Raw genomic sequence first — 140747 nt, 5'->3', positions numbered from 1 at the left:
TCTCCTGGTCGAGTGTGCATCAGTTCACACACTCATGCGCTGTCAGATTGATGTCCAGTAATGGCCATAAACACAGCTTAAGTGAGATATGAGGTGTTTTAGATCCTCTGGGAGATCTTCAAGTGAATTGCGTTACTTGTCTTCATGAAATATGCATGATGAATGTGTGTGTGTTTCTCCTCTATAGGCCTGTGAGCGCTAAAGTCAAAGCCCTCGGCGTCAGAGATGTGTTGCCCAACAACAGACAGCTCTATGAGATCGTCCTCACGTATAACTTCCATCAGGTGTGTGTTCACCGCTCGTCCTTACGCTCATGAGGAGTTATGTCTGTGTTGTTGCCGTAATGGATGATTGATGTTGATATTTCAGCCCAAGAGCGGCGAGGTGACGCCCAGCTGTCCACTTCTGTGCGAGTTACTATACGAGTCCGAGTTTGACAGTCAACTCTGGCTCCTGTTTGACCAGAACAAGAGGCTCATGGGATCTGGGGATGCCTACCCACACCAGGTACCCAGAACAACGCACAGCCTCCACAGCACGTCTCTTTAGCACAGTGTGTTAGCGGTGCAACGGATCCTGCGGTTCGGCACGCGTGTGATTCGCGGATTAAAGGATTAGTTCACTTTTGAAAAAACTTTTGCTGATAATTTACTCACCCCCGTGTCATCCAAGATGTCCATGTCTTTCTTTCCTCAGTCGAAAAGAAATTAAGGTTTTTGATGAAAACATTCCAGGATTTTCTCCATATAATGGACTTCAATGGGGACCAAACGGTTCAAGGACCGAATGAGAGTTTCAGTGCAAACTGTTCAAAGGGCTTTAAACAATTCCAGACGACGAATAAGGGTCTTATCGAGCGATACGATCGGTTATTTCAAAACTTATTCCAAAAATGTAACTTTTCGCGTTTGTAACGTCACGTAATACGTAATTACGTTCAAAAGGTCACGGGCGACGTAGCCAGAAGTACAGAGTCAGTGTTTACAAGTTGAACGCATAGGTTGAACGTGCAAACTAACTCAAACGCCGTTTACAAAAAAAAAAGGAATTAAAAGGTAAAACAACGATGTCGGACGATTTTGACTCTGTACTTCCGGCTACGTCGCCTGTGACCTTTTGAGCGTAATTACGTATTATGTGACGTTACAAATGCGAAAAGTTACATTTTTGGAATAAGTTTTGAAATAAGCGATCGTTTCGCTTGATAAGACCCTTATTCATCGTCTGGAATCGTTTAAAGACATTTGAACAGTTTGCACTGAAACTGTCTTTTGGACCTTGAACCGTTTGGTCCCCATTGAAATCCAGTATATGGAGAAAATCCTGGAATGTTTTCATCAAAAACCTTAATTTCTTTTCGACTGAAGAAAGACAGACATGGACATCTTGGATGACACGGGGGCGAGTAAATTATCAGCAAAAGTTTTTAAAAGTGAACTAATCCTTTAACTACTAAATTTAAAAGTTCATCATTTGGACGTGTTTTGTCATGCCAGTTTACACATTCAAACGATTTTAAACGCAGAAAAATCGGGACTGGCACGCTATCTGTGAGCACACATTTGGTCTTAAAGTGACGGCAGCCTAATATTCCTGCTGTCGTCCGTGTCATTAATGTTCATAAAACAACACAATGCAGCTTTAACAGATGAAACTATATTTAATTTCTACAGTGAACAAATAGTGTTATTTTACATTTAGGCTAAATTATTAATTTCTGTACCTGAATACTAATATTAGACTTCTTAGCATTAATAAAGTGTGTATTTGTTATTTTAATACTGACTGTTCTCTTGTTTGTAATAATGCTTGAACTTTATCAGTTTAAAGTGATATTGAAAAACTTGCAAGTGATCTATTAGTAATGATTTTTTGCTGATCTGGAAAATGATCCGATCCGTGGCTCAAAGACCGTCATTGATGGCCCCGTGACCCGTTGCACCCTGCGGTGTGTGTGTGTGTGTGTGTGTGCCGGCTCTGAGATGGTTTGTTCCCTCAGTACTCCCTGAAGCTGGAGAAGGGCGATTACACGGTGCGTCTGCAGGTGCGTCACGAGCAGCAGAGCGAGCTGGAGCGTCTGAAGGACCTGCCGTTCCTCGTCTCGCACCGGCTCTCCAACACACTCTCGCTGGACGTCTACGAGACACACCGGGCCGCCATGATGGCCAAGAAGAAGTCCAACTCGCTCACGCTGAGCCCCGGCGCCTCGCAGCCCTTCTACATCACCGCTCTGCCTGACGACAAGTGAGTGTCTTTAACCTCAGGGGTCACCGATGCACAATTCACTTTTATAAATGTGTGTTTGCAGTGTGTGACACAACCACCCTACAATGAACAAAATCCATTCACTCCTTGTTTTTTTCTCTTCAAAAGTGTAAACGCACTCAATAATGAAGCCGTTTGGATTTTCTGCGCAATATGATGTCATATTGCTAATGCTCCGCCCACAGCCGCCGTATTAGCATATGTCAAAAAGTATCGACTTCGGGACCAAATATTGTATCAAAGTCGAATAGAAGCACGGCAAAAGTGACATGATGCATTACATAATTTCCCTACAATTTGATTGGTTTTCCCTTCTGTTGCTAGGTAGAAGCAAAGTCTTATTTTCTTGATTTGATTTATTGGTTTATTTAAAAGGGGACAGTGCAATTTCACAAAACGCATGAACAAACATGGTTAAAAAAGCCAGAATTAGCAAAAAAGGCTATTTTTCATCTGTAGTCCCCTGGCCAAGATGTAAAAAAACATTACAATACAAACAAGAAAATACATTTATAGGTCTATAGCAAATTGACTAAAAAATATCTAAATAACACTATAAGATAACATAGGGTACACTATGCCTATTACAATAATAAAATACACAAAAACACATTTACAAAAAGACTATATATTAAATATATAATACAGCTCTTGGTTCGGCTTTTAATGACGGCTTTCTTGAATGCTTCTCTTTGTTATTCAGTCACACGGTTTTTAAATGTAGATGTTTGTCTAGTTTAATTTCCCCTTTTGTTATATTCAGGCATGATTCACTAAGATGCAGACACTGAGTGTTTTTGACCAAAGGATTCAGAAGCATATGAATGTTATTCCTGCAAGAAAATGAAATGTTAGTTTTGATAGTTTTTAAAAAGTCCGTCAGAGGCTGCAGATGCTTGTGTTTGTGTTCCAGGATCCCTAAAGGTGCCGGTCCGGGCGGATACATCACCGGCTCGCTGGTTCTGCCCAAGAGTGAGTTCGGCAAAAAAGCAGTGAGTCCTCAAACACAGCGTTCATTGTAGATCTGCATGCTGCCGCTCGCTCGCTCGCGTCGGGCCGTCTGTGTTTCAGACCCGTCTCAGCAGGGGTGTGCGATACTAGCAGAGAATTATAACTCCGTATTTTGGGGGATTTTGTTGGTAATGCTATTTTGCGCAGTGTACTGGTGTCTATAATAAAAAAGGTAATTGCGACTATATCTCACAATTCTGACTTTTTATCAGAATTAAGTCAGAATTGCGTGTTATAAAGTCTTTCTAGCTTATATAAGTCAATTATATTGTTATCACACAACACACAAATGTGACATTCAAATTGAAGTATGACTAAAACCATATATTTATTTTCAGAGTCATTCTACTAGACTTCATCACACAACCAAAGCATGTCCTCTCAGTGTTTGTCTGCTTTTACACGAGTGTTCGCCTCCACATCATTAACCCTTGTGCATCCTTATGGACATTTTTGTCCTTTTCAGTTTTGTTTTTTTAAAACTTTGCCTGTGTTAAAGCTAACTGCAAAAAACTTGGCACAGGTGTGCATTTTTATTGGAATTTTACTATTTCACCGTCGTTTTCTTAAAAAAATATTTTTTTGCATTAGGTACAGTTAACTATAAAAGTATGCAATCTTTGTTAAGAGGCTTTCATTCTGATGGCAAGGCTTCAACATTTTATTTTTTACTATTTTTTTATCAGATGGTGTCATTTTTTTTGAGTTTGGCCTATAAAACAAATATCGCTTTATTCCTGTTTTCTGCTTCGCCGTATTATAGAGCCAACTGGATAAATTATGCAACGATATTTGTGTGGGTGTGTTGGTATGGATGTCAGAGTGTGGTTAGTATGTGTGTTATAAAAAAATATGTGTGTGTGTGTGCGCATGTGTGTGTTTGTAATACTGAGAGAGAAAAACGGCAAATTCATATCCAATCACTGTGAGCTCCAGTGGGGTTTTGCTGCCACCCGATGGGGAAAATATGTTACTACACCCAAACAAACTGTTACCGAAAGCTCATTTTTTAAGATATCATCCTCAAATTTGAAACACAAGTTTTGATTTCAACCTGATTTAAAAAATATATATTTTATATAAAATATTATTTTATAAATAATTTTCATAAACTTATACCAATATAACTTTTTTTTGGATTTACTTATTATTTTTTTACTTCAGCAATAATCTGCAAAGGGTCTTCTTTAAAATGATACCAAACTTAAGTCTGTGCTCCCAAGCGTCACATTTTTATGACATGGACATTTTTGTCCTCTTTTTACCTATGTGTAACTTTTTTTAATTGATGCACAAGGGTTAAATGTGATATTCTCGTAGATGATGCATATCACACACCCCTACTCACGTGTGTGCAATATTTGATCAGTGATTGATTTCTGTTCTGATTTCACGGCTGGTGGCGGTTGTGCTTCACGTATAAATCTTGTCACGAGTGCAGGAACAGCGAAACAGCGGCTTGTGGTGCGAGCATGTCTTTCACGTGTGCTGCTTTTTCACTGTCATGGTGCTGGTTCCCGATCGGCGACACCGGCATGTCATTCAAGAGTTACTATATTTACATCTGTGCATTATTTGGCATGCCTTAATCCAGAGTGAGGTCAAATGCTTCACTGTCCAGCCCTAAACTACTTCACTTTACTTCCCTATTATCACTGTAAAGCTGCTTTAAATCAATCTGTGGTGTTAAAGTACTATATAAATGGAGACTTGACTTGACTAAACACATCAGCTGAACACCAGCACCATTTCACTGATGAAGCATCTGCTTCTGAGCTCATCTCGCTGTCCTGTATATGATCATCATCATCTCACTGTCCTGTATATGATCATCATCATCTCACTGTCCTGTATATGATCATCATCATCTCACTGTCCTGTATATGATCATCATCATCATCTACTGTCTTTATCAACTGAACTGCTGCAATTACAGTGAATCATGATGATGTGAAGGAGTAGAGAGCAGAGGATAGAGAGGACAGAGAGCGTGTGTGTGTGTGTGTGTGTGTGTGTGTGCTTCTCTCTCTGATGTGTGTTATTCTGACCAGCAGGGACAAGCATCAGCCAAACGACAAGGAAAATTTAAAAAGGTACTGAACGGGTAGAGATTCATCACATAATGAGAAGCTGCAGGGGCTCAATTAAATCGTTCACGTTAAATTAAGTCATCATTTACTCACCCTCAATGTGGAGAATTTATACTGTGATTAAATTATACAATAGCTGGAGCTGTCAATCAAACAGTGACTGAGATCTGGATTCGGGCCGAAACTCCTGTTATAATCAACGAATGTCGTTCACATCGAAGCATCCAGAACCCGAGTTGCTATGATGAGATCATGTGATCGGCTACACTGCAACCTTTCAACCCACGATTGAAATATAGTGCTGTAATTAACACTTTTTACGATTAGTTAACCTTGAGAACTCGAATAGTTGATTTTTTTTTAGAAATGTAGAAATCAGACTAACGTGATGAGTGCACCCCTGGGAACATTATAAAACAGTGCAGTTCATGACCCCTTTAGTATAATATTTAACCCATTTTCTCAATATTTCTAAACATGTTCACTAAGAATGAATTGCATATGGTAATAGTGTTGATTTATGTGCAATGTTTGCAATATTAGCTCTTGCGCTCGTGCTCGTTCATATAAATGGCGGTGAATATCAAGCTTAAATGGGATGCTCGCGGAATAAAAATAATAATAATAATTCATTACATTTATATGGCGCTTTTCTTAGCACTCAAAGTGCTTATGCGACGCGTGTTTATGATGGGATTTGCTGAAAAACAAACTGAGACGTGATGGATTATTTAACTCGCACAGAAAAACACATTTTATTAACATTAAGTAATTAATCATCAATAATGAATATCGTAAACCGATAAAAGAACATGTGGAACACGCGTTGCATGGGATCATCATTGGAGTCTTTTTTAAAAACTCGATGCTGGCCGAAATTCACTTTGAAAAAGTCCACAAAAGTGCGTACTTGCGGGATTAGAACAACACCAGGGTGAGTAAATGATGACTTTATTTGCATTTTAGTCTGAGCTATCCCTTTAAAGGCAATATTCACTCACACTAGTGCTGGCCAGTTTGACCAGTATCTTGCATCACTGGGAATCCAGCAGTAAGATGCTTTCTAAATGTGATAACCATGTGTTCATGTTTGATAAATAATTTCATTTAATGGATTAAGGCGAGACTCCCGGCTAAACCAGTGTACTGCTCAGTTCAACACATGACTAGAGGAAGGAAAACATCCAAAACACACGTCACAAATCTCCACTTCAGCAGCTTCACACACACTAAACTTTGCAGATTTATTCATATCTATATTCTGAAGGGTTGTTCGTATACTACTCGCCTGTTTATACATCATTTTACTTGCTTAAATGAGTGATGCATTTATTTGTGAATGTCAACAAAATCAAATTAGTTTTGAAGCTGACTTTATCCAATGTTCACATTCTGTTCTGGAACTGTATGCTAATTGGTGCAGATAATAGCTCATTTGCATATTTAAACATAACACTTAACACATTTGCGATATAAAACTGTGTCCTTTAATCAGCGAGGGAATATCTGATGAGGTGTCTCGCCTTAATTTAACCCTTTTATTCATTTTATTTAATTTTGAACTCGATGGGCTCAAATTAAAAACAATTCAAACGAATGAATAATTTATTTCGCGCGTCTTCACCGCTAAACAACATAAACTCGTCCTGCTGCCGTAAAGTCATTAGTTGGTGTTTCATACCCGAGTGAGTATTGGTGCGTTTCTCACGATTGTGTTAGTGTCAGTCAGGCGCGTTCACATGAACAGATGGATTTGTGGGTAATGTGATTGACGTTTTTCCTCTCGTTCTCACGCAGGACATCGTGCCGATCTTTTACCACCTGGTTCCTGCTCCCAACAAAACCAAGAATGGCAAAGAGAAGGAGAAGGATGCGGAGAAGGAGAAAGACGTGAAGGAGGAGTTCAGCGAGGCGCTGCGAGACCTGAAGATCCAGTGGATGACCAAGTCAGTCTTCACTCGTTAACTCTGTGTTTTCATCCGCTTGAATTCAATGTCCGTTAGTGTTTATCGTGTTTAGTCGAGCTCTCAGATCACCTGCGCTTTATTCTCCGTGTGGAGAGAGGGTTGCCAGATTGAGAAGATTACATTAAACACCGTAACATTTTAAAGTGCCCCTGTTATCAATAATTTTATCACTTAAAATTCATCTTTGATCTCTAAAATGACATTTTTCAGAAAATAATGTTTCATGTTAAAATATTTAGAATGTAACTCGACACCCTCGCCTCATTTAGGATACGCGATTTTCTGAATATGCAAATGAGCCCCGCCTCCTCTCACTCAGAGATCCACTGGTTGGCGATCACACGTTGATCTGATTGGTTACAAGGTGGTTTGTGGCGTCAGAAACACCAGCGATTTCAAAGCGTGTTTTTGAGACTGTCTTTGGTTCACTGCAGTTTTAAGGGGGAAATACTCAGCAATGCTGTCCACTTATCAACTTACACACGGTGTGTGTGTGTGTGTGTGTTAAAGCGGAATAAAAACACCACATACACACATAATCGACATAAAAAAAAAATTGATTTTCACCACTGGGATTTATAAAGCTCTGATTGGGGGATTTAAACTCTTGAGATCTGGCAACCGCACACATGTGTGTGAAGTGGCTTGTTAAAAACATCTATAATATATTTTTATATTGAGAAATAATGTTTAAACTGCACTAGAGCCAGACCGATATTATCGGCCGATATTAGGTATTTTCCAAACTATCGGTATCGGCAGTTATAATGGCCGATAAATGAATATTTCAAAGATAAAATAAAAACAGACGAAACACGCTTGAACCATGTCATGAGTGTTGTATAGTTTGTCCACCAGAGGGCGCTCTACACCAACACTCGTTGAGTTGGTCACGATACATACATTGCTTGAATAACAATTAAAAGAACATCCCCATCAGTTCTCTTAACTCAAATAAGCATGACAAAATTTGTGACTATCATGTCCATTTTCAAATAAATAAATAAAATATCGGCCGATATATCGGATTTTAAAACCCAAAAATATTGTATCGGCCTTGAAAATCCTTTATCGGTCGGGCTCTAAACTACACTTTAGTCTTGTCTGTTGTTGTTCAACAATATTGCATGTTGATGTCAGTGTGTAATGATGTCCTGGAGCAAAGGTCATCAAAGGTCATGGTTCTCATGGAGGAAGTTGACCCTGTGTGTTCAGGTTGGACAGTGGTTCGCTGTATGAGGAGCTGAAGGAGGCGTTTCCCACACATCTCCCACTGCACGTCCAGCGACTCCATCAGCTCGACTCCGAGAAGGTACGGCTCCCACCTGGAATACACCCTTCGCAGGGAGTTTGATTGATAGGCGATCCGACCAATCATAATCAGTCATCTGCCAAATCCGCCATTTTTGGATTTGACTAGTTAGTAGATCAACGTTTGAGGATTTGAACTAGATAAACGGTGTACTGACGTCTTTCCGCGATTATAACAACATGTTCATTCGTGTTTTTGATGCTATTAATGAACTAGAAGGAAGAGTTAATCAGTTCATGAGCTGTTTACGCTTCAGTTTTTTTTCTTTATCTTTGACGACTGAAATGCAGTTTTGTTGAATTGAACCTGAGCCGTCGCTCGTGCTCAAACCCGCGTGACCGACTCCCTCTGTTTCATGCAGGAACGATCGAAGCGTTTGGGGGAGATCGTTGCGGCGGCCGATATGGTGATGTCACACATCGACCCGACGGCGTTGGCCGTTTACCTCAGCATGAAGACGGACCCGCGGCCAGATGCTGTCTCTATCAAGAGGTACAGAGCCACCGTTCATGCCTGCAGCACTGCATTCTGGGACAAAAACAATCGTGTCTCTCAAATCCAACACTGAAGTGACTTAAACTGCAGTTCATCCACTGGCCACTAGAGGCCGGCTGCAGAAGAGAGTCAGTCCCATAGACCCGCATGTTAAAACTTTACAGCAAAACAAAACATGTTTACAGCCTGGTCAAAAAGTGGTTTGTTGGAGTGGTAGCTGTGTTAATGGGGTGTTAGTGGTGTTAATGGGGTGTTATTGATTTTAACAAGCTGTTAGTGGTGTTAATAGGGTGTTAGTGGTGGTAATGGGATGTTTGTGGTGTCAATAGAGTGTTAGTGGTGTTAATGGGGTGTTAATGTGGTGTTAGTGGTGGTAATGGGGTGTTAATGTGGTGTTAGTGGTGGTAATGGGGTGTTAGTGGTGGTAATGGGTGTTAGTGGTGTTAATGGGTGTTAGTGGTGGTAATGGGGTGAGTATTTTTGTGGAGTATTTATGGAGTTTATTAGTGGAGTATTTCTGGAGTGTTAATGGCGTGTGTGTGTGTGTGTGTGTTCTACAGTGACATGGAGAAGCAGAAGGCATCTCTGCTGGACGCTCTGTGCCGGAAGGGCTGTGCTCTGGCTGATCAGCTGATGGAGCCGGTGGATCAGGACGGTGCCAGCGCTGGAGAAGTGGGCGGGTCTGAGGATGAGCCGGGGGGCGTGGCCAAAGCTTTGACTGACACATTCTGGGAGGTGCAGAAGTGGGCGGAGCTCACCGACTCTAAGGTATGCTGCTCAGGACTGACTCCTTAATTTAATGTTCAACAATATTGTTGATCTGCTGCATTGAACTGAACTGAGCTGGACGATGATTTGATCTGAATTGACTCCTGACTCGATATCTGCTGTTTCATTTGACGAAATAGTTTCCTCTCTACAGGTTTTAACATTTTCCTACAAACACGCGCTGGCAAACAAAATGTACGCGAGGGCCTTGAAGTACGCGAATAAGATCGTGGAGGACAAACCCAGCAAAGAGAACTGGAAGAACTGCACACAGGTAAGCGTCTTAACTAGACTCTATTTATCTGATCACAAATACAGTAAAACAGTGAAATATTATTAGAATGTAAATGGTCTGTTTTCTATCTGAATATACAGTAAAGTGTAATTTATTCCTGTGATCAAAGCTGAAGATCTGATGATCAAGAAACATGTCCAAAAGCATTTTTTATTGAATCTTATGTGAGTCACTTTTGATCAAATTGATGCGTCCTTGATGAGTAAAAGTATAGTAATTTCTTTAAAAAAAACACAGTTTGGCACAGTTGGAGCTGTTAATATAGCATGCAAATGTTGTTCTGGTGTAAATCAGACGAGTTAATGATCAGTCAATTACACCTCCTCATCACCGTTACTAACAAGTTACTGTTACTGACGAGTTTCTGTTACTGACGAGTTACCGACAAGTTACCGTTACTGACAAGTTACTGTTACCGATGAATTACTGACGAGACTAGTTATTGGCAAGTTACCGACGAGTTACTGTTACTGACGAGTTACTGATGACTTCCCAACAAGTTACTGTTACCGACAAGTTCCCGACGAGTTACCGTTACTGACGAGTTACTGTTACTGACGACTAGTTATCGGCGAGTTAACGACAAGTTACTGATGAGATACCGACGATTTATTGACGAGTTATTGTTACTGACGAGTTACCGACAAGTTACTGTTACTGACAAGAATAGTTACTGACGAGTAGGGATGGGTACCGAAACCCGGTATTAAACGGGCCCCGGTACTGAATTTTGAAAGACCGCTGTATCGATAAGCTCGGACGTTATCGGTTCTGCTGTCGGTACTGGAGAAATTAAGTAAATACACGCAAGTTGGGCTACTATTTATTATTTCTATAAAGACGTTATCGCAACACGACAGCCCTGCTTAATGAGTGACAATGAGGACAGAACTGAACATTCAACGTGGTTACACTTTAGATCTGGGGTATTATTCTAATATATTTTGTATTTCGGCTTCCAAAGATTATAAAAAGAAGATATTTGAGATAAAACCGTTAAAAAACGAAACGATCTGTCCAGCTTAACTTCCTTTACTTCACAGCACTGCGGAGCGCTGTCAGTTCTTCCTAAAACCCAAACGTAACCGTCAGAATCAGCACGATCGGCGATTGTTGCAAAATGCTGTCTTCTACTGTTGCAAGATCAATAAATGGCTATTAAAAACACAAAAGCCTGTGCAAGAGACGCTGTTCACAAGGCGGTGCGCGCTCCGAAACGGACTGCAACGAGACAAGAAAAGTAGCCTATACTTTGGGCTTTGTGTGTCCTTAACTATCAAATATACATAAAAATGTCAAAATGACCAGCTCTGAGATTCACTTAAACACAGTTTATTCACTTAAACACAAGTATGTCTTAAATGGACGTAAATAATAGGGAGAAAATGATGGTGCTTCAGTTACCGATTAGATTTGCTCTCGGTCTTAAAGGGGCAGCAGTCTAATAGCACTAAACCTGCTGACGATTCAGCCATTAATGCAAATCAAACAACAAAAGGCAGAGAAAATCACTCACAGCTTTTGAATGAGTAACTTTAGATTTAATAAGCATTATTCTATCTATGATAAACTACAGTGCTATTTTATATTTGATTACTAGGTTTCTTTTCAGACAGAAACAATTACCTGACAATATATGTTTGTAGACCTTCCTGAAATTAAAGCACTTTGTATATAATTTGTATCTTTCATTAATTGTATTCTTGTGTTTGTACTTGTTTTTTTTTTTATGTGTCCTTTTTGTATAAACAAAAAAAGCCTGCACACTGCTGCATAACAAAAATATATTTTTCTTCGTTTTGCTTTTTCTATTTTACATTTCAAAATATAAAGTTTAATTATGTTCTTAATTCTTAAAATAAATAAATAAATAATAAAAAAACACCAAAAAGAACCGTTAAGAATACCGTTAAAGTACCGGATCGATAAGCGGTATCGGTAAGAGTAGTAATACCGATAAAACCTTAACGATACCCATCCCTACTGACGAGTTCCCAACAAGTTACTGTTACGACGAGTTCCCGACGAGTTCCCATTACTGACGAGTTATCGTTACTGACAAGACTAGTTATCGGCGAGTTAACGACGAGTTACTGATGAGATACAGACGAGTTATTGACGAGTTATTGTTACTGACGAGTTACCGACAAGTTACTGTTACTGACGAGAATAGTTACTGACGAGTTACCAACAAGTTACTGTTACCGACGAGTTACCGACAAGTTACTGTTACCGACGAGTTCCCGACAAGTTACTGTTACTGACGAGTTACTGACGAGTTCCCAACAAGTTACTGTTACGACGAGTTCCCGACGAGTTACCGTTACTGACGAGTTATCGTTACTGACGAGACTAGTTATCGGCGAGTTAACGACGAGTTACTGATGAGATACAGGCGAGTTATTGACGAGTTATTGTTACTGACGAGTTACCGACAAGTTACTGTTACTGACGAGAATAGTTACTGACGAGTTACCAACAAGTTACTGTTACCGACGAGTTACCGACAAGTTACTGTTACCGACGAGTTCCCGACAAGTTACTGTTACTGACGAGTTACTGACGAGTTCCCAACAAGTTACTGTTACGACGAGTTCCCGACGAGTTACCGTTACTGACGAGTTATCGTTACTGACGAGACTAGTTATCGGCGAGTTAACGACGAGTTACTGATGAGATACAGGCGAGTTATTGACGAGTTATTGTTACTGACGAGTTACCGACAAGTTACTGTTACTGACGAGAATAGTTACTGACGAGTTACCGACAAGTTACTGTTACCGACGGGTTACCGACAAGTTACTGTTACCGACGAGTTCCCGACAAGTTACTGTTGCTGACGAGTTACTGACGAGTTCCCAACAAGTTACTGTTACCGACGAGTTCCAGACGAGTTATCGTTACTGACGAGACTAGTTATCGGCGAGTTAACGACGAGTTACTGATGAGATACCGACGAGTTATTGACGAGTTATTGTTACTGACGAGTTACCGACAAGTTACTGTTACTGACGAGAATAGTTACTGACGAGTTACCGACAAGTTACTGTTACCGACGAGTTACCGACAAGTTACTGTTACCGACGAGTTCCCGACAAGTTACTGTTACCGACGAGTTAACGACAAGTTACTGTAACTGGCGAGTTACCGACAAGTTACTGTTACTGACGAGAATAGTTACTGACGAGTTACCAACAAGTTACTGTTACCGACGAGTTACCGACAAGTTACTGTTACCGACGAGTTCCCGACAAGTTACTGTTACTGACGAGTTACTGACGAGTTCCCAACAAGTTACTGTTACGACGAGTTCCCGACGAGTTACCGTTACTGACGAGTTATCGTTACTGACGAGACTAGTTATCGGCGAGTTAACGACGAGTTACTGATGAGATACAGACGAGTTATTGACGAGTTATTGTTACTGACGAGTTACCGACAAGTTACTGTTACTGACGAGAATAGTTACTGACGAGTTACCGACAAGTTACTGTTACCGACGGGTTACCGACAAGTTACTGTTACCGACGAGTTCCCGACAAGTTACTGTTACTGACGAGTTACTGACGAGTTCCCAACAAGTTACTGTTACCGACGAGTTCCAGACGAGTTATCGTTACTGACGAGACTAGTTATCGGCGAGTTAACGACGAGTTACTGATGAGATACCGACGAGTTATTGACGAGTTATTGTTACTGACGAGTTACCGACAAGTTACTGTTACTGACGAGAATAGTTACTGACGAGTTACCAACAAGTTACTGTTACCGACGAGTTACCGACAAGTTACTGTTACCGACGAGTTCCCGACAAGTTACTGTTACCGACGAGTTAACGACAAGTTACTGTAACTGGCGAGTTACCGACAAGTTACTGTTACTGACGAGAATAGTTACTGACGAGTTACCAACAAGTTACTGTTACCGACGAGTTACCGACAAGTTACTGTTACGACGAGTTACCGACAAGTTACTGTTACCGACGAGTTAACGACAAGTTACTGTAACTGGCGAGTTACCGACAAGTTACTGTTACCGACAAGTTACCGTTGCTGACGAGACTAGTTATCGGCGAGTTAACGACGAGTTACTGATGAGATACCGACGAGTTATTGACGAGTTATTGTTACTGACGAGTTACCGACAAGTTACTGTTACTGACGAGAATAGTTACTGACGAGTTACCGACAAGTTACTGTTACCGACGAGTTACCGACAAGTTACTGTAACTGGCGAGTTACCGACAAGTTACTGTTACCGACAAGTTACCGTTGCTGACGAGACTAGTTATCGATGAGTTACGGACGAGTTACTGTTACCGACGAGTTACTGACAAGTTACTGGTACTGACTAGACGAGTTACGACCAATTAACGACGAGTTACTGTTACTAACAAGTTACTGCTACTGATGAGACAATTTACTTACTGATGAGTTAACGTTGAGGATGCGTTGCGTTATTGACGAGTTGTGGTGTCCCTCAGCTGCTGCGTTCTCTGGGCTGGTCTCACTGCGTCTCCTACACGGAGAACTGGCTGCCCATCATGTTCCCGTCGGACTTCACACCGTTCTAACGTCTTAAACTGAGGAGACTCTCAATGCCTTCTGGAAACATCAGAAACCAAACACCTCATATCACACGGATCCCACAATGCCTTCCTGCGGTCGGATCTCTGCACACACACAGTTCCTATCATATCTGAGTTCGTCGTATAATAACCTGCATTATGTTGTTTGAAATGTGATTTCTGGGCATTTGCTCGGTGGACATTTTTCCCTCAACGACGACAGTGCAAATATACAAGGCAATATGGTGGACGTCCAGTTGAGTTCTCTGGGTCAAATGTCAATATAAGAAAATATCATTTCTTTTTTCTTTTTAAAATTTTTTGGGGGTGAATTTTTTTTTGTTTTGTTGTGATCGACCTTTGTGTATGTCAAATGTATGCATGTTTTATAAAGACACGGGTCATTTTATGTTCATTTCAGTTTTGTGCCGTTCTGAAGTAAGACTGTGTGATTGAAAGTCGTCCATCTTCAGTTTTCTTCTGGATTTTAAGTGAAACAGAGATTGTCATCTTGTGTGTCTGGAATATCATTCAGGGTTTAGACATGGTTGAAAACCATTTTTTTTTTTAAAGAAGAAAAAAAAGCCAGCAACTCAAGGTTTCACCAGGAACCAGACGTGACATCATATCCTGCTTTCACGGTTTTTTGTGTGTGTTTTTTAATCACGTGTGTTTGCGTTGTTGATGATCAGGGCTCGAGGCGTTTCCAACCACAGGTTCTTCAATAATGGCCTTAAATATTCACACTCTCCCGTCCACCCCTGCGTTTCTTCAGGAAATATTACGTTATTCTGTATCAAAAACCCTTGAATATCTTCAGATATATTTATGGATGTCTTGTATTTATGAAGTATAAATGAATACTAGGTAATGCCAATATTTTAAAGTCATTTTAATTCATGCGTAGAGTAGGTAGGTGTTATTTTATATCCAGTTCTCCTCGCGAGACGTTTCAGATGTTACAGACGGTTATTTTGTAAACGCGGTAAATGTGCTGAACGGTGTATTTGATGAAGATTCTGAATAAAATGATCTGGAACGGACAACATAATCCTCATTTTTTGTGACAAACGGGATTTATTTAGGAGCCATTCGTGTTAAGAACAACAGAATTGCATTTTATTACAAATGTATTTTTTAAAAATTGTTTACCTTTTTAGATTGACGTATAATGTGCTAAACAATATTTCACAACACACAATAATTAATTCATAATTTTCTTTGTTTAGCGTTTTTCTTTTTATTTATCAAAAAAAAAAAGAACATCAGTATAGGGAAATGCACAAATGCTCCATGTAAAACACTAAAATAATCCAAAAAATATATATTGATTGAATTAAAAAATTAACAAACCAAAAAATCAATTTTTATACCTTTGACAATGATAAATCTTATACAATCGCTATATGAAAATAATAATAACAAATTAAAACACAAACCCACTGCAAAACATTATTCTAAATTACATAACAAACATTATATAAAACCAATTTAATTCTGGGTTTCCTCCCTTTCCAAACGTGACTTAAATTTCAGTCTGTTCATACTGGAATCTATAAAAACACACACATATATACAGTAGTGTACACGGCAAAAACATTAAATACATTTTTTGTTATTCAAAACCACAAGTTGATTTGAGTTGGAAATGTACTTTTATTATTTTTATTTGATTCCAAATCTAAAATTTCTGATTCAAAGGATTGTGTCAATCACAACATGTCAGTTGTATTTGCACAGTCCTATTATTATTATTACGCTGCTATATCATTGTTGAAGGTTTTGGCCAGAGTCTTCATTACATTCCCTAAAAATGCTGATTTGATGATTTATAAATGTGAGTGTTCACAGTCAGCCCTAAATATTGTTTCTAAAAGCAAAAGTGAATTGTCTGCAGGGTGAATGGCGTTGGATCGCAGACTCGCTCCTCTACCTGTGCCGGCAGTGTCGTTTGGAAAGCCTTCTTAAAGCGGTGCATAAAGTCATCAGATTCTCATGGTAGCCGAGTAAATCCTCACCTCATCCGTCTCTGTCAGCAATGTAGTGTTAAAAGCTTTCTGAAAGTCCCCTATAAACACCAGGTCAGCCTGATAGCGGACCTTGTTTGCGAAGATCAGCGTGGTCTTCGGGCCGCAGAAGTGGCGCATGGTGACGAGGAGCTCGGGGAGATAGTCGTGGTGATAGACCAGATCGGCGGCCAACACGTAATCGTAGTGGTGTGTGGAGCGGGGAAACGTCTCCTCCAGTTTGTGACCCCAAGCCAACGCTGTAACCCGAGGCTCGTGTCTCCAATGATGCCTGGTGTTCCGGTTCAAGTTGGACCTCAGATTGCCAAGGATTTCTGGGAGATCCGTGGCCGTTAGTTTAGCACCTGCAAATCAGTGACATCACTTAGTCCTGCTTGTTCTGAAACCAGGTGTGCGACAGGGTTTGAGATGAGTTTTCTCGAAAACACTCCCCAAGACTTACCCAGAAGTGTGGCAACTATCGAGAGAAGACCCGTTCCCGCTCCGAGCTCCAGGGTCAGTTTGTCGAGGAGATTGATCTGTTGTCGGCCTGTCGGGGTATCCAGGAATCGGCAAAGGGCCAATGCCTACAAGATTCAAAACCAAGTGTTCATAGACTCCATGCATTTTACATTCTCACTAAGCACACACAGTTTCTTCCTGATCTGACTGGTTGGCTGAATGTTTCATGCTCACCGCTGGCCATACCGTACTGCCATAATGGTCTACGGTTTCCTGAATCCTGATTTCATGACCTAGAAAGGAGTAGGTTTCCTTGCCATTACTGTAGTAGACAGTGGGAGCCCAGGTTCTCCGTTTAGGTGTTTCTGTGATGTCCGGTTCAGCTGAGGGAAAGACAGATGAGGGGTATCCCGTCAAATAAGTATCCATATAACCACATTGGTATTAAGGGTCAATATGATTTTGCCAAGTAAGACATATTTTGTTGATCCTGGATAACATTCCTGACTGACAAGAATTTCCCAATCCCTAAACCTAACCACAACCTCCTTAAAATCAGGAATATTCTAGAGGGTAAACAATAAACCCTTGGTTGCCTAATCTGTAAATTTGTCCCTCAAATCTGATTGAATAATTTGAATGTTCCAGGATCAACAACAATGTACATTGGGACTCTCGTTCACCCTGCAAGCCTAACCTTCTTCCTCCCCAAATCTTCCAGAGTCCTGGACTTCTTCCTGTACTTGTTTCTCCTTCGTGTCGTTTTCTAAACTCTGAGTATCGTCAGACTCCTGCTCTTGTTCCAGTTCCTCTGCATCGTCTCCTGTCTCGCTCGTAGAGTTCGGTTCCCCAGCGTCCCGCTTGCTTGACTCAAGGTCACCATTGTCCTCCACTTCCTCGCTAGTCTCTTGAACCTGGTCATCGTCCTTCTCTGATATCTTGCTGGTTGCCACGTAAATCCTCACATCATCCAACTCTTCAAGCAGTGCGATATCAAAATATCGGTGGAAGTTGTCGATGAAGCCGAGATCCGAGGCAAAGCGGACGTTGTTCGCCCAGACTAGAGTAGTTCCCGGCTGGCAGAAGTGGCGCATGGTGACCAGTAGCTCGGCCAAGAAGTCGTGGTGATACACCACATCAGTCGCCAACACATAATCATATTGGTGTGTGGATCTAGGGAAGGCCTCGTCCAGCTTGTGACCCCAGGAGAGTTCTGCTACCTGGGGCTCGTGCCTCCTCCGGCCTCTCGTGTTCCTGTTGAGGTTGCATGTGAGTTTACTCAGAATCTCGGGTAAATCCGTGGCTGTTAGTTTGGCACCTACAGAGCAATTTCAGTTATTATCTTGCAAGATACAAAACCAATAAGATTGACACCTCAATCTCATCACAGCACTTACCCAACAGCGTGACGACAACTGAAAGTAAGCCGGTTCCAGCTCCGAGCTCAAGAACTGATTTGTCGAGTAAATCAATCTGTTGACGACCCTGTGGTGTTTCCAAGAATCGGCAAAGTGCAAGTGCCTATATGGAAAGACAAAAATCACATTTCAAAGGTGGACCGTGTTGTATTAGAAGGAGTAGCAGGGAAAAAAACAACAATACAGTCCTTTTTAACAAAGGTGACTACTCTGAGTCTTAATGAAAGGAGTATTATTTTCTCTCTGGAACAAAGAGTTAGAAAAGTGGATTTTTGAAACTGTGTTTGGGCTACAGAGTTTGTCCTAGAGACCCCAAAGTTGGTCAGATTACCATGCAGAACCACCTCTATCAGTGTACCAAATGGCATCATTTTCCTATGTATGGTTGATAGGGCTGCCATAGACTCCCATTCAGGATGAATAATAAGAATACCAACAGATACAGTAAGGTGCCCTAATTAAAACATAACATATTTGTAATAATTTATACTTCATTGCATTATTCATTGTACTTCCTTGCACACAATGTATTGTTTTTAATGCATATGTATTTACTTTTGTTGTTTTTGTGGTGCATATGTATGAATGTTGAATTCAGATTAATGTGAGATTGTTTTTGGCCCATTAATTCGGCCCCTATCGGTTTCTCTGATTCCAGGCAGCTGGTATGTGCTAAATGGATTGCACAGAAGGGAAACCCTCATTATAACTCTGGGGGTCGCATGAGGTCAACGCTGGTCAACCGCCCCTAAATCCTCTCTGAATCTTCTCCAGTTTCTTGACTGTCATTAAAACCCTCTGTAGGGTCCAGATATATTTTGATGGTCAGGCACTGGAGACAGGGAGCCAAATTTAGACCATTTGGTAGATAGGAGAAAATCTCATTATAATGTTGAAAGACACAACTCACATTTTATAGGTGCACCATGTTTGTTTTGCTTGACTCTACGCCTGTTATCTTGGGCTTTATACTGATACTGATTGCCTTAGATGCAGCATCACACAAAAGTAAAGTTCTTTGGTTACTAATGTCATCGTAGATGTATTTGTCTCTTTCAGCAGCTGTAAGTGTCTCACCGCTGGCCATATAGTAGCACCGTAAGAATCGATGGACTCCTCGATTGTGATTCTCTGTCCCAAAAAATGGTAAACTTCTTTCTCAGGTCTGTAGTAAATTGCTGGTGCCAATGATCTCACGTTCTCATTCTCTGAAAGAAAAGCCCAAATCAGACTTTAATGCATTAGACAAGTGACTGTGGTCTAATTTTCCGAATGAATTACTGACCTGATTTCTGCTCTACGAATGTTGAATCCGCCTCAGAGCGGCCGTCTCCACTGTCCTTACTTTCAAGATCCATGTTGTCCTCCTCATTTCCATCTTCCAAATTTAACGTTTCCTCACGATTTTCCATAACAACGTATCCTGGTTTCCTTTGCACATCTTTATGATCATTTTCTTGAACCTGTTCTACAGTCATCGGTTTGACCACTGACCTAATCTCTGGCTTTGACTCGTTCTTGTCAACGTCTTTGACTTGTTCAGTCTCTTTTGACGTCACTGGTGCACTTTCGTCTTTCAAGGTGGCAGAGTAAATTTTAACTTCTCCGTTGTCTGCCAGCAAGGTGGTGTTGAATGTTTTTTTGAAGTTCTCCACAAAAATCAGATCTGAACCAAAGCGGGTCTTGTTGGCCCAAATGAGGGTTGTTCCGGGCTGGCAGAAATGCTGCATGGTGACCAGTAATTCTGCTAGGAAGTCATGATGATAGACCACATCGGCTGCTAAGATATAGTCGTACCTGTAGACTGAATGAGGGAAGGTCTTCTCGAGCTCATGACCCCACGAGAGCTCCGCCACCTGCGGGGTGTATCTGGAGCGGCCCCGCGTGTTTCTGGATAGGTTGCATCTCAGGTTCCCGAGGACCTCCGGCAGGTCCGTTGCGGTCACCCAAGCACCTGGAGATGATTTATATAGGGAATGTAAGATCTCAAAAGTCGAAGATCCCAAAAATGAAGTTTATTAAAGCATACCAGTGGCACCTTGGGTTCACCGGCATCAGAATTAACCCAGAACTCTTAAACCTTTTATCCTGTTACAGTTTACGCCTCTTACTGTAAATGAAGTTGCTCTTGTTGCTCAGCTGTGGTCTGAGATGAGAAACCCCATTGTCTGAGATGTTTCACACCCATTCCCATTCTACAATTGATGATGACCATTTGCTGAGGTGTGTTCAACCCAAATGGTGAAGAAACAATTTAACTTCACTTCCTTCATCTCTATGATAACCATTTTGGGGATGAGCTCATTGTAAAATATTTTTTGAATCTGGGTCAAGGCAGTGTATGATTTCTTACAGTCTGAATAATTGAATCTTTAGTACCTACCCAGCAGACTGGCCACGATGGACACGAGACCTGTGCCGGATCCGATCTCCAGCACGGCCTTGTCAAGAAGATCAACCGTCGCTCGATTAGATTCAAGGTAGTGACACAGAGCCAGAGCCTAAATAAGCATTCGTGATGATTATTTCATATTGATAAACATCTATCAGCAACAAATGTTCAAAGGGTTGGAGGTTTGTTGATGCCCCCTGGTGGCCCCTGGTTGAGACCCACAGCAACAAATGTAGTCGTGAAAACGATCAGTTTCAGACTGGTTTCTCAAACACTCCTACCACACGCCTGTCCCTGTCTGCCATTGGTCAATCAGTCAGAGAGTCGTGCCCCTAACTCACATGATTGGTTGAGTCAAACAAACACATCGACGTTGTCAGAGTGTCAACTACCAATGACTGACTGACGTGAAACTGACACACCAGAAAGTATTTGAACATCCAAACGAATGAGCAGGGTTATCTTTAATATGTACTCACTGCTGGCCAGATGACAGAACCATATGAATCAAGAGACTCCCAGATGTTGATCTCATGACCGGCGAAGTAATGGATCTCCTTTCCAATGGAGGACAGAACACTGGGTTCCCAGGATGCCTTGCGCACACGGACTTCAACATCTGAAAAACAGATGCATTCCTCATGAAAATCTTTTCAGATGTAGTGTGTTTGCAGTCTGAGATGGAGAGAAGGAGGTAATATTGTGATTATTTGAGAGTAAATGTATATATGACAGTATAAGTGATGTACCGCCGGTATCATCTTTCCTGGTGTTCAAGCGCACTGTGGCTTTTCCAGATTGAGGACCATCCATGATGATATCGGCTCTGGCTCACTGACAGGATGGACAGGTTTAAAACACATATTATTTAAATTTTTTTTGACCTGTTAAAATCTACTGATTCTACATTTTCTCAAACATTGTCATTTGTCAGATTAGTTCAAGATCCATGCAACTGAAACAAATAGAAATTTCAATAAAGTATCAAAAACAATGAAGTGCATGACGTGATGAGATCAGCATGTCCTTAGACCTTAAACAGTTTGCACATGAGAAAAGGAAATGTGAGCAATCAGATCAACTACAGTAGTTTTTAAAGGTCAAAAGCGTCCACATTTACCTGGAATCACCTCTTACTGTATTTCCTCTAATGCATTTCACAGCTTGAGATGAAATCCCCGCTCTCTCTTCACTGCAGCTTCAGCGGTTCAGATCGGCAAAGGTGAGCTTTACTTTAACTCAGTCCTGTCCACAGTTATCCGCAAGTGCTTCTGCAACCACATCCTCAGCGAGGTTATAGACGAGCATCATCCAACACTCCAGCGTCACGCTGGCATCACTATATTTAGCTGGAGATTCACTAACCAGGCACAAACAGAGGAATAGAGCATGATGTAGGAGAGATGGGCAGTGCAGGTCTATTTGAGGAATCAAGCCTCTGTTTGGCACAAATAAGTCAGGAAAGTAAACACTAAAGCCCTGAGATAACAGAGCAGTTCAGAAAGCCAGCGTCGGTTATCTGTTTAGTTAGATGATATAGCTCTTATTCGACTCCATTCTCACTGCATATGATGTCTCTTATTGTTCAGAACTTAAAGTAAAACATATATACTGGATTTTACGAATATTTTACTTCTGGGAGAATCACAAAAACCTGTTAAGAACATGTGTGTATGTTCAGCTCATATTTCACCTCAAAAATCAAAAGAAAGATGTGATCAACATGCGGAGACTAGTCAGGAGTACAAAAGTTACCACAAGAAAAGTGGATTTTTGAAACTGTGTTTGAGCTACAGAGTTTGTCCTAGAGACCCCAAAGTTGGTCAGATTACTATGCAGAACCACCTCTATCAGTGTACCAAATGTCAAAATTATAAACCCAACATTTTTGTTTTTGCCCCCATTTTTCATGAGCTGAACTCAAAGATCTAAGACTTTTTCTATGTTCACAATTATTTCTCTCAAATATTGATGGCAAATCTGTCTAAATCTGTGTTAGTGAGGACTTCTCCTTTGCCGAGATCATCCATATCAAGATGAGGATTAGACATCAGGATTATTGCACAGGTGTGCCTTAGGCTGTCCACAATAAAATGCCTCTCTATAATGCGCAGTTACAGTAATCCCCCAATACAGTAAACCTGCACATTTTAGTGTGGCCTTTCATTTGTGAATATTTTTGTGGTGCATATGTACATGTTGAATTCAGATTTATGTGAGATTGTTTTTACCCATTAATTGGGTCCCTATCAGTTTCTCTGATTGCAGGCAGTTGGTATGTGCTTAATGGATTGCACAGAAGGGAAACCCAATATAACACTGATTATAACTCTGGGGTCGCAGGAGGTCAACACTGGTCAACCGCCCCTAAATCCTCTCTGTATCTTCTCCAGTTTCTTGAATGACTGTCAAAACCCTCTGGAATCGGTCGGTTGGGGATTGAACGTCTTCTCCATGTAGGGTCTGGATGTATTTTGGTGGTCGGGCACTGGAGACATTATCTCCTTTCTGCCCAATGGGGTAAATGTGGGTCAGTGTCATTATGATGAAATGATTGGCTTTCCTACAGGAGGGTGTTTTCCTAATCTCTCTTCTGCAGTATGGTGTATGGTGTGTGTGTGTGTTTGCGTGATGTAATGACACTGCCAGACTCAGCACATGATACCAGTAATCAAATATCTCCGTATATCATCATCAGACACGTCCTCTGAGTAACCACAACATGTTTGTAATGCAGGTCATCATGAACACATCTGCTTACTGGCGTCTCAGCTTAGAAACTATACAACATATCCGTTCTACTTCTCATTTGGGCGTTTTTACCATCCAGAAGTGCCAACGTTTAAGAAGCAATAGTTTAGAGAAGGAAGAGCACATATTATCATTAGACTGTTTCATATTTATTTCCTAGTAACGAAAAGCCAAATGTCTCCAAAAGTCTTCAACATGATGTAACGGCACCGCTCACGACTCCCGAGAACAGCAGAAATATTGATTTACAAAGGGCATATTTCATTTGCACGTACACAGATTGTAAAGTCATCATGAAATAATGTTCCATGTTCATCAGGACTGGATTTTCTCCCATAACGACAGCATAAACATATTTGACAATTACTTCCAGTTGTGGTCAGAGTTATTGCCACCCTTGGTAAATATGACCAAAGATGGCTGCAAAAATAAATCGTGAGTATAAATATGAGGAAATACAAAGGCAAAATTCTCTTAATCATAAAACCAAAGAATATAGTTCTGATGTGCAGCAAAAGATAATTCTGACCACAACTGTAACCATAACATGATATTTAAAACCAAAAACGTGAATTAGGAGAGAAAAAAAGAGTTTAATTTCATGTTGACCTTAAAAACATACATAAATATGCCATTAAAGTATCAGATCCAGTCAATACATCAAAATCCAGATGTAAACATAAAATCAAGATGTAAACTTAGAACAGTTCTTGAAACTCAAAATTAACTCAATTTTCTTATATCCCAAAATGGAAATTTACAAAATATCTTCATGAAACATGATCTTTCATTATTATCCTAATGATTTCTGGCATTAAAAAAATCGATAATTTTGACCCATGCAATGTATTGTTGGCTATTGCCACACATATATCCGTACTGTAAAAAACGATTGTGATTTTAACGGTAAAAGACCGTAAAAATATTACAGTGAAGAACTGTTAATTCGTTAACAGAAAGTTTTCGTATTATAAATGGTATATTTAATGTAATTTTACTGTAAAATACTGTGATTGGCGGTTGATAATTTTCTATAATGGTACAAAACAGATATTAATACTTCAATAGGTTGGTAAATTAACATTATATTACACAATGAAATATAGTTTATTACTGTAAATTTCAAGTAAAGTCTGTAAACCGTGTTTTTAATGGTAAAGTTCTGGCCGATTTTTTACCCTAAAAAATATGGTTTATTTGTGATCCAGTCACATTTATAGTTGTGGTTTTGTTAATGTTGTGCCTGTGTGAGGTAATCAGAGCTGCTCACACACACACAAGCTTTTGAAGCTCCGCCCCCTGTGCCGGGAGCAGAAGCTCATTTGCATTTAAAGAGACACACACAAAAACCTTTAAAAAGTGACAATTTTAACATGCTATAAAACAATATCTAAAACAATAAGAGACATCACAGACTTATTTAACATCTTGTCTCCTCTCCTGTTGTGTTGGTGTGCGCTTGCGTGCGCTGTACAGCTTTATCCTTAGGCTGGGCAGGTCGAGGAGCTCCTGCAGCTGAAAGTGCTCCTGGAACATGTCCACGAAGCGGTTCTCCGGGTCCAGACGGAACCTCATGGCCCATAGGATGACGGTGTTTTCTGAGCTCAGGTGGAGGAAGGTCTCCATGAGCTCCTGCAGGTACGGGTGCGAGTACACCACGTCCGCCGCGATGATGTAGTCGTAGCGGCAGGTCGCGCGCGGGAAACGCTCCTCCAGCTCCTTCCCCCAGCTCAGCTCGGTCACGATCGGCTCGTGCCTGCAGCGCCCCCTGGTGTTACGCGTGACGTTGTACTTCAGGTTGCTCAGGATATTCGGCAGGTCTGTGGACGTCACTTTTGCGCCTGCGTTTGAACAACAACTCTTAAATCCACGCTAATAAAACATTCATTTAGTTTTAAAGGTGCAGTGTGTGATATTTAAGAGGTTCTTTACGCAAAGAAGCGAAACTAAAGTTAGCGAATAAAACACTGACACAATGATAAACAAGTTACAATAATATTCACAATAACATCGTTTTACTGAATAATGAAGTAAAGATAATCTCTTCATTTATCTTTATGAGGAAAGATCATTGTTTAACTGCCGACTCTGACGTCTCAGCCGACGACGTCACTTCCTGACGGCCATCGTAACTTCTGTTGGGTGCAATTCACAATCTCACCACTAGATACTGCTAAAGATTACAGATTATTACCTTTAAATGTGATGTTAATTAATGCAAATAAAGTAAAACCAAACATCATATATATATATATATATATATATATATATAAACTATTAGCATAAATATTATAGCAATTGGCGTATTTATATAATGGTTTGCGCATTGATATAGTGATTATTATATTAATATAATGATTAGCAAAATAATATATAGAAAATTTATATAGGGATTAACATATTTATCTAACGCTTAGATTGTTTATATACCGATTAGTGTAATCATTTACCGAGTTGCACATTTATCTAATGATTAGTGAAATTATATAACGATTAGCTAATTTAGCCTATATAAAGATTAGAGCATTTGTATAGCGATAACGCATTTAAATAACGATTAGCGCATAATATAACGATTAATGCATATATGTAGTGATTAGTGCATTTATATAACATTATTAACGCATTTATAAAACGATTAGCTAATTTACATAGTGATTAGCTCATTTACATAGTGATTAGCGCATTTATATAGCGATTAGTGCATTTGTATAGCGATTACCGCATTTGTATAGCGATTACCGCATTTGTATAGCGATTAGCGCATTTGTATGGCGATTAGTGCATTTATACAGCAATTAGTGCATTTGTATATCGATTAGCGCATTTATATAGCGTTTAGTGCATTTATATAGTGATTAGCGCATTTGTATAGCGATTAGCACATTTATATAGTGATTAACCCATTTATATACAGATTATCACATTTGTATAGCAATTAGCGCATTTATATAGCAATTAGCGCATTTGTATAGTGATTAGCACATTTGTATAGCGATTAGCACATTTGAATAGTGGTTAGCGCATTTGTATAGTGATTACTGCATTTGCATAGCGATTAGCACATTTGTATAGCGATTAGCGCATTTGAATAGTGGTTAGCGCATTTGTATAGTGATTACCGCATTTGCATAGCGATTAGCACATTTGTATAGCGATTAGCGCATTTGAATAGTGGTTAGTGCATTTGTATAGTGATTACCGCATTTGTATAGCGATTAGCACTTTTGTATAACAATTGGTGCATTTGTAAAGCGATTAGCGCACCCCCCATGGCTGTGTTTTTTTAAATATGTATTTTAGTAGTTCTGAATGTACTTTGTGTTTTTTTTGTTGTACTTAATTGGAAATCAATATTTTTTTCAATGATATACATTATAATTGAAGCGGTGTCCGGTCCCTCTCACCGAGGAGGCTGGTCACTATGGTAACGAGGCCCGTTCCGGCTCCCAGCTCCACGATGCTCTTGTCCGTGAGGTTGAACTCGTCGCGGTGAGTGTCCAGGAAATGACACAAGACCATGGCCTTTCAGAAACAGACTTCAGTTCATGAGCTGCTGTTACTGCTCAGTGTGTGTGTGTGTGTGTGTGTGATGCGTACCGAGGGCCACAGAACGGCCCCGTAGTATTCCGACGACTCTTTGATCTTGATCTCCATGTCTGCGAACACGTAGCCTTCCCACGCTTCAGTTCTGATCAGCGACGGGCGAAAGTTACGCTTCATAATCTCTGCTACCAGTTCAGCATCTGCAGCGACACCTACACACACACACACACACACAGTGTATTAGATCAGTGCATTCGCTCTTAAAGTCACAGTAGTCCCTCCCTGCTCTCGACTGAATAACTTTAATAGGGTTTAATTAATAAGCATGTTTAATTTATACAGTGAAGATGAAGTGTTATTTTACATTTGTTACTTTATTAAATTCCTGTTCCTTTGTTAAGCTTCATTAATTTGTGCTTTTGCTTGTATTTGATTATTTGTTCTTATTTTGTCACCGAATGTTTACTTGTGTTTTAAGTTTGCAGAAGTTGTGGTGCCAGTAAAAACATTTATGACATCTACATTTTCAGAAGTCATTGGACATAAATGTCACGGATGAACAGGCTAACGCTAGATTAATCTCATTCATCACTGACCCCAAAATGTTAAACCGTATATCATTTAAAATATATATATTATCCATGGAATATTATTCTTATTATTAATGTAACGTTCAATAAATGGATCTGACTTTGGTGACGATATGAAGCTGTACAGATTCTCCAGCTCTTCTTAATGAGTGTGTGTGTGTGTGTTTGATGACATCATGAGCTCTTTACACACAGCACCGATGGAGTCGTTCAATACACACGAGAATCCACATTTATTTTTAAGAGAAAAGACCATCAGATTGTCATTTGAGTCGTTTCAGTGATCGCCAGCGCCTGCAGAGACGACCCGATCGCTCTGGAAGTGTGTGTGAGTTATTCCTGTCCCGGAGGAACACACTCCACTGAACTCAGGCTCTGTATTTTCTGTTAAAATGACATTAGAAGACAATATATGCACACCCACCCTCAGTGTTTTCATCCTGATCCATCTGTGTGTGACAGCCGAAGGTCCTTATAAGAGCAGATCCACGGCTTTCCCTCACTGCTCTGTGTGTGTGTGTGTGTGTGTGTGTGTGTTTCAGGTGATTGACAGCAACAGCTGATGGGGGTGCCAGAGAAAGAGAAGCCCGTGATCTACGCCCCTTAAGAGTAAACAGATTCTCTCACACACACACACACACACACACACACACCCTTTAGAACAACACATGTCATGAAACAAACTACATTTAGGCTTTTTCAGACTTTTATTGTTCTTTAGTAAGTTCATCTTAGAATAGAATGTAGATGTCTTTTTTTCCCGCTGATTTGAATGTTAATGTTTGTCGTCATGATCTGTTTTTGCTCCTTCCTCTTCCTCCTCGTCTCCCTCTTCCTCTCGTTTGCCGCTCGAACGCAGAACGAGCTGTAACCATAGCGACGCCCCTCCCACCTTCAGCATCATCCTCTGAGCTGGAGCTGCCGGACTCCGCCCCCCTCGATGACATCACCGGCGTGACTCCGCCCTTCATCTCGTGAGCCGCTGACTCAATGAAGCCTCCAGCTGACGAACTCCCGGCCGTCTCTTCATCTTCCTCCTCTTCTCTCTCCTCTTCCTCTTCCTCGTCTCTCTCTTTCCTCTTCAGGCATGTGACGGCTCTGCGCAGACGCTGGCTTCGGATGACCTGCTTCTCCTGCTGCTCCAGACGGAAGAACGAGTCGATGCGCAGCTGCGTCTGCACACACACACACACACACACACACACACACACGTTTCTGAAAGTCTCTTCTGCTCACCAACGCTGCATTTATTTCATTAAAAATACAGTAAAAATAGTGAAATATTATTATAATGTAAATCAGCTGTTCTCTATGTGAATATACAGTAAAGTGTAATTTATATCCTGTGATTTATCATCATTACTCCAGTCTTCAGTGTCACATGACCCTTCAGAAGTCACTCTAATATGAACATTAATGCTGAATAAATAACACTTGATTGTATATTCCCTATATAGTGCGCACTGGTCAGGGGCCGACCTGCTGGGACTGCATCTGCTTCAGCACCGGCTGCAGGGTGTCTTCGGTCCTCCTGCTGGTCCAGCCGAAGCGGCTCAGGCAGAACGTCACACACGCTAAGGACATATCCTGACCAATGAGTGTATTTCACTGTTTTAGTCTAATGAATCAAATGCAGATGTGCAGAACGTAACGTGTGTTCAAACGCAACTATGAATAGAGTGCCGAAGTGATGATGTCACTTTGTAGGACGACTCGGAAGCTAGCGGCGCATGGGTTCCCTCGGTCGAAAAGCAATGCATTTTCCCCATAGACTTTTGGAAAATCGCAAAAAATAAGATCTGTGTTCGACCCTTACACGTTTTGTCTAAGTTAATCCGAAATTTATACATTTTGAAGCCTATATAAAGATTTTAAAAAACGCAATCAGACATAGTAAAGTTTAAAAAAACACAAGCAGTGTCATAGATCAAAACGTGAAAATATTTCGAGGCCTTTATTTCAGGCGATTTAGCAAAAACCCATTCAAAAATCCCATAGGCTTTAGAGCGAGGGAACCGTAATGCTAAAATGCTAACTCACTTCCGCGTTTCGGCCTACAGAGTGACGTCGTAACTTCGGCGCTCTACAGCAGGAAGGATATTCTTTGATGAGCTCCAGGTGTGGGCGGCCCCAGCTGAACGAGGCGTCTGATTGGTCGACGCTGGGATGCAGGTACGCCTGAGCCACGGAAGGGTTGGGAAAACCCGGATGAAGACGAAGATTCCTCAGTTTCTTCTTGACTTTTGTGTCTTTGGGATTGGCAGCCATTTTCTTATTCTCCTGAGCCTCAGCCCACCATTCTCTACACACACACATATTTAATGATATTTGACATTATTTAAAAAAAAAAAGCACAATCTTTCAATATAAAAAAGTAATTGTGTGTGTTTGATTGGCAGGTGTGTGTTTCCCACCTGAGCTGAAGGAGCGGCTCTAATCCAGCGCCTGGAAACTCATTGAGGATCTCCATCCCTGTGACGAAGCCGACTCCCGGGATCCCCTCGGTGTAATCGCTGCCCAGCAGATACGCCAGGTTTATCAGTTTACTCCTGTCCAGACCTTTAAACATGTTAAAAATATCACCAAGAGGGCTCCAAGAGCCCAGGACTTTTGTTGCACTTGAACCACAAATCATTTTTTTTTAATGGATTCAAAGAGTTTTGTGGTTGAAATTTTAAAAAGTTATAAAGCCTTCCCTCTCAGGTCAATCTGACCCCCTTAGGAATGAGTGGAACGCTTCAGTTCACTTAGAAAACCCCCAAAATGCTCAAAACTCAAGCTAAAAATGCCAAAACTTTACCAAAAGATGACTGTATGATGTCTACATGTGTATCTGAGTAGGGCTGGGTATTGAGACAAATTTCACAATTCGATTCGATTTCGATTCACAAGCTTGCAATTCGAGTCGATTTCGATTACGATTCGATTCAATATTGATTATTTTGGATATCAGTTACAATAAATGGCAATTTTTCTCAAGGGAATCAAATCTCTGAACTAATGCTGTAAACTATGGGAGTCTAGTTGTTCTTTATTAGCCTAATATGAAGGTAATAATGAATGTTTTGTAGCTATACAAACACTTAAATTACACTTTTATTTATTTTTATAATAAGAAGATTATATGAAATATAAACATTTAAATGGTGGCTGTCATAAAAACTTGCCAGATTTATTCAAATATGCATTAAATATTAAAGAACACTAACGAGTGTGGACTAACGAGTTTATGTGTGTTTTCTGAGGTAAATATGACGATACATTGATTACAAGCTGTTTAACTGACGTCTTTCCACGGTTGAAACGCTGATTGAGTGAATCAATGTGACATGATACGGATTTGGATAAGTTGTCCTCTATCTTTAACACACTTTCAGATGCTCATTCATGTTTATTTGGCGCTGTGACTGGTATTATTAAGCCGGAAGAGAGATCAGCGCTGCTGCTTCTCCAGAGCGATCTCACGCCACAGCGACAAAACAATATTTATGTTTTTGAATTTCTAAAGAAAATGGACGTAATTTGAAAATTGAGACTTTGTTTCATATCAATAGTAACAAAGGACAAAGATTATTGCGATTTGTTGGATGCGCGCAGCCGCGATACAATGATCCATTCATTCAAATGAAACAGGATGACTAATCGATTCTTGAGATTTAAGAATCAATATCGGTTCGTAAAAATGAGAATCGATTAATATCGAGAAATCGATATTTATTACCCAGCCCTATATCTGAGTGCACACTAAAGTAAAACTGCATTATTTTAGTGTCGTGTGATGTCTGTCTCAGACAACGACATCACTTCCTGTCAGCCGGGTGCAGTTCACAACCTCACCACTAGATGCTTCTAAAACCTACACACTGCACCAAATGTAACCCGATGGGCTCACCGAGCTGGTTCTGCATGTCAGCTGACTGGTAAAGCTCCACGTATTTGTTCTGGCTGAAGAAGTTCCTGTAGACGTGGCGTCCGCCGAAGAGCCAGATGTCGCTGTCGTCGGTGATGGTGCCGTGCGTTTGGTCGAGCCGGTCCAGCGCCGCACACTGGGCTTCGGCCTCCATCGGCGCCACCACGAACGGCACGCCGAACAAACGCAACAGCTCCTGTGCATCAGAACACACAGCACACTACTCCTTCAAGGACATGTTGCATTGTGGGACACACATTCTATCCTGAATGTTCTGATCCAATCGGACTCGGAATCTTCAGCGTCATTACTCCAGTCTTCGGTGTCACATGATCACTCTAATATGATGCTCAAGAAACATTATAAATAGGAATATATTACATTTTACTGTATATTCACAGAAAACAGCTCATTTAAATTGTAATAATATTTCACATTTTTTACAGTATTTTTGGTCACACAGAATGTGTTTTTTCATATTACAATATTGTTATATATACACACACCGTTTGCGGTCAGTACGATTAAAAAAAACAATACTTTTCTTCACATTAAATTGATCAAATGTGATACTAAAGACATTTATAATGTTTCTTGAGCATCAAATCATCATATTAATGATTTTACAGTACATTTTCTGTGACAATTGCGTTATATATATATATATATGTGTGTGACCCTGATAACAAAACCAGTCTCGAGTCGCACGGGTGTATTTGTGGCAATACATTGTATGGGTCAAAATGATCGATTTTTCTTTTATGCCGAAAATCATTAGGATATTAAGTAAAGATCATGAAGATATTTTGTCAATCTCCTACCGCAAATATACAAAAAATGATGTTTGTGAGTGAATGCACATAATAGTTATATCTCAGCCAGATATTGTCCAAACAAATCATACATCAATGAACAGATGATTTATTCGGCTTTCAGATGATGTGAACGTCTCCTGACCTGAGTCTCTTGGCACATCTGTCCGGTGACGCTGGAGCTGCTGCGCTCCTGATGCTGTTTCTGCTCTCTCAGGATCACCTGCTCATCCTGCAGCTCTCTGTCCATCTGCAGCAGATCCTCCTGCATCACACACACACACACATTCCATAGGTGTAATGGTTTTTATACTGTCCAAACTAACCCTAAACCTACCTATCACACACACACACACACTAACCCAACCCATCACACACACGCTCAGAGGGAGCCTGTGAGATTTACCATGTCGATATGATCCCACTCAGTGGCAGCAGGATCTTCATCCAAGGCCTCGTCGACTCCCTCAGTGTCGTCTTCCTCTCTGGGCTCCTCCTCTTCCTCTCTGGGCTCCTCCTCCTCCTCTCTGGGCTCCTCGTGATGGACTCTGCTGTGAGTCTGCTCTGCTTCAGACGGCTCCTCCACATCAGACACCTCGATGAAGCTCTCTGCAGACGCACAGGTGTGTGAGGATACAGGTGTGTGTGTGTGTGTGTGTGTGTGTGTACCTTCAGAGCTGCTTCGCTCCTCCTCATCTTCTCCTCTCTCGGGTGTGTTTTCTTGCGTTCTGTCTGTTCTCAGATCAGACTGCTGGTTGACTGCGGCGTCTCGTGGCTCTCGTGTCTCTGTCGGAAACAATAAGAACTAATCAGTGTATTTCGGCTTCTTTGCTCTTGCTGTAAGTTTAAACATCACTAATTGTGTTTAATAGGAAATCTGTGTACCTTCAGAGCCGCTTTCCTCCTCGGGTTTGTTTTCTTGCGTTCTGTCTGTTCTCAGCTCTGGTGTCTCTGCTGCAGAACTGGGGATAAGAGGTGTCCGGTCCCGATTCTGTGCCTCATCCTCGTCGTCCGAGCTGCTCGCGATGACGTACGTCTTATGTTTGTGGGCCGGCGGGTCCATCATGGCGTTCTGGATGGCCTGTAGAGTTCGAGGCGACACACGTCCCTCTTCATCCCCGGATCGGGTCGTTCTGCGTCTCGTGTCTTCCTCCTCGGAGCTGCTGTCCATCATGGCGTTCTGGATGGCCTGAAGAGTGCGAGGAGACGCTGGGGGATCTTCCTCATTAGCACAGGAGGAAGAGGAGGACGGCTGGTTCTTCTTCTCGTCCATCTCGTTCACGGGTCGCCACAAGGGCTCGGGTTTCCCTTTAGGCCTGGCTTCACGATCCCACGGGGAAGTGGACCACAGCGCTGGAGCCGGCCGACTCTCTGGAGCGCTGGCTTTCTTCGGAGACCCTGGACAATACAACAACAGAACAACAGAGGACGCTTATTGACCTATCATAGTAGGACATGCAGATTTTTTTATAACGAAATAATTGTATTCATCAGGGATGCATTAAATTGATCAAAAGTGACAGTAAAGACATCTATAATGTTGCAATTACAATGTTATAATTAATGTCAAATAAATTATGTTCTTTTGATCTTTCCATTCTTAAAATAATCCAGAATTGCGAGAAAAAAGCCAGAATTGTGAAGAATTGCGAGATAAAAAGCCAAAATTGCGAGAAAAAAGCCAGAATTGCAAGAAAAAAGCCAGAATTGCAAAGAATTGCGAGATAAAAAGCCAAAATTGCGAGAAAAAACCCAGAATTGGAAAGAATTGTGAGATAAAAAGCCAGAAAAGTGAGATAAAAAGTCAGAATTGCAAAGAATTGTGAGATAAAAAGGCAGAATTGCAAAGAATTGCGAGATAAAAAGCCAGAAAAGCGACATAAAAAGTCAGAATTGCAAAGAATTGTGAGATAAAAAGGCAGAATTGCGAAGAATTGCAAGATAAAAAGCCAGAATTCTGAGATAATAATGTTACGATTACAATGTTACAATTCTATTTCAAATTTGATCTTTCTGTTCAACAAACAATCTTGAAAAATAAAATGTATCAGTTTCCACAAAAAATACGATCTGTTTTCAACACTGATAATAATCATAAATGTGTCTTGATCATCAGATCCTCATATTAGAGTGATTTGTGAAGGGTCATGTGACACTGAAGACTGGAGTAATGATGATAAATTCAGCTTTATCACAGGAATAAATTACACTTTACTACAGTATATGGTCACACTGATTTAAATATTTCACTGTTTTAACTGTATTAAATAAACACAGCTTTGGAACATTAAAAAGTCATAGTGATGCCAAACGATTGAATGGTCTAAAGCTGAATGTGTGGTTGAATATGTGCCAAGTGTGTTGTTTTTGGCCCCTGATTTGTTATTTGTGATAATAAATAATGTGTTGTGTTGACCCCACACCGACAGATCCGGCCTCTGACAGTGGGTCGGCCCACACCTTTAATGAGTATGTAGTGCGACGAGTCCTCGGACACGAGCCGGCGCGTCTCCACGTGTTGACCTCTGACCTCTCGCTCCTCAGGGCCGCTGCTGCTCGGCGCGGGGTTCATCTCCTTCTGCACTCCCTCCAGACGCTGGTTGAGTTTGTTCCTCTGAAGGAGACCCGCCAGCTGATACTGCGAGAACTCACCGGACCTCTGAGAGACCAGGACATCAGGGTCAGAGGTCAGTCTCCTTTACTCATACAGTGCATTTACATGTTTTAAAGCAGCTTTTTTTTTGAAAAGCGCTATACAAATGAATGTGAATTGAATAGTAGAGCCAAAAAACAACATCAAGACTTTGTAAAAGGACACAATATGGGCACATTCTGCTTCTCCGGTGCGAATAGGAACGTTTAGATATATGTGCTGGAAAACACCACAGAGGAAGAGTGTGAGGAAGAGTGTGTGACTGACATCACCTCTGGCGGTTTGTGGAAAAGTGTGCGTCTCCTCTTGTTGAATTCCTTCATTTCCTTCAAGATTTCGTGTTTGATCTCCGGCGGCATGAGGGAAAACTCCTCAGAGTTGATGTCCACAGAGTTCGGATTGTGATAGATCTCTTCCTGTACAACACACACACACACACACACAGCAGTTTATACTATACACTATCATGGCAAAATCTAAACTTTAGTATCAACCAGCTCTAATCTGCGTAATAATAATACTAATACTTTTTATTTATCTTGTGCTTTTCTCAAACCCAAAGTGCTAATGATAACAAACTAAAGACAAAAAAACATAAGACACTCTTTAAAAGGCATGAAGATATTATCAACATTAACAGAGACTGTGTGTACTTTGAATATGAATATAAGATGTGATTCCCCTCACCTGAAATCTGCTGTAGGTTTGCAGAGATTCGTCTCCATCTCGCTCCTCCTCTGAACTACAGCAAAACAATAGGGTCAAAGGTCAAGGTCAAAGTTTATTTATACAGCACCTTTTAACAACACGAATGTTGACCAAAGTGCTTCACAAGTAAATCAAAAATACACGCGCAGTAAAACAAAACATATCAAAAATTCAAACCAAAAAGACCAGAAAAATAAAAACAGGGTTGGGTTTCGTTTACATTTAAAGGATTCTGCTTATCTGCTCACCTGCTCTCGTCTCGCTCCTCATCGGGAGGAAGTGCGGGAAGAACGTACATGTCATCCGGACCATCGCGCCTCACAGTCGACAGGCTGGGCACCGACTCTTCACTGCGGGAAACAAGAAAAAGAGTGTGTTTTCTTTGAAAAAGCTGTGAATTAAAGGAATAGTTCATCCAAAAATGGAAATTAGCACTTTTATGATGGAAAGATGCACTTTTATGATGGAAAGATGCACTTTTATGATGGACAGATGCACTTTTATGATGATAGATGCACTTTTATGATGGACAGATGCACTTTTATGATGATAGATGCACTTTTATGATAATAGATGCACTTTTATGATGGATAGATGCACTTTTATGATGGATAGATGCACTTTTATGATGGACAGATGCACTTTTATGATGATAGATGCACTTTTATGATAATAGATGCACTTTTATGATGGATAGATGCACTTTTATGATGGATAGATGCACTTTTATGATGGATAGATGCACTTTTATGATGGACAGATGCACTTTTATGATGGATAGATGCACTTTTATGATGGACAGATGCACTTTTATGATGATAGATGCACTTTTATGATAATACATGCACTTTTATGATGGACAGATGCACTTTTATGATGGATAGATGCACTTTTATGATGGACAGATGCACTTTTATGATGGATAGATGCACTTTTATGATGATAGATGCACTTTTATGATGGACAGATGCACTTTTATGATGATAGATGCACTTTTATGATAATAGATGCACTTTTATGATGGATAGATGCACTTTTATGATGGACAGATGCACTTTTATGATGGATAGATGCACTTTTATGATGGACAGATGCACTTTTATGATGATAGATGCACTTTTATGATAATACATGCACTTTTATGATGGACAGATGCACTTTTATGATGGATAGATGCACTTTTATGATGGACAGATGCACTTTTATGATGGATAGATGCACTTTTATGATGATAGATGCACTTTTATGATGGACAGATGCACTTTTATGATGATAGATGCACTTTTATGATAATAGATGCACTTTTATGATGGATAGATGCACTTTTATGATGGATAGATGCACTTTTATGATGGATAGATGCACTTTTATGATGGACAGATGCACTTTTATGATGATAGATGCACTTTTATGATGATAGATGCACTTTTATGATAATAGATGCACTTTTATGATGGATAGATGCACTTTTATGATGGATAGATGCACTTTTATGATGGATAGATGCACTTTTATGATGGACAGATGCACTTTTATGATGGATAGATGCACTTTTATGATGGACAGATGCACTTTTATGATGATAGATGCACTTTTATGATAATACATGCACTTTTATGATGGACAGATGCACTTTTATGATGGATAGATGCACTTTTATGATGGACAGATGCACTTTTATGATGGATAGATGCACTTTTATGATGATAGATGCACTTTTATGATGGACAGATGCACTTTTATGATGATAGATGCACTTTTATGATAATAGATGCACTTTTATGATGGATAGATGCACTTTTATGATGATAGATGCACTTTTATGATGGACAGATGCACTTTTATGATGATAGATGCACTTTAATGATAATAGATGCACTTTAATGATGGACAGATGCACTTTTATGATGGATATTATCACTTTTATGATGGACAGATGCACTTTTATGATGATAGATGCACTTTTATGATGGACAGATGCACTTTTATGATGGACGGATGCACTTTTATGATGGACAGATGCACTTTTATGATGGACAGATGCACTTTTATGGACTGCAAAACAGAGACGGCCATTCACTGCCATTATAAAGCTTGGAAGAGCCAGGACATTTTTTTATATATCTCTGACTGTATTCGTCTGAAAGAAGAGTGTTATATACACCTATGTTATGATACCTATAATACCCACTTGAGGGAGAGTAAATCATGGGCTAATTTTGATATTCGAGTGAACTATCCCTTTAAGGCTCGTACCTTCGATCCCCTAGAGCTGCTTTGATGGCCTGTCTCTTCAGGAACGTCTGAAGGAGTTTGTCGTTGGTCTGTCTGGACTCGCGGCTCATTTCTTCCCTCCGTTGTCTCCGGATCGCCTGAACATGATCAGAAGGTCGTTATTCCTACCGTCACCCTTGCCTCGGGTCGATTTGACCCAGAAATCTCTTTTGAAATTTTTTTACAAATTAAGTGTTCATCGGAGGGGTCCAAGACCCCAGGACTTTTGTCGCACTTAAAGCACAAATACATACACACAAAATGTAATGGATTCGAAGAGTTCTGTGGTTGAAATTTTAAAAAGTTACAAGTCCTTCACTCTCGGGTCAATCTGACCCCCTTAGGAATGAGTGGAATGCTTCAGTCCACACAGACAAACCTAAAAATGCCAATGTAAGATATTTAGAGCTGAATTGAAAGGTGTACTTATGAAATTGTGAGTTATTTTGAATTTAAGTTGAGAGAATGTGAAGAATGTGCTTAAATTACTATTTATTTATTATACATTGATCAAGTCTAGTAATTTAAAGGTAAATTAAATAAAAAATAGCAAAAAAATCTAAAAAAAAAAAAAGAAAAAATCTTGTCAAAATGAAATAAAATAAGCTTTCTGGAAAAAAAAATGTTTTTGTATAATTTTAGACCCATAAGGGAAAGATGTGTTACAAACGCGAGGAGACGTATCTCGACGTTCACGATATAAAGCTCACCAGCGTCTGTTTCTTGAGCAGCGGCGCGTCTCCATCGTACACGAACACGGGTCTGATGCGGAAGAACAGCAGCTTGCAGAGCCGATGGAAGAGCGTGAGGAGATGAGCGTTGAGAACCGCATTCCCGTCTCGATCCCGAACGCCTTTCACCGCCTGATTCAGCCAGATACTGATGTCTGTTACGCGAGAGTCATGGATCCAAGCTGACTAAACGTGTGTAGGGAGTGTGTGTGTGTGTGTGTAGATATACAGTTGTTTTGGACCATTCTTTTGCCTTAGCCATATTTCTAACATGCAGTCAAACATGACACTCAACAAACCTCTCCAGTTCAGGTATTTCATGTGTTCTAGCTCAAGCACACCTGGTGCAGCTAATGAGGCCCTTGATGTATGGGAATGTGTGTGTGTATATATACAATTGTGAGCTAAATTATTATTATTGGCAACATGTTCAGACTTTCAGCTGTTTGGAATTAAAAACTCAAACAAAAGTAACTGAATTAGCTTAACACAAACATGTTTCAAGTGGTTTCCACAACTGAAAACGCTACTTTTAATGACTCCTGCAGTCAAGGATACCGACAGCCAAGATCTTCCCCTCCAGTGTTTCCGGATTGATGGGTTTTCCGGTGCTTTCCAAGAGCTTCCACAGTCCATGAACTCCCATCACACCTGACAACAGCAGGAAATCATCATCATCATCATCATCATCACCCTCATCATCATCATCATCATCTTTAACTTTCACACAGTGAAGCAGAAAAGAAAACATGTTGCAGAAGAAAACATCATGCTTTGGCAAATTATAATTCTGAATGAATCAGGTTTCAGTTTCGACTTTTTATGTCATAAATATGTGACCTAGTACTGTAGTACATAATAATTTTTACCTCAAGCTTTTTATCTCATAATTATGACTTTGTATGATTAATTATGATTTATTTTTTCAGAATTATGAGTTTTTACTCAAACGCTCCTGCAGAAGAAATATAACGTTACAAAAACAAGAAGATAGTGATAATAAATCTATTATTTGTGATTAAAATGAATCATTATTTCAACATAACGTTACTACTTAATGCGTATTTCTGTTTCTAGTGGACTCGTTTATCATTTACAGGCTAAAGAACAAATGTTAAACTATGATATTTTATAAAAAATTCACACAAACCTGCTCACAGCTTCACAATCATAACATCCGGTACCGGTCGATTCGCCGGAAACACGTACTGAGCACTTCCGTTCGGCCTCGATCAGCTGCTTCCGGTTGTAACATGGATCTTGTTTAAAGTCCCCGTGAACCGGAAGTTGCAAACGATTTTTCTCCAGTGCTGTGACGTACTTCCAAGTGAAACGGAATATTGAACAGAGGGCAGGGTTTTACTCTAGCGCTCCTCCTCTCCATCTCTCGCTCATAGCAAACTAACGGTTTGAGGGGAGTGGTTAAGCGTTTCCCCACCCAAACTGTGAAACCTACGTCATCAGAAAAAGAAACCGTTCCAGACCGGAAGTAACTTTTCAGATTTTGATTAAAGATTACTAAGGTAAAACATTTTTTAAATATATATTCATTTGCACGGATTAATTGTTCACCACAAGACTAGTAATATGCGCTAGCAAAGTAAATAGGTTCAATTTTGATTTCACGGGGACTTTAAACGCGACTCTATGAGGTACGTGGCAAGATTGATTATGAATTATGAAAAACTAATATCGATCACTTACTACGGTCATTAACGAATTCGTGATTTGACGAGATTCGCGCCTTTACATGACGTCATCGGTTCAGTAACCTCGAAGCGACGGCTAGCTGTCTCGTGAACTAGCCAAACAAACACTCAAAGATAAACCTTTTACAGTCTGTGAGATAAACTCGAGACTGTGTTTATTATCAGTACGTGTTCATGTTTCGGAGAAACTGATTGACATCGCTGGTAAGTTTGCTAGTTGTGTACAGTTGACTAATGTAAACGTATTTCTTCGATAATGTAAGTTAATAATGCTGAATGAATCCGGTTTGATCAGATCAAGACAGTAAACCAGCTTTACTCGATTAATCTCGACTAAAGGCTGTTTATTATATTGTTATTTTTTGTCATCTGGGCATGCATCAAAAAATGCGAATAAAGTACGTTTTTGTTTAAAATTTGAAGAATTTTTTTATTAAGATGTTTAAATTAATTTAAGATTCAAGTAATTAAAAACATATTTGTTTAAATGTTTGTAACATTTTATCTAGAATATCGCAACATACTGTTTTAACAGCGTTTTAATAAGATTTGTGTATGTTTCAGGCAGATCTCGTGAAGGACAGTCATGTCTGCATCTGTGATCATCAAAGGTGAGTTTGTGTGTGTGTGTGTGAATTAAGTGTGTGATGACAGTGTTTTAGGAAGGCTTTTGGTGATTTTACTTCATGAAAATTGCAGATACATATTTTTTTTCTTAAATGTTTGTATTGTTTGGCAACGGTTTTATAAAAGCAATAAGACTTATGATTTATGATGATGTGGCTTATTCACAATACAGCACTAGCCTCTCGTACCCTATTGCTTACATGTAACATCAGCTGAACCTCTTACACACACACACACACACGTGTCATGTATTATTGGACTGTCCTGGGTATAATACAAGTAGAATGCTCTTCTATGAAGTTTTTATTTCACTTAAGGACTTCTTTAGTAAGATTATGCCTGAAAAGGTTTTGGATTTTTTATCGTATGTTAATTTAAAAAGAAAAGTGTATAATATGACTTGTTGTTTGTTTGCCTGTTTTTATTGTATTTAAATGATATTTGTATTTTTGTAATTGATTTTTTTGCCATTTAAATGCCCTGAGATGCTGAAATGGCATTAAATCAAACCAATCAATCTCATACGCATGATGCCTCAGATGTGTGTGTGCGCGGCCCCGGCGACGGCATGGAGATGCACAGGCCCCCGGAGGCCCCGCTCCCGAAGCTGGCGTCCCCGAAGCCCAGTCCCAGATCTCCGGCGCCTCCGGGGGTCCTGCACCTGGGCAAGGTGAGCCGGGACGTGTGTGTGGAGCTGGAGTGTGTGAGGATCGTGGTCCCCCGGGCCGCCATCAGCCGCTGCGCTCGCGCCGGGCCCTACGCCGAGGACCGCGGGTCCCCTCATCACCATGGGGACGAGCCGGAGCCAGAGCCGGTGGACTACAGGATCCTCCTGGAGAAACTGCAGAACTCGGAGCGCCGGCTCCTGCAGGATAAAGAGGGCCTCTCCAACCAGCTGCGGGTCCAGACCGAGGTCAGCACGCACAACACCACTGCTGCGCATCCGGCTTCAGATTTGTCTTAAGTAATTACATATTTTGTTTATAGCTTTTTCATTTTTTAATATAATGTATATTTTTAGTTTTTAGCATTATATTTAAATTATTTTAACCATTAAATAATTGGTGTTTAATTGATTTTTAATTACATATTTTGGTTTTTAGCATATTTAGCATAATATAAATTTTTCTTTGTATTTAGCATTATATTATAATTATTTAAAAATGAAATGCATAGTTTTTAATATTAATTGTTATAATTATCTTTAATATAAGTGAATAATATTTAGTTTTTTCACGTTTTATTTTTAAATATCTTTTATATTACATATTTTTGTTTCTAGCATATGCATTTTTTAAATAATATATATGTATATTTTGTTTTTAGCATTATATTTAAATTATTTTTACAATTAAATATTTGGTGTTTTAATAAGTATCTTTTATATATTGAAATATTTTAGTTTTTAGCATTAACATTTTTTAAAATTTAAAAAATATATATTTTTAACATTATATTTTGTTTAATTAGGTTTTAATGATCTTTTATATAACAATATGTTTTGTTTTTAGCATTTACATTTTTTTATTTCTAATATAACTTTGTTTTAAGCATTTTTATAATAATTTAAAAATTAGTGTTTTTTATTTGACAATTCATTTAAGTGTTATAATTATCTTTAATTTAAGTGAATAATATTTCGGGGTTTTTTTGGACATTTTTATTTTTAATTATCATTTATATAATTACATTTTTTTTACCATTTAATTATTAATATATATATATATATATATATATATATATATATATATATATATATGTGTATTGTTTTTAGCATTATATTTAAATTATTTAAAAAATTAAATAATTGTTTAATATTAAACGATATAACTATCTTTATTATAATTAAATATGTATTTTCACATTTTAGTTTTAATTATCTTTTATATAATCATATATATATTTTTTAGCATTTTAATTTTTCAATATAATTTTTAGTTTGAATTAATTTAATATGTCTTAGCATTATATTTAGTTATTCTATCACAAATAAATAATTGGTGTTTTTTAGTATTTTAATTGCTTTTAGCATTTAGCAAATTTAACTAAGTTAAGTATTTAAAATCTAATTAAAAAATTGCATTTATTTAGCATGTTTTTTTGTTGTTGAGCATATTAATGAAGCTTTTAGCCTTTGTGTTGTAGCTTTTATATAGTATATTATATTTTATTTTGATTCAGTGTTCACTGATCCTGTGTAACATGAACTTCACTAACTTTTTGCGCAGAAAGTGTCTCAGCAAAGCTGCGTTTATTTGATCAAAAATACAGTAAAAACAGTTCAGTTTTGTATGTGAATATATAATAATGTGTAATTGATATGCTCAGGTGAACCGAGAGCTGAAGAAGCTGCTGGTGGCGTCGGTGGGCGATGACCTTCAGTATCACTTTGAGCGACTCTCGCGAGAGAAGAACCACTTGATCCTGGAGAACGAGGCGCTGGGACGCAGCCTCACACACACGGCCGAGCAGCTCGAGCGCATGAGCATTCAGTGCGACGTCTGGAGGAGCAAGTTCCTCGCCAGCCGGTGAGAGACGCCATGATGCTAACTAGGCTTGCTACGATAGTCAGTGTTAGCGGCGTTCAGAAGCAACACCTTCTGGTTACATTAAAACTTTTTCTATAAAATCATTTAGTTCAGGTAGAGAACAGACAATGAAATTAAAAACTAAACTGTGTCTGCTTAATAAATCGTGAGCCGAACGAGGGTCGCAGCACAGATCAGCAACTGTGTGTGTGTGTGTGTGTGTTCCTATAGTGTGATGGCAGAGGAACTGACCAATGCCAGAGCAGCTCTACAGCGGCAGACCAGAGACGCTCAGTGTGCCATTCAGGATCTGCTGCGAGAGCGAGACGAGTTCTCCAGAGACATGCTGCACACACACAGGTACACCTCACTCAGGCTGTGATTGACAGTGAGTGTGTGATTGATTGACAGTGAGTGTGATTGACAGGTCTCTGGAGCAGTTGCTGGTGTCACTACAGTGGGGTCGACAGCAAACCTACTATCCCAGCGCGCAGCCGCTCAGCACCGGAGAACTGGCCTCAGCCAATCACAAGCTTGCAGACGCCATTAACTCGCACCTGCTGGGGAACGTGGGCGACAGCGGCGGCCCGAAGAAGAGCCGGAGCCAGAACCAGAACCGGAGCTCAGAGCTCTGCAACACGCCGGCCGAGAAGATGGCCGAGAAGGTGCGGCGCTTTCTCACATAACTGCAGATCGTTCTGATTGTTGGTTTAAACGTTTTCCTCATTGATTGTTGTCCAGGTGCTGCGGAGTCTCGACCCCATTTCCTGTTCTGAACAGGAAGTGGACACATCACCGACTGACCCCCATCATTCCCACTTCCTGCCCAGCAAGAAGAGCATTGGCCGCTTCCACCCGTACACGCGCTACGAGAACATCACCTTCAACTGCTGCGAGCGCTGCCGCGGGGAGCTCACCGTGCTTTAGCCGTCAGACGCTAGCGCTAATGCTAGTGCTTCAGGTGCCGAAGACAAACCCCTCGATCACACACATACATCAGAATGACCTCAGACCTGACGCAAGCTCGCTGTGCTGCAGCCGTCAGACGCTAGTGCTAATGCTAGCGCTTCGGGTGCTAAAGACAAACCCATCGAACCCACAACGTGTGTGAGGTCAGAGATGGAGCTGTTTGAGGTTTGTTCACTCCTGTATGATGGTATTTCTTCACTCACAAGATGTGTAGCAGAACACAGTGAAAGTGAACACACACACACACACACACACACACAAACTATCTTCTAAAGATGAGGCTGCTGATTTTAAAATATAAAAAGTGCAAGGTGTGTTTTCATGTCTTTAGTTTGAGGTGTGTGTGTGTGTGTAATGCAGTGTTTCTGGAATATAATGCGTGATTGTGTTTACGTGGTTTCATACGTCATCAATATAGATCCAGGTACTCGTGTTTTCTGTGAATCAAATCTTTGTTTTGAATAAAGCATTTTAGTGATATTTAATCTTATCAAAATAAATAATTTGGAATGACACTTGTTTCTTTTATCATACGAGTAAAAACTCTTATTTTAATGCAATGATGATTTGATGATCAGTTTGAAACGGTTTATGATTGAAATGTGTAAAATAATAAAATAATCGTGGCCAGATAAGATGATTTTCATCACTGCATTATGAGACTGTTTTCTGTTTATTTAATTTAATTGGTGAGTGATTCTTTCACAAATAATTAATAATTCAATTAATAAGAAATTCATTAATTTGCAATAATTTAATAATTAGATAAATTAGAACAAGAAACTAATTGGAAAATGCGATTAAAGGAATTTCGAAATTAAGCAATCCATAAGAAATTAGAAAGAATTGAATAATTCATAATTCATAAAAAATTAATAGATTAATAAGAAATTAGAATACAAAATAATAATTAGAAATTCATTAATTTGTAAGATTTTAATAATTATCTTAAAAATAAGATATTACAATAACAAATAATTAGAAAATTAATAAGAAATTAATAAGAAGTAATTAGACATTTGTTAATTCATAAGAAAAAAGAGAAATAATAATAATAAATGCATAATCCATAAGAAGAAATTCATGATTTTATTTAAAAATTAGAAATTGGAATAAAATAATAAATGTAATAACTAGAAATTAATTCATAACAAATTAATAAGATAAATAATTTGAATAAGGAGTAATTAGACATTCATTAATCTGTAAGAAGAAATTAGAATATAAAAATTAACTACAAATAAAATCATTCATAAGAATTGAATAATTAGATTCAAAATAAGAAGTTAGTCGAATTACAATAGTAACTTAATAATTAGAACTGAATTCATAAGAACAAATTAGATAATTTCTTTGTCCTGAAAATTGTCAAAATGCAACAAAGAAAAAATTGAAAGCTCAGAAAAACATGCTTTATTGTTTATATATTTGTGTCTTTTTTGAGTGAATTATTGTCTTTATGCAGAATGCGATTTGCTATCGTCTTTTGTGGTGTGAAATATGAGCAGTTTTATCAGCCGTATGAAATAATAAGCATCTGAAATAATTTTATTGACACAAAATAAGCATCAATTAAGGTACCGCGTTACAGCATTAACCTTCCTCGTCCCACCACGTCTTTCTCTCTCGTCCTCTTTTGTGTCCGTCGGTTTTGTTTTTCGGCGCCGTGGATTCGTTTCGAACGGATTGAGTCTTTCCAGTCCTCATTGAATGAAATCCGCAGTGTTTCCGCTTGGGCACGAACTCCAGCGCCGCCTTCCAGCTCCCCGTGTCTTTCACGGTGCTCAATATGCGTATCATCTGATCCAGGGTCAGGTTCTTGGCTCCACAGTCCCAGTTCAGATGCTCGTCCAGCGGGAGGCGCGCGGTGGCCAGCTGGAGGCGTTTAGCGTTAGCTAGCGAAACGCCGGACTGGATGGATCGGTCCACGATGGCGCCGACGACGTAAACCTTCCTGTGGTCGAACTTGCGGAGAACGGTGTGCGAGTCCGCGGTGAGGTACACCAGATCCTCGCGGGGAAACAGGTCCGCGGGCTGGCTCGCGGTGTCCGTGATTAGCATCCGCTCCCATGTTTCCGCGCCGTAGCGCTTGAGGATCTCGCGGTGAAACGCGCCCCCCGGCTTCAGCCCGCAGAAGTGCAAGTGAAACGGGTCTGAAGATCGCCGGTTGAAGCCTTCGGTCTCCATCAGCTGAGACACGGCGTTCTCCAACTCGCGCCGCGTCATGTGCTGCTCGTAGCTCATATCGTAGACTAGCGGCTGCCCGAAACGCATAGCCTGCGCCACGCGCCAGTTCAGCAACCGATCCATAGAGCCGCTCCAGAACTTCATGAGAAACGTGTTCCTCAGTTCCCGCTCTTCTCCGTCGGTGTTCCTCTCGGGTCTCGGCTTGTTCTCACGCTTCTCTTTCTTCGTGATCTTGTGCGCTTCTTTGATGGCGAGGAACTTGAGGAACTTCTTCTTAGCGGATTTGGTGGTTAGCGCCGCGAGATCTTGGAGCTGCTCGTCCGTGATGCTCTTGGGAACGAGCTTCCCGGCCTGGTGCCACATCTCCACCAGCTCGCGGTGGAAGTCCAGCGGCGACGGACTCGGGTCGCTCCGGTTCTCAGGCAGAGCTTGAGTCTTCATCACGGCCTTCCACACGTCCAGGTCCAGCTTCTCCTCCTCTTCATCTCTCCCGGTGGTCTGAGACGTGCTGGCGGATCTGAGGAGCGTCTGAACCGGAGCGCGAGAGCAGATCCGTCTCACCGCTAGCGAACACGAGCGCAGGAACATCACGTCGAACACCTGAGGAAACACACACTGAGACTGAAGAAATGTGACATAAAGGTCCTACTTCTTTCAGCCGAACACAATCAGAGTTATTGAACATTATCCTGGCTCTTCCCAGCTTTATAATGGGACTGAATGGAGGAGGAGATTTTGAAGGCCTAAAATGCTCATCATCATCATCATAACAATAATCCATACGCCTGCAGGGGTTAATACAGGCCTTCTGAAGCCGAGAAACACATCCATATTCATAACTTTATAAACTATAATCACTGGCTTACGGTAACGGCCGTACACAAGTCTAGTTCAGAGTCAGAAGTATGACCTCTGACCCCACGCTTGATGAGTAATGACGAGCACGGAAGAACGGAAGATCGAGCAAAACAAAACACCGGTCACAAATTAATAGTCTAAAAGGAGGATTTTTAAAAAGAAAAGTGGGAGAAGCTTTCGTTTTTTTGAGCTTATGCGACTCCTACATGCGTCGGGTCAGAGGTCACGTGTTGGGTCAGAGGTCACTCTTCTGCCAGAACGACTGTAACCGGGAGCCAGTGATTAAAATTTATAAAGATGTAAATATGGATATTGAGTGGCACCATTCACTCCCATTATAAAGCTGGGAAGAGCCAGGATATTTTTAATTGTGTTCAGATGAAACTCATATAAACAGCAGGAAGGCTCGAAAGAAGAGTGAATTTTCATTTTTTAAATGTTACTACTGGTTTCAGAACGTTCAGAAAACATTCAAAAGTAACATTCCCATGTTTGAAGAATGATACAGTGTTTCCTGAACGTTCGAATAACCAAGAAAAACCGTTTAAATAATTTAAACTGGACGTTCGTTAAATAAGCGTGTTATCACACACGTGATGGTGCAAAAATGTATAATAAAGACTTATCAGAAACTTTCAAACATCAAAATGTCAACAACAAACAACAAGGAAACAGCGAATATGTCACACGCATTGCACAAAAGTTTTGTTTTTGGGTGGAATTCACACAAACATCCCAAGACAATTCGCTTGAAATTAAATTCAGGGAAAAACATTGAAGAACCGGCGATATTGTGACAACTAGCCCCGGTATTCTCAATATCTATAATAACATTCACACACATACATCACAAATGTAAAATCTATATACCATCAGCTGTCGCTCTGTATGTTCACTCAGAAGTCACTGCCCGAGCCCTCAAAAGGACACACGCGGCTAACGTACATGTCGGGGTGCAACAGTAAAAGATGACCGTGCGGAAAACTGCTTTCGCTTACTTAGTAAACTAGCCGTCTGTAATAATTAGATAGTTTAAAACATGCTTATATGCCCAAACGTGCATTTTATTCATGAATAGTGAAATAAGTAATATCACTAAAAGTAATAACACATTTATGTTGAGATATGCAAACAGTGTAGGAACTATTGACGGCGTTTCTACACGGCTCGTTTTTTAATGGTACACCACACACTAGTAAACATCCGCTACACAGACTGCACGTAGTGAGTTATAATCTATGGTTATAATCTGATAATTTGGTTCGTAATTCTTAGTGAATTCAGTTAAAGCGTCATGAGCTTTTTCCTTCCCAAACTGTCGTGTAAAAAAGAGATCGACGACGCCATTAAGACGGTGGCCGAGAAGGTTTTAGTGCTTCGCTTCGGCAGGGATGAAGACTCCGTGTGTTTGCAGCTCGACGAGATCGTGAGTTCGGGAAATTTGCTTTACTGTTCAGTTACTTGATACATGATACACACACACACACACACACACACACTTACTCTCTCTCTCTCTCTCTCACACACACACACACACGCTTATATTTACAAGCTATTAAATTATATGTGATAAATCGATTTGATGGCACTATTATATAGTTAATCACCTATTTATATTAGTATTTTTGCATGTTTAACAGCTTTTAAATGCTTAATTTGCACAAAAACATTTATATATAGTATACATATATATCTATATTATATATAAATATATACTATATATATATATATAAGTTACTATATAGCATATATAGTTTGTGTGCACTTTAATTCGCCCATGTTTTATTTTTAAATAAGGAAGAGTCTTGTAAATCCTCTTGATCAGCAACAGTAAACTCAGCTGTGTTTGATTGACAGCTGTCGAAGACGGCTCATGATCTGAGTAACATGGCGAGTGTGTATCTGGTGGACGTGGAGACGGCGCCGCTTTACACCAGATACTTCGACATCAGCTTCATCCCCTCGACGGTGTTCTTCTTCAACGGGCAGCACATGAAGGTGGACTACGGGTGAGCAGCGCGCGCTAATATCAGATCTCACAACAGGAAGTGCTTCTGCACAAACAGGAAATGTGGTTTAAACTGAGAGGTTACGCTGACAAACTACATTTAAGTTCTGCTGAGACTGATGTTTCCAAAGACGTGAGTTTGGCAACAAGATGAGCAGAGCTTTTCATTGAAAAGCTGCTAAAACATGTGGGAAACATGCTAGCATCATACTATATCATGCTAGAAACATACCAAATCATGCTAAAACATACCAAAAACATGCTAGTAACATATTAAATCATGCAAGCAGCATGTTAAAAATGCTAACAATGTGATAAAACAAGTTCATAACATGTTAGCAACACACTAAATCATGCTAGATCAAAAGACATTATATCAATGTGCTAAAACATGTTTAACCAAGCTAGCAACATAATCATGTTAAAACGTTTACTATTTGTTAATCATGCTAGCAATGTTTCATCATGTTAGAAACATACTAGTAACATGCAAAACGTGTTAGCAATGTGCTAAATCATTCTAGAAACATGCTAATACTAAATCATGTTAACATAGGTAAAATCATTCTAGAAACATGTTAGCAATGTGCTAAAACAGTATGCGTTAGCAACAAACTAAATCGTTGAAACATGTTAAATCATGTCAGCAGTATATTAAAACGTTTAAGCAATACGTTAAATCATGTTGTTACATGTTAGCAAATCATGCTAGTTATGTGCTAACTCATGTTAGAAACATGCCTTCAACGTGTTAAATCATGTTAACGATGTGTTCAAATATGTTAGCACCTTGCTAAACTGTTAGCAAAGTGTTTGAGTGAAACCGTCTGAAGTTATCAGCGTCCTCCTTGCTTCTCGAGTCGAGTTATTAATGTCTCCACTCAGATCTCCAGATCACACCAAGTTCGTGGGCAGCTTCAAAAGCAAACAGGACTTCATGGATCTGATCGAAGTGATCTATCGAGGCGCCATGCGAGGCAAGCTGATCGTCCGGAGCCCGATAGACCCCCGGAACGTCCCCAAATATGACCTGCTGTACCACGACATCTAGCGGCGAGTCCAGCGCGGCGCTTCATGTACAGTTCCCGTGGAAACGACGATCTAGAGTATTTATTCTGTGCTCTGACATTTTTGTATATTTTTTGTATATTTTTAAAATAAAGCTTCTTGATTTCACACTGACCTGTGGACGCGTCATGACAATTCGAAGGTGATTTGACACTATTTAAAGGGTTCGTTCACCCAAAAATGCAAATGATGTCATTAATGATCTCCCTCATGTCAGTATACTGTGTGTACGGTATGTGTGTACGGTATACTGTCCTGGTCCAGAAAGGAAATAAAGACATGTGACGTCAGTGGGTTAGTTAGAAAATACATTTTGGTCCAAAAATAATGTCTAAGGATTTCCACACAGAGGAAGACTTGCATTTTTTCGCCCAGCCATATTTATTTGAACCCGAATGCATGGAAGTGATCTCTTGCGTGTATATGTTACCCATTGTTTACACAGAGATTTCGGAAGTTTTACCTTTCACTTTGAAGATCTAAATATCGAAATCGTCTTCCATTGCGATTTCCTGTATATCTAAATATGTTTGGATCTTCACAGTGAAGGGCAACACTTCCCAAATCTCTGTGTAAACAATGAGTGACGTACACGCGCGAGAGATCATTTTCCGGCGGATCGTTGGACACTGTTCAGTTGGACATTGGACAAGTGATTCAGATCAGTTGGACGTGGCTGTGATTACACGAGGTAAAAACAATGTAAATTCTGTTCGTTTTCTCACACAAACCGCTCGTTTCGTGTCTTAGGCCATCAATACTTGCATTTACGAGTCATTAAATCGTGTTTAATTTGGACTTCTCTGTGCATGCTCTTTGAGGTGGTGACCATAGACCTCCATTATATGACTGACAGACACGAACGGTTTGACCTAAAAATATCAAAATTGAAAATACTGTGGAAACAAAGACACCTACATCTTGGATGCCCTTGAGGTAAGATAAAACATATCAGAAATTAATTTCAAAGTGAACTATCCCTTTAACTTCCACTTCCCAGTTTTGTTAAACTGCTTAAAAGTTACATGGTGTACCTTTAATTAATGCTGTTCGTATGCATTAACTAATGTTACTAAATGAGATTGTAAAGTGTTACCGATATTTATAAGGCAACATAAAACACTATTTTCTATGGAAGCTTCTTTCTGCCACAGAATAAAAAATAAAAAGGGTTATTGCAACTTTTTATCTCGGAATTGCATGTTTATATCCTGCAGTTCTGACTTTTTTAACATGAAATTAGAAAACATAATTTTACAATTGCATGATATAAAGTCAGAATTGTGAAATATAAACATGCAATTCTGAGAAAAAAAAAGTATCTTTGAGTGATTTTTCCTTAGAATTGGACTCACAATTGAGAGAAAAGAGTCTGAATTGTGAGATAAAACATTGCAAATCATTTAAAATGTTTTATTCTGTAGCAGAAACAAGCTTCCATAATTTTCAACCCATTTTTACTTTCATAAAAAAATGACTAACTAGACATTTGAACTAAATGTTTTTATCATTATCCAGTATGTGGTGAGGTGAAGCAAGTTATTGCACGTCGTTTAAACATGTTTTTCTGTGGTGTCACTGATGAATCATTTATAATAAGAGAAGGAACATCAATTGTTGATTTAGTGTTGACTAAACCAGCATACACTGGTCTCTCTCCTGATAGAAACGCTTCTGGAACAAGAACACATGTGGGCGGGGCTTGATTGTGTCTGTGGGGAATTGATTGGATGGTTGTGGTTTGCTATTGGCTGATCTCATGTGAGTGACAGGTTAAAGCCCCGCCCTCGTCATCAGAGAAGAGAAGAGATGCTGATTCAAGATTACACATCAATTTAACACAATAATGATGTGAATCATTTAGAAAAAAACACTGCAATATTTCATAACGTGTGTTTTCTGTTGACTTTTTCGCCCTTTGTCTTGCTTAGTTTAGGACATTTAATATTTAATATTCAGCAATATTATTAATCTGCATTATACGAGAACTGAACTGAGCTGACGATGACATCACTTCACATGTGACTGTGATGAAAAAATATGAACATATTCTAAATATTATGTAATAACATCAGTGTTCAGTCTATGTTAGGAAGGACTGTAATGATAAATATAATAATAGAAGAGATTCCGCAAGAGGAATAACACAATAATAATGATGTGCACCTGTAAATCATTTAGAAATGCTCATTCTGATGCAAAGACTTTATTATGGATGTGATCATCTAGACGTTGTTGTTCTGCTCGACGGCTCGGCTCCTGCTTCTGGTCATGATCCCGAAGGGAGTCGGAGGGGCTTTAGGTTTGATCATCTTGGAGAAGAAGCGAAACACGGACTCCATGCAAACGACGGGCGTCGAGTCGTGACACTGAGTCCCGGCGGAGATCTGCGTGCAGCCGGCCTTCAGGGACCCCACGGAGCGATTCAGAGGCTTCCTGCTGGGAATCCAGGATCGGGAGTGGGATTTCAGCCAATCGCGGCCGGCGCTTCCCAGCGGCTGGTGCCAGAAGCTGTGGGACGAGTCCAAGAAAGCCACGGCTTTCACTTTCCGCTGAACATCGTCGATCTGACGGCATAGAAGATCCACGAACGCCAGGCCTCCGTATCCGTGCGCGACTATAAAAACATGTTCGGGAGAACTTCGGGAAAGCATGCGTTCCCAAACCATCCGAACGTGTTGCTCGTGAGTCTGCAACCCCTCATTGGGATTCATCAGGAGAACGGCGCAGGACTCGAGCAAAGCCCAGCGTACATACGGGATCTGAGATCCTCGTTCGAGGCCATCGTGTGCCGAGAGTTTCCAACTCCACACGCCGCTCCGCACCGTTCCCAAATCCTGGATCAGAACCAGGAGGCTCCCGGGGTTCTCCAGCGCTCCTGCGCTCATGAACACGAAACTGTCCTCCAGGAACACTTTAACGAGCTGAAACTGGGTTTCCAGGAGGTGGTGCACGTGTTGGGTGATGTAGAGACACAGGCTGCGGTGCGCTCGCTCCGTGTCGCGGGCGTCGTGGAGTCTGAAGGGGAACCGGTAGGGCTCGCGGGTCTCTCGGTGCCGCAGGACGCCGTCCTCCGAAAACCAATACGGGAAATCGGATTGAATGGGATTTCGAGACGCCTCAGAGCACTCCGACATCGTGTGGGACCTGAGACATAATTATGCAAAATATTATGCAAATAGATTATAAAAAGGAATAACTTACACCAGGGCCGATTAATCGCGATTAATCACATCCAAAATAAAAGTTTGTGTTTACATAATATGTGGTTGCACTGGGTATAATTATTTTGTATATATATAAATACACACACATGCTTGTATATATTTAAGAAATATTTTCATGTATATTCTGTATGTAGATTTATATATAATTTATATTATATATAAATATAGATATTTTATATATAAATAATATTTTTTTTCTTAAATATACATGTGTATTTATATAAACATATATATGCAAAATAATTATACACAGTGCACCCACATATATTATGTAAACACAAACTTTTATTTTGGATGTGATTAATCGCGATTAATCGTTTGACGGCCCTAACTTGCACTTGACTATATAATCACATAGAAAAAAGCTGATTTTACTGTTTGGAATCTGAAATATGAATATGCAATTAATGGATCATGTGACATTGTGAAGACGATGATGAAAATTTAGCTTTGATCACAGGATATAAATTATAATTGAACATATATTCACACAGAAATCTGCTGATTTACATTGGAATATATTGTATTTTTATCAAATAAATGCAGGTTTGACGAGCATAACAGACTTTTTTCAAAAACATTAAAAATAGTAATATTTTCCAAACTTTTGACCGGTACTATATATTCATTTTTATATATTTTAATAATAATTGAGCATCAGATCCTCATATTAGAGTGATTTGTGAAGGGTCGTGACACTGAAGACTGGAGTAATGATGATAAACTCAGCTTTGATCACAGGAATAAATTACACTATAATATATTCACAGAAAACTGTTGTTTTGCACTGTAATATGTCACTATTTTTACTGTATTTTTGATCATATAAATGAGCAGAAGAGACTCTTACTGAGATGAGTGTTTCTGTTTGAAATATGCTATATAATCTGCAAATTAAAGCATTTGTTTTATAGATTTACCTGAGAATGATTACCGAGTTAAATCTGTATTCCGAGGAGTAGAGAAAGTTATTCCTGATTTTCTGTTCCCGCTGTGTTATTAATCAGTGATCACATGACAGGTGTCGCTGATTGACATGAGGGCGTGGCTTTATTTACTGCATCAACCTGCTAAATACTTAAAAATAGCATTTGTAACAATATGCAAAATGGAACCGTTAAAAATTAGATTATTACGTTAAATTACGCAATTAAGAGGCGTCCAGTTATCATCTCAGACATAGGCGGAAATCGCGGGGGGGTCGGGGGGGTCAGGACCCCCCCTATCTGAGGGTTGTCCCCCGCAAAAAAAACATTAAAATATGTGTATTGTAAATAATGTAATGACATATTCTTAAAATAATTAAGAAATAAAATAACACAAATGCAAACGGGGCAATATCGAAAAAAGCGTTCTAAACATTTTGAGACCCCCCTCCCTTGCCTCACAGTGCATTGGTCCACTGCCTCCGTCCCTTTTACCTCAGACGCCTCCGTCCCCTTAGACACACACATTCCGGTGGCCGGAGAGAAAAACAGAGTTTTTGAGTAGTTGTGGAACTCCAGTAAAGGGGTCGCACACCGGACGAGAAGCGTCGCGCAGCGCCACGTCTTTAAAATTCGAACACATTATTCTCTATGAGTGTACACACACCGGCGGCGCCGTTCGGCATCTGTCCGCGGCGCCCAGCAACGGCTCAGTCAGGACCGTGTTCAAAACCCTGCTGCGCCACAGAGCGCCATTTACATAGTTTTATATACAATTTAAATTATTTTTTGTCTCAAATCGGTGCTGACGGATCCTGACTTCGCCCTATGCTGCAATATGCATTTAGTTTTGCATTTATTTACAGAAATCAGCTGCTTGAATGCAATTGCTGGTGTTATTGGATTTTTCAGGTGAGATTCTCAATTCATTCAGTAAACGGATGCTCTGAGGTAAAGTTTTCAGAATGCAAACTCAGCAACGATTATATTTAATTGTACAGTACAATAATAACTTAGAACAGACATTATCTTCATGTCATTAAACATTACAATATTGCTGGCCATACACTGATGAGAAAGTCCGGGTGCGCTGTGCATTTATATTGTAACCCTTTCACTGTGATTTAGTTGGTTTATATCATTTAATATAGTTAAATAATGAGTCAATGAATGAAATGAAATCGCTGCGCTGCGTGAGGAGAGTATGTAAACAGATTCGCCACTGGCTTAAACCAGAAAGAAAATTTTAAGAATTATAATGAAATGGTCTCCATGCTACACTAATAATAGTAGTAAGGCTTTCCTCTGTATGTTTTTGCCTGTATTATTGGTGTCCCCTTCAAAATTTGCTCTTGACAATTGTTATGTTTATCGTCCCCCCCAACATTTCGATGAAATTTTCGCCCCTGATCTCAGAGACTAAATGTGGCATGTTTGTGTAAAATGTCTCTTTTTATAGGATGATTTTTAAAGAGTGGATTTAAAATGTATGTTCACATTTTGACAAAAGTTGTAGAACATTGGGAAATCGCACGCATAAAGCAAGCATGCATACTGTTGTATTTATAAAATGGAGAGGTTGTAGTATGTCCTGATTTTATAGCACTTTACACGTTTTTAAACTTTTATTTATTTAATTATTTACTTTCAAACTACAACCATCTGGAATAAATCTCGGGTTAACTGTAAACATGTGGAACTTGTGCGCGACTGTTTCCACCGGCTGACTTTCACCGACACACACCGGATGTTGATCAAACATGGCAGCGACCTTGCGGATCCATGAGACTCTTGTGTGAATTTTAGAATTGAGAAGAAATGAAGATTTTTACACGTTTGTGTTGTGTATAATCGGTCATGTTCTCTGCACTAAAGAGTGTATTTTTGGGCTTTGCCCGGACATCAAGCCAGCCAGGTAACGTTAAGACAAATGATCTCCCATGTATTAATCTTTTATAAATTATTTCCTTTATTTACTATCACTAACGACATATAGTATGGCGAAACCATGTTTTTTGAACATGTAAGTTACATGGTATTCTTACTCTTAATACCATTTTACTAGTTTGCAATAATCTGCATCCTGCAGCATTACTGATTATGTATCATTATCAATAATATTAATATATACTGATTGTATATATACTTAACTCGCACCCTGGTTTATTTGGTTATAATAACCACTTGTCAAATGTGGAGGATGATAGTTTACCCACTGAACCTGAACTTGAACTTGTGTTGACTAGTTGCTAAACCTGTTAACTAGTTGCTGAACCTGTTTAACTAGTTGGTGAACTTGTGTTAACTAGTTGCTGACTCTTTTCCTGCAGATGTCCTGCAGAGCAGCATGAAGGTGGTGTCAGCGGGACTGAGGTCTTACCCAGTTCCTCCAGATTACAGCGGTAACGCACCAGTGCTTCACCAGTTACTCCTTTACACTCGTTGGTTAAGGGCATTTCAACAAGCCATAGAGCAGCACTTTAATGTGATGACTCACGCTTTGATTTATATATTTTGATTTATAGTTTTTCTCCTCCGCAGACGTGGTTCTACCGGAGAAGCCGAAACTCAAGTTCCTGGACAAGGTCCCGAGTTTGAAACAAGCCAAGAAGGAGATGAAGAAGCTGCGGGACATCCAGGGGCCGGCCCAGAGCTCCAACACCTTCACCAGGGGACAGTACGGCATCGTGGTCCGGGTTTATTATTTATTTATTTATTATGTTAATTAAATAGATTGGCAATGCAATTAAAAAAAAACAATATTAACGGAAGGGAGAAATTAATTATGCATATATACATATCAAATAAATGCTACATGGCGTTCACAGCTGTATACTTATCAATACACATCAGTGCATATTCTTAAATATCAATGAACATACACGCATACATGCCTATAAATGCAGGTGAAATTAGAATAACACTTCATGCATTTCAGTAATCCAACTTAAAAGGTGAAACTGCTATATTTAGCATATATAACTATACACACATAGTTTCAGAGGGCTGACATTTCTGGATTTAAAATCTTATTTTTTATTAATTTCATGTAATATTCTAATTCTCTGAGATTTTGAATATGAGCCATAACCATCAAAATTATAACGTTTGCACAACATTCTAATTTTTCGAGTTTCACCTTGTACTGAAATTTAATTAACATTAAAATGAGCCTAACCATTCCTGTAACAATTACTGTTATGATGTCTTTACGTTATTTATATGTCGACCACTTTTCAAAGCACTTTTTTTTTTCAACTTTAGAATATGTGCTGCAAGGTCTTCAATAATCATAAGATTAGTGTGCACATGTAATACTCTGTGTCTGTTGTGTTTATGATCTGTGTGTGTAGGCTCTGGGCGGCGGGTACTTGCACTGGGGTCACATGGAGATGATGCGTCTCACCATTAACCGGCGCATGGACCCCAGCACGACCTTCGCCCTGTGGCGCTTCCGGGCCCCGTTCAAGCCCATCACGCGGAAGGGCCTGGGTCAGCGCATGGGCGGCGGCAAGGGCGCCATCGACCACTACGTGACCCCGGTGAAGTGTGGCCGGCTGGTCCTAGAGGTCGGAGGTCGCGTGGAGCTGCCCGAAGTCGAGCCGGTGCTCACAGAAGTGGCCAAGAAGCTTCCCTTCCCAGCAAAGGTTTGCCCACTTCCTCTTATGCTTTTCATAAGCAGCTGTTTCTGCATATGGATTTGGCAATATCGTGAATGAGGAAAGGGTTGCGTAACATCACGCTGTGTGTTTATTCAGAGCACTGAACCGCTTTAAAAAGGCTTAAATTTACTGGTTATAAACGCTTTTCACATTGACTGCAATCATACCTGCGAAAACATGTCAAACAAGACGAATCTGATCTTTGACAAAAGTGTCTGTGATGAAAGCGAGTAATTATGCTTTTCATAACCGGCTGTTTCTGCAAATAAATGTGGCAATAATGTGAATGAGGAAAGTGTTGCATAACATTATTTGTAGAACATGCTGTGTGTTTATTTAGTGCACTTAATAAAAACAAACGTTTTTGTTAAATTTTGAAACAAATTATTGCTGACAAAATGCTTTTTTTTTCTAACACAATTGACTGTAATCATAACGGCAAAAACGACATTTCAGGAAGAATCTGAACTTAAATGTTTTTTATGAGATTTTTATTATTTTATATATAAATAAATGATGCATGAGTTAGAGGTAAATATTGTTTAGTACCAAATTATAAATATTATGGGACTAAATGATAGTACATTAATTTAAAAAAAGATTTGCTGTTTAAAAAAAACTGAAATACTGCATTAATTGGGGGGAAAAACTGTATAATTTTTTTACGATGTTTGAATTTAATATAGAAATAAATGGTGCATAAATAAGAGGGGAATATTGTTTACTACCATGAAATCCCCTCAAAACACAAAATATTGAAGAATAAATATGGAACTAATTTTTTTTATTTGCTTTATTTTTCAACTTGATTTTAAGCAGCAGTATAAATAGTGTTTTATGATATTTATATATAATAATTATAGGAAACCAAGAACTGAAGAATGCAACAGAAATTGCTTTGTATAAAAGCGTCTGCTAAATGATGCAAACAGAGAAATAAATGGTGCATAATTTAGAGATAAATACCATTTACTACCATAAAATCCTCTTAAAACGCAAAATATTACAAAAATAAATATTATGGAATTAAAATATAGTACATTCACTTCATTATAAAGTTTGTCTGTTTGGATCAGATTTGAGAAACGAGTTTAGTAGAAGAGCCCAGTTGAACGTGTGTGTGTGTGTGTGTGTGTTGCAGGTGGTGAGCAGAGAGAGTCTGGCGGCGCTGTACCAGGATCAGGCCGAACGCGAGAGCAATAACCAGAACCCCTGGAGCTTCGAGCGGGTCGCGAGGGCAAACATGCTGGGCCTTCGGAAAGTCCTGAGTCCGTTCGACATGCGCCATCACGGCCGCTACGCTGGGAAGTTTTTTTACCCCGCACGCGTGTAGTGTGTGTGTGTGTGTTCAGAGATAACACTGCAGAACTGATGAACACACACGCCAGCAGGATGTGTGTGTGTGTGTGTGTGTGATAATATTCAGATCAATATCACTGTTTATGAGTGTTCTGTTATTCACTTATCATCACACCTGCTCTGTGGGATAAAACGCACACACACACACACACACAGACTCATCACCTTTTTACTTCATGTTCTCTTTTCTCACACATGATTTTGTTTGTGAGGAAATATGTGCTGTGTGAATGTTAAATACTATGTAAGTCAAATAAATGTGGTTTCTTTGCCGTTTGGGTTGTTTTGTATTTGAGACTCGATAGTGTATTTTATGAAAGCTCCGAAATAATTGGTAATTGAGTTGTTAAAATTATGACAAAAATGAATGAATATATGACATAACATGACAGAAAGTCAAAACAATGATTGTGTGTCATTAAATCTTTTTTTATGCCTTTTTGTGGGTTAATTTAAACTTTTCATAATTAGTTTGTACGTCATCATTTTCTTTTCATTATAAGTTTTACTTTTGTCAATTATCGCTTAGGACGTCATAATACTGTTTTTCTATTAGGTCGTTTTGACTTTTTATGTCATAAATATGATCGTTTGTGATTTACTAAAGCATTCTTTATTTCGTGTGTGGCGAAAATGAGCTTCCGCATTAATTTTGTTTTATATAAAAAATTATTTTAAAACTAAATTACGGATGTGTCATGAAAAAATGTGTGGAAACGAGAACAACATAATCAAACAACAGCACGTGGCTCAAGCAGGAAGCCGGAAGTGTCAGTTCAGCGCATGCGCAGTTCAGTTCCCGCTTTGAATCGTGTGGCGCGAGTCTGCAGTTTAATAATATTGGGAGGTGAGTGTTGGAGATGTGTCGCACGGTAGACGATAACTAATTTGTGTTTGTTTTGACACCACCAAAATCATATATCGAATCTTTACAGTTTTTCTCAACATGTTTTAATGAGCATTGATGTTTCTAACCTGAACGTGAGCGACGCGACTCGAAGATTAGCAAACCTCTTGCGATTATTAATAAGCGAATCTGTGGAGACTTGACGTGTCGCGTCGATCATATGTGCTCAAGTATATACATAAATATACAAATATATACATATTACTATGGTACTTAAATCTGCGTCAAAGAATACTGTATGTTAACGTTACAACCAAGCTAACTTGCCCTCAAATTTCTGTGGTTTTCTTTAAATAAAATGAATATAACCTTCGTTTGACATTATTGAAAACTAATAGACGGAGAAATGATATTAGTACAACGTCATTTATGATGTTGGTTTTACTTGGACGATCTTGTTATGACATTGAGAGAAAACGTTCTGAGAACAGTTTGTGTAACTGTTAACTTAACTTACTTGATGAATGTTAATGATTACCTTCTGGGAATATTACAAATAAACGTTCAAATAACGTTTAAAATAAACTTTTAAACAACATGAACACGTAAATATCTGAGCTAGACATCTAACATCTGACATCTTTTATTATTATTATTATTATTTTTTTTAATTTCTAATGTAATTTTTTATTGAAGATGTATATAAACATAGGTAGATATGTATGTTGTTTTTGTTTTTTGGTGTGTGGAGACAAATAGATCAAAATGTTTGGTCAACCGGTTAATTAGTTATAATTAGTTGAAGATGGGGTAGGATTGAATAAGCTTATGCTTCTTCCAACTCCTTTTCGGAAATGTTAAAGTTAAAAATTGTTTTCTTGTTTTTTGTTTGTTTGTTTGTTTGTTTTCTACGTGTTCGAAGTAAAACTTTTTCATTCATTCAACAATGTAAAACATGGTATGGCAACTTATTTGCCAATTTGTTAAAGAAAGTGCTTTAAAAAAAATCAACGGGCTACTGATGTGGTTTCCTTTAAAAAAAAAATTAAATCTAGTAAATGCTCTCCTATTTATAATATCCATACGCCTTATTCACGGCAGCGCCATCTTTGATTTTTAATGAGAATGAAAGCGAGGCTGTGAGGGATAGATCTGCATCTCTTCAATGGGCTGTACTGTTATTTATTGTGTTTTTGGATTGTTCTGCTTATAAAACACTGGAAAAATATCTTTCCAAGAAATTTCAGTTGACAAAAAACTCCCGACAATGTAAGCTGTGGAAAATTGTAAGTAATCTAGGAGCTTTATTCAGCTTTTTACAGTGGATGCCATTGGAAACACGGTACGTCTATCCCTCACAGCCTCACTTCCATACCTGTCATGGCGCTGCTCTGAATAAGGTCTATAATACTCTAAATATGTACTTAATCTGTAAATAATGTCTATTCTGATTTTAAGGGTTATTAACCTAGTTCATCCAAAAAATGAATGATCTTATCCCATAATTCACTCTCTCTCGAGCCATCCTAGTGTTTATGACTCTCTTCTTACAGCCGAACACAATAAGACTTATATTGAACATTATCCTGGCTCTTCCCAGCTTTATAATGGGACTGAATGGAGGAGGAGATTTTGAAGCCCAAAAATGCTCATCATCATCATAACAATAATCCATACGCCTGTAGGGGTTAAGACTAAAGTCCTTTTAGGCAGGTCATGCCACTCGGCAGCCATCTTGGCAACACCTACGGGCAGCTATTTCGGACTAACAAGACCAGGCTCTTGTCTAAATGAATTGGCAGAGAGTCAGAACTGCACTTTCACTGGTCCCCGGGACATAGAAACAGCAGTAAAATATGTTAAATGGTTCTCTCTGACTCTGTTGCGCTGCACAGTTTGAAAATTGCGATTGTCATTGGTTTGTTGTAACTCTGGGATGTGGGTCTAGTGTAGATATAGATGTCTGATAGATGTTCTTGTGTGCAGTCTGTGGTAATGAAGCCAGCCCGCGGGTCCGGAAGGGCCTCCACTCGGGGCCCCAAACACCCCGCAGAGAAGAAGACCAGCAGCAGGCCTCACGTGAGACGCATGTTATTATTACTACTGCTTAATTGATTTTGCCATTGCAGCCTTTTATTCAACATTTATAAGACACTACACACTATAAACAACACCAGATGTAATGTGTGATACTGTGACATTAGTGTGATCAGGACACTATAGTTCATTTCTGTGAGTGAGGAGAGCAAAATAAAGTAAACTGGGACATATTACACCCAATAACTCTTCATACAGCGACTACCAGTAAAGATTGGGAGCAGAAATGATTTGCACACCTTGAGCTGATTTTAATGCTGAGCATGATTTCATGTGTCATATTGGGTTCTCTAACCCGAATGCATTAATAATGAAGTGTATTAAAGCGTTCTCTGTCCTCCAGGAGCCCAGAGCCGAGGGCCCCCGTGCGGAGCCGTCGAGGACCGGCCGCGGTGAGTGGAGGAGACGTCTGCGCTTACACACACTCACACACTCATCCGCCAGAAAACAAAAAAATCTATGAGTTGCTAAAAACGCTTGTTTCCTCTTTCTTCTGATATGGTGTCATCATTTTTAATACTTCGTTCTAAACTCGTCAGAGTTTCTTTTTAAAGTGAAACACAAAAGGAGAAGCTGATTTTTTTCATGCAGTGAAAGCAATGCTCAGACAAGCGTCACGCTCCAAAGAGTGACATGAAAATATACAAAATATACCCCATATTACTGTTCTGAAGCTGAATATCTCATAGACTCGTATGGAAGCTCGTTTCCGCCACAGAATGAAACAATTACGACTTTTTATCGCACAATTCAGACTTTATAACTCGCAATTGTGAGTCAAAAAAGAAAAAGTCAGAATTGTTGGATATAAACTCACATGTGCAAGAAAAAAATATATATATGCATGACGTCTCACAGATTTGACTCTTTTTCTCAGAATTGTGAGTTATTAAGTTAAATAAATACATATGTAATTGTTAGTTTTTTTGCATTATGACATTATTCCTTTGACATTTAAGCAATTTTCAATTTTTTTAATGCTTTGACATTTAAGCAATTTTTTAATTCTAAATAAAAAAAACCATTGTATTACAGAAATGTGAGAATAATGAGAATCATACAAGAGTGTAATTTACACAATAAAGGCGCGAGATAAAAAGAAACGAGCTTTCCGTGGATGACTTGTGCAAGTCTGACGGATGATGAGAGAGTTGTTGTTTCCGGCTGAAGAATCAGTAAAATATGATCCGACTGTTTATCTGTGGTCGTCTTTATTTATTATTATCGCCTGATTTACAGGGAAAGCCTCAGCGATGGTTGGAAAGAGGAAGAATCAGGAAAGCTGGAAGCCGATGAGCAAGTCTTCCTTACTGGCTCTGGAGAACATGCTTGGTTTGTCCATTCTGTGAGTAACGTTGTGTAATAATCTGTTTTGTAATGATTATATGTCTGTGCGGTGGCAGATTGCTTCATCTTCACGGTCTGATAATGATGTTTTTATCATGGCTTTGTCTCAGATCTGTTCTGGCGTTGAAAAACAGAGAAAAAGAAGGATCGCAGATGCATCTCAACCGGATCAAAGATCGGTAAGAGACGTCCTGGCAAACAAATGTTCTTCCTGTAACCCTCATAGAGCGTTTGTTCAAGGTCATCAGGTCAAAGTTATTTTATAATGTTCTGAAAACAGCACATTTAAAATGAGCATTCCCATAATGTTTGAAGAATGATGAAATGGAATTTTTCCATAACGTTCACATATCCAAGGAAAATCGCCCTGTTATGAAAATGAAGCTTTTAGTGTTGTTTATATGCTTAAAGCATGTGTAAGTTGATAAGTGGACAGCATTGCTAAGTATTTCCTCCTTAAAACGGCAGTGAAGCAAAGACAGTCTCAAAAACACGCTTTGAAATCGTTGTGTGTTTCTGACGTCACAAACCACCTTGTAACCAATCAGATCACATCTCTGATTGGAGTCCTTAAAAAACTAAAAAGCTTGAAAACTTCTTGGAAAGTCCTGGAGTTTCATGAACCATCATTACATTTATCGTCCTTGGTTTGAACAAGCCTTAACTCTTTCACAATGTGTCCGCAGGTTCCTGGCCAAGTGTGCGCAGCTTCCTGTTCCCACAAGTAAGCATGGAGACCTCATGCGCGTGTCCCATCAGTTCAAAGCTGAGAGGGATAAATCCCAACACGGCAAGAAGACGCTCGAGTCTCTAGAGGTGACGGCCAATAAACATATTCTCAGTTTTAGTCATAATTACCTTGATTTTTCTTCTTTTCATGACCCTTTCACCCAGCCATGTGTTCACTGTGGAGTTTCTATCGCTATGGTTACTAAGTATTCAAACCTAAAACAATGATCTCAGGATTCTATTTTGTACCGTGTGGTGGAAATGACAAGGGTTCTACTTATGAAAAATATAAGAAAATGTGACTAAATGTTGCAATATATAATATGTATAATTGAAATAGACATTATTTTATAATTTGTACTTAAAATCTGCATTATTTAAATATTTAATTTAGAATTAAGCGAGGTTGAAGGTACAAAGTCTGGCTTAGGGACAGGGGGAAAACAGTAAAAATCATGCATAAAAGGCCTCATATTATATAATAAAAAGAATGATTGAGCCATGACACATTTTTTATAGTGAAGTAAGTCTGACAAAAACAAAAAAGAAGAAATGTTTTTTAGATTTTATTCATTTTAAGTACCATAGTTAAAGAATCACCCATGTATGTTCAAATGGCATACCTATAGACTAAACATGTAACGTTTAGTTTGCACAGAGATGACTTTATTTTTATATTTTATAATTCAACGCCTGCACATAGGAACCTGTTTCAAGGTTTGCGTCCCGAGCACCAAACACTGTGTTCGTGTAAATGAGCGAGTCGGATTAAAGAGGTGGTTGATTATGATTTCACTCTTCTAGCTGTAGTTAGTGTGTAATGTTGCTGTTTGAGAATAAACAACATCTGTAAATTTATTAAAATTTATTAAAATTAATTTATTTATTAAAATTAAATTAATTTAATTTTAATTGTATTTAATTTTAATTATTAAAATTAATTTTATTTATTAAAATTAAATTAATTTATTAAAATTAAATTTATTTAATTTTAAAGAAATCGCTTTTTGAGGACTACAACAAACGGCTGGTAGAACTACACGCGCTTCCTCAAGCTTCTGTTAGTGACATCACAAACCCTAGAATTTACATAAACCCCGCCCCCTCAACACAATTTATAGATTATGAAGACAGAATATGCTGATCAGTGACTAGAAGATAACTCCACATCAGCAACATAACCTCATCAACTAACCACTTAGAGATGTCCTGTTGCTCTACGTGTCGTCCGACTCCGGTTTGAACATAAAAGACTAAAAGTTTTTGAAATTGTGTGTGAGGTCACATGACACAAGCTCTTGAAGCTCCGCCCCCTGCACCGTTAGCTGCAGCTCATTTGCATTTAAAGGGACACACAAAAACAATGCGCTTTTGCTCACCCTCAAAAAGTGACAATTTTAACATGCAATAAAACAATATCTGTGGGGTATTTTGAGTTAAAACGTCACACACATTCTGGGGACATCATTTTACATTTTATGAAAGGGCTTTATACCACCCCTTTAAGGGTGTTCTGTAGAGCGGTGTCGTGTTAGCGGCCGCTAAGTTAATAACTGATGATCTTTACAACAGAAGCGAATCAATCAAAACGAACTTTATCTGCACAATAACTTTATTCTAGATCTGCTCTCTGTGACTGTAATCTCCTGTTATCACTGTAAAGCTGCTGTGAGACTCTATAGTGTTAAAGCACTGTATAGATGGAGGAGACGTGACGTGATTAAGCTTTGGATCTGTTTAGGAGAACATGCGCTCGGTGGTCAGCACTCTTGAGGAGATGGAGGTGAAGATGGCTCGCTTGGAGGAGAAATGCAGGATAATGAGAAGCGAAATCGAGGATGAAGAGGAAAAAGCACAGGAGGTGATGTGCTGACACAACCCAGCAACTATATAGTCTAGATATGAGTAACACACATCTTTATTTGGTTACATGTTGTTTTCGCCAAAATAACTCGTGAAGTGGATGATATTACATACTGTAAGTATAGTCAACAGTGATTACAAGGTTTCATTTCTGACTGGGATATGGTTAGACGTCTATTAAATCTTCACTGTATTTTCAGAAATTTAGCGTGACGTCAGGGCTGTGTTTGGCGGCTGTTTTAAACGCTGGGAGCTGGTTTCGCTCGTGTCTGTGGTTTAATCATGGCGTTTGACTGTGTTCCAGTTCCTCCAGCTGTCGGAGCAGACGGTCCTGCGTGTTCCTGCCGTGTCGCCTCGCTCCGCCAATGAGCCCACGCTACAGGTACGCTTCACTGCAACCAGTCGAGTTTACTGTGAATGAGTCGTGTTTCGCCTCAAAATCAGTGATGACATTATTTCTTTAGCAGTATTCACATTACTATAAGGCAAAGAAATGCACTATTGCGTTACTGTAAATACTTACTGCTTTAATGCTGATTTCAGTAAAAAGTAAAATGGAATTAAGAAAAAAGGTTTGTTGCGTTGCACACACATACACACACATTAAACTTCTCATTTGTATCATGTTTTTCCCAGCTCCAGGAAAGTAAGACCATAATCATTCACCTCAAAATCAATGACAAATGTTGCATGATGGCATTATTTGTTTAGCATTTTTCATGTGACTCTAATGAAAAAAAATCTCATTTGGAGTACGGTACATAAAATATATTTATACATGTTAATGTTAGCTTACTGCCTTTGTGCTGATTAAAATTGCATTGCATACAGTAAATGTGAGACTAATGACTATAAAGAAAGAATAATACTGGTACGTGAGTGAGGCTTTACTTTGAATAAGTCATATTTCAAGGCAAGCCAAGTTTATTTATAAAGCACATTTCATACACTGACAATTCAAAGTGCCATAAATTAAAATAATCACAAAATAATAGCAAGGAAGATTAAACCGGTTATAAAAGTAACCAAAAGATATATGATACAGTTATTAAAAGAGTAAAAAGATGATGCATTGGTAAACTTCTCATTTGGCAAAACTCATATTTCACATCAAAATCAATGACAAATTAGGTTTTTTTTTTTTTTTTTTTTTTTGCATGATGCCATTTTTTCTTTGCCAGTTTTCATGTAACTAATGCAAAAAATCTCAATTGCAGTACATAAAATATATTTATACGTGATTTAAATTGCATTTCATTAAATGTGAGACTAATGACAATCACGAAAGAATAATGGAAATGAAAAAAAAGGGTTTATTGCATTGCGGTAATGATGATTTGTGGCCAAAATATTTATTTTCCATAACAATAATGTCACTAACGTTTTGAAAATTTTCACATTACTATAATGCAAAGAAATACACTATTGCGTTACAGAAAATATGTTTGCATGTTAGTATTTACTTTAGGGATGGGCAACGATTAATCGCTAGCAAAATAAAAGTTTGTATTTACATAATATATGTGTGTGTAGTGTGTATAATTAATTTGTATATAGAAATACCCACACATGCATGTATATATTTAATAAAAATGTGTTATTAATATATCAAATATTTAATTATGGATAAATATATATAAAGTATATACATGCAAATATTTCTTAAATATATACATGCATGTGTGTGTATTTATATATACAAATTAATTATACACACTACATACACATATATTATGTAAACACAAACTTTTATTTTGCAAACGATTAATCGCGATTAATCGTTGCCCATCCCTAATTTACTTACTGTTTTAATGCTGATTTCAGTAAAAAGTAAATTATGAGAATAATGGAAATGACAAAAAAGGTTTGTTGCGTTGCTTCAATTAATGGTGATTTACAGGGAAAATGTTTATTTGCCATGAAAATAATGTCATATAATGCTGAAAATAATTAATGGTCCGTTTTTCCTAATGCATAACGTAATTTCTTAATTTAGTCTCCCAAATAAGTTGTGTTTTGTTCGATTGGCTGCCATCTAAGTAATATTAATATTGATTTCATCACTTTGGAATTTGCATGTGGAGTTGCAAGTAGTGTCTTGTAGTATTTGATCTCTGTTAATGATAAAACGGTACTGACTAGTTCTCTTGAGGAACCACAAACACGTGAGCCACAGGTCAAAGGTGAAGAAAAGGAGCGGTGTGCATGAGACTCGAGACCGGACCGCTCAAACACATCTGTCGAGCGCTTACATAGAAAAACAAGTAGCGCAATGAAGTGGAAAAACTGTGGCTCTTAATGCTTGATTTGAGGTTAAACAATTGAGAGTTTGGATGTTCTCAGACCTGCTGGTGTGTTGTGAAAACACACAAGTGTTTGTCATGGTGGCATTAATAGCGTGAGGTTTTGACACCTTCCTCACCACATTTTCACAGAAAATGTACCCGAAGTCCTGTTGAGAAACATGTCTTCACCTTATATGGGACCGTGACAGGGTTATACAGACAGACTCGATGCAATCTTTCCAGGAAAAGAGGTTTCAACACTTTAGAAGTGTTCTGCAAGTGCTTCAGTGTGTGCTTTTGTTAATGCAACTAGGATCCACATTAAAGGGGTCGTCGCCGGCTCGAACGGCTCACGAAAATCACAGTTCGGATCATTTATGGTTTTTGAGCCATTTTCCGGATCAGCAAAATACATTTATTAATTGATTATTACTCGCTACCACATCAAAAACTACTAGCCTAACTTTAAACATTATTAAAAACAAGTGAACAGTCAGTAATAAAATAACAAATACACACATTACAAGTATAGATGAATACTAAAAAGTCTAATATTAGTATTCAGGTACAGAAATTAATAATTAAGCCTAAATGTAAAATAACACTATTTTTTTTACTGTAGAAATTAAATATAGTTTCATCTGTTAAATTCATTGTGTTGTTTTATGAACATTAATGACACGGACAATATTAGGCTGCCGTCACTTTAAGAGCGAATACACTCAAACACATCTGTTTCGTTTTTTTCTCAACTGTTGATTTATGACATAACTGAGAGAATGTACTTGCCGAGACGGTGTTTAGACATCAGTGTGTGTGTGTGTGTCCATTCAAGGGCAAGGAAAAAACAAAAGAGGAATCAATTCAGTGTTTGAGCGCTCTCACGCTCTCTCTCACACTCTCTCTCTGCAGATGTGTGTGTGTGTGCACATATAATGCTCATAATGTCCTGATTTTCGCCTCTTCTACGTTTAAAATCGTTTGAATTAGAGCCAGACCGATATATCGGCAGGCCGATATTATCGGCCGATATTAGGCATTTTCTAAAATATCGGTATCGGCAGTTATAATAGCCGATAAATGAATATTTCAAAAATAAAATAAAAACAGACGAATCACGCTTCAACCTTGTCGTGAGTGTTGTCAAAAAGTGCAGGTAAAGGGATAAGCAAGCTGACATTGTAATTATAAGGTAGCTTATAACTATAAGGCAATGTAGGGACTAATTATTATTTTATTTATCAGAACTTTAAAATATTTTGATGTTCCTCTGTTCTGTTGAGACAATAGAAACAAGTTCCTTTTTAAAATGCATTATCATATTATTTTAGTTAAAACTCATAAATAACTACAAATAACTAATGTTAGGGAAATCTGTTAATATTTTGTTGCGCATTTCTGAAATGATAATAATAATAATAATAATAATCGGAATATCGGATTTTAAAACCAACAAATATTTGTATCGGTATCGGCCTTCAAAATCCTTTATCGGTCGGGCTCTAGTTTGAATGTGTAAATTGGCAAGACAAAATACGTCCAAATGATAAACTTTCCACTCTAAAGTGGTTAAATTTCATCACACGCGTGCGGATCCGTACACGTCACGATCACACACACACCCACACACACAAATACTTACTCTAACACACTCCAAATTCTAACACACACACATGGTCTCACTCTAACATACACACACAGCAGTTTCAAAGTGTTATGCGAGTGATTCACAATGTGCTTCTGTTTACTACGACTAGGCAGCATAATGAACCTTCATGTGTCATGTGATTCGCCTGTCAAACGAGTGTGTTGTTGTTCCTCCAGGAGCACCTCATGAAGCTGGTTCCCAATCCTCCGGCAGTGGCGCGAGCTCTTCAGGCGGTGCCGGTCCTCGCGGACGCTAGGGCGTTTCTGGAGCTCGCGCACGAACAGGTGGACTCAGCACAAGCCCGTAATCACATGACCTGACCGTCAGCGCACGAGTCCGTTTCTCACGCTTTACACACTCACACAAACAGCTCATCGACAAAACAACTGCTCGTTTATTTCAAAATGACAAGTTTGCATAGAAATTGCATTCGTCTCAAGCATTAATGCAACAATATCATCAGATCTCATCTTGACCTCTTTAGTTTGTTCAAAGTTTTAGTTTGTATAATGTGTGCCAGTAAAAAAGTAGTTTCTACAGCATAGACGGTTTAATTTAAGTCTTCAGTCCAGCGGGAAAGCCTTGTCTTACATTTCGTGCTACAATAGTACATCACAAGATTAAAAAGAAAATCACACAGAATTGGTGTCCGAAATGCTTTCGTGTTCATCGAACGGTCTCAGTCCGTCTCTTATGCAGAGATTTATACTGTTTGTGATATGAGGTGCAAGATCTGGGGTGTGTTTCCCATACACTCACGTAAGCTGTCCTCGCGTTTGTGACTCTCCTGTTCGAAATCCAATTCGTTCGTTGAATGAACCAAATGACTCGTTCATTTTGATGAATGAGTTCGAACAGGAGAGTCACGAACGCGCATCACAGAACAGAGCAAGGCGAGCATTTGAGCTTATAAAACTTAAACTTTGTTATTTATTTATTAAATGAGCGATCGTTTCGCTTGATAAGACCCTTATTCATCGTCTGAAATCGTTTAAAGCCCTTTGAACAGTTTGCACCGAAACTGTCTTTTGGACCCCATTGAAGTCCATTATATGGAGAAAATCCTGGAATGTTTTCATCAAAAACCTTAATTTCTTTTCGACTGAAGAAAGAAGCACATGGACATCTTGGATGACACGGGGGCGAGTAAAATATCAGCAAAAGTTTTTTTTAAAAGTGAAATCTCTCGACAAACTAAACGATCTAAATTACATTTGTATGTATTCTAAATAAAATATACAGATTGCACTGAATGTCAGATTGCTTATGAGTCTTGCAGAGAAACTGCTTCTGAGATCTGTCGCTCACACACACTCGTTTGCGAATGTTCGTTGGAACGATGGTTTCGGGAAACACCGACTCGTTGAACTGATGATAACGACAGAACATGTGACCATAGTTGGATAACGATGGTTTCGGGAAACACACCTGGTTGGTTATCCAATTTTTGTCGTAGAGATCGGCCTCTTCAAGCTCCACTAAAACTGAGAGTCTCTCCTTCGTAAAGACTTTCTCCGTATAGACTCGGATAATTCCTCATTGAAGACTCGCTCGATCGTGGAGAGAAGTGACGCACGAACGGTGCGCCCGAGTCCACGAGCCGCGAACACGTACATGACGGGGTTGAGCGCACTTTTTATGTACACTAGAAACAGCGCTACGTAAGCGCCTCCAATCGCTCCTTCTCTGACCTTCTTCCAGTCCGGCCGATCGGATGTAAGAGCCCTTATAAAGCGGCACGTAAAGTAAGGCACCCAACAAGTGAGAAAGAGGAGCATTGTGAGGAAGAGGACCCGGTAGAGACGAGTCAAACGCTGGGATGTGTAACTGGGTCCGGGTGACGACGTTGGCGAAGACACGGTGCTTTCGGCCTTTTTCGCGCAAAACACCACCGCGATATTGCAGGACAAGAAGATCACGAGTGGCAGCAAGAATCCTGCTACGGTTTCCACAACTACTAAAGCTTGTCCTATTCCCATATCGCTTTCGATGCATGCCGTACGGTTCTCCCAGAGAATGAGTTTAGCCATGCCGATGTAAGGTGTCGCCAATGCCGCGGCTAACACCCAAATGGCAGCGCAGGCTACCGGCACGGCCCACCGAGGGCGCTTCAGTCGCGCCCAAACTGGTCTCAGCAGACACAAGCAACGCTCCACCGCGACGGCGCACAGCAAGAACGCGCTCGCGTACAATCCCAGGCAGCGTAAGTAAATAACCAGCTTACACACAGGCTCCCCTAATGTCCAAGTGAAGTTGTTGGCTAAGTAATCTAGCATCAGTGGCGTACGCAACAGCAGCACCAAGTCCGCAAGCGCCAGGTTCACGACGTAAATCCGAAAGCTGTCGGCGCTTTGTGTCTTGCCGCATTCTCCTTTGTTCCGGCTCAGGACTCGAACCCCCAACGCCCAGACCACCAGACCGTTCAGAGAAACGCCCACGATGAAGATCGCCACGGTCACGATCATCTGCAGGACCCGCAGGCCGTCGCTGGGGTAGATGGTGGGGTGGGACGCGTTCATCGGTGCGCTGGTAGACATTGATTCTCTGTGAAAATACAATAACACATGGTGTATCTTTATTATAAGCATTAATACAATCGATACAATCGATTCCCCCAATAGTCACGTCTAGGGTTGGGTATCGTTTGAATTTGAACGATTCTGATTCCGATTCCGATTCCTCGTTTCGATTCCGGTTCCCAACGATTCTCGATTACGATTCTTTTAAGAGGCAGGGTCAAAAAAGTTTAGCTAACCTTGCTAACCAACGGTTTTTCTAAAGAAAATATTCCTTTTGTCACAAATTTTGCATTTTGCCGAGTTTTCGTTATTTTTAGAAAAGTGAAGCCACACTTTGGACCGCCGACGTAAGGTACTCATGTTCGACTCGCGCGGTTATGTCAACACTTCCGGTAGACGCTTCTTCGTTGGTATTGTTCAGCGGTTTCTTCTTCCGCTCGGCGGACTGTGAATATCGAAACTAGGAATCGAAATTTTAACTTTTGAACGATTCCGGAAAAATTAAAAGTTAGTCCCGGTTCCAATCGAAACTCGATTATCGATACCCAACCCTAGTCACGTCTCCTTCATCTATACAGCGCTTTAACACTAGAGAGTTTCAGTGCCAACAGGAGATTACAGTCACAAGCCATGTTTCCATCGACACGTTTTTATCCGAATTGAGTGATATCGAATGAAAAATGCCTTATGGAAACAGTAAAATTCGATGAAATTTCATGAAAATCGACTCCAATGAAATTTGGATTTTCTCTTGATCGATATACGGCTAATGCGATAAAAGCTGATGGAAACGTTATTTGCCGAATAAATAATGAATTGCGATTAAGTTTTATGCCCCTTTATGGTTACAACACGTCAGAAGACGAGTTCATTTCCGGCCAGTCTGTTTGCGCACACATGGCGGATGTCAACAAAGACAGATGTAACGTGGACAAAGCAAGATGCTTCAACCAAAGGGTTTCCGTAAACCACGATCTCCCAGAACTGATGGAGCGCTCGTTCCCAAACCACAGTCACCTCCGCTGTCGTCGGGCATTAACGGGCATCGCATCATCATAGCAATGTTTATAGCGTCGCTGTTTTCTTAGGTTAGTTTTGCTTGTTTTTACGTGGCTTGGTTGAATTGTAATGTAGAATGTGGCCATGGACGCAGTTCAGAGACGGAACAGACTATTTTCTTTAGCAGAAGCAATACTCGTTTTTAAATCAATAAACTCGTTTTTAAGTCAATATTTTGTGTCAAATTATTGATTTATTTATTTATTTGGTTGATTTATATGTAATAAGCAGGATAATATATAGCGATAGCGAATACAACCCCTTCAACAACCGCCTCACATACGTTATCCCATTCATATGTCGCTATCAGCTGGCACATAAGCGTTATTAGACTTCAACTTGTGAAATATTGATCATTTTTCGGTCCGTTTTGTCTAACAAAACTTTGTTCGCAAAAGTTTGCTTGAATGTTGTTCGATTCAGTGCGAAAATAAATGGAAACACCTTAAAATGTCTCGAATCAATTCGATATACCAATTTGATCGCAAAACAGCATGTGACGTCATTACGAACAGTTTTTTATTCGCTTTAAAGCCGTTGGATGGAAACACACTTTCACCAGCTTTATCCGCATGAGTTTTTTAACCGAATTTCAGATAATTCGATTGACAAGTGGATGGAAACATGGCTACAGAGAGTGTTTAGGCTTTACAGCAAGTTATTGTCCAGATAAAGTTAGTTTTGATTGATTCACTTCCGTTGTAATGATCATTAGTGATTAACTTAGCGGCCGCTAAAGGCCAATTTATACTTCTGCGTAGGGGGCGCGCAGTAGGTACGGTGTAGTATACGCACAGACGCGTATCATACCGCGTACCCTTCGCTGTAGCCTGACCCGCACCTCTTCGAAAATGTAACTACACGTTGCGACGACGCGGACCACAAGATCTGTGATTGGTTGGCTTGGTAGCATCGCATTTCCTCCTACGCATTTCCGCACGTACCATCTCCTCCGACGTCTTCTCTCATTTCTGCCTTTTAGTTTTAGTAATTTCATTCAATAAGCTCCAACTCCAACATGATCCGCTCTCTTTCAGTCGCCATTGCTTGTAGTAACCTAGCCGTGAGGAATCTAAACACAGTGGAGCATTAAAACGCTCCGCCGCCAACTAGCGTTTTGGAGTAGTACTGCACAGCAACCGAGACCTGAGCGCAGAAGGTCTAAGTATAAATGCTCACGACACTACGGCATACCCTCGATGCAGAAGTATAAATTGGCCTGAACACGACACCGCTCTAATGGTGTGTTCACACCGAACGCAAATAGAGCGTCAAATATGCGCCTATCCCGTCTAGTTAGACGCTTTGAACCCATTCGCGCGTCTGCGTCACTTGCGAATAAAAAAACAACACAATTTCTTTCTAGCTTACATTTCCGTCATGTCTGAAATAAAAGATATTGCTGCTCTGGACCGGACGTATAAATTAGCTCTTTTTTGATTGGCTGGCACAACAAAGCATCATGCAAATCTTCCGCTCGACAACTTACGCGAAAGACGATCGAGGCAAACGCGTCGCCCAATTCACGTCTTTCGCGACGCCCGACACGAATGATGCGTCTATTCACGTCTTTGCATTGACTTTGGATGCGCACAAATAATTAAATTTGCATTCGGTGTGAACACACGCAATAACATCAATATACGAGTATGACAACAACAATGCGCAATAACATCAGCGCATTGCTAGACATTGATTCTCTGTGAAAATACAGCTGAGACGAGTTCACATACAGTCGTCTCCAATCATACGTGGATCTTTATCGTAAGCATTTCACTCTCACCCGGCGCAACGCTAGTGTTTTTTGCTAGTTTCAGCCCGACGCAATTTTCATTTTCACGTCCTGCACCACCTCGTTTAAATAGCAAATGCGTTTGCGCCTATTTGTGTGCCCATGTTACTTGTAACATCAAAAACGTAATCTGATACTCTTGTTACATGAATAAAGTAATCTGATTACAAAATGCACAATACTTGTTTGTATAAAGTTCTCCGTCTGCTGGTTGAACTCAATTGCATTTGCAATGATTTAAGCTATATTATATTTTTGTTTATCTTGAATAGTTTCCACAACATTTGATCTCATTTTATTTATTGGTTTGTTGAATGTTGCTGTGTTATTACTGTATATTTAATACAGTATATCTTCACTTTAAGTGGACATCTGAAAATCTCTGAGAAATGTGTGTCAAATAAAATAAGTTTAAATCTTGTATTTCATGCACAAAGTGCAATAAAACGTGAGAAAATCCTGACTAAGGTTATCATAATTCATGCAAAAAGAATTTCCCACTTTATTTTGTTTTCCCACTTTATACTTAAAAATAAAGGTTAATATTTTTTTGGGCATCAAACATTTTTCATTGCACAAAAGCTTCTGTCAAAGTGAAAAAAGTTTCTTCACACACTTTTAAGGATGTTCAATGGTGATAAAATGAAGTAAGTGCAGTTTCCTCTTTTCTGTGGAAAGCTATTATGAAATTTGTCTTCAATGTAAAGATTAAGAAGTATGGCCAGTGGGTCCTTGGTATGTTTTGTTTAATTCTAAAAACTATTAGAATTCATATGAAATTCATGAAAATCTGTATTTTGTGTAAGTGAGCGGGAGGAGTTATGACTGGTTGTGTGAACACCCTGGACTAGTTTTACGAGTTTGGCATCAAATCTTGTCATAACTTTATAAAGGTGGATCAGGCTAATCTAAATCACTGTAAAAATATATATTTTCATGATTTATCACATTTTTTTTCCAAACTTAAATAATGAATGTGCTTCAGATAAACAATATGTTTTAAATTCTGTTGATTTTATTCAATCTCCTTTGTATTAACTCAAATGTTTAAGTTCAATTAACTCTATCGAGTCAACCAGTTACTTACTTTTTCAATAATTGTTTATTACAGACGTTTTTATCCAAATAAACAAAAGTTTCTGACAGAATAGTACAAGATAGATATAATTGCTAGTTTGTAAGACTAGTTCATATCCAGTGTTGGGTAAGTTACTCTAAAAAAGTAATTAATTACTAGTTACTAATTACCTCTTCAACAGTGTAATTATTACTCTCTCTAAAAAGTATTTAATTACTGATTACTTTCAAAATCCCATATCAATCTCAACCAGCTGAATAATACAAGGATAGACATGAATCTGTTTTAATTCTTTCAAATAAATACTATAAAATTGCATTAATTATCCTTAAACTGACCATTATAAAAACATACTTTTTAGCATCAGACGATACATTTTGATGTTAAACCCACTATTGTTTTATGTCTGATCTCATGACATTTCACACTTTTTTCATACATATTTTACAATAATTCATACGAATTTGTACGAGTGCCATTTATACACCTCATAAAATGCATATGAATCGCTGTGAGATCGGATTGATCTATACACAGTATTTACCTCAATTACATCAGAAGTAACTGTAAATTACAGATAAATGAAGAGTAATCCCTTACTTTACATTTTCAAGGGAAAAGTAATTAAATTACAGTAACTAATTACTTAGTAATTAGTTACACCCAACACTGTTCATATCCACTCTATTAAGCCTGTCTTATGTTTATGCAGCTACTCCCGATCTTAAAGAGACTAACCCTATTTTATACTAAAGGTGAATATATAAACTGCATGAGTGATGTGGAGCGATCACACGGCTCGGACCGGCTGTCGGGTCGTGATGCTGGACGTGTTCCTGCGACGGCGAGAGGCAGGAATGTGGACTTTTACATGCAGTGCCATTCACAACCTGTTTACACACATCCATAATGCATTCCTGGTATGTGAACACACCTTCGGCAGCGCCGCTCATCTAGAACGTGTTCCTTACACAGCGCTGTTAACCAAAGCTAAGTCTCAAATCCTCTGAGAAACTCTTGATTTCATGGAAATGCAGTTTATAGTGTGTTAATAATTGATGTTTAAGTTATAGTAGCAGTGAGTCTTACCTTCTGTGAAGGCTCTGGTTGGACTTGCATGGATTGACTCAGAGGTCTGCGAGCATGTGTGTGTGTGTGTGTGTGAGCTGACAGAGAGGAGTGTTTCCTGTGCTATAACCTATCAGTGAAGATGATAGAGGAGGGTTTATTTAGCTTGATTACAACACTAATGAACACTATTACGACACTGTATTTCACCATAGAACTAAATATAGTGTGTTTATTGTGTGTTAATTCATAGGGCTCAGATCTGTTTATTGCTTCATGCGGTCTGGATTTACATGCAGAGGTAATATCTATTCAAATGCATTGATTTGGAGAGAAAATGTAAATATTTACCAGATTTTTAAAAAAAATTTTTTTATGAATAAATTGGTTCCCAGGGTAAAATATTGTGTTCTGTGTGATTTCATCAGTGTATCATTGAGATAATATTATAGTTTTGATTAATATTTTGAATGGTTTTTTTCTCTCTCTCTTTTTCATGTGATCCTCGTTTACGGTTTGATTAAACCCAAAGATTTATAGAGCAATTGTACAAATCTTTTTATTTATTTATTTCTAATCTATGTGTTTATGCTGTGGTTTGGAGGATATTACGTTTTTTTTTAACCTATTTACTGCAAAAGTTCACCATAAGCATGCATATGATCATATTAATGATGATCGAAATTAAATGCAAGTTATTTCTGGATATTGATCTGCTGGTTAGAGAAAATTCTGCAGGATATATAGTTTTAGAAAAGGTGTAATTACCATATCTGTCCAGCAGAGGTCCATTATTTGGATGTGGCTAACCGCTTTTGTGATGAATATTTTTTTGAATATGTGTGTGTGTATATATATATATATATATATATATATATATAAACATAAAATACATTAAATCAGTATTTTTGTCAAAGTTTTAATTTTTTGTTGTTGTTTGAGGTCTTCTGAAGTGTCTTATTGCAATAAATGCCGCATAAAACTTGATTGTTTTATCGCATATTTGTTTTAATAATCAAAAAAAGCGTTCACTAGAGTTGAGCGAGTGCATAATCCAAGCAGCTGTGAGTGAGTGGAGGCGGGACTCATTTACATAATCACAGAATCACGTATAGTATCTACATTCAAGATATTTTAAGACATGATTTTCACAGGAAAAAACAAAGGCATTTAAATATATCATTATGATAATCAAAGATGTTTTAAGGGGTAAAATGATTGCCTGCTGGAGGACTTTATAATAACCCTGGATTATCTTGAGCACAAACACTGGTACAAAGTTACTGATGTTAACTTAAAATGTGAACAAACCCATGACTATGAACAACAGTGACAGTAATTCAAAAAACAATACATTCTCAGTTATCATATTCAAATCATACTTTACCTGCGACTAAGAGGCTTGTGTGAGCTTGTGCTGTGTTCATCAGTGTGTCATTAGGTAAGATTAGTGTTGAGACATTGTAAGTTTGATGGTATTGAACTTCCGTATGAATAAACCATAAGATCGGAGTCAGCGATCTTCAGATGTGTTGGTTTGACTGATGCGATCTCTGTGGCATTAAAAAAACTGTTTTTCTCACTTTCTCTGAGAATAGATTTCAATAGTGTTCTCACCATACACTGTAAAAGGTGCACTGTAATATGTATACATGTATATATGAAGAGTTCAGATGCAAAAGCCTCTAAGTGCCATTTGAAATTTTCTTCTAGAATGATAATTTTTATCAAGCTTGTATATTTAAGTTCAGTGATTTCACTTAAATGGCAATGATAATTACCTATTAATTGTTATTTAAGTGAAATTACTGAACTTAAATATACAAGTTTGATAAAAATCATCATTAAAGAAGAAAATTTCAAATGGCACTTTGAGGCTTTTGCATCTGAACTCTTCATATGTGTTTGTGTGTGTATATATATATATATATATATATATATATATATATATTTAAATATAAATATATACACACACACCAGTGACCAGGGAGTTGTTTGCCAAACATAATGTAAATTGAATTACAAATGTTCCATTAATATTATAGTTCAATAAACACGTTGCTGTAAAGGAGTAGGCATTGGCAAGATGAAGTTATTTATATTTTATTTCATGTTGCGGTCTATAAGTTTTGTTGTGCTTTTGTTTTTCCCTCTCTTGTGCGCTTTATATTCCTGTGATTGGCTGTGTCAGCTGTCCGTCATCATCAGGGCGGGTCCTCGGCGTCCAATCGGCTGTCGCCCCGCCCGCTGTGTCATGGGTGGCGCAGTTATAGTGTTTATTTGGGCTTTGGGCCAATGTTCTGGGTGTAATGGGCTTCAGGTGGTCTATGTCAGGTGTTAGACACGCTAGGTAAGAAGTGTGCTACAACTTTTGTATTTTTGTTTTCTTTAAGGTAGTTTAGTGCGTCGAACACGCTGAAGATTATTATTTTATTAGGTTGGAGGTTGTGGGGATTAGTTTAAATTAGTTCACATCAAAATGAAGATTTCCTGATAGTTTACTCATCCAAGATATTCATGTCTTTCTTTCTTCAGTGGGAAAAAAAAAATTTTTTTGAGGAAAACATTTCAGGATTTTTTTTCCACACAATAGACTTCAATTGAAACCAACGTTTTGAAGTCCAAATATGTTTCAAACGGCTCTGCACGATCCCAGCTGAGGAACAGTCTTATCTAGCAAAACGATCGGCCATTTTCTAATAAAACTAAAATGTATATAGTTTTTAACCACATTTGTTGGTCTTTTTTATTTTTTTTTTATTAAACGTAAAGAGCATTACAATCAAAGTAGCAAAAAATTAAGATAAATAATAAAAAATGTCAAAAAATAATCAACAGTACAGTTAAAGTAATAAAAGAAAAAAAGTAAAATAAATAAATAAATAAAAACATTTAGTCACATAAACATTTTTGTTGGTCTTGTCCTGGTGTGACGCGCCAGGCATTGCGTCATCACGCTGGAAGTTCACGCTGGACGTAGGCGGAAGCACCGCCCCATTGTTTACTAGCGTGGAGGAGGTTCACATTTTATTGTATGTTAAATGACATATTTATGTCTTTGTGTCAGTTTACTGTTTAAAATGTCCCTTTCGTGTGTGTATCCTGGATGATTAGAACAACGGTGCGCCGCGTCACAGACATTACAGGCTAACCCTTTAAGGAAATTATTTTGTTATATTTGGTGTTTTAATGTGGTGCCACTTTTCAAACACTTTGTGTATTCTATCCATGGCTCTTTCTGCTGTACCGGATCTACCAGTATATAGAGTAGACGCATAAACAACATTAAATTCTGGGGGACTTTTATTAATGACTTTTATTTTATTTATTTTTTTAAAAAAAGGGGGATTTTTATTAATGATTCAATGATTCATTAAGGTACTTGTCGCCACCTAGTGGCGGTTTAGTTTCATATTTAAAAGTTTTATATTGGATTTTTCTTATTGTTTAGCCAAAAAGTTATTTAAAACAGTAATGTCACTACATTATTTATTGCAGTGTAAATTATTTAATTTGATTTAGTAACAGTCCTATACTATGAGGTTAAAATGGGCCTTTATAAAGGTAAATAGCTTCCGTGATCAAAAATATGCTAATTTAAGTATGTAAAAGTTGAGCCTGCTAGTTTCAAATACTGATAGCCAACCGATAGATGTTCACTCAGTTCACTTTTTATTTGTACAGCGCTTTTCACAATACACATTTCAAAGCAGCTTTACAGAAAGTGCATGGGTCCACATTACAGTTTACAGTGATCTGTCATCAGAGGAAACTGTATGAGTTGTGTATTTCAGAATTGTACATGTATAAAACCACATTTACGCTAAAAATGCATTAATTTAAACAATGTAATAATTAATTTCCAAGTGAGTGCTGTTCCGTTCATCACCACCAGTCGGCGCTGCGCTACACGCAGAAATACAGCAGTTCTTCAACAGTTGGACTTTTAGTTGTTATTCATATTAGCACTTATATTTGAGTTTAAAACATGCGAAGTGCCCATGAAAAGTTACATTATGACAGCTTCTTATTTTGTGTTGTTTTTGTCAGGTATACAAATGTTAGTGACTTCTTTCAGGAGGCTTAAATCTATAGATAGCGCTGAGTTAATGCTAACAAGGTCCTTGTTTGTCCAGGTTAGTCTGAATATTAGCATTTGAGGGCTGTGTCGTTTCTGTATAGGCACATTGTTATTTCCCAAGAAAAAAAATAAATAATTTTAATTAGAATTAGAAATAGTCATTTTAATTGTTTCTATTTTAAATAAATGGAGCACATATATATGTGATAATTTTAATAAGTATAATATATATATATATATATATATATATATATATATATATATATATTAAAAGTTAAGTTAAAAGAATGGCATTTATTTAAAATATAAATCATTTTGTAACAATTTACCGTTCAAAAGTTTAGGGTGAGTTATTCTTTCCTTTTAAAAAAATAATTAATAATTTTTTTCAGCACAGATGTGTTAAACTGTTAAAAAGTCAGTACAGACAGTATAGATTTATATTGTTCGAAAAGATTTCTATTTGGAATAAACACTAATTTTAAACTCTATTCATCAATGAATTTAGGATTCTTTGATGAATAACAAGTTCAAGAAAACAGCATTTATTTGAAATCTTTTGTAACATGAAACAGCAACCGTTTTCAACACTGATAATAATCATAAATGTGATTATTGATCATCAGATCCTCATAGAGTGATTTCTGAAGGATCATGTGACACTGAAGACTGGAGTAATGATGCTGAAAATCACAGGAATAAATTACACTTTACTAAATATTCAGACGACAGGTGATTTAACATTATAAATATAACTATATTTCACAATATTACTGTTTTTACTGTATTTTTGATGAGCAAACGAGACACCATTCTTTCTAAAACATTAATAATAATAGTAATTCCGAACTTTTTACCCTATATTTTGTTTAAAGGACATAACTGAAAAAAATTCGAGGTTTTAAACCTGGAGAAAACATGAATGTGTGTATTGGACTGAGTCAAAACCTCATGATTTTATAATATAGCTGTGTGACAACTTGCCCCGGTGTAGTTCACACACAGTCTTGAGTTGAGTTGAAATCTTTATTTTGAACATGGAATAAAAAGTATGTAAAAATATTAAACAATGTTTAAAAACATAGGAGAAAAAACAAATGAGCACCAAACAAAGTCAGTCTGGACTAAACATCTTTATTGTTTCGTGTTATATGATAAATTACTCAGAAAGTGAAGCCTTCAGTCAATGTATTAGACGATGACATTAGAGCTATTTCTGGATCCCTAAAATGGTGTCCCAGTGGTTTAAGTATTAGTGGCTCATTTAATAAAGTCTATAAAAAAGGAAAACTCTGTAAAGCTTTCGAACCAAACTAAAATACGGTGCCCTCGCCGCTGTCATTCATCGGTAGAATCAATACAATAAAAATGAATGTAGGCCTACTGACCAAATACATTTACTTATTTCATTTTATCCCTTTTAAAATCCCTAAATATTTTTTCTAGAACCTCAACCAAACTATTTCCACGTTATTTCCAACCATATTATTTAACTATATTATTATATATAGTGTCGTGGTATATCGAGAGAAACGCTTCTGGAACGAGAACACAAGTGGGCGGGGCTTGATTGTATTCTGTGGGGAATTGATTGGATGGTTGTGGTTTGCTATTGGCTGACCTCATGTGAGTGACGGGTTAAAGCCCCGCCCTCGTCATCAGAGAAGAGAATAGATGCTGCACGAATTTATTCATTCAAGATTATGAATTTTACACAATAATGATGTGCATGCAGAAATAATTAATTGTTTCTATTAGAATGGCCATTTTGCTTTGATGGTGACTTTAATTTGCGGATGATTTAAATTCAAGTCTGGACATCTGCGCTCTTGAAATGATCCTCGGTATCAGTTCGATGGAGGGAATCGATGCCGCGTCTCCGTCTGACTCAAAAACATTTCCAGTTCATACTCGAATATCATAACAAAAGTGAAAACCAGCAGATGTTCCAGCAGCATCTCAGTGAAAGCCACCGTTTATGTTAATCGCTGTCTTCGTTTGAGAATGGGGTGATCGTCCTTCCCTTCTGTTCACGGTTTGCCCACAGTGTGGTTTCGCCCGGACTTTCCACACCCAACTCAGTGTTAAATGTGAGATGCTAATGAACTTTCACTGATTAGGGAAGATTATGCAGGAGTTCATAATCATTTACATTCATGCATTTATGTAAAAAGTGGAACAAACAAGCCTCTGACCTTCTCTCTCTCTCTTTACGTCACGATCCTAAACCTTCACATCAGCTCATGCCATCTACAGTTGCTGATTATACTCGCATGATTATACTGATTATATCTAGTTGACGTAATTAATAAAGTTCAGTTTAAGGGGATGCCCAACTTTCTTTATTTGGCATCTGTGCTAATTATAAACTAAATATAAAGAGAAACAACTCAAAATAGAGACTGCCTAAATGATAATGTGAGCGTCATGATGAAAGCGTTTTACAAGAAACTTTCTGATCTTTAAATGTCAAGCATGCATGAAGTCAGCACATGCAACAGTGTGCTGCATTTCCCCTAACTCTCTCTCTCTCTGGTTTACTGTGGCTCGCCCACTCCTGTATGCTTCAGTAAATTTAGATCATCGCACACAGGAAGCCTAACTTTAACTCTTTAGAGCACGTGTCAATACCATGAACTGCTATAGGCCGTGTGCACCAAAGCACTTTAACCAGCTGTTACCGTTATTGCTGTTACTGTTATTGCTGCTGGTGTTACTGTTATTGCTGCTGCTGTAACTGTTATTGCTGCTGGTGTTACTGTTATTGCTGCTGCTGTTCCTGTTATTGCTGCTGCTGTTATTGTTATTGCTGCTGGTGTTACTGTTATTGCTGCTGCTGTTACTGTTATTGCTGCTGCTGTTACTGTTATTGCTGCTGGTGTTACTGTTATTGCTGCTGGTGTTACTGTTATTGCTGCTGCTGTAACTGTTATTGCTGCTGGTGTTACTGTTATTGCTGCTGCTGTTCCTGTTATTGCTGCTGCTGTTATTGTTATTGCTGCTGGTGTTACTGTTATTGCTGCTGCTGTTACTGTTATTGCTGCTGCTGTTACTGTTATTGCTGCTGGTGTTACTGTTATTGCTGCTGCTGTTACTGTTATTGCTGCTGCTGTTACTGTTATTGTGGCTGGTGTTACTGTTATTGCTGCTGGTGTTACTGTTATTGCTGCTGCTGTAACTGTTATTGCTGCTGGTGTTACTGTTATTGCTGCTGCTGTTCCTGTTATTGCTGCTGCTGTTATTGTTATTGCTGCTGGTGTTACTGTTATTGCTGCTGCTGTTACTGTTATTGCTGCTGCTGTTACTGTTATTGCTGCTGGTGTTACTGTTATTGCTGCTGCTGTTACTGTTATTGCTGCTGGTGTTACTGTTATTGCTGCTGCTGTAACTGTTATTGCTGCTGGTGTTACTGTTATTGCTGCTGGTGTTACTGTTATTGCTGCTGCTGTTACTGTTATTGCTGCTGCTGTTACTGTTATTGCTGCTGGTGTTACTGTTATTGCTGCTGCTGTTACTGTTATTGCTGCTGGTGTTACTGTTATTGCTGCTGGTGTTACTGTTATTGCTGCTGCTGTAACTGTTATTGCTGCTGGTGTTACTGTTATTGCTGCTGGTGTTACTGTTATTGCTGCTGCCGTTACTGTTATTGCTGCTGGTGTTACTGTTATTGCTGCTGGTGTTACTGTTATTGCTGCTGCTGTTACTGTTATTGCTGCTGGTGTTACTGTTATTGCTGCTGCCGTTACTGTTATTGCTGCTGGTGTTACTGTTATTGCTGCTGCTGTTACTGTTATTGCTGCTGCCGTTACTGTTATTGCTGCTGGTGTTACTGTTATTGCTGCTGCCGTTACTGTTATTGCTGCTGGTGTTACTGTTATTGCTGCTGCTGTTACTGTTATTGCTGCTGGTGTTACTGTTATTGCTGCTGCCGTTACTGTTATTGCTGCTGCTGTAACTGTTATTGCTGCTGGTGTTACTGTTATTGCTGCTGCTGTTCCTGTTATTGCTGCTGCTGTTATTGTTATTGCTGCTGGTGTTACTGTTATTGCTGCTGCTGTTACTGTTATTGCTGCTGCTGTTACTGTTATTGCTGCTGGTGTTACTGTTATTGCTGCTGCTGTTACTGTTATTGCTGCTGGTGTTACTGTTATTGCTGCTGCTGTAACTGTTATTGCTGCTGGTGTTACTGTTATTGCTGCTGGTGTTACTGTTATTGCTGCTGCTGTTACTGTTATTGCTGCTGCTGTTACTGTTATTGCTGCTGGTGTTACTGTTATTGCTGCTGCTGTTACTGTTATTGCTGCTGGTGTTACTGTTATTGCTGCTGGTGTTACTGTTATTGCTGCTGCTGTAACTGTTATTGCTGCTGGTGTTACTGTTATTGCTGCTGGTGTTACTGTTATTGCTGCTGCCGTTACTGTTATTGCTGCTGGTGTTACTGTTATTGCTGCTGGTGTTACTGTTATTGCTGCTGGTGTTACTGTTATTGCTGCTGGTGTTACTGTTATTGCTGCTGCTGTTACTGTTATTGCTGCTGCCGTTACTGTTATTGCTGCTGCTGTTACTGTTATTGCTGCTGCTGTTACTGTTATTGCTGCTGCCGTTACTGTTATTGCTGCTGGTGTTACTGTTATTGCTGCTGCTGTTACTGTTATTGCTGCTGCTGTTACTGTTATTGCTGCTGCTGTTACTGTTATTGCTGCTGCTGTTCCTGTTATTTCTGCTGCCGTTACTGTTATTGCTGCTGCTGTTTCTGTTATTGCTGCTGGTGTTACTGTTATTGCTGCTGCTGTTACTGTTATTGCTGCTGCTGTTACTGTTATTGCTGCTGCTGTTACTGTTATTGCTGCTGCTGTTACTGTTATTGCTGCTGCTGTTACTGTTATTGCTGCTGCTGTTACTGTTATTGCTGCTGCTGTTACTGTTATTGCTGCTGCTGTTCCTGTTATTTCTGCTGCCGTTACTGTTATTGCTGCTGCTGTTTCTGTTATTGCTGCTGGTGTTACTGTTATTGCTGCTGCTGTTACTGTTATTGCTGCTGCTGTTACTGTTATTGCTGCTGCTGTTACTGTTATTGCTGCTGCTGTTACTGTTGTTGCTGTTACTGTTACTGTTATTGCTGCTGCTGCTGCTGCTGTTACTGTTATTGCTGCTGCTGTTACTGTTATTGCTGTTACTGTTACTGTTATTGCTGCTGCTGTTACTGTTATTGTTGTTGCTGTTACTGTTATTGCTGCTGCTGTAACTGTTATTGCTGCTGCTGTTACTGTTATTGCTGTTACTGTTACTGTTATTGCTGCTGCTGTTACTGTTATTGCTGTTACTGTTATTGCTGTTACTGTTATTGCTGCTGCTGTTACTGTTATTGCTGCTGCTGTTTCTGTTATTGCTGCTGCTGTTACTGTTATTGCTGCTGCTGTTACTGTTATTGCTGCTGCTGTTACTGTTATTGCTGCTGCTGTAACTGTTATTGCTGCTGCTGTTACTGTTATTGCTGTTACTGTTATTGCTGCTGCTGTTACTGTTATTGCTGCTGCTGTTACTGTTATTGCTGCTGCTGTAACTGTTATTGCTGCTGCTGTAACTGTTATTGTGGCTGGTGTTACTGTTATTGCTGCTGCTGTTACTGTTATTGCTGCTGCTGTTACTGTTATTGCTGCTGCTGTTTCTGTTATTGCTGCTGCTGTTACTGTTATTGCTGCTGCTGTTACTGTTATTGCTGCTGCTGTTGCTGCTGCTGTTACTGTTATTGCTGCTGCTGTTACTGTTGTTGCTGCTGCTGTTACTGTTATTGCTGCTGCTGTTTCTGTTGTTGCTGCTGCTGTTACTGTTATTGCTGCTGCTGTTACTGTTCTTGCTGCTGCTGTTACTGTTGTTGCTGCTGCTGTTTCTGTTATTGCTGCTGATGTTACTGTTATTGCTGCTGCTGTTACCGTTATTATGGCTGCTCTATAGTTTCATGACAGAACTTTGTATTTGTTGTGTTTGTTGTCCGTTACCTGTTTTTTTTTTTTTTTACATAAATACACTGGGCTCCAATTAAAATTAGTCGGAAAAAAGTTGTGCTTTTTGTGGAAACAGTGATATATTTTAGTTTTCAGGATTCTTTGATGAATGGCCAGTTCAAAAGAACAACATTTATTTATTTTTTTCTGTAACATGAAGCAGCACAACTGTTTTCAACACTGATAATAATCATAACTGTTTCTTGAGCATCAGATCATCATATTAGAGTGATTTCTGAAGGAGTAATTATGCTGAAAATTCAGCTTTGATCACAGACATAAATCACACTTTAATATATTACTATATATTTATAATATTTCAATATTTTACAGTATTTTTGATCAAATAAGCGTAGCCTTAGTAAGCATAAGAGACTCTTTCAGAAACTTTAAAATATTCCATATTTTGACTGGTAGTGTGAATGCAAATGTAAATAAAAATTGGATTTGACATTAATGTGTGTTCAGGGAGACTGTGTAGAAATATGTGCGTGTGACTCGCAGTAACCTTGGGAATTACCGACCTCGACTCATACACACACACACACACTCACCTGTCGGTTCGATTATTACTGATCAAGCTTCTCAGTCTCTCGTCCACCTGTCACACTGATCTCATCTCTCTCTCTCTGTAAATGTAAGCTGCTCTTTATCGTTTCTGTTATGTGGTTTCTTGCGAGAAAGGGAAGTGACATAATCATTTGATTTACTTCTCATGGGTGAACATGTGGATGGGGGTGAAGAATTACTTAGCATTAGCATGTTATACTCAGAATAGTGTTTACAAGCGCAGCGTAAGAGTGCTTTGCTTTATTTAGTTTTCTTTCTGTCCTCATTCTTACATTACACTCAACTTTGACCTACTGTTTGGGACATTTGGGAAGGATCTTCACTGAAGGGTTTTCGTAACAGCATCAGTCAAATGGCGGGCAGCGTAGGTTGCTAAGTTTCCAGCTCTAGGGGCGTCCCCTGTCTCTGCTCTATTTCTTCCTTTAGCCACAATAAACCACTAATTTTCCCCCAGATCGTTCGTCTGTCCCCGGTCTTCTTCACAATGCTTCGCACACAAACACACTTGAGTCACACTTACGCATGTCTGGACGCTGTTGCGTTAGAAGTAAAGTATCAAAGCAAGTGTGCAAAATCAAGGAAAAGAGAGAGAGAGAGCATGTGCACACTTTTGTGACCTTGAAAATAACTTTTTGTATTTAGTGCATGACTTTTATGCAGTTTTAAGTGAAGAGAAGAATATTCAGACACCAGATGTAATGTGTGATATTGTGTCAGGATCAGGACACTATAGTTCATTTCTGTAAGTTAACTGAGTAAGTTATAAAGTAAACTGAGACATACTGTATTACACCCAATAACTCTTCATACAGCGACTACCAGTCGTCGGGTGGTGGAAGGAAAACTTCGAGGATCTCCTCAATCTTGCCGACACGTGTTCCCCTGAGGAAGCAGAGGCCGAGGACTCGTCCGTCACCCAAGCTGAAGTCACCGAGGTGGCAACGTGACATCATGACTTTTGCGTAAACATACACGAGTCAAGTGGCGTGTTATCTCTACGCATTTTGAGCTATCCCCGTGTATGTCTACGCCATTAACGTCCGAGTGATTACGCTTGTCTGTACACGCCGTCAAATGTCCGCGTGAAACGAAGCAAAATGTAGATCTACATCTGGGGAGCTATGTAAGACTCATAAATGCCATTAACCCCAGTGACGGTTAGGGACAAGGTTGAGGTAAGTCATATATTTATATATACAGTAATAACGTTAAGTCAACGGCGTTCATAAACACGCTGAAAAGCGATTATGCGTCCTGATAGCACGCCAAAAATGGAAATACGAATTGGCGTGTCATACACACGCTACTTCATGAGATCAGTCTGGTATGTCCGGACTATAAGTCGCATCAGTCAAAAAATGCGTCATGAAGCAGAAAAAAACATGTTGCACTGGACTATAATATTTGGACATTTATTTCACAAAATCCAAGAACAGACATTTAGGGCCCTATTGTAACGATCTAAAACGCAAGTATGAAGCACAAAGCGTAAGCAACTTTGTGGGCGGGTCTTGGCGCTGTTGCTATTACACCGCAACATGACATCATGACTTTTGCGTAAACATACACTCCACTTTCGAGTCAAGTGGCGTGTTATCTCTACGCATTTTGAGCTATCCGCGTGTTTGCGTGTATGTCTACGCCATTAACGTCTGCGTCATTCCGCGTGTCTGTACACATAAATCTCCAGTCATAAATGCCATTAACCCCAGTGACGGTTAAGTTTAGGGACGGGGTTGAGGTAAGTCATATATTTATATAACGTTAAGTCAACGGCGTTCATAAACACGCTGAAAAGCGATTATGCGTCTTGATAGCACACCAAAAATGGAAATACGAATTGGCGTGTCATACACACGCTACTTCATGAGATCAGTCTGTACACCGGCGGGATTAATGACTCTTGCACCCGACGCAAGTTTAAAAGGGGTTGGTCTGAAGTAGCTTCATTAGTCATAGGTGTGGTTTGGGCGTAACGGGAAACAAACCAATAAGAGCGTCATATCACATTCCCTTTAAGAGCGTGATGAACGAGGTGACGCAATACTATTTTAACGGAGCATTTTCTCATCAGGACATCGAACATTGTTGTTATAGTCAGGGCCGTAAAAGATAGAGAAGGGACATCGGGGATGAGACAAACCCACCCGAATTAGCTTCGGTTAAACATGCATTTAATAATTTGGGTAAATGTGTAAGCTTTGGACCCATCATGCCTTGTTCCCACTGTGCAGGCTGGTGGTGTAATGGATGTTTTCTTGGCTCACTTTAGGCCCCTTAGTGCCAATTGGGCATCGTTTAAATGCCACGGCCTACCTGAGCATTGTTTCTGAACATGTCCATCCCTTTATGGCCACCATGTCCCCATCCTCTGATGGCTACTTCCAGCAGGATAATGACCATGAATCATTTCAAATTGGTTTCTTGAACATGACAATGAGTTGACTGTACTAAAATGGCCGCCACAGTCACCCAATACAGCATCTTTGGGATGTGGTGGAACGGGAGCTTCATCCCACAAATCTCCATCAACTGCAAGCTGCTATTAGTATTATGTGTTCCTAATAATCCTTTAAGTGAGTGTTTGGTAATTTGAAAAACATTTCCGAAATGAGAACATTAGTAAAGACCAGGTACTTTGATACTTTGAAGGGGCGCTCTATTAATGTCACCTGAAGAACGTTTGTTCGTGAGAGAAAGCGTTGAATCCCAAATGTTCATATTTAAAGTATTTTAAGTTATGTGAGGTAAAAACAGGTCATCTGAGGATACATGTGGTAATGGCGTGAGACAGTCATATAGTGAATGTTCTGGCTCACCCAAAATCCCTGATTGACTCATGTTAACTGAAGATCACCATCTTCATCATCATCATCATCATCATCAATGATTATAGATCAGGTGGGGGAAATATATAAAATATGCAGACATTATAAAGAGAAAATGAACCAGTGTTGTGTCATGACTTAATGAGGCAATAAACAAATAACTATAAAACATTAAATTCTCAATCTAAGATGTTTTTAATGTCTTTCAGGTTAATATGAATGATCATCATCATCTGAAACTCTATGTTAAATGTTATTATCATGCACAACTTATTGATTATTCTTTAGTTGTTTGTGAAGGAATATCAACAAGAATATTAATCATAGAAAATCATAGTTTTACTCTCACTTTTGATTAGATACGGCTTTATAAGTGAACTATTGATCATAAGTAAATGTTTCTTGTGTTTTTCGGGTTGATAAGATGAGAATGATCATCATTATATGAAATGTTCTGTCTCTGTGCTATAAATATTATTATCATAGACAACTTAATGATTTTTCTATGTTGTTTGTGAAGGAATATCAACAAGAACTCAATCATAGAAAATCCCTATGCTTATAGTTTTGATTTCCTAGATATGTCTTTATAATAGTGAAATATTGATTTTAATCCACTTGCACATCGACTGTTTTCCCCTTGTAAATTTCCGTTGTGGGGATTTTGGTGTGAGTCACAGGCTCACTAATCTATATAAACCTCTCCGAGAGAAAGAGAGAAAGAGAAAGAAGGGAGACAGAGAGAGAGAGAGAGAGTCTGCTCTTTCTCTCAAAGTCAGTGGAATATCAGAAACACACGCGCAAAAGAAGAGAAAGAGAAAGCAGAGGAATATATCAACTCAACGAACAACGGAAATCAAACAGGTAAATGTGTTTCAGGTCGCTGAGGAAAACCACAAGCTTCAGCTCTTCCTTCTGCTCACGGCGTTAAACTCTTAAAGAGACAGTTCAGGGCTTTAAACTCTTAAAGAGACAGTGATGTTTCTGTTCAGGCCTTTAAACTCTAAAAGAGACAGTTCACAACTTAAAACTCTTAAAGAGACAGTTCAGGGCTTTAAACTCTTATAGAGACAGGGATTTAAACTCTTAAAGAAACAGTTCAGGGCTTTAAACTCTTATAGAGACAGGGCTTTAAACTCTTAAAGAGACAGTTCAGGGCTTTAAACTCTTATAGAGACAGGGCTTTAAACTCTTAAAGAGACAATTCACAGCTTTAAACTCTTAAAGAGACAGGGCTTTAAACTCTTAAAGAGACAATTCACAGCTTTAAACTCTTAAAGAGACAGGGCTTTAAACTCTTAAAGAGACAGGGCTTTAGACTCTTAAAGAGACAGTTCAGGGCTTTAAACTCTTAAAGAGACAGGGCTTTAAACTCTTAAAGAGACAGGGCTTTAGACTCTTAAAGAGACAGGGCTTTAAACTCTTAAAGAGACAGTTCAGGGCTTTAAACTCTTAAAGAGACAGGGCTTTAAATTCTTAAAGAGACAGTTCATGGCTTTAAACTCTTAAAGAGACAGGGCTTTAGACTCTTAAAGAGACAGTTCAGGGCTTTAAACTCTTAAAGAGACAGGGCTTTAAACTCTTAAAGAGACAGGGCTTTAGACTCTTAAAGAGACAGGGCTTTAAACTCTTAAAGAGACAGTTCAGGGCTTTAAACTCTTAAAGAGACAGGGCTTTAAATTCTTAAAGAGACAGTTCATGGCTTTAAACTCTTAAAGAGACAGGGCTTTAAACTCTTAAAGAGACAGTTTATGGCTTTAAACTCTTAAAGAGACAGTTCAGGGCTTTAAACTCTTAAAGAGACAGGGCTTTAGACTCTTAAAGGGACAGGGCTTTAAATTCTTAAAGAGACAGTTCATGGCTTTAAACTCTTAAAGAGACAGTTCAGGGCTTTAAACTCTTAAAGAGACAGGGCTTTAAACTCTTAAAGAGACAGTTCACGGCTTTAAACTCTTAAAGAGACAGTGATGTTTTTATTCAGGGCTTTAAACTCTTAAAGAGACAGTTCAGGCCTTTAAACTCTTAAAGAGACAGGGCTTTAAACTCTTAAAGAGACAGTTCAAGGCTATAAACTCTTAGAGGGACAGCGATGTTTTTGTTTAGGGCTTTAAACTCTTAAAGAGACAGTGATGTTTATGTTCAGGGCTTTAAACTCTTAAAGAGACAGTGATGTTTCAGACTAACGCCCTGATGATAAACATTACGAGTCGAGAGTGAATAGACATGAAATTGTCATCTTAGTCCCTGGATGTGTGGATAATGGAGGAGATGCACAGATATTTATTGGAATAAGGGAAAACATTGGTTTGCACTATAATAGCTATCTGATGGATCAGTGTTTTCAGAAATGCATCCCTCTGTTAATGTGATTTATGGTCCATTAATATGATTTATTGTCCTTCTGATTGTTGTCTGTCTCTCAGCAGGTTCTGGTCCGGATCTCGTCTCGGTGTCTCAGTGTCTCAGCTCGAGGTTAATGCTAATCGTGATAGGGGTTTTGCATCACTGAACACCTATGCCGTTAGCATTAGTCCTGCGCTGATGAACAAACCTACAAACCCGAGGATCACAAACAGGGTAAAGTAATAATGTTTCGGTGAGTTTGTTGCAGTTAAAGTGTTCGCTGTCTAGTCAAATCATTCTGGCATCTTCTGTATATGTAGTGAAAGCAAATAAAAAGAAACTGGAAACCATTTGTCCTTTGCATTCACTTTCGTTTCCTTTGTTTGACGGGTTGAATCAGAGTTTTTATGAATGAATGAAGTTGATCTTTTTTTGTGAATGAACACATTTACTATTGTTGTGTTACATAATATTCATGCTAACCTCATCACATCTTCATCATATTGAAGAAAAGTCATATGTGCATTCAAAGGCAACACTTAACAATAAGCTTCATTAGTTAACATTAATGTATTGTTGATTTTAATAATGTAGTTTGTTTTCTTTAATATTATCTAAGGTTAATAAATGCTGTAAAAGTATTATTCATTCTAGTTCATGTTAACCGTATTGTAAAGTGTAACTCATTTAAATAAAATCTCATGCTGTGATCACCTTTAGTTTGCCAGTTGCGGTAAAGCACTGAATGAAAGAACGAATGAATAAATGATGGTTTGTGGTTAAAAGGCTGTTCTGTTTGGAAAGGTGTGGGTTCGTATATGATTCATAGAGTGATTTATAATAAGACCCCGTTAAAGAAACCAAACCTCATCCGAGGGAAACTCCCAGTGCAATCTCATAAATGGCAAACCCTTTACCATAATAACTTCAATGACAACACGTCACAAGATTGTCTCATTAATGCATGAAGTTTAACAGCAAAAAATGAGATCTTAGTTTAATGACCTCAAATGTTAGTGTGGAAAAAGGGTTTCTACATTTTTTTTTTTTTTTTTTTTTTTACAAATTTCACAGAAATTGCTAGTAAATGTCTCAAGTAATTACAAAGAAACAGCACATGTTGAATTAAAATGTGAAGTGGAAAGATTGAATCTTGTAAATCAATAATCTTTTATTTACGGCTTCCACAGTGTATAAAGACTATAACTGAGTGTACATTCACGAATAAAACAATCATTTAAGCGCGCGCGCGCTCACACACACACACACACACACACACACACACAGTGGGGTTCATCCAAAGTAAGATTTAAAAAACATGATCCAATGATCTAACAAAAAACATACCAGACAAACTAAAATTTTTTGTTAATATAATAGAAAATAAAGGCATGTTTTAACAATTAAAAATAAAGTATGCTAATTTTTAATGTTGACAACAAACACACAGCTATACAGCATAGTTCAAAACATAATAATAATAAGGTATGAACATTGACTCTCAGTCTTTATTCACCCCTTTACTCATGGTTTCTCAATAGAATTCATAAAAGTATAGAATAGAATATCATAGTTCTAATAGGGGCTCACTGTAACAGTGTGACAACATGCCCCGCCGGAGCAACAGCGAGTGTGTCTGCGGTTCTGCGAGATCAGCATTAAACTACAATCTCACCTGTCTGTTGAATAACTTATATAAGATTAAAATAATATCAGATTTGTCTAATTTTAAATTAACACCTAAAACAGAGATTAAAAATTAGCATAAGTAAGACATTTATTTTTGCTATCGTAAAGTATGTTCAGTGATATCTTCCAAAGACTTCTGGATTTTGGCGGGTTTTTTTTCTCTATATAGTGTTGATATGGCAACTAGTAAACACACTATTGCTGACACTGAGCCGCTCACCCCTACCAGAGACTAGGATTTGCCCCTACTACCTTCTAACAACGTTTCGCAAACGTTGTGAAACGTTATTGAATTGGAACAACAGTATATTTCTACTATCCCTTCTATGCAAAACAAAAAAGCTGTTAAAACTGTGGTTATTTGTTCTACTTTTAATGTGTTTATGTGATTAAATGTTTTTTATTTATTTATTTATTTATTTATTTTTTCTTTTATTACTTTAACTGTACTGTTGATTATTTTTTGACATTTTTTATTATTTATCTTAATTTTTTGCTACTTTGATTGTAATGCTCTTTACGTTTAATATTAATAATAAAAAAACACGTGTGGTAATCGTGTGGAAACACACGATTATCCTTCTACCAATTAAAAAAATAAAATAGAAAAAGATTTAATAAATAAACAAACAAAGAGAAAAAAAAATGTTCTCTGAACGTCCAATAAGGTCCATTAAAGCGTTCATTAAGGAAATATTCCGTTTTATAATATGAAAACATTATGGGAATGTTACTTTAGTAATGTTCTCTGAACGTTTTGAAACAACTTTAAACGAACGTTCTGTTACTGTATGAACTTCATAATGTCGAGAGAACGTTCCCTGTTGGCTGTAAATGCATAAATATCGCTTAAATTGGATTGAATTTGTTATAATTTGCTTTTATATATTTTGATATTTAATACTGGTAAGTAATTTTTTTGGTATTTTTTTCAGTGTATGCTGCTTGGAATTAATGTGTTTTACAATTCATTAATAACTCATAGGAAATCTCTGAGGGAGTTTTAGGACTACAAAATGACATTTCTGCAAACACTAGCCTACATAATTTCTCAAACAAATTAATTAATGGTATATTATATAATATATTATATTATACATATATATGTGTATATATTTCCTTTGATGATGTTTAATAATACATTGTAATTAAAACACGACTGTAACTATTATAGAGCTTGTTGACATCAGACACTCAAAGCGGAACCTTAAACGCCGGGTTCTTCGGCTCGCACGGACTGTTATTATCGCTGCACCTCCAGCCGGATACTGTACAAGCATGTCGCTGGTTTTAGTCAGTTGTCAGGTTTATTGAAATCATTTCTGTATAGTTTATATTTTATCAGTTTATATTGCGAAGGAAGTCTTCGTGTGACCGCTCATGGCTTCTCGAGCAGTCTGTCAGATTCTGCAGCGCCGTAAGTCGATCATGATAAACTCACCGTTGATCAAACTAACGTTACTGACCTTCACACACTGATGATGATGAAGATGATGAAGAAGATGTCTGTCACATAAAACTACAACTAACTGTCAACTTCTCATTTAACAGTATCTAGTTTTATGACGAATAATTTCAGTGTAACGTTATATTTAATGATATTGCAATTCTGGGAACACTTTACAATAAGGTTCATTCGTTAACATTAGTTAATAATGTATAAACCAACATGAACTAACAGTGAACCAAACATTTGTTACAGTATTTATTAACTTTTGTTAATGTTAGTTAATAATAATCCAGCTGTTCATTGTTTGTTCATGTTCACAGTGCAGTAACTAATGCTAACAAAAACAACCTTTAATTTTCAATAATGTATTAGTAAATGTTGAAATTAATATTAACTAAGATTAATAAATGCTGTAGAAGTATCATTCTTATTTATGTAAACTAATGAACCTTACTGTAAAGTGTTAGAGAAATATATTTAATTATTTTATTATTATTATTATTAATTTATGTAATAATAGCTGTATAGATATTCACTTTGTAATCAGAATAATCTCCCTCTGCTATATAATACAGGTTCTCTCTTTATATATGTCTAGTATAATATTGTGCTGGATGTGTTGCAGGCCTGGCGTCGAGCGCGGCGGCTGCGCGTCTCTCGTCTGCCGATCTGCGCAGTCGTCGCAGCGCTCAGTTCTCGGAGGAGCAGAGGCGTCAGCGCTCGCTGTATCCGCGCACTGAGAAGATCGAGGTGAGCCTGCGAGGGCCCGGCCTCCAGGGGGCGCTGCTCGTCATGAACCGGGGCCAGTCCACGCCACACAGCTGCACGTGCCGTGAGTGTCACGCACAACAATTAAATGCATTTTTATGGGCCTGAGTAACCCAATGAAACCCAATGATGGGAAAATGCTTAAATATCGGGAAAATATCGGTAAAATGATTATTGCTAGATTTCTAGTGGGAGTCCCCAGCATCTCCAATATTATTGCTATTTAAAAAAAAAAATATTATTGTCTTGCATAAATATTGGAAAAAATAGCAATAAAACTGATTATCGGTCGATCTCTTGGGAATCACCATATTATTGCAATTTTAAATATAATTTGGTTACTTAAATATCTGTAAAAACGATTATCGGTCGATCTCTAGTGAGAATCACCAGCGTCTCCAATATGGTGGCAGTTTTAAACGTTTTGCAAAATGCCGAGTTATAAATTGCATATATTGCATCTCCTTCATCTCATTCTTTTAAGAGCATGCATACGTTTTTGTTTGTGTTTTGATACAATGTTGCATGAAATGCATAAATATAATCAAGATATGTAAAATAGCAAACCTGATCACCCGGTTAACGTGTTCAGTCATGTTTCGGTTCACATGTCTCTTCACGATAGGACGAGATAATCCTTTATTTGTGGAACAGCATATATATATATGAACACATTTGAATGAAGCGATCCATGTGTGTGTTAAATCTCTGCGGTGTGTGTGTCAGATCTGACGGAGTGGCACGTGAAGAGTTCAGTTCTGGCTCTGGTGGATGGAGAACCGTGGCACATGCATCGACCTTTGACCCGGTCCTGCGACCTCACCCTCCTCACCTTTAAAGATGAAGACCCTCTGATAGTCAATCAGGTCAGTGTGTGTGTGTGTGTGTGTGTGTTACAGAGTAAGATTAAACTCGTCATGACAGTGGCGTTACACTGGTCGTTTCTCCTCTATTGTGTCGTATATCGAGTGAAACGCTTCTGGAACAAGAACACATGTGGGCGGGGCTTGATTGTGTCTTGGATGGTTGTGGTTTGCTATTGGCTGATCTCATGTGAGTGACAGGTTAAAGCCCCGCCCTCGTCATCAGAGAAGAGAAGAGATGCTGATTCAAGAATACACATCAATTTAACACCGATATATCAATAATGCAATATTTCATTAACCCTCTGGGGTTCTTCGTTTAACAGTCACACTTGGGGCCTTCGGGTCGGGTGGGATTCATATTTAAAAAATCATTATATGTTAATTTATGAATAATGCAGATAGTGTACTGGTATGCGGTGTATTCTTTGAAGTGCTGTCTAGGGCTTGTGTTTTTTTTTTGTTTTTTTTTATTGATTATTTTTATTTTATTTATTTTTGTCTTTTATTTTTTCTTTTTCTTTTTTTTTTCTCTGTATAAGAAAAGTTCAATAAAAACATAGCTCAAAAAAAAGAAAAAAAGAAAATCATAATATTTTTTTTTTACTTCTTTATAATATTTTTTTTTGGTGTTTTGAGAAAATTTCAAAAATAAAAAAAATTATAATTAGTATTAATGCAATAATTATGACCAAATTTCCCCCCATTGAATATAATAGAAAAAAATATTTCAAAAATATATATTTTTTAATTTTTTTTTTAAAGCTGTATTTCATTTTAGAGTCAAGCCTAGGCCTCAAAAGCAATTTTTGAAATGAGATGGATGCCATTTCGTGGACAAACTGAGCATTTTAAAAATGCAAAACACATGTATAATCTGAATTTTTTGGTGTGTTTGTGTATAAAAGTGTGTTTGTGTGTGTGTGGATGTGTCTGTTTTGCACTCTTGATGTTTTATAGATTCACCCCTTCACTGTTGTGTGCTTTTTTCAAGATCGTTGCTGATTTGTAGATTGTATGCACAAAAAAAACTAAGTATTTTCACATTTTTGCCAATTTCCCATTGATTTCCTATGCGGGTCATTTTTGACCCGAAGGTCCTGAGTGTGACTATTTTTTTTTACGACCACTTAGACTTTTCAAATCCTGTCCCCAATTTTTTGGGGTGTTCATATACCAAGTACCATTAAAGTCACCAAAAAGTTTCGGACCATTACGATGAAGCTACGATTTTTAACATTTTTTTATTTAAACGCTTCGGGTAATTATTTACCTGAAGAACCCCAGAGGGTTAAATTATAAATATAAATGATAGTTAATGCATTAACTAATGGGCACTTTATAGATGCTTTAGAATGTGTTTCTAAATCCTTAATGCGTCATTTATCATTGAGGCATAATGAACTTGTGTGTGTGTGTGTCAGGCATACTGGCGCTCCTGTGCTTCTCTTCTGGGTCATGTGCTCGACGGCGCGTTTAAAGACGAGTTCAGCGTGGAGCTGCTGAAGCTTCCAGAAGTGCCCGGTAGGACTGATCCTCTTTACACTTGTGTGTTAAAAATCATTTTCCTAATTTGCTATTTGAATCGATTGTAAATCTCTCATTATGCTCCATCATCACCAAATATTGGATTTTATGTATTTTGTAAGGTGTCCTTGAGTGCCATGAAAGGTGCCTCAGGTGCTCTTCGTTTCGGAGTCACACTTGTTATCTTCCCGGTCAAAAGTGACCAGACACCTAAAAATGAAACTTTCTCTAAAACCAATGCAATTTATTTTTGTTCTACAATATTTATTCTTTTTAATTTAGTATTTTGAGACAATTTAAATGAATTTATTAATATTTATGCAATATTTATGGTTTATTTTTGCCATAGAAAAATATATATTATTTTCTATATATATATTATTTTCTTCAAAAAAATATTAATGCAGTATTTTAGTTTAATATAGAGTCTAGGCCTTCAGAAAAAAAATATTGTTTGAAGAAAATTAGCACCATCTGGTTACAGTATAGAGAAAAAGCGTAGAATCATGGTGTAACCACTAGATGGCATGTGCAGCTCTCTATGGAGAGGCATGCGAATTCCCCAGATGTTTATGAACACTTTTTTTTTGTTGGTGGATTTGTATATATAGTTGAAACAATCTCAAAAACTATTTCTTATAAAAAAATGACAAAAAACAAATATTCACAATTTTTTTTTCTACAATTTCCCATTCATTTCCTATGGGGTCATTTTTGACCAAAGACCACAATTGTGAATTATTTTTTTTAAGACCACTTAGCATGCTCAGATCATGACCTCAATTTTTTTTTGTGTTCACATACATAATGCCAAAAAAGTTTGGGGTCGGGGTCTGATGTGTTTTCGGGACGGGGAAAACAAACGTGTGTTCATGCATTTGGGAGACGCTTTTATCTGAAGTGAATTGCATTGCATAACAAAATAAAGAAGAAAAATGCCAGCGGTGAGAGAACCTCAGTCCAGAGAGCATCTGATCAGAGAGATTACAGATTACAGTTATGATATTTGATTATGACGTCAGTTTATTTGAGACTATATCTATGCGAGACTATAGTTTGAATGAATCCTTTTTCTTTGCATGACACTGAAACGAATCTTTCAGAGTGTCCTGGATATTGTATATTAAGCATTAATTTTGGGTTCGGTACGAAACGTGCGTGTGTCAGAGCTGATGTTCAGTGTGTTTGCAGTGACCGCCGGTGCGTTCTGTTGTGATCTGGTTCTGGACTCTCGTTTGGACTCATGGACTCCTTCAGAGGTCAGAACTGGTTATTAATATCTGACTGATATCAGTTATTAACATGCATCTCAGATCCTCCTTGTTAAATGTGCTGTTGATTATTTAAAAATGTGTGTGTTGCAGGAGAATCTGCGCAGTTTAACCCGTGAAGCGCTGCAGCTCGTGAGTAAAGATCTGCCGTGGGAACCGCTGGACGTTTCTCCGTCTGTGGCGCTGGACATCTTCTCTCACAGCAGGTACACACACACACACACACACACGTCTGCTTTGTGACATACATAAACTTGATTTTGCTGAAGAATTGATTGGATGCTGAAAATGTTCTAAAAATATTAAATGAAAATATTGAGAAACACGATGGTTATTTTAATGAAATATTCTGAAAGCATGTACTGTATTTCTTCAGATTATCATCTCAGAGTAATGTGTGTGTCTGCAGGTGTAAACAGGAGGAAGTTGAAGAGAGAGCGGCTCAAAGTCAGAATGGGACAGTGACATTATACAGGTGAACACACACACACACACACACAACTGGGTTTCTATCTTTGTGGGGACTCTCCATAGATGTAAACACATCACAAATATTGTTCTGCAACACAGTTTAGCGAGTGCTGTGTGTGTTTCTCAGGTGTGGTGATCATGTGACGCTGAGCGGAGGTCCTCTAGTGTCCCGCACGGGTCTGTGTTCGCAGTACGAGGTCACGAGTGTCCATACGCTGGGAGAGTGTGTGTGGGGCGTCCAGCGCAGGGCTCAGGGTCTCTCGCTGCCCGTCAACCTGACCGTACGTACATCTGCAGTGGATATGACGAATTATATATTACTGAATTATTCTCACTCACTCACTCTCTCACTCACTCACTTGCTCACCCGCTCACTCACTCACTCACTCACTCGCTCACCCGCTCACTCACTCACTAACATTCACTCTCTCACTCATTCATAGATACGCACTCACTCGCTCACTTACTCACATTCACTCACTCACTCGATCGTTCGCTCACTCACTCACAAATACTCGCTCACTCACATATACTCACACACTCACATTCATTCTCTCACTCACATTCACTCTCTCACTCACTCACATATACTCACTCACTTGCTACCTCACTCGCTCGCTCACTCACTCACATATACTCGCTCACTCACTCGATAGTTCGCTCACTCGCTCACATTCACTCACTAACTCACTCACTCACTTGCTCACCCGCTCACTCACTCACTCACTCGCTCTCTCACTCACTCGCTCACCCGCTCACTCACTAACATTCACTCTCTCACTCATTCATAGATACGCACTCACTCACTCACATTCACTCACTCACTCGATCGTTCGCTCACCCACTCACTCACAAATACTCGCTCACTCACATATACTCACACACTCACATTCACTCTCTCACTCACATTCACTCACTCACATATACTCACTCACTTGCTACCTCACTCGCTCGCTCACTCACTCACATATACTCGCTCACTCACTCACATATACTCACTCAATAGTTCACTCACTCGCTCACATTCACTCACTCACCCACTCACTCACAAATACTCGCTCACTCACATATACTCACTCACACACTCGCATATACTCACTCGCTCACTCACTCACACACTCACTCGCTCACTCACTCACATACTCACTCACTCAAATATACTCACTCACTTGCTACCTCACTTGCTCACTCACTCACATACTCACTCACTCACTCGATAGTTCGCTCACTTGCTCACATTCACTCACTCACATACTCGATCGTTCGCTCACCCACTCACTCACAAATACTCGCTCACTCACACACACACTCATATACTCACTCACCCACTCACTCACTCGATAGTTCACTCACACACTCACATATACTCACTCACTCTATCGTTCGCTCACCCACTCACTCACATATACCCACTCACACACTCATTCACACACTCGCATATACTCACTCGCTCAGTCACTCACATGTACTCACTCACTCACTCACTTGATAGTTCGCTCACATTCACTCACTCACTCGTTTACTCACTCGATCATTCGCTCACTCACCCACAAATACTCACCCACTCACTCACTCACTCATTCACTCACTCTCTGTCACTCGCTCACTCACACTCACGTTGTGATTTTTTGGGTCTAGTGTGTTGTGCTCATTGCTTTATTTGTCTTTTAGGCTAATCATAAAGTGTGGAGGAAGCTGCGCAACAGAGCAGAAAGACTCGTAAGAATCTGTTCTTTAATCCAGCACATCACACTTCGTATTGCAGCGTCTTCACGATCCTGTGCGTCTCATTGTTAAGTTGAGTTGTGTTTGATTAATTTCTCTTCTTGCAGGTGCAGATTCCCTCGTCCTCAACAGCGACCCCTCCTGTTACAGCTGAGGCTCCTCCCCTCACACCAGAGGCTCCGCCCCCTCCACAGTAATCCAACCTCCTCTCCCAATGTTCAGTGTTTATATAATGTTAAATAAATATGTCATCAACATGTATAAAACACACCTTGTTGTTTGTGTTGCTGTTTGATCATGAGAAAGCTCCAGTTCTCCTCTATATGAGCGTCAGTGTTCCTGAACTAGTTTAACACGTCACAATATTCCTCATTATAATAATTAATGCGCAGAATAAAGGGGCGGGGCCTGGTTGAGTAAGTTAGTAGTGTGTTAAATTGGCGGTTATGGAAAGGGGCGGGGCATTTCCCAAACACACTCGAAGCGCTTGACCAATCACAACACACTGATCCAGCCGACCAATCAGAGCATAGTGTGCTTTTCAGAAGGCGGGGCTTCATAGAGACAGGAAGTAAACAGAGTTACTGACAGACTGGGAAGAGAGGAGCCGCAACAATGGAGAATAGGAGAATAATCAACATTCAAGTTCTAGTCGAGCCTGAAACACATCAAGACTTTATAAAAGTGTATAATATGGGCTCTAACTAACGAGATGAAGGCGTCTGCAGTAAAGTCTTCTGTACGTGTGTGTCGCATCACGAGCTCTAACATGCTGCAACACGAGTTTGCATAGCTAGAAGTTTTAGCCGTCATGTACTCGCATGGAATGAGTTTTTGGCAATACGTTTATTATTCACATTTGCGCAATAGCCAGATCACGTTTATTCATCTCTGCATCTGCTGTGTGTGTGTGTGTGTGTGTGAAGTAAGCAGTCAGCACTTTGTCAGGGCGAAGACAAAGGCAGTGTTGTAAAAGTGAGTGTGACTGTCAGGATTGTTGCAGCTGCTGCGTCTGTCGCATGTAGACAGGTGCTGTGTGTGTGTGTGTGTGTGTGTGTGTGTGTGTTTAAATGGCAGAGGAGCTGACTGGTAGTTTAATCCATCACAATTTAAGGCGAGACTCCACATGTTTTCACACACAGCTCAGTTTTGCTCTATTCTGCTTCTTTAACATGTGACTAGTGGAAGAAAAACACGTTTAAGAGTTTATTTGATCTCAGACTCTTTACAGACGGAGAGTGTGTGTCAGAAATCTCCACTTTAGCAGCTTCACACACACCAAACTTTACAGATTTATTCATATCTATATTCTGAAGGGTTGTTCATATACCACTCGCCTGATTATACATCATTTTTTCTGTCTGTTGACAGTATTTTCTGATTTATGGTGTGACTAAGTCATAATTTTGGCCTTTTTATTCATAATTTAGATTTTTAATGTCATATTTATGACTTTTTAACACAGTTAAACACACAAACTTTAGTTCTAATATGTCAACACGTTTATCCAATCTTCTGATTTGAAAATTTCGTGCTTGTTTTAATTCGATAATGCCTCATAAGATCATGTTTTTTGTAACATTTTTTAAAGAAATGCAACAATCTCAATGGGGAAATCTGCTAGTTAAAACAATGACCCTCTTCAGCTGTGAAGTTTGAACTGGTTTCAAGGCAAAACTGCGAGATCAGATGTTTAATGCATCACTTGTGTTGATTTGTGACGGAGGAAACATGATCCTCTACGACCCTGACCAGCTGTTGTGTGTGTGTGACACACCCTGAACCCACCCAACCACACACACACACACACACACACACTCTCTCTCTCACACACACACACACACACACACACACACACACACACACACACCAGTGGTGATGTCTGGATAGGTGCTTCTGTGCATCAAGAATGTGAAATCCAGACTCGTCAGCTGTTCTTCCCAAAGCAAACACACACTGTTAGTCAAACAGCTTTATCACACAGGAGTGTGTGAGTGTTAATAGGAATGAACCAAAATAAACAATATTGTTCTGCTTATCACTTTTATATAAGGCCCTGTGCGCATTATTCTCTGTTGATCTTTTTAATATTCATGATGAGCAGGAATCAGGATGTGTCCATCCATGCAGTGTGTGTGTGTGTGTGTGTGTGTGTGTGTGTGTGTGTGTTTCTATGACTGACTGGAGTAATTATCTCCTTTCATGCCTGATTACAGTCGATCATTATCACTGATGTCACTGAAGCTCCTTATAAACAGGCTTTTATTCGACCAATGTACCTTGAGGCTAAACTGCTAAATGAAACTTTTATCCGTCATTAACTTCACAATTACACGGTTCATTCAACCAGTTCTTCCTATAGACACATCAAATACAGTGTTCAGTCACAGGTCGGCTATTATTATGAGGGAAAAAGGTAGTAATGACAAAACTTCCGCCAATTAAAATAGTTCTTTGGCGGAACGGTGTGTTTATGGTTATTATGTACAAACGCATGTTTTTTTTTGTTTCGTATGAGGGAGAAATCAAGTCTACAAACTTTATAACACTTATTATTATTATTATTATTATTATTATTATTATCCCAATATCTGATCTTGTGTTGGCATGGTTAAATGGTAAAGATTCTGTGTAATTGTAAATTAGTCTTGTTCCCGCCCCAGAGAGAGATAGAGAGAGAGAGAGAGAGAGAGAGAGAGAGAGAGAGAGAGAGAGAGAGAGAGAGAGAGAGAGAGAGAGAGAGAGACACACACACAGAGAGAGAGAGAGTGAGAGATAGACACACACACACACACACACACACACACACACACACACACACACAGAAGTCGCGTTCGGTCAGTGAGTGAGTTTATTCATCAGCGCGCGCGCAGCGAATCAAACAGTTTCGGGAACGCGCGCGACACACTGGATTTATAATCGACTATTTTCTGGATTCTTCCTTGAAGTTCATCGCGTGTGTGGATATAAAGTTCATCGTGTGTGTGTGGATAAAATGTTTGCGTCCGTGGCTTTGCTGATATTAATTCAGAGTAAGTGCTTTGTTCCATGTGATCTTCTTAAAGTCTCATGATCCCCTTTAGAGAATAAGATTAGACTGTGGTTTGTGTGTGTGGGGGGAGCGTGTGAGTGTGTTTGTGTATGTGGGAGTGTGTGAGTGAGTGAGTGTGGGTGTCACACGTCATATAGGCAACTTTGTTAAATTAAATGTAGTGTATCATCTAAACACGTGTTGATTCCACCTGCTAAAGTTTTCCATGTACAAACTATTGCACTAAAACAGAAGCAGCAGCACTGAATGTTACTCATCAAATATCACAGTACTTCAATATGGCATTCATTCAGTACCATCATTTTGTGTGTGTGTGTGTGTGTGTGTGTGTGTGTGTGTGTGTGTGTGTGTGTGTGTGTGTGGTATAGTAAATCTGTAAACAGTAAACCACTGATTTGTTATAAGGGTTGGAGTAATAATCTTATGAAAATTAGTACATTAAAAATGAGTTTATATTTCAATTATCAATGAAATATGAGTTTGTGTGTTTGAGTTTGCTGAGTGTGTGTGTGTGTGTGTGTGTGTGTGTGTGTGTGTGTGTGTAATGAATTGAAACATTGTGATTCAGCAGCTCAGATTGTGTTTAAATAATCATAATATCTCATATTGTGAAGTAAATATAAAATGGTGAGATTATCCTGTGATCATCACTCGTGACATGATTCAATATTTCTGTTCTGATGTTCCAAAAGTCACTGTGTGTGTGTGTGTGTGTGTGTGTGTGTGTGTGAGTGAGTGAGTGAGAGAGAGAGAGTGAGAGAGTGTGATGGTGTGTGTGTTTGTGATGGTGTGTGTTTATGATGTTGAGTGAGTGTGTTTGTGATAGTGGGTGACTGAGTGTGTTAATGATGCTGTGTGTGAGTGTGATGCTGTGAGTGTGTGTGTGTGAGAGAGAGAGAGAGAGAGAGAGAGAGAGCGTGAGTGTGTGTGTGTGTGTTATGGGGTTGTGTCTATACGTACCAGCTGTTCTGGCACACTCTCTGGGAGTCGGTCTCTCTCTCTCTCTCTCTCTCTCTCTCTCTCTCTCTCTGTGTGTGAGTGTGTGTTTGAGACTGTGTGAGTGAATGTGAGACTGTATTTGACAGTGTGTTTGTGTGTGTGTGTGTGTGTGTGTGTGATTTTCACAGGGACATTTGCTGTCGGTTCCTCTTATCTGACTGCAGCAGCTCCTGTGAGCGTCTATCAGACTCGACACAGTGTTTCATGAGCGTTCGTTCCCGACACACACACACACACACACACACACACACACACTCTGTCAGTCGGAGAGAGAGCTGATTAGACAGCAGGTACAAGGTTGAGCTCAGCGATAACATGGAGCTTGAAATCCCTCTATTCTAGTCTCTGTGAAAGAAAGGTTTGATGAGAAATAAAGATTGGTCCTCATTCCCTCGACCTCCTCGTCTTCACACCGAAACACTCCGTCCAGAGAAACACAACGGCAGGATCGGCACCAGCGCTCTGCTTCATGAACACACAAACTCATTCGGCTTTGAAACAAACTGAACTGAAACAAACTGAACTGAACTGAACTGAGTTGAGCTGAGCTGAACTGAACTGAAACAAACTTAACTGAACTGAAGTGAACTGAGTTGAGCTGAACTGAACTGAAACAAACTTAACTGAACTGAACTGAAGTGAACTGAGTTGAGCTGAACTGATCTGATCTGAACTGAGCTGACATTTAATTATCCGTACTCAAATTTTTTTCATTTTTTTCACTTCATTTGAACGATTAATTTCATTTTTGTCTTGCATGATCAAGATAGACAACAGAAAAAGGTCTCTGTTATGATTAAAGTTAAATAAGTTATTGGTTTTAATATTTGTAACCAATATCACACAATCAAAAGTGCTGTTTTGCAGAATATCAAAACGTTTGATATTGATTTTACACAACAATTTAATAACTAATAAGTTAATAATGAGATGACACATTTTTATACACAACATTGTCCGTTTTTTCCTCTTTTTTTAAGCCACTGCGTGTTTCAGAGCAGCAGGTTTAGTAGCCTGGCTAACGCCAGATCACGCATCATTGAGAATGAAACGTGGTCTGGAAACCATGTACATTTTCTCGTATTTGAGGCGTGGTTTACGAATGCCGAGAGCCGTATTATTGGTGCTATAAATGTCTATCAAATGCGCCTGTTCTGTGATTGGTTCCCTATTTCAGGGGAAAATTTGGTTCATGGTATCCAGACGGCCTAGCAGCGCGAATAAAATCGCGCTGCGGCAAGGCATTGTTACTGATTTTTAACGAATCATTCCCATGAACGACTCAATGACTCACACAGTCATTCTGCTTTGCCCCTGAATGAATCAGCCGTTTCGAACGAATCGTTTTACTGAATGATTCAATGACTCTCTTGATTGACATTGATTTGCCGCCACCTACTGGTGGTTTTAGTATAATTTAATTTCAGCTGAGGGACGAAGATTTGATCTTGTTTTATTTGAAACCTCTGGTAATGATGAGTTTTAATCAAGTAGCTATCTAAAAGTGATTTATATGAATGCAACGTGGGTTTTGTAAAAGCATCAGCACAAGTGAATGTGATCTGGAAAGCTTTAGTTTGGTCCGTGAACTTTGTCTCTTGTGGGTCGTGGTCTGATTAAAGTCAGTCACACGTGGGCAGAAACAGGAAAGCCAACAATGGCTGTCATTTTATTCAAGAAGGGAAACACCTGCTTCCGTTTCCTGCAAGTGAATCAACTTTAGCCATAATACACAGGAGAACAGAAGCTGGACCTTCAGAGAAGAATGAGACCAACTATGTTTAGAAATCCATTTTGTGTCTGTTCATCCCGCTGGGAGTCTGCAACACTTTTCATTGAGCACTATTAGCTGCTTTGAAAGAATCTGTATTGTATAAAGCACTATATAAATAAAGGTTAAGAAAATTCACTTCAGTGATTCACTCAGTTGCTATGCAGCATAGCAACACCCTAGCAACTGCATAGAAACCTATCAAAACCTTCGCATACCACTTCAGGAACCACATGCCACCCTAGCAACCACTCAGAACACCCTAGCAACTGTATTGCAACACACAAAAATATCCTAGCAACCGCATAGCAACACCTTAGCAACAACTTAGGACAAATATATATTTATATACACACATAGATATGCCATAGGAAATGCCTAGAACGGCCTAGCAAACACATAGCAACATTTCAAAACACACTCATAATGGCACCCTAGCACACTAAAAATCACGTATAACACCTCAGCCACTACATAGCAACACCTTAGTGACCACACAGAAACCATAGCAGCAGTAAAGATAAGCAAACATAGAAACATATCAAAACCTACGCATACTAACTCAGGAACCCCATAGCAACACCATAGAAACTGCATAACAATACACAAAAACACTTATCACACCCTAGCAACAACCCAGAATACTATAGCAACAGCAGCCACATAGCAACGCCTTAGTAACCATGACCAACTGCATAGATATTGCCTTAGCAAACACCACATAGCAACACACAAATAAACATTCATAACAACCTAGCAACCACAACACCTTAGCGACCATACAGATATACCACCTAGAACTCTCTAGAAACCACATAGCAACACACTAAAAACATTCATAACGGTCAGGAAGTCGAACCACCAATGATTAACATCTGAACATCACACAGATGCGTTTTTGTGAACATCTTTTTGTCACAGTATTTTGGAGACTGAGATTGTGTTGTTCTCTGTTTCAGGCGTCCCTGTCGTCCCGGTCACCGTCACCAGCCACAGTCCCAACGTGGAAGTGCACGAGTTCTCGGGTGTGTGTGTGTGTGTGTGTGCCATCGCCTTGCAGACATCAGTGGGATGATGTGCCCCACTAACTCCATGATGTGTGCTTGTCCTCCGCAGACGCCGTGCTCTCCTGTGAGTTCAAGACCGAGAAAGAAATGAACCCTCGTATCGAGTGGAAGAAGAAGGACAAAGACGTGTCCTTCGTTTATTATGAAGGACGTTTCGTAGGTAACTGGCGAATTGATGATTCCTCTAATGTCTTGTTGAGGAGAGGTTTGCATATCGACACCCTAGCAACATATAAAACACCTCTTATACCACCTCAGGAACTGCATAGCAACACCTTAGCAACCACTTGGAACACCATAGCAGTCATAAATGCCCTAGCAAACACATAGCAACATGTTAGAAATAACTTAACACCTCAACAACCACAGAGCAATGCCTTAGCAACCACACAGAACACCTCTGCAATTGTATAGGTGTTCTCTAGCAGAGACCTCTTGGAAACCACATAGCAACACCTAAAAACATTCATAACACCCTTAACCACCACATAGCGACACCCTAGAAATTGCATAGGAACACTCATAACACCCTAGCAACCACTCCCATTTATCAATGTCCTTGCAAACGCATATAGCATCCTAGCTACCACATAGCAACAGGCTAAAAAAACACTCATTCCTCAGCAACCACATAGAAACACCTTAGCAACAACACAGAACACCCTAAGCATTGTATATTCCCTAGCAGACACCACCTAAAACCCACATAGAAACACACTAAAATATTTGTGACACCTTAGTAACACCATAGAAATTGCATACCAACACCCGAAAAACACTCATAACACCCTAGCAACCACTCAATACACCATCACAACATAAACCAATGTCCTTGCAAACGCCTCAGCAACCACATAGCAACAGGCTAAAAATATATACTGTATGATTGCTAAGGTTTTCTGTGTTGTTGCTAAGGTGTTGAAATGTGGTTGCCTCATTATCATTTAAAGAGACATGCACCTCATTATCATATAATTTAAAGAGACATGCACCTCATTATCATTTTAAGAGACATGCACCTCATTATCATTTAAAGAGACATGCACCTCATTATCATATCATTTAAAGAGACATGCACCTCATTATAATTTAAAGAGACATGCACCTCATTATCATATAATTTAGAGACATGTACCTCATTATCATATCATTTAAAGAGACATGCACCTCATTATCATATCATTTAAAGAGACATGCACCTCATAATCATTTAAAGAGACATGCTCCTCATTATCATTTAAAGAGACATGCATATTACAAACTTTACATGAAGTCCTTAAAGAATCATACCAACTTGTGGAAAATAGCCATCCGACGACCCCTTTAAAGGCACTATAGAACAAAGTTGGCACTTGCGACACCAAGTGCAACACCACTAAGATTGTAAATGTGTAGCTTGAAATGCAATGTAAATCGCTTTGGATAAAAGGCAAAGCGTCTGGGAAATGCATAAATGGTAAATATTATAATCATGATTATTGTGCAGGGCCGTTTCAGAAGCGTGCTGAGATGGAGGGGGCGACGGTGAAGCTGCTCAGGGTCACTCAGGAGGACGCGGGCGAGTACCGGTGTGAGGTCAGCGCTCCTGCCGATGCCGTCACGTTAGGAGAGACCAACGTCACGCTACGAGTGCTGGGTAATGGGAATATACTGCAAAATAATGCGAGCTATTACACAAAACTAACTTTAGCTGGACACGTGGACACACACACACACACACACGTGTTTACTGTTGTCTGTGCTGCAGTGCCTCCACAAACCCCGGCCTGTGAGGTTCCCAGCTCCGCTCTGACGGGCTCTCTGGTGGAGCTGCGCTGTAGGGACCATCACAGCATCCCCCCTGCGGTCTACACCTGGTATAAAGACAACCGCGCGATACCCATCCGCCAGCCCAACGCCAGCTACACCGTCAACGAGTTCACCGGCGTACTGGTCAGTATCAGCACAAACACACACATACATATACATATATATATACATTATATAAACACAGTTTTTTAGTTAGATGTGATTAATCGACAGCACTCAAACATACATGTCAAAATAATAGCCAAATTAAATAAAAGGCTTTCGTAAAGGTATGTCTTGAGATTTAAATATTTAATTGAAGTTTAAAAATTAGACAGTAAAACGTCTTTGATGAACATTTCTTTCCTCGTAGGCAGAGCTGAATTTACAAGCACTGATTGACTGTACTTCATTTGAAAGGATGAATATGTATTTAAAGGCAAATATGAGCAAATAATTACAAAGCGAGTGATTAATCATAAATCCAGTCATTGCAGCGGTTTTAATTGTGTGTGTGTGATGAAAGCGAGTCTGTTGAGTGTCAGTGAATGTCCTCATGTTGTTCTGAATCTCTGAGTGACACACAGACTAACTGATGCTGACAGACCGACACGAGCGTCTCTGAACAACACTGACTGTCTGTCACACACACACACACACACAAGCAATACAACCATTCTGTGCCTGATTTCAGCTCTGACTCTTTAGATCAAAAGTGACATTTATAATGTCACAAAAGATTCTATTTCAAATAAATGCTGTACTTTTGAACTTTCAATTCATCAAAGAATCCTGAAAAAATAAAACGCATCAGTTTCCACAAAAATATCAAGCCGTTTTCAACACTGATTCTTTGAATTAATCATAATTCATAACAAGAACTGATATTAATGGTAATATGTAACCTGAATTGTCAAATGCATAAATGTAAATGTAAACATTGAGTGAGTGATTCATTATATTGATTCATTGAGTGAATCATTAGAGTGATTCATTGAGTGAGTGAAGTATTAGATTGATTGATATATTTAGTGAGTGACTCATTTGAGTGATTCATTGAGTGAGTGACTCATAAGAGTGATTCATTGAGTGATTGACTCATTAGAGGGATTCATTGAATGAGTGACTCATTAGAGTGATTCATTGAGTGAGTGACTCATTAGAGTGATTCATTGAGTGAGTGACTCATTAGAGTGATTCATTGAGTGACTCATTAGAGTTATTCATTGAGTGACTCATTAGAGTGATTGATTGAATGAATGACTCATTACAGTGATACATGAGTGATTAATTGAGTGAGTGACTCAATAGTCTGATTCATTGAGTGAGTGACTCATTAGAGTGATTCATTGAGTGACTCATTAGAGTGATTCATTGAATGAGTGACTCATTAGAGTGATTCATTGAGTGAGTGACTCATTAGAGTGATTCATGAGTGATTCATTGAGTGAGTGACTCAGAGTGATTCATTGAGTGAGTGACTCATAAGAGTGATTCATTGAGTGATTGACTCATTAGAGTGATTCATTGAGTGAGTGACTCAGTAGAGTGATTCACTGAGCGAGTGACTCATTAGATTGATTCAAAGTGACAATTCATGAACCGGATCTTGATTCCGGATCCGACTGCAGGAGGTAAAGGTGTGTTTGGCTGGTGTTCTCTAACTTATGCTCTTCTGTACGGATCAGAGCTTCCAGACGGTGAGCAGGGCCGACACGGGTCAGTATCACTGCGAGGCCAAGAACGGCGTGGGGCCCGCTAAGAGCTGCCAGGGGACGCTGATGCAGATCGGTGAGTCAGAACCGATATATGAGAGAGTATTGTGTCGTACATCAAAGAGAAACGCTTCGGGAACAAGAACACATGTGGGCGGGGCTTGACTGTGCCTGTGGGGAATTGATTGGATGGTTGTGGTTTGCTATTGGCTGATCTCATGTGAGTGACAGGTTAAAGCCCCGCCATTGATTTCATGCTGACTTTAACCCCTTAACGCCCACTGTCGCAAATATGCAACAAACCATTTGACTCCGAGATAACGTCTGCATTCCCCCAATGCCGGTTTGTGCATATTCACTACGGACCTAGGACCTTCGACAAGCACTTGTTTCAAAGTGACGGACTTATTTCCTGTTTACGCATGAGGATTTCTCCGGTCAGGAACATTTGCAACATACCGAATTGACCATTATGCCCGTTGTTGCAGATTTGCAACATACCAACATTTCTATTTATTTGTTGTGCAAAAGTGAAATTGATAATCTCAACATTATTTACCATCTACTTAAAGGCAAAAACACACATAAAACATTTTTTTATAATATATAAAATTTATAATTTTATATAATAAAATTATACAAATATAATTTGGAGGCATATTTGTACTAACACACAACAGAACACTTTGTTGTATTTAGTTATGGTTTTGAATATTGGAGAGAAAATATAAGAAAGTGGCGTTTATTGGATACAGATGAAGAATCATTTTTCTCAAATTGTATTGAATAATCCCTAATATGTAATGTATGGGTTTTTGAAGAAAAAAATAGCTTAAATAAATTCTCTCTCTCTCTCTCACACACACACACACAGATGATGTGAACATAGCGGCTGTGGTCTCCGGTGTTCTCCTGCTGTGTGTGACGCTGTTGTTATGTGTTTTCGGTGTGTGTTACGCCCGTCGCCATGGATACTTCAGTCGTGAGTTCACATTTATTCACTGTTATTGTATTTATTCATATTTTAAATTGGCTTTTGTGTTTATGTCTTCAGGTTTAGACATTTCGTGAAGTGCTTCTGAAATTGTTATTTCAGTGTCAGTCCTGTTAGTTCTTGTACAGACACTGTAGTTGATTTAATATTCACTCAAACTGAGTTCAGTTTGTTTCCAAGGCAACTTTTTCAATTTCCATTAAAAAGAAATACCTGCTACTTTATTTTTATTTAAAAATAACATTGAGATTCCATCAGTGTTTCAGAGTTTATTAATGTGTTTAATGTTTTTCATTTCTGCCACTGACTGAACATTCACAGGACACAGAGGGAGGTAAGAAGAGCTACGACTGAACTGTGTGTGTGTGTGTGTGTGTGTATTTGAGTGGGTGTGTGTGCGTGTGTGTGTGTGTGTGTGTGTGAAGGTACTAATGTTCAAGATTGATCCAACATCAAATTTCGTTCTGTTCAAGTGTCTTGATCGTGTTTTACTGCATGCGTTCACTTGATCCCGCCGCGTCACACACACACACCCACACATACGCAACTTTCCCATAATGCTGCATGACGCACGGCGTGTTTGAGCACCAGCACCGGTGAAACGCTTGACCTTTGACCTCAGTGGTGCGTTATTACAGGTCGTTCTGGATCCCGCATTGTCACGGTGCGCCGCACATTAGCAGCCAGAACCTCAACAGAACCGAACACACGTGAGTCAGAACCACTGACACACACACACACACACACCTGACAGGGGCCGGAGACAGACACGCCTGAGGGTGTGTGTGAGCGTGAGAGAGTGTTTGTGTGTGTGTGTGAGAATGAGTGTGTATGAGAGAGAGTGTGTGTGATAGAGAGAAGATGTGTGTGTGTGAAAGAGTGTATGACAGTATGATTATTGATGTTGGTATTTTGTTTCAGTGTTTAACGGTTCACTTGATCACAGAACCGAACTTGTGTGTTTTGTGTGTTTCAGTGTGTAACGGTGTGTTTTGTGTGTTTCAGTGTTTAACGGTGTGATATGTGTGTTTCAGTGTTTAACAGTGTGTTTTGTGTGTTTCAGTGTTTAACGGTGTGATTTGTGTGTTTCAGTGTTAAACGGTGTAATTTGTGTGTTTCAGTGTGTAACGGTGTGATTTGTGTGTTTCAGTGTTTAACGGTGTGATTTGTGTGTTTCAGTGTTTAACGGTGTGTTTTGTGTGTTTCAGTGTTTAACGGTGTGTTTCAGTGTTTAACAGTGTGTTGTGTGTGTTTCAGTGTTTAACAGTGTGTTGTGTGTGTTTCAGTGTTTAACGGTGTAATTTGTGTGTTTCAGTGTTTAACGGTGTGTTTCAGTGTTTAACAGTGTTTTTTGTGTGTTTCAGTGTTTAACAGTGTGTTTTGTGTGTTTCAGTGTTTAACGGTGTGTTTTGTGTGTTTCAGTGTTTAACGGTGTGATTTGTGTGTTTCAGTGTTTAACGGTGTGTTTTGTGTGTTTCAGTGTTTAACGGTGTGTTTCAGTGTTTAACAGTGTGTTGTGTGTGTTTCAGTGTTTAACGGTGTAATTTGTGTGTTTCAGTGTTTAACGGTGTGTTTTGTGTGTTTCAGTGTTTAACGGTGTGATTTGTGTGTTTCAGTGTTTAACGGTGTGTTTCAGTGTTTAACAGTGTGTTGTGTGTGTTTCAGTGTTTAACGGTGTAATTTGTGTGTTTCATGTTTAACGGTGTGTTTTGTGTGTTTCAGTGTTTAACGGTGTGATTTGTGTGTTTCAGTGTTTAACGGTGTGTTTCAGTGTTTAACAGTGTGTTTTGTGTGTTTCAGTGTTTAACGGTGTGTTTCAGTGTTTAACAGTGTGTTGTGTGTGTTTCAGTGTTTAACGGTGTAATTTGTGTGTTTCAGTGTTTAACGGTGTGTTTTGTGTGTTTCAGTGTTTAACGGTGTGATTTGTGTGTTTCAGTGTTTAACGGTGTGTTTCAGTGTTTAACGGTGTGTTGTGTGTGTTTCAGTGTTTAACAGTGTGTTGTGTGTGTTTCAGTGTTTAACGGTGTGTTTCAGTGTTTAACAGTGTTTTTTGTGTGTTTCAGTGTTTAACAGTGTGTTTTGTGTGTTTCAGTGTTTAACGGTGTGTTTTGTGTGTTTCAGTGTTTAACGGTGTGATTTGTGTGTTTCAGTGTTTAATGGTGTGTTTTGTGTGTTTCAGTGTTTAACAGTGTGATTTGTGTGTTTCAGTGTTTAACGGTGTGTTTTGTGTGTTTCAGTGTTTAACGGTGTGATTTGTGTGTTTCAGTGTTTAACGGTGTGTTTTGTGTGTTTCAGTGGTTAACGGTGTGTTTTGTGTGTTTCAGTGTTTAACGGTGTGTTTTGTGTGTTTCAGTGTTTAACGGTGTGTTTTGTGTGTTTCAGTGTTTAACGGTGTGATATGTGTGTTTCAGTGTTTAACAGTGTGTTTTGTGTGTTTCGGTGTTTAACGGTGTGATTTGTGTGTTTCAGTGTTTAACGGTGTGTTTTGTGTGTTTCAGTGTTTAACGGTGTGTTTTGTGTGTTTCAGTGTTTAACGGTGTAATTTGTGTGTTTCAGTGTTTAACGGTGTAATTTGTGTGTTTCAGTGTTTAACGGTGTGTTTTGTGTGTTTCAGTTTTTAACGGTGTGATTTGTGTGTTTCAGTGTTTAACGGTGTGTTTCAGTGTTTAACGGTGTGTTGTGTGTGTTTCAGTGTTTAACAGTGTGTTGTGTGTGTTTCAGTGTTTAACGGTGTGTTTCAGTGTTTAACAGTGTTTTTTGTGTGTTTCAGTGTTTAACAGTGTGTTTTGTGTGTTTCAGTGTTTAACGGTGTGTTTTGTGTGTTTCAGTGTTTAACAGTGTGTTTTGTGTGTTTCAGTGTTTAACGGTGTGTTTCAGTGTTTAACGGTGTGTTGTGTGTGTTTCAGTGTTTAACGGTGTGTTGTGTGTGTTTCAGTGTTTAACGGTGTGTTTCAGTGTTTAACAGTGTGTTTTGTGTGTTTCAGTGTTTAACAGTGTGTTGTGTGTGTTTCAGTGTTTAACAGTGTGTTTTGTGTGTTTCAGTGTTTAACGGTGTGTTTCAGTGTTTAACGGTGTGTTTTGTGTGTTTCAGTGTTTAACAGTGTGTTGTGTGTGTTTCAGTGTTTAACGGTGTGTTTCAGTGTTTAACGGTGTTTTGTGTGTTTCAGTGTTTAACGGTGTGTTTCAGTGTTTAACAGTGTGTTTTGTGTGTTTCGGTGTTTAACAGTGTGTTTTGTGTTTTTCAGTGTGTAACGGTGTGTTTTGTGTGTTTCAGTGTTTAACGGTGTGTTTTGTGTGTTTCAGTGTGTAACGGTGTGTTTTGTGTGTTTCAGTGTTTAACGGTGTGTTGTGTGTGTTTCAGTGTTTAACGGTGTGTTTTGTGTGTTTCAGTGTTTAACGGTGTGTTTTGTGTGTTTCAGTGTGTAACGGTGTGTTTTGTGTGTTTCAGTGTTTAACGGTGTGTTTTGTGTGTTTCAGTGTGTAACGGTGTGTTTTGTGTGTTTCAGTGTTTAACGGTGTGTTGTGTGTGTTTCAGTGTTTAACGGTGTGTTTCAGTGTTTAACGGTGTGTTTTGTGTGTTTCAGTGTTTAACGGTGTGATATGTGTGTTTCAGTGTTTAACGGTGTGTTGTGTGTGTTTCAGTGTTTAACAGTGTGTTTTGTGTGTTTCAGTGTGTAACGGTGTGTTTTGTGTGTTTCAGTGTTTAACGGTGTGTTTTGTGTGTTTCAGTGTTTAACGGTGTGTTGTGTGTGTTTCAGTGTTTAACAGTGTGTTTTGTGTGTTTCAGTGTGTAACGGTGTGTTTTGTGTGTTTCAGTGTTTAACGGTGTGTTGTGTGTGTTTCAGTGTTTAACGGTGTGTTTTGTGTGTTTCAGTGTTTAACAGTGTGTTGTGTGTGTTTCAGTGTTTAACGGTGTGTTTTGTGTGTTTCAGTGTGTAACGGTGTGTTTTGTGTGTTTCAGTGTTTAACGGTGTGTTGTGTGTGTTTCAGTGTTTAACGGTGTGTTTTGTGTGTTTCAGTGTGTAACGGTGTGTTTTGTGTGTTTCAGTGTTTAACGGTGTGTTGTGTGTGTTTCAGTGTTTAACGGTGTGTTGTGTGTGTTTCAGTGTTTAACAGTGTGTTGTGTGTGTTTCAGTGTGTAACGGTGTGTTTTGTGTGTTTCAGTGTTTAACGGTGTGATTTGTGTGTTTCAGTGTTTAACGGTGTGTTTTGTGTGTTTCAGTGTGTAACGGTGTGTTTTGTGTGTTTCAGTCAGACGTCAGGATACAGTCATCCTCCAAAAGAAGTGAGTTTGAGATTTTCACATCGATGGAGATTCCGATCGATTCACAGACTGAAGATCCACATGAATCTCAACACATTGTATCTGTGAACATTTTACAAAGTATCAGTTTCTCCTCTAATTAAATTTTATTTTGTGAATTGATCCATTCACACCATAGACTGTAAAAAATACACACACTGAGGACACACACTGAGGACTTTTAGAAATGCTAATCATTATAATTTCACAGGATGTTTCTGATCTACTGTGGTGAATATTGAATAGAATTATTGGAAAGAAAATGGATTTTTATGAAACTGAATTCTGAATGATTTCTCTTCCTCCAGCCTCAGGATTTTAAACACACTCAGTCGTTCATGCTGTGATGTGTGTGTTGGCGACGCTGGGAACGACACACGAAGACACTCCCTCTCTCTCTTTCTTTCTCTGTATCTCTCTCTCACTCCGACAGACTGAAGGGATCACAAGCTGATGTGAGAGCCGGTTTCCTCAAGTGTAGAGCAAGAGCACCTCCTGCTGGCTGTGTGTGACCCTGAACCCGATGAGGCCTTTCAACCAGTGAGACTCTGATGACCTTTGACACGCGTGCCTTTCATTTCAACACAATCTTTATCTAACGAGTGTGAGGATGTAAATCATGCCATGGGGTGAATTGTTGTATATTTGATCTGTGTTCTTGTTTTTTTTTTAATAAATATAATCTGCATTTTTTTGTCTGAACTGGAACATTTATTATTTCGCGAATGCTTTTATTAATTCATCGTGAGATGAGAAATGATGTTTCATTAACACAACAAAAAATCACACTTTTAAATTTCTTGAAATTATGATTAAAGAGTTCAATAAAGAGTTTAGATATTGAGATATGAGATATTGAGATATGATATATTGAGATACTAAGCTGAGATATTGAAATATTTATAATGGCATAAATGCTATGCGGGATCTCAATATCTCAGCTCTGGAAGGGTCTAGAGCCTCCATTTTCGCACTCAAGTCAAAGTCTCTTGGCCCTCTATCAGAATCCATAGTTTTGAGAAGATTGGAGAAACTTTTTTTTTCGCACAAAAAAACGAAAAACGAAAGGGGTACCACTGTCGTTTTTTTTTTTCGGGTCGAAATTTTGAGTTTCTCTGATCTTCTTGAAACTCTGGATTCTGATAGAGGGCCATGAGACTTAGACCTGAGTGCAAAAATGGAGGCTCTAGTCTAGACCCTTCCAGAGCTGAGATATTGAGATATTTATAGTGGCATAAATGTTACGCGGGATCTCAATATCTCAGCTCTGGAAGGGTCTAGAGCCTCCATTTTTGCACTCAGGTCTAAGTCTCATAGCCCTTTATCAAAATCCAGAGTTTTGAGAAGATTGGAGAAACTTAATTTTTCGCCCAAAAAAAAAAAACGTAAGGGGTACCACTGTCGTTTTTTTTTCGGGTTGAATTTTTGAGTTTCGATATCTCAGTTCTGGAAGGGTCTAGAGCCTCCATTTTTGCACTCAGGTCTAAGTCTCATAGCCCTTTATCATAATCCAGAGTTTTGAGAAGATTGGAGAAACTTAATTTTTCGCCCAAAAAAAAAAACGTAAGGGGTACCACTGTGTTTTTTTTTTCGGGTCGAATTTTTGAGTTTCGATATCTCAGCTCTGGAAGGGTCTAGAGCCTCCATTTTCACACTCAGGTCTAAGTCTCATAGCCCTTTATTATAATCCAGAGTTTTGAGAAGATTGGAGAAACTTAATTTTTCGCCCAAAAAAAAAAAAACGTAAGGGGTACCACTGTCGTTTTTTTTTTCGGGTTGAATTTTTGAGTTTCGATATCTCAGCTCTGGAAGGGTCTAGAGCCTCCATTTTTGCACTCAGGTCTAAGTCTCATAGCCCTTTATCATAATCCAGAGTTTTGAGAAGATTGGAGAAACTTAATTTTTCGCCCAAAAAAAAAAACGTAAGGGGTACCACTGTGTTTTTTTTTTCGGGTCGAATTTTTGAGTTTCGATATCTCAGCTCTGGAAGGGTCTAGAGCCTCCATTTTCACACTCAGGTCTAAGTCTCATAGCCCTTTATTATAATCCAGAGTTTTGAGAAGATTGGAGAAACTTAATTTTTCGCCCAAAAAAAAAAAAAACGTAAGGGGTACCACTGTCGTTTTTTTTTTCGGGTTGAATTTTTGAGTTTCGATATCTCAGCTCTGGAAGGGTCTAGAGCCTCCATTTTTGCACTCAGGTCTAAGTCTCATAGCCCTTTATCATAATCCAGAGTTTTGAGAAGATTGGAGAAACTTAATTTTTCGCCCAAAAAAAAAAAACGTAAGGGGTACCACTGTCGTTTTTTTTTCGGGTTGAATTTTTGAGTTTCGATATCTCAGCTCTGGAAGGGTCTAGAGCCTCCATTTTTGCACTCAGGTCTGAGTCTCATAGCCCTTTATTATAATCCAGAGTTTTGAGAAGATTGGAGAAACTTAATTTTTCGCCCAAAAAAAAAAAACGTAAGGGGTACCACTGTCGTTTTTTTTTCGGGTTGAATTTTTGAGTTTCGATATCTCAGCTCTGGAAGGGTCTAGAGCCTCCATTTTTGCACTCAGGTCTAAGTCTCATAGCCCTTTATTATAATCCAGAGTTTTGAGAAGATTGGAGAAACTTAATTTTTCGCCCAAAAAAAAAAAACGTAAGGGGTACCACTGTCGTTTTTTTTCGGTTTGAATTTTTGAGTTTTGATATCGCAGCTCTGGAAGGGTCTAGAGCCTCCATTTTAGCACTCAGGTCTAAGTCTCATAGCCCTTTATCATAATCCAGAGTTTTGAGAAGATTGGAGAAACTTAATTTTTCGCCCAAAAAAAAAAAACGTAAGGGGTACCACTGTCGTTTTTTTTTCGGGTTGAATTTTTGAGTTTGGATATCTCAGCTCTGGAAGGGTCTAGAGCCTCCATTTTTGCACTGGGGTCTAAGTCTCATAGCCCTTTATCATAATCCAGAGTTTTGAGAAGATTGGAGAAACTTAATTTTTCGCCCAAAAAAAAAAACGTAAGGGGTACCACTGTCGTTTTTTTTTCGGGTTGAATTTTTGAGTTTCGATATCTCAGCTCTGGAAGGGTCTAGAGCCTCCATTTTTGCACTCAGGTCTAAGTCTCATGGCCCTTTATCATAATCAAGAGTTTTGAGAAGATTGGAGAAACTTAATTTTTCGCCCAAAAAAAAAAACGTAAGTGGTACCACTGTCGTTTTTTTTTTGGGCCGAATTTTTGAGTTTCGATATCTCAGCTCTGGAAGGGGCTAGAGCCTCCATTTTTGCACTCAGGTCTAAGTCTCATGGCCCATTATCATAATCCAGAGTTTTGAGAAGATTGGAGAAACTTAATTTTTCGCCCAAAAAAAAAAAACTTAAGGGGTACCACTGTCGTTTTTTTTTCGGGTTGAATTTTTGAGTTTCGATATCTCAGCTCTGGAAGGGTCTAGAGCCTCCATTTTTGCACTGGGGTCTAAGTCTCATAGCCCTTTATCATAATCCAGAGTTTTGAGAAGATTGGAGAAACTTAATTTTTCGCCCAAAAAAAAAAAACGTAAGGGGTACCACTGTCGTTTTTTTTCGGGTTGAATTTTTGAGTTTCGATATCTCAGCTCTGGAAGGGTCTAGAGCCTCCATTTTTGCACTCAGGTCTAAGTCTCATAGCCCTTTATCATAATCCAGAGTTTTGAGAAGATTGGAGAAACTTAATTTTTCGCCCAAAAAAAAAAAACGTAAGGGGTACCACTGTCGTTTTTTTTTTTCGGGTTGAATTTTTGAGTTTTGATATCTCAGTTCTGGAAGGGTCTAGAGCCTCCATTTTTGCACTCAGGTCTAAGTCTCATAGCCCTTTATCATAATCCAGAGTTTTGAGAAGATTGGAGAAACTTAATTTTTCGCCCCAAAAAAAAAACGTAAGGGGTACCACTGTCGTTTTTTTTTCGGGTTGAATTTTTGAGTTTCGATATCTCAGCTCTGGAAGGGTCTAGAGCCTCCATTTTTGCACTCAGGTCTAAATCTCATAGCCCTTTATTATAATCCAGAGTTTTGAGAAGATTGGAGAAACTTAATTTTTCGCCCCAAAAAAAAAAAACCGTAAGGGGTACCACTGTCGTTTTTTTTTCGGGTTGAATTTTTGAGTTTCAATATCTCAGCTCTGAAAGGGTCTAGAGCCTCCATTTTTGCACTCAGGTCTAAGTCTCATAGCCCTTTATTATAATCCAGAGTTTTGAGAAGATTGGAGAAACTTAATTTTTTGCCAAAAAAAAAAACTTAAGGGGTACCACTGTCGTTTTTTTTTTGGGCCGAATTTTTGAGTTTCGATATCTCAGCTCTGGAAGGGTCTAGAGCCTCCATTTTTGCACTGGGGTCTAAGTCTCATAGCCCTTTATCATAATCCAGAGTTTTGAGAAGATTGGAGAAACTTAATTTTTCGCCCAAAAAAAAAAAACGTAAGGGGTACCACTGTCGTTTTTTTTTTCGGGTTGAATTTTTGAGTTTTGATATCTCAGTTCTGGAAGGGTCTAGAGCCTCCATTTTTGCACTCAGGTCTAAGTCTCATAGCCCTTTATCATAATCCAGAGTTTTGAGAAGATTGGAGAAACTTAATTTTTCGCCCCCAAAAAAAAACGTAAGGGGTACCACTGTCGTTTTTTTTTCGGGTTGAATTTTTGAGTTTCGATATCTCAGCTCTGGAAGGGTCTAGAGCCTCCATTTTTGCACTCAGGTCTAAATCTCATAGCCCTTTATTATAATCCAGAGTTTTGAGAAGATTGGAGAAACTTAATTTTTCGCCCAAAAAAAAAAAACCGTAAGGGGTACCACTGTCGTTTTTTTTTCGGGTTGAATTTTTGAGTTTCGATATCTCAGCTCTGGAAGGGTCTAGAGCCTCCATTTTTGCACTCAGGTCTAAGTCTCATAGCCCTTTATCATAATCCAGAGTTTTGAGAAGATTGGAGAAACTTAATTTTTCGCCCAAACAAAAAAACGTAAGGGGTACCACTGTCGTTTTTTTTTTGGGCCGAATTTTTGAGTTTCGATATCTCAGCTCTGGAAGGGTCTAGAGCCTCCATTTTTGCACTCAGGTCTAAGTCTCATAGCCCTTTATCATAATCCAGAGTTTTGAGAAGATTGGAGAAACTTAATTTTTCGCCCCAAAAAAAAAAAACGTAAGGGGTACCACTGTCGTTTTTTTTCGGGTTGAATTTTTGAGTTTCGATATCTCAGCTCTGGAAGGGTCTAGAGCCTCCATTTTAGCACTCAGGTCTAAGTCTCATAGCCCTTTATCATAATCCAGAGTTTTGAGAAGATTGGAGAAACTTAATTTTTCGCCCAAAAAAAAAAACGTAAGGGGTACCACTGTCGTTTTTTTTTTCGGGTTGAATTTTTGAGTTTCGATATCTCAGCTCTGGAAGGGTCTAGAGCCTCCATTTTTGCACTCAGGTCTAAGTCTCATAGCCCTTTATCATAATCCAGAGTTTTGAGAAGATTGGAGAAACTTAATTTTTCGCCCCAAAAAAAAAAAACGTAAGGGGTACCACTGTCGTTTTTTTTCGGGTTGAATTTTTGAGTTTCGATATCTCAGCTCTGGAAGGGTCTAGAGCCTCCATTTTAGCACTCAGGTCTAAGTCTCATAGCCCTTTATCATAATCCAGAGTTTTGAGAAGATTGGAGAAACTTAATTTTTCGCCCAAAAAAAAAAACGTAAGGGGTACCACTGTCGTTTTTTTTTTCGGGTTGAATTTTTGAGTTTCGATATCTCAGCTCTGGAAGGGTCTAGAGCCTCCATTTTTGCACTCAGGTCTAAGTCTCATAGCCCTTTATCATAATCCAGAGTTTTAAAAAGATTGGAGAAACTTAATTTTTCGCCCAAAAAAAAAAAAAAACGTAAGGGGTACCACTGTCGTTTTTTTTTCGGGTTGAATTTTTGAGTTTCGATATCTGAGCTCTGGAAGGGTCTAGAGCCTCCATTTTTGCACTCAGGTCTAAGTCTCATAGCCATTTATCATAATCCAGAGTTTTGAGAAGATTGGAGAAACTTAATTTTTTGCCCAAAAAAAAAAAAAAAAACGTAAGGGGTACCACTGTCGTTTTTTTTCGGGTTGAATTTTTGAGTTTCGATATCTCAGCTCTGGAAGGGGCTAGAGCCTCCATTTTTGCACTCAGGTCTAAGTCTCATGGCCCTTTATCATAATCCAGAGTTTTGAGAAGATTGGAGAAACTTAATTTTTCGCCCCAAAAAAAAAAACGTAAGGGGTACCACTGTCGTTTTTTTTTCGGTTTGAATTTTTGAGTTTTGATATCTCAGTTCTGGAAGGGTCTAGAGCCTCCATTTTTGCACTCAGGTCTAAGTCTCATAGCCCTTTATCATAATCCAGAGTTTTGAGAAGATTGGAGAAACTTAATTTTTCGCCCAAAAAAAAAAACGTAAGGGGTACCACTGTCGTTTTTTTTTTTTGGGCCGAATTTTTGAGTTTCGATATCTCAGCTCTGGAAGGGGCTAGAGCCTCCATTTTTGCACTCAGGTCTAAGTCTCATGGCCCATTATCATAATCCAGAATTTTGAGAAGATTGGAGAAACTTAATTTTTCGCCCAAAAAAAAAAAACGTAAGGGGTACCACTGTCGTTTTTTTTTTGGGGTTGAATTTTTGAGTTTCGATATCTCAGCTCTGGAAGGGTCTAGAGCCTCCATTTTTGCACTCAGGTCTAAGTCTCATAGCCCTTTATTATAATCCAGAGTTTTGAGAATATTGGAGAAACTTAATTTTTCGCCCAAAAAAAAAAAAACGTAAGGGGTACCACTGTCGTTTTTTTTTCGGGTTGAATTTTTGAGTTTCGATATCTCAGCTCTGGAAGGGTCTAGAGCCTCCATTTTTGCACTCAGGTCTAAGTCTCATAGCCCTTTATCATAATCAAGAGTTTTGAGAAGATTGGAGAAACTTAATTTTTCGCCCAAAAAAAAAAAACGTGAGGGGTACCACTGTCGTTTTTTTTTTGGGCCGAATTTTTGAGTTTCGATATCTCAGCTCTGGAAGGGGCTAGAGCCTCCATTTTTGCACTCAGGTCTAAGTCTCATGGCCCATTATCATAATCCAGAGTTTTGAGAAGATTGGAGAAACTTAATTTTTCGCCCAAAAAAAAAAACGTAAGGGGTACCACTGTCGTTTTTTTTGGGGGGCGGATTTTTGAGTTTCGATATCTCAGCTCTGGAAGGGTCTAGAGCCTCCATTTTTGCACTGGGGTCTAAGTCTCATAGCCCTTTATCATAATCCAGAGTTTTGAGAAGATTGGAGAAACTTAATTTTTCGCCCAAAAAAAAAAAACGTAAGGGGTACCACTGTCGTTTTTTTTTTCGGGTTGAATTTTTGAGTTTTGATATCTCAGTTCTGGAAGGGTCTAGAGCCTCCATTTTTGCACTCAGGTCTAAGTCTCATAGCCCTTTATCATAATCCAGAGTTTTGAGAAGATTGGAGAAACTTAATTTTTCGCCCCCAAAAAAAAACGTAAGGGGTACCACTGTCGTTTTTTTTTCGGGTTGAATTTTTGAGTTTCGATATCTCAGCTCTGGAAGGGTCTAGAGCCTCCATTTTTGCACTCAGGTCTAAATCTCATAGCCCTTTATTATAATCCAGAGTTTTGAGAAGATTGGAGAAACTTAATTTTTCGCCCAAAAAAAAAAAACCGTAAGGGGTACCACTGTCGTTTTTTTTTCGGGTTGAATTTTTGAGTTTCGATATCTCAGCTCTGGAAGGGTCTAGAGCCTCCATTTTTGCACTCAGGTCTAAGTCTCATAGCCCTTTATCATAATCCAGAGTTTTGAGAAGATTGGAGAAACTTAATTTTTCGCCCAAACAAAAAAACGTAAGGGGTACCACTGTCGTTTTTTTTTTGGGCCGAATTTTTGAGTTTCGATATCTCAGCTCTGGAAGGGTCTAGAGCCTCCATTTTTGCACTCAGGTCTAAGTCTCATAGCCCTTTATCATAATCCAGAGTTTTGAGAAGATTGGAGAAACTTAATTTTTCGCCCAAACAAAAAAACGTAAGGGGTACCACTGTCGTTTTTTTTTTGGGCCGAATTTTTGAGTTTCGATATCTCAGCTCTGGAAGGGTCTAGAGCCTCCATTTTTGCACTCAGGTCTAAGTCTCATAGCCCTTTATCATAATCCAGAGTTTTGAGAAGATTGGAGAAACTTAATTTTTCGCCCCAAAAAAAAAAAACGTAAGGGGTACCACTGTCGTTTTTTTTCGGGTTGAATTTTTGAGTTTCGATATCTCAGCTCTGGAAGGGTCTAGAGCCTCCATTTTAGCACTCAGGTCTAAGTCTCATAGCCCTTTATCATAATCCAGAGTTTTGAGAAGATTGGAGAAACTTAATTTTTCGCCCAAAAAAAAAAACGTAAGGGGTACCACTGTCGTTTTTTTTTCGGGTTGAATTTTTGAGTTTCGATATCTCAGCTCTGGAAGGGTCTAGAGCCTCCATTTTTGCACTCAGGTCTAAGTCTCATAGCCCTTTATCATAATCCAGAGTTTTAAAAAGATTGGAGAAACTTAATTTTTCGCCCAAAAAAAAAAAAAACGTAAGGGGTACCACTGTCGTTTTTTTTTCGGGTTGATATTTTGAGTTTCGATATCTGAGCTCTGGAAGGGTCTAGAGCCTCCATTTTTGCACTCAGGTCTAAGTCTCATAGCCATTTATCATAATCCAGAGTTTTGAGAAGATTGGAGAAACTTAATTTTTTGCCCAAAAAAAAAAAAAAAACGTAAGGGGTACCACTGTCGTTTTTTTTCGGGTTGAATTTTTGAGTTTCGATATCTCAGCTCTGGAAGGGGCTAGAGCCTCCATTTTTGCACTCAGGTCTAAGTCTCATGGCCCTTTATCATAATCCAGAGTTTTGAGAAGATTGGAGAAACTTAATTTTTCGCCCAAAAAAAAAAAACGTAAGGGGTACCACTGTCGTTTTTTTTTCGGTTTGAATTTTTGAGTTTTGATATCTCAGCTCTGGAAGGGTCTAGAGCCTCCATTTTTGCACTCAGGTCTAAGTCTCATAGCCCTTTATCATAATCCAGAGTTTTGAGAAGATTGGAGAAACTTAATTTTTCGCCCAAAAAAAAAAACGTAAGGGGTACCACTGTCGTTTTTTTTTTTTGGGCCGAATTTTTGAGTTTCGATATCTCAGCTCTGGAAGGGGCTAGAGCCTCCATTTTTGCACTCAGGTCTAAGTCTCATGGCCCATTATCATAATCCAGAATTTTGAGAAGATTGGAGAAACTTAATTTTTCGCCCAAAAAAAAAAACGTAAGGGGTACCACTGTCGTTTTTTTTTTGGGGTTGAATTTTTGAGTTTCGATATCTCAGCTCTGGAAGGGTCTAGAGCCTCCATTTTTGCACTCAGGTCTAAGTCTCATAGCCCTTTATTATAATCCAGAGTTTTGAGAATATTGGAGAAACTTAATTTTTCGCCCAAAAAAAAAAAAACGTAAGGGGTACCACTGTCGTTTTTTTTTCGGGTTGAATTTTTGAGTTTCGATATCTCAGCTCTGGAAGGGTCTAGAGCCTCCATTTTTGCACTCAGGTCTAAGTCTCATAGCCCTTTATCATAATCAAGAGTTTTGAGAAGATTGGAGAAACTTAATTTTTCGCCCAAAAAAAAAAAACGTAAGGGGTACCACTGTCGTTTTTTTTTTGGGCCGAATTTTTGAGTTTCGATATCTCAGCTCTGGAAGGGGCTAGAGCCTCCATTTTTGCACTCAGGTCTAAGTCTCATGGCCCATTATCATAATCCAGAGTTTTGAGAAGATTGGAGAAACTTAATTTTTCGCCCAAAAAAAAAAACGTAAGGGGTACCACTGTCGTTTTTTTTGGGGGGCGGATTTTTGAGTTTCGATATCTCAGCTCTGGAAGGGGCTAGAGCCTCCATTTTTGCACTCAGGTCTAAGTCTCATGGCCCATTATCATAATCCAGAGTTTTGAGAAGATTGGAGAAACTTAATTTTTCGCCCAAAAAAAAAAACGTAAGGGGTACCACTGTGTTTTTTTTTTCGGGTCGAATTTTTGAGTTTCGATATCTCAGCTCTGGAAGGGTCTAGAGCCTCCATTTTCACACTCAGGTCTAAGTCTCATAGCCCTTTATTATAATCCAGAGTTTTGAGAAGATTGGAGAAACTTAATTTTTCGCCCAAAAAAAAAAAAACGTAAGGGGTACCACTGTCGTTTTTTTTTTCGGGTTGAATTTTTGAGTTTCGATATCTCAGCTCTGGAAGGGTCTAGAGCCTCCATTTTTGCACTCAGGTCTAAGTCTCATAGCCCTTTATCATAATCCAGAGTTTTGAGAAGATTGGAGAAACTTAATTTTTCGCCCAAAAAAAAAAAACGTAAGGGGTACCACTGTCGTTTTTTTTTCGGGTTGAATTTTTGAGTTTCGATATCTCAGCTCTGGAAGGGTCTAGAGCCTCCATTTTTGCACTCAGGTCTGAGTCTCATAGCCCTTTATTATAATCCAGAGTTTTGAGAAGATTGGAGAAACTTAATTTTTCGCCCAAAAAAAAAAAACGTAAGGGGTACCACTGTCGTTTTTTTTTCGGGTTGAATTTTTGAGTTTCGATATCTCAGCTCTGGAAGGGTCTAGAGCCTCCATTTTTGCACTCAGGTCTAAGTCTCATAGCCCTTTATCATAATCCAGAGTTTTGAGAAGATTGGAGAAACTTAATTTTTCGCCCAAAAAAAAAAACGTAAGGGGTACCACTGTCGTTTTTTTTCGGTTTGAATTTTTGAGTTTTGATATCGCAGCTCTGGAAGGGTCTAGAGCCTCCATTTTAGCACTCAGGTCTAAGTCTCATAGCCCTTTATCATAATCCAGAGTTTTGAGAAGATTGGAGAAACTTAATTTTTCGCCCAAAAAAAAAAAACGTAAGGGGTACCACTGTCGTTTTTTTTTCGGGTTGAATTTTTGAGTTTGGATATCTCAGCTCTGGAAGGGTCTAGAGCCTCCATTTTTGCACTGGGGTCTAAGTCTCATAGCCCTTTATCATAATCCAGAGTTTTGAGAAGATTGGAGAAACTTAATTTTTCGCCCAAAAAAAAAACGTAAGGGGTACCACTGTCGTTTTTTTTTCGGGTTGAATTTTTGAGTTTCGATATCTCAGCTCTGGAAGGGTCTAGAGCCTCCATTTTTGCACTCAGGTCTAAGTCTCATGGCCCTTTATCATAATCAAGAGTTTTGAGAAGATTGGAGAAACTTAATTTTTCGCCCAAAAAAAAAACGTAAGGGGTACCACTGTCGTTTTTTTTTTGGGCCGAATTTTTGAGTTTCGATATCTCAGCTCTGGAAGGGGCTAGAGCCTCCATTTTTGCACTCAGGTCTAAGTCTCATGGCCCATTATCATAATCCAGAGTTTTGAGAAGATTGGAGAAACTTAATTTTTCGCCCAAAAAAAAAAAAACGTAAGGGGTACCACTGTCGTTTTTTTTGGGGGGCGGATTTTTGAGTTTCGATATCTCAGCTCTGGAAGGGGCTAGAGCCTCCATTTTTGCACTCAGGTCTAAGTCTCATAGCCCTTTATCATAATCCAGAGTTTTGAGAAGATTGGAGGAACTTAATTTTTCGCCCAAAAAAAAAAAACGTAAGGGGTACCACTGTCGTTTTTTTTTTTCGGGTTGAATTTTTGAGTTTTGATATCTCAGTTCTGGAAGGGTCTAGAGCCTCCATTTTTGCACTCAGGTCTAAGTCTCATAGCCCTTTATCATAATCCAGAGTTTTGAGAAGATTGGAGAAACGTAATTTTTCGCCCCAAAAAAAAAACGTAAGGGGTACCACTGTCGTTTTTTTTTCGGGTTGAATTTTTGAGTTTCGATATCTCAGCTCTGGAAGGGTCTAGAGCCTCCATTTTTGCACTCAGGTCTAAATCTCATAGCCCTTTATTATAATCCAGAGTTTTGAGAAGATTGGAGAAACTTAATTTTTCGCCCCAAAAAAAAAAAACCGTAAGGGGTACCACTGTCGTTTTTTTTTCGGGTTGAATTTTTGAGTTTCAATATCTCAGCTCTGAAAGGGTCTAGAGCCTCCATTTTTGCACTCAGGTCTAAGTCTCATAGCCCTTTATTATAATCCAGAGTTTTGAGAAGATTGGAGAAACTTAATTTTTTGCCAAAAAAAAAAACTTAAGGGGTACCACTGTCGTTTTTTTTTTGGGCCGAATTTTTGAGTTTCGATATCTCAGCTCTGGAAGGGTCTAGAGCCTCCATTTTTGCACTGGGGTCTAAGTCTCATAGCCCTTTATCATAATCCAGAGTTTTGAGAAGATTGGAGAAACTTAATTTTTCGCCCAAAAAAAAAAACGTAAGGGGTACCACTGTCGTTTTTTTTTTCGGGTTGAATTTTTGAGTTTTGATATCTCAGTTCTGGAAGGGTCTAGAGCCTCCATTTTTGCACTCAGGTCTAAGTCTCATAGCCCTTTATCATAATCCAGAGTTTTGAGAAGATTGGAGAAACTTAATTTTTCGCCCCCAAAAAAAAACGTAAGGGGTACCACTGTCGTTTTTTTTTCGGGTTGAATTTTTGAGTTTCGATATCTCAGCTCTGGAAGGGTCTAGAGCCTCCATTTTTGCACTCAGGTCTAAATCTCATAGCCCTTTATTATAATCCAGAGTTTTGAGAAGATTGGAGAAACTTAATTTTTCGCCCAAAAAAAAAAAACCGTAAGGGGTACCACTGTCGTTTTTTTTTCGGGTTGAATTTTTGAGTTTCGATATCTCAGCTCTGGAAGGGTCTAGAGCCTCCATTTTTGCACTCAGGTCTAAGTCTCATAGCCCTTTATCATAATCCAGAGTTTTGAGAAGATTGGAGAAACTTAATTTTTCGCCCAAACAAAAAAACGTAAGGGGTACCACTGTCGTTTTTTTTTTGGGCCGAATTTTTGAGTTTCGATATCTCAGCTCTGGAAGGGTCTAGAGCCTCCATTTTTGCACTCAGGTCTAAGTCTCATAGCCCTTTATCATAATCCAGAGTTTTGAGAAGATTGGAGAAACTTAATTTTTCGCCCCAAAAAAAAAAAACGTAAGGGGTACCACTGTCGTTTTTTTTCGGGTTGAATTTTTGAGTTTCGATATCTCAGCTCTGGAAGGGTCTAGAGCCTCCATTTTAGCACTCAGGTCTAAGTCTCATAGCCCTTTATCATAATCCAGAGTTTTGAGAAGATTGGAGAAACTTAATTTTTCGCCCCCAAAAAAAAACGTAAGGGGTACCACTGTCGTTTTTTTTTCGGGTTGAATTTTTGAGTTTCGATATCTCAGCTCTGGAAGGGTCTAGAGCCTCCATTTTTGCACTCAGGTCTAAATCTCATAGCCCTTTATTATAATCCAGAGTTTTGAGAAGATTGTAGAAACTTAATTTTTCGCCCAAAAAAAAAAAACCGTAAGGGGTACCACTGTCGTTTTTTTTTCGGGTTGAATTTTTGAGTTTCGATATCTCAGCTCTGGAAGGGTCTAGAGCCTCCATTTTTGCACTCAGGTCTAAGTCTCATAGCCCTTTATCATAATCCAGAGTTTTGAGAAGATTGGAGAAACTTAATTTTTCGCCCAAACAAAAAAACGTAAGGGGTACCACTGTCGTTTTTTTTTTGGGCCGAATTTTTGAGTTTCGATATCTCAGCTCTGGAAGGGTCTAGAGCCTCCATTTTTGCACTCAGGTCTAAGTCTCATAGCCCTTTATCATAATCCAGAGTTTTGAGAAGATTGGAGAAACTTAATTTTTCGCCCCAAAAAAAAAAAACGTAAGGGGTACCACTGTCGTTTTTTTTCGGGTTGAATTTTTGAGTTTCGATATCTCAGCTCTGGAAGGGTCTAGAGCCTCCATTTTAGCACTCAGGTCTAAGTCTCATAGCCCTTTATCATAATCCAGAGTTTTGAGAAGATTGGAGAAACTTAATTTTTCGCCCAAAAAAAAAAAACGTAAGGGGTACCACTGTCGTTTTTTTTTCGGGTTGAATTTTTGAGTTTGGATATCTCAGCTCTGGAAGGGTCTAGAGCCTCCATTTTTGCACTGGGGTCTAAGTCTCATAGCCCTTTATCATAATCCAGAGTTTTGAGAAGATTGGAGAAACTTAATTTTTCGCCCAAAAAAAAAACGTAAGGGGTACCACTGTCGTTTTTTTTTCGGGTTGAATTTTTGAGTTTCGATATCTCAGCTCTGGAAGGGTCTAGAGCCTCCATTTTTGCACTCAGGTCTAAGTCTCATGGCCCTTTATCATAATCAAGAGTTTTGAGAAGATTGGAGAAACTTAATTTTTCGCCCAAAAAAAAAAACGTAAGGGGTACCACTGTCGTTTTTTTTTTGGGCCGAATTTTTGAGTTTCGATATCTCAGCTCTGGAAGGGGCTAGAGCCTCCATTTTTGCACTCAGGTCTAAGTCTCATGGCCCATTATCATAATCCAGAGTTTTGAGAAGATTGGAGAAACTTAATTTTTCGCCCAAAAAAAAAAAACGTAAGGGGTACCACTGTCGTTTTTTTTGGGGGGCGGATTTTTGAGTTTCGATATCTCAGCTCTGGAAGGGGCTAGAGCCTCCATTTTTGCACTCAGGTCTAAGTCTCATGGCCCTTTATCATAATCCAGAGTTTTAAGAAGATTGGAGAAACTTAATTTTTCGCCCAAAAAAAAAAAACGTAAGGGGTACCACTGTCGTTTTTTTTTCGGGTTGAATTTTTGAGTTTCGATATCTCAGCTCTGGAAGGGTCTAGAGCCTCCATTTTTGCACTCAGGTCTAAGTCTCATAGCCCTTTATTATAATCCAGAGTTTTGAGAAGATTGGAGAAACTTAATTTTTCGCCCCAAAAAAAAAAAACGTAAGGGGTACCACTGTCGTTTTTTTTTCGGGTTGAATTTTTGAGTTTCGATATCTCAGCTCTGAAAGGGTCTAGAGCCTCAATTTTTGCACTCAGGTCTAAGTCTCATAGCCCTTTATTATAATCCAGAGTTTTGAGAAGATTGGAGAAACTTAATTTTTTGCCAAAAAAAAAAACTTAAGGGGTACCACTGTCGTTTTTTTTTCGGGTTGAATTTTTGAGTTTCGATATCTCAGCTCTGGAAGGGTCTAGAGCCTCCATTTTTGCACTGGGGTCTAAGTCTCATAGCCCTTTATCATAATCCAGAGTTTTGAGAAGATTGGAGAAACTTAATTTTTCGCCCAAAAAAAAAAAACGTAAGGGGTACCACTGTCGTTTTTTTTCGGGTTGAATTTTTGAGTTTCGATATCTCAGCTCTGGAAGGGTCTAGAGCCTCCATTTTTGCACTCAGGTCTAAGTCTCATAGCCCTTTATCATAATCCAGAGTTTTGAGAAGATTGGAGAAACTTAATTTTTCGCCCAAAAAAAAAAAACGTAAGGGGTACCACTGTCGTTTTTTTTTTTCGGGTTGAATTTTTGAGTTTTGATATCTCAGTTCTGGAAGGGTCTAGAGCCTCCATTTTTGCACTCAGGTCTAAGTCTCATAGCCCTTTATCATAATCCAGAGTTTTGAGAAGATTGGAGAAACGTAATTTTTCGCCCCAAAAAAAAAACGTAAGGGGTACCACTGTCGTTTTTTTTTCGGGTTGAATTTTTGAGTTTCGATATCTCAGCTCTGGAAGGGTCTAGAGCCTCCATTTTTGCACTCAGGTCTAAATCTCATAGCCCTTTATTATAATCCAGAGTTTTGAGAAGATTGGAGAAACTTAATTTTTCGCCCCAAAAAAAAAAAACCGTAAGGGGTACCACTGTCGTTTTTTTTTCGGGTTGAATTTTTGAGTTTCAATATCTCAGCTCTGAAAGGGTCTAGAGCCTCCATTTTTGCACTCAGGTCTAAGTCTCATAGCCCTTTATTATAATCCAGAGTTTTGAGAAGATTGGAGAAACTTAATTTTTTGCCAAAAAAAAAAACTTAAGGGGTACCACTGTCGTTTTTTTTTTGGGCCGAATTTTTGAGTTTCGATATCTCAGCTCTGGAAGGGTCTAGAGCCTCCATTTTTGCACTGGGGTCTAAGTCTCATAGCCCTTTATCATAATCCAGAGTTTTGAGAAGATTGGAGAAACTTAATTTTTCGCCCAAAAAAAAAAACGTAAGGGGTACCACTGTCGTTTTTTTTTTCGGGTTGAATTTTTGAGTTTTGATATCTCAGTTCTGGAAGGGTCTAGAGCCTCCATTTTTGCACTCAGGTCTAAGTCTCATAGCCCTTTATCATAATCCAGAGTTTTGAGAAGATTGGAGAAACTTAATTTTTCGCCCCCAAAAAAAAACGTAAGGGGTACCACTGTCGTTTTTTTTTCGGGTTGAATTTTTGAGTTTCGATATCTCAGCTCTGGAAGGGTCTAGAGCCTCCATTTTTGCACTCAGGTCTAAATCTCATAGCCCTTTATTATAATCCAGAGTTTTGAGAAGATTGGAGAAACTTAATTTTTCGCCCAAAAAAAAAAAACCGTAAGGGGTACCACTGTCGTTTTTTTTTCGGGTTGAATTTTTGAGTTTCGATATCTCAGCTCTGGAAGGGTCTAGAGCCTCCATTTTTGCACTCAGGTCTAAGTCTCATAGCCCTTTATCATAATCCAGAGTTTTGAGAAGATTGGAGAAACTTAATTTTTCGCCCAAACAAAAAAACGTAAGGGGTACCACTGTCGTTTTTTTTTTGGGCCGAATTTTTGAGTTTCGATATCTCAGCTCTGGAAGGGTCTAGAGCCTCCATTTTTGCACTCAGGTCTAAGTCTCATAGCCCTTTATCATAATCCAGAGTTTTGAGAAGATTGGAGAAACTTAATTTTTCGCCCCAAAAAAAAAAAACGTAAGGGGTACCACTGTCGTTTTTTTTCGGGTTGAATTTTTGAGTTTCGATATCTCAGCTCTGGAAGGGTCTAGAGCCTCCATTTTAGCACTCAGGTCTAAGTCTCATAGCCCTTTATCATAATCCAGAGTTTTGAGAAGATTGGAGAAACTTAATTTTTCGCCCCCAAAAAAAAAACGTAAGGGGTACCACTGTCGTTTTTTTTTCGGGTTGAATTTTTGAGTTTCGATATCTCAGCTCTGGAAGGGTCTAGAGCCTCCATTTTTGCACTCAGGTCTAAATCTCATAGCCCTTTATTATAATCCAGAGTTTTGAGAAGATTGGAGAAACTTAATTTTTCGCCCAAAAAAAAAAAACCGTAAGGGGTACCACTGTCGTTTTTTTTTCGGGTTGAATTTTTGAGTTTCGATATCTCAGCTCTGGAAGGGTCTAGAGCCTCCATTTTTGCACTCAGGTCTAAGTCTCATAGCCCTTTATCATAATCCAGAGTTTTGAGAAGATTGGAGAAACTTAATTTTTCGCCCAAACAAAAAAACGTAAGGGGTACCACTGTCGTTTTTTTTTTGGGCCGAATTTTTGAGTTTCGATATCTCAGCTCTGGAAGGGTCTAGAGCCTCCATTTTTGCACTCAGGTCTAAGTCTCATAGCCCTTTATCATAATCCAGAGTTTTGAGAAGATTGGAGAAACTTAATTTTTCGCCCCAAAAAAAAAAAACGTAAGGGGTACCACTGTCGTTTTTTTTCGGGTTGAATTTTTGAGTTTCGATATCTCAGCTCTGGAAGGGTCTAGAGCCTCCATTTTAGCACTCAGGTCTAAGTCTCATAGCCCTTTATCATAATCCAGAGTTTTGAGAAGATTGGAGAAACTTAATTTTTCGCCCAAAAAAAAAAACGTAAGGGGTACCACTGTCGTTTTTTTTTTCGGGTTGAATTTTTGAGTTTCGATATCTCAGCTCTGGAAGGGTCTAGAGCCTCCATTTTTGCACTCAGGTCTAAGTCTCATAGCCCTTTATCATAATCCAGAGTTTTAAAAAGATTGGAGAAACTTAATTTTTCGCCCAAAAAAAAAAAAAACGTAAGGGGTACCACTGTCGTTTTTTTTTCGGGTTGAATTTTTGAGTTTCGATATCTGAGCTCTGGAAGGGTCTAGAGCCTCCATTTTTGCACTCAGGTCTAAGTCTCATAGCCATTTATCATAATCCAGAGTTTTGAGAAGATTGGAGAAACTTAATTTTTTGCCCAAAAAAAAAAAAAAAACGTAAGGGGTACCACTGTCGTTTTTTTTCGGGTTGAATTTTTGAGTTTCGATATCTCAGCTCTGGAAGGGGCTAGAGCCTCCATTTTTGCACTCAGGTCTAAGTCTCATGGCCCTTTATCATAATCCAGAGTTTTGAGAAGATTGGAGAAACTTAATTTTTCGCCCAAAAAAAAAAAACGTAAGGGGTACCACTGTCGTTTTTTTTTCGGTTTGAATTTTTGAGTTTTGATATCTCAGTTCTGGAAGGGTCTAGAGCCTCCATTTTTGCACTCAGGTCTAAGTCTCATAGCCCTTTATCATAATCCAGAGTTTTGAGAAGATTGGAGAAACTTAATTTTTCGCCCAAAAAAAAAAACGTAAGGGGTACCACTGTCGTTTTTTTTTTTGGGGCCGAATTTTTGAGTTTCGATATCTCAGCTCTGGAAGGGGCTAGAGCCTCCATTTTTGCACTCAGGTCTAAGTCTCATGGCCCATTATCATAATCCAGAATTTTGAGAAGATTGGAGAAACTTAATTTTTCGCCCAAAAAAAAAAAACGTAAGGGGTACCACTGTCGTTTTTTTTTTGGGGTTGAATTTTTGAGTTTCGATATCTCAGCTCTGGAAGGGTCTAGAGCCTCCATTTTTGCACTCAGGTCTAAGTCTCATAGCCCTTTATTATAATCCAGAGTTTTGAGAATATTGGAGAAACTTAATTTTTCGCCCAAAAAAAAAAAAAAACGTAAGGGGTACCACTGTCGTTTTTTTTTCGGGTTGAATTTTTGAGTTTCGATATCTCAGCTCTGGAAGGGTCTAGAGCCTCCATTTTTGCACTCAGGTCTAAGTCTCATAGCCCTTTATCATAATCAAGAGTTTTGAGAAGATTGGAGAAACTTAATTTTTCGCCCAAAAAAAAAAAACGTGAGGGGTACCACTGTCGTTTTTTTTTTGGGCCGAATTTTTGAGTTTCGATATCTCAGCTCTGGAAGGGGCTAGAGCCTCCATTTTTGCACTCAGGTCTAAGTCTCATGGCCCATTATCATAATCCAGAGTTTTGAGAAGATTGGAGAAACTTAATTTTTCGCCCAAAAAAAAAAACGTAAGGGGTACCACTGTCGTTTTTTTTGGGGGGCGGATTTTTGAGTTTCGATATCTCAGCTCTGGAAGGGTCTAGAGCCTCCATTTTTGCACTGGGGTCTAAGTCTCATAGCCCTTTATCATAATCCAGAGTTTTGAGAAGATTGGAGAAACTTAATTTTTCGCCCAAAAAAAAAAAACGTAAGGGGTACCACTGTCGTTTTTTTTTTCGGGTTGAATTTTTGAGTTTTGATATCTCAGTTCTGGAAGGGTCTAGAGCCTCCATTTTTGCACTCAGGTCTAAGTCTCATAGCCCTTTATCATAATCCAGAGTTTTGAGAAGATTGGAGAAACTTAATTTTTCGCCCCCCAAAAAAAACGTAAGGGGTACCACTGTCGTTTTTTTTTCGGGTTGAATTTTTGAGTTTCGATATCTCAGCTCTGGAAGGGTCTAGAGCCTCCATTTTTGCACTCAGGTCTAAATCTCATAGCCCTTTATTATAATCCAGAGTTTTGAGAAGATTGGAGAAACTTAATTTTTCGCCCAAAAAAAAAAAACGTAAGGGGTACCACTGTCGTTTTTTTTTCGGGTTGAATTTTTGAGTTTCGATATCTCAGCTCTGGAAGGGTCTAGAGCCTCCATTTTTGCACTCAGGTCTAAGTCTCATAGCCCTTTATCATAATCCAGAGTTTTGAGAAGATTGGAGAAACTTAATTTTTCGCCCAAACAAAAAAACGTAAGGGGTACCACTGTCGTTTTTTTTTTGGGCCGAATTTTTGAGTTTCGATATCTCAGCTCTGGAAGGGTCTAGAGCCTCCATTTTTGCACTCAGGTCTAAGTCTCATAGCCCTTTATCATAATCCAGAGTTTTGAGAAGATTGGAGAAACTTAATTTTTCGCCCCAAAAAAAAAAAACGTAAGGGGTACCACTGTCGTTTTTTTTCGGGTTGAATTTTTGAGTTTCGATATCTCAGCTCTGGAAGGGTCTAGAGCCTCCATTTTAGCACTCAGGTCTAAGTCTCATAGCCCTTTATCATAATCCAGAGTTTTGAGAAGATTGGAGAAACTTAATTTTTCGCCCAAAAAAAAAAACGTAAGGGGTACCACTGTCGTTTTTTTTTTCGGGTTGAATTTTTGAGTTTCGATATCTCAGCTCTGGAAGGGTCTAGAGCCTCCATTTTTGCACTCAGGTCTAAGTCTCATAGCCCTTTATCATAATCCAGAGTTTTAAAAAGATTGGAGAAACTTAATTTTTCGCCCCAAAAAAAAAAAAAAACGTAAGGGGTACCACTGTCGTTTTTTTTTCGGGTTGAATTTTTGAGTTTCGATATCTGAGCTCTGGAAGGGTCTAGAGCCTCCATTTTTGCACTCAGGTCTAAGTCTCATAGCCATTTATCATAATCCAGAGTTTTGAGAAGATTGGAGAAACTTAATTTTTTGCCCAAAAAAAAAAAAAAAAACGTAAGGGGTACCACTGTCGTTTTTTTTCGGGTTGAATTTTTGAGTTTCGATATCTCAGCTCTGGAAGGGGCTAGAGCCTCCATTTTTGCACTCAGGTCTAAGTCTCATGGCCCTTTATCATAATCCAGAGTTTTGAGAAGATTGGAGAAACTTAATTTTTCGCCCAAAAAAAAAAAACGTAAGGGGTACCACTGTCGTTTTTTTTTCGGTTTGAATTTTTGAGTTTTGATATCTCAGCTCTGGAAGGGTCTAGAGCCTCCATTTTTGCACTCAGGTCTAAGTCTCATAGCCCTTTATCATAATCCAGAGTTTTGAGAAGATTGGAGAAACTTAATTTTTCGCCCAAAAAAAAAAACGTAAGGGGTACCACTGTCGTTTTTTTTTTTTGGGCCGAATTTTTGAGTTTCGATATCTCAGCTCTGGAAG

At 38.9% G+C, this 140747-nt stretch overlaps 13 protein-coding genes across 20 annotated transcripts in view; 7 read left to right on the top strand and 6 right to left on the bottom strand.

Moving 5' to 3' along the window:
- tpp2 (tripeptidyl peptidase 2) overlaps positions 1 to 15827 on the top strand; it is a 32233-nt gene extending 16406 nt beyond the window's left edge. The window contains exons 19-29 of one of the 3 annotated variants that reach the window (XM_039646972.2): positions 188 to 284; positions 370 to 507; positions 2000 to 2244; positions 3179 to 3257; positions 5331 to 5369; positions 7164 to 7312; positions 8549 to 8645; positions 9007 to 9137; positions 9701 to 9908; positions 10063 to 10182; positions 14687 to 15827. In XM_039646972.2, the coding sequence (XP_039502906.2) occupies positions 188 to 284; positions 370 to 507; positions 2000 to 2244; positions 3179 to 3257; positions 5331 to 5369; positions 7164 to 7312; positions 8549 to 8645; positions 9007 to 9137; positions 9701 to 9908; positions 10063 to 10182; positions 14687 to 14776 (1393 nt within the window). In that variant the 3' untranslated portion in view covers positions 14777 to 15827. Of the gene's footprint in view, positions 1 to 187; positions 285 to 369; positions 508 to 1999; positions 2245 to 3178; positions 3258 to 5327; positions 5370 to 7163; positions 7313 to 8548; positions 8646 to 9006; positions 9138 to 9700; positions 9909 to 10062; positions 10183 to 14686 lie in introns of all 3 variants that reach the window. The other 2 variants (XM_039646971.2, XM_039646973.2) reach the window with 2 other exon arrangements.
- A 254-nt stretch (positions 15828 to 16081) lies between these two features.
- On the bottom strand, positions 16082 to 21861 carry mettl21ca (methyltransferase 21C, AARS1 lysine a). The gene is made up of 10 exons (XM_089132831.1): positions 21798 to 21861; positions 21528 to 21697; positions 21040 to 21157; positions 19942 to 20610; positions 19734 to 19864; positions 18636 to 18759; positions 17936 to 18556; positions 17473 to 17621; positions 17240 to 17363; positions 16082 to 17141 (listed from the first exon to the last, which is right to left on the bottom strand). Exons 1-10 carry the CDS (start codon positions 21859 to 21861, stop codon positions 16756 to 16758), a joined length of 2556 nt encoding a protein of 851 aa, XP_088988957.1. The 3' UTR covers positions 16082 to 16755.
- Positions 21862 to 23759: 1898 nt separating this feature from the next.
- mettl21e (methyltransferase like 21e) lies at positions 23760 to 28582 on the bottom strand. The gene is made up of 4 exons (XM_039646864.2): positions 28360 to 28582; positions 27400 to 27557; positions 27207 to 27324; positions 23760 to 25640 (listed from the first exon to the last, which is right to left on the bottom strand). The coding sequence occupies exons 1-4, from the start codon at positions 28382 to 28384 to the stop codon at positions 25216 to 25218; spliced, it is 726 nt and encodes a 241-aa protein (XP_039502798.2). The 5' UTR covers positions 28385 to 28582; the 3' UTR covers positions 23760 to 25215.
- Positions 28583 to 28723: 141 nt separating this feature from the next.
- ercc5 (ERCC excision repair 5, endonuclease) lies at positions 28724 to 40279 on the bottom strand. Its single transcript, XM_039646860.2, has 17 exons — positions 40174 to 40279; positions 39582 to 39674; positions 39003 to 39178; positions 38275 to 38390; positions 36267 to 36368; positions 35998 to 36052; positions 35583 to 35726; positions 35118 to 35316; positions 33543 to 34055; positions 33327 to 33443; positions 33064 to 33266; positions 32803 to 32922; positions 31828 to 32041; positions 30350 to 30494; positions 30037 to 30237; positions 29415 to 29499; positions 28724 to 29110 (listed from the first exon to the last, which is right to left on the bottom strand). The coding sequence occupies exons 2-17, from the start codon at positions 39667 to 39669 to the stop codon at positions 28724 to 28726; spliced, it is 2865 nt and encodes a 954-aa protein (XP_039502794.2). The 5' UTR covers positions 39670 to 39674; positions 40174 to 40279.
- blzf1 (basic leucine zipper nuclear factor 1) lies at positions 40207 to 45371 on the top strand. Of its 2 annotated transcripts, XM_039646862.2 has the most exons (8): positions 40207 to 40292; positions 40662 to 40675; positions 41297 to 41343; positions 41899 to 42272; positions 43688 to 43887; positions 44119 to 44247; positions 44315 to 44552; positions 44629 to 45371. In XM_039646862.2, exons 3-8 carry the CDS (start codon positions 41319 to 41321, stop codon positions 44812 to 44814), a joined length of 1152 nt encoding a protein of 383 aa, XP_039502796.2. In that variant the 5' UTR covers positions 40207 to 40292; positions 40662 to 40675; positions 41297 to 41318; the 3' UTR covers positions 44815 to 45371. The 2 variants fall into 2 exon arrangements, with proteins under 2 accessions (XP_039502796.2, XP_039502795.2); XM_039646861.2 differs by lacking the exon at positions 40207 to 40292 and having other exon boundaries at positions 40662 to 40936.
- A 1007-nt stretch (positions 45372 to 46378) lies between these two features.
- On the bottom strand, positions 46379 to 48892 carry trmt10c (tRNA methyltransferase 10C, mitochondrial RNase P subunit). The gene is made up of 2 exons (XM_039646965.2): positions 48772 to 48892; positions 46379 to 47643 (listed from the first exon to the last, which is right to left on the bottom strand). Exons 1-2 carry the CDS (start codon positions 48772 to 48774, stop codon positions 46450 to 46452), a joined length of 1197 nt encoding a protein of 398 aa, XP_039502899.2. The 5' UTR covers positions 48775 to 48892; the 3' UTR covers positions 46379 to 46449.
- A 111-nt stretch (positions 48893 to 49003) lies between these two features.
- Positions 49004 to 51091, top strand: txnl4b (thioredoxin-like 4B). Its single transcript, XM_039646968.2, has 3 exons — positions 49004 to 49327; positions 49759 to 49910; positions 50795 to 51091. Exons 1-3 carry the CDS (start codon positions 49196 to 49198, stop codon positions 50958 to 50960), a joined length of 450 nt encoding a protein of 149 aa, XP_039502902.2. The 5' UTR covers positions 49004 to 49195; the 3' UTR covers positions 50961 to 51091.
- A 2061-nt stretch (positions 51092 to 53152) lies between these two features.
- LOC120495569 (cotranscriptional regulator ARB2A homolog) lies at positions 53153 to 55282 on the bottom strand. 2 transcript variants are annotated; one of them, XM_039695199.2, is made up of 2 exons: positions 55125 to 55282; positions 53153 to 54124 (listed from the first exon to the last, which is right to left on the bottom strand). In XM_039695199.2, the coding sequence occupies exon 2, from the start codon at positions 54112 to 54114 to the stop codon at positions 53203 to 53205; it is 912 nt and encodes a 303-aa protein (XP_039551133.2). In that variant the 5' UTR covers positions 54115 to 54124; positions 55125 to 55282; the 3' UTR covers positions 53153 to 53202. The 2 variants fall into 2 exon arrangements, with proteins under 2 accessions (XP_039551133.2, XP_088988718.1); XM_089132592.1 differs by having other exon boundaries at positions 55139 to 55250.
- A 1477-nt stretch (positions 55283 to 56759) lies between these two features.
- mrpl16 (mitochondrial ribosomal protein L16) lies at positions 56760 to 60423 on the top strand. Its single transcript, XM_039695176.2, has 5 exons — positions 56760 to 57045; positions 57461 to 57532; positions 57672 to 57820; positions 58484 to 58777; positions 59934 to 60423. Exons 1-5 carry the CDS (start codon positions 56988 to 56990, stop codon positions 60123 to 60125), a joined length of 765 nt encoding a protein of 254 aa, XP_039551110.2. The 5' UTR covers positions 56760 to 56987; the 3' UTR covers positions 60126 to 60423.
- Positions 60424 to 60550: 127 nt separating this feature from the next.
- On the top strand, positions 60551 to 71609 carry cenpq (centromere protein Q). Of its 2 annotated transcripts, none has more exons than XM_039695173.2 (9): positions 60551 to 60998; positions 62985 to 63077; positions 63439 to 63487; positions 64335 to 64440; positions 64553 to 64621; positions 65129 to 65258; positions 66913 to 67032; positions 67339 to 67416; positions 71144 to 71609. In XM_039695173.2, the coding sequence occupies exons 2-9, from the start codon at positions 62994 to 62996 to the stop codon at positions 71285 to 71287; spliced, it is 780 nt and encodes a 259-aa protein (XP_039551107.2). In that variant the 5' UTR covers positions 60551 to 60998; positions 62985 to 62993; the 3' UTR covers positions 71288 to 71609. The 2 variants fall into 2 exon arrangements, with proteins under 2 accessions (XP_039551107.2, XP_088988717.1); XM_089132591.1 differs by lacking the exon at positions 60551 to 60998 and adding an exon at positions 61034 to 61220.
- Positions 71344 to 79959, bottom strand: LOC120495543 (C3a anaphylatoxin chemotactic receptor). Of its 2 annotated transcripts, XM_039695170.2 has the most exons (3): positions 79871 to 79953; positions 78505 to 78613; positions 71344 to 73511 (listed from the first exon to the last, which is right to left on the bottom strand). In XM_039695170.2, exon 3 carries the CDS (start codon positions 73502 to 73504, stop codon positions 72446 to 72448), a length of 1059 nt encoding a protein of 352 aa, XP_039551104.2. In that variant the 5' UTR covers positions 73505 to 73511; positions 78505 to 78613; positions 79871 to 79953; the 3' UTR covers positions 71344 to 72445. The 2 variants fall into 2 exon arrangements, with proteins under 2 accessions (XP_039551104.2, XP_039551106.2); XM_039695172.2 differs by lacking the exon at positions 78505 to 78613 and having other exon boundaries at positions 79871 to 79959.
- Positions 79960 to 97234: 17275 nt separating this feature from the next.
- mrpl39 (mitochondrial ribosomal protein L39) lies at positions 97235 to 104344 on the top strand. The gene is made up of 10 exons (XM_039695167.2): positions 97235 to 97416; positions 98075 to 98281; positions 98944 to 99083; positions 100505 to 100604; positions 101799 to 101866; positions 101972 to 102084; positions 102288 to 102353; positions 102477 to 102630; positions 104021 to 104068; positions 104182 to 104344. Exons 1-10 carry the CDS (start codon positions 97380 to 97382, stop codon positions 104269 to 104271), a joined length of 1023 nt encoding a protein of 340 aa, XP_039551101.2. The 5' UTR covers positions 97235 to 97379; the 3' UTR covers positions 104272 to 104344.
- Positions 104345 to 106911: 2567 nt separating this feature from the next.
- jam2a (junctional adhesion molecule 2a) lies at positions 106912 to 120451 on the top strand. Of its 2 annotated transcripts, XM_039695168.2 has the most exons (11): positions 106912 to 107106; positions 110856 to 110921; positions 111013 to 111123; positions 112450 to 112599; positions 112711 to 112895; positions 114440 to 114542; positions 115341 to 115448; positions 115782 to 115794; positions 116099 to 116170; positions 119712 to 119745; positions 120072 to 120451. In XM_039695168.2, the coding sequence occupies exons 1-11, from the start codon at positions 107070 to 107072 to the stop codon at positions 120108 to 120110; spliced, it is 918 nt and encodes a 305-aa protein (XP_039551102.2). In that variant the 5' UTR covers positions 106912 to 107069; the 3' UTR covers positions 120111 to 120451. The 2 variants fall into 2 exon arrangements, with proteins under 2 accessions (XP_039551102.2, XP_039551103.2); XM_039695169.2 differs by lacking the exon at positions 116099 to 116170.
- The last annotated feature ends 20296 nt before the right edge of the window (positions 120452 to 140747 follow it).

Source organism: Pimephales promelas, chromosome 6 (assembly GCF_988280905.1).
Source record: "Pimephales promelas chromosome 6, fPimPro1.hap1.1, whole genome shotgun sequence".
In the NCBI taxonomy this organism is placed as follows: domain Eukaryota; kingdom Metazoa; phylum Chordata; class Actinopteri; order Cypriniformes; family Leuciscidae; genus Pimephales; species Pimephales promelas.
This window is presented reverse-complemented; position numbering and strand designations above follow the sequence as displayed.

What these genes read in the sequence shown, in the direction of transcription:
- mettl21ca (XM_089132831.1), bottom strand. Translation starts at nt 21,861, where the DNA reads ATGGATGGTCCTCAATCTGGAAAAGCCACAGTGCGCTTGAACACCAGG. An exon ending in AAGATTTGGGGAGGAAGAAG is followed by an intron (nt 17,622 to 17,935) that starts GTTAGGCTTGCA and finishes TCTTTCCCTCAG; the next exon opens with CTGAACCGGACATCACAGAA. An exon ending in GATAGTTGCCACACTTCTGG is followed by an intron (nt 17,142 to 17,239) that starts GTAAGTCTTGGG and finishes ACTGATTTGCAG; the next exon opens with GTGCTAAACTAACGGCCACG.
- jam2a (XM_039695168.2), top strand. Translation starts at nt 107,070, where the DNA reads ATGTTTGCGTCCGTGGCTTTGCTGATATTAATTCAGA. An exon ending in TTTGCTGATATTAATTCAGA is followed by an intron (nt 107,107 to 110,855) that starts GTAAGTGCTTTG and finishes TCTCTGTTTCAG; the next exon opens with GCGTCCCTGTCGTCCCGGTC. An exon ending in CTCAACAGAACCGAACACAC is followed by an intron (nt 116,171 to 119,711) that starts GTGAGTCAGAAC and finishes TGTGTGTTTCAG; the next exon opens with TCAGACGTCAGGATACAGTC.
- LOC120495543 (XM_039695172.2), bottom strand. Translation starts at nt 73,504, where the DNA reads ATGTCTACCAGCGCACCGATGAACGCGTCCCACCCCACCATCTACCCC.
- mrpl39 (XM_039695167.2), top strand. Translation starts at nt 97,380, where the DNA reads ATGGCTTCTCGAGCAGTCTGTCAGATTCTGCAGCGCC. An exon ending in ACCCTCTGATAGTCAATCAG is followed by an intron (nt 99,084 to 100,504) that starts GTCAGTGTGTGT and finishes TGTGTGTGTCAG; the next exon opens with GCATACTGGCGCTCCTGTGC. An exon ending in GGGACAGTGACATTATACAG is followed by an intron (nt 102,354 to 102,476) that starts GTGAACACACAC and finishes TGTGTTTCTCAG; the next exon opens with GTGTGGTGATCATGTGACGC.
- txnl4b (XM_039646968.2), top strand. Translation starts at nt 49,196, where the DNA reads ATGAGCTTTTTCCTTCCCAAACTGTCGTGTAAAAAAGAGATCGACGAC. An exon ending in GTTTGCAGCTCGACGAGATC is followed by an intron (nt 49,328 to 49,758) that starts GTGAGTTCGGGA and finishes TTTGATTGACAG; the next exon opens with CTGTCGAAGACGGCTCATGA. An exon ending in CACATGAAGGTGGACTACGG is followed by an intron (nt 49,911 to 50,794) that starts GTGAGCAGCGCG and finishes GTCTCCACTCAG; the next exon opens with ATCTCCAGATCACACCAAGT.
- mettl21e (XM_039646864.2), bottom strand. Translation starts at nt 28,384, where the DNA reads ATGGATCAGGATGAAAACACTGAGG. An exon ending in GGGCCGTTCTGTGGCCCTCG is followed by an intron (nt 27,325 to 27,399) that starts GTACGCATCACA and finishes TGTTTCTGAAAG; the next exon opens with GCCATGGTCTTGTGTCATTT. An exon ending in CATAGTGACCAGCCTCCTCG is followed by an intron (nt 25,641 to 27,206) that starts GTGAGAGGGACC and finishes GTTCAAACGCAG; the next exon opens with GCGCAAAAGTGACGTCCACA.
- ercc5 (XM_039646860.2), bottom strand. Translation starts at nt 39,669, where the DNA reads ATGGGAGTTCATGGACTGTGGAAGCTCTTGGAAAGCACCGGAAAACCC. An exon ending in TTTTCCACAAACCGCCAGAG is followed by an intron (nt 35,317 to 35,582) that starts GTGATGTCAGTC and finishes CTGGTCTCTCAG; the next exon opens with AGGTCCGGTGAGTTCTCGCA. An exon ending in AGTGGGATCATATCGACATG is followed by an intron (nt 32,923 to 33,063) that starts GTAAATCTCACA and finishes TGTGTGATGCAG; the next exon opens with GAGGATCTGCTGCAGATGGA.
- blzf1 (XM_039646862.2), top strand. Translation starts at nt 41,319, where the DNA reads ATGTCTGCATCTGTGATCATCAAAG. An exon ending in AGCAAGTTCCTCGCCAGCCG is followed by an intron (nt 43,888 to 44,118) that starts GTGAGAGACGCC and finishes GTGTTCCTATAG; the next exon opens with TGTGATGGCAGAGGAACTGA. An exon ending in CCGAGAAGATGGCCGAGAAG is followed by an intron (nt 44,553 to 44,628) that starts GTGCGGCGCTTT and finishes ATTGTTGTCCAG; the next exon opens with GTGCTGCGGAGTCTCGACCC.
- cenpq (XM_039695173.2), top strand. Translation starts at nt 62,994, where the DNA reads ATGAAGCCAGCCCGCGGGTCCGGAAGGGCCTCCACTCGGGGCCCCAAA. An exon ending in ATGCTTGGTTTGTCCATTCT is followed by an intron (nt 64,441 to 64,552) that starts GTGAGTAACGTT and finishes GCTTTGTCTCAG; the next exon opens with ATCTGTTCTGGCGTTGAAAA. An exon ending in CCAATGAGCCCACGCTACAG is followed by an intron (nt 67,417 to 71,143) that starts GTACGCTTCACT and finishes TTGTTCCTCCAG; the next exon opens with GAGCACCTCATGAAGCTGGT.
- mrpl16 (XM_039695176.2), top strand. Translation starts at nt 56,988, where the DNA reads ATGTTCTCTGCACTAAAGAGTGTATTTTTGGGCTTTGCCCGGACATCA. An exon ending in AGTTCCTCCAGATTACAGCG is followed by an intron (nt 57,533 to 57,671) that starts GTAACGCACCAG and finishes TCTCCTCCGCAG; the next exon opens with ACGTGGTTCTACCGGAGAAG. An exon ending in AGCTTCCCTTCCCAGCAAAG is followed by an intron (nt 58,778 to 59,933) that starts GTTTGCCCACTT and finishes TGTGTGTTGCAG; the next exon opens with GTGGTGAGCAGAGAGAGTCT.
- LOC120495569 (XM_039695199.2), bottom strand. Translation starts at nt 54,114, where the DNA reads ATGTCGGAGTGCTCTGAGGCGTCTCGAAATCCCATTCAATCCGATTTC.